The following is a 144,179-nucleotide window of genomic DNA, read 5'->3' on the forward strand; positions in this document are numbered from 1 at the left end:
TACCAAACCCCCTACACCAAAAGAAAGGAAGCCACCCAAAGCCCACTTCTGCTAGTATTCAGGCATCTGTACTGGCCTGCCCTTAGGGTTCTGACAGAATACATCCTCAGTTGCTGCCATTAAGAACATCTACTGTAAACTGGGCAGTGATGGCTCACAGAGACCCAACTGCCTCTGCCTCCCAAGTGCTGGGATTAAAGGCGTGCGCCACCACCACCTAGTGAAAATCAGTTTTTTTTTTTTTGTGTGTGTGTGTGTGTTCTCAGTTCTCTTTAGGATTGAAGCTAAGAACAGAATTTCTGTGTCATGTATTTACTCTGTATTTAGTTCTGTGAAACTGTTCAAGTGAGCTGTATAACTTAAAATTTCCCCAACAACATCCTTACTGATGCTATCCCCTGGTTATAGCCATCTTATGACTTGTACAATAGCATCTATTTGTGGGTTTTGATTAGCATTTCCCTAGAGGAAAATAGTGTCAAACGTCATTTAATGTGTTTATTGATTGATGGTATATTTTCTTTGGAAAGCATGTCTGTTTAAATTGTTCATTTTAAAGTTGCTTGTCTTTCTACCATTGAGTTGTAATATGCTGATCATTCTTGGGCTTGTGATTTAAAAACATATTTCCCTGGGAGGTCAAGATCATGATGGAGAAATCTACAGAGACAGATACGCGGTGATGGGGCACACCTTTAATCCCAGCACTCGGGAGACAGAGGCAGGTGAATCTCTGTTAGTTCGAGGCCAGCCTGGTCTACAATAGCTAGTTCCAGGACAGCTAGGACTGTTATGCAGGGAAACCTTGTCTTGAAAAATCAAGAAAAAGAAAGAAAGAAAGAAAGAAAGAAAGAAAGAAAGGAAGGAAGGAAGGAAGGAAGGAAGGAAGGAAGAAAGAAAGAAAGAAAGAAAGAAAGAAAGAAAGAAAGAAAGAGAAATCTACAGAAACAATTGAACCAATCTCATGGAGAATCAAGAACTCTAGAGCAACAGCTGTGGAGCCTTCATGGGACTGAAGTAGGCTCTCTGTATGTGAGAGACAGTGGTGAAGCTTGAACTATCTGAGGGGCCCCTGGTAGTGGAACCAGGATCTACCCTGGTGCATGAGCTAGTTTATTGGAGCCCATTCCCTATGGTGAGATGCCATGTTCAGTCTTAATGCAGAGGGAGGGGCTTGGTCCTGTCCCAACTTAATGTGCCAGACTTTGTTGACTTCCCATGGGAGGCTGGATAGAACGTAGGCTGGGGGGTGGGGTGGTAAGTGGGGCTGGGAGTAGTGGTGAAAGGGAGAACTGTTGTTGGAATGTAAAATGAAATAAAAAAGTAATTATTAAAAATTTTTGTTTCCCTTTTATGAGTTGTCTAGTTTCTTTTAAAAAATATCGGTGTAACTGGACATAGTGGTGCACATCTTTAATCCCAGCTCTCAAGATGCAGAAGCAGGTGGATCTCTGAGTTCCAGGCCAGTCTGACCTATATATCGAGTTCTGGAACATCCAGGATCACACAAAAAGACCGTTTAAAAAAGAAAAGAAATTAATTTGTACTAATGAATCTGTGTGTCAGGTATGGTGGCAGCTCTCAAGAGGCAGAAGCAGGTGGATCTCTGTGAGTTGTCAGCCAGCCTGGTCTACATAGAGAGTTCCCAGACAAACAAGGCTGTATGAGAGACCCTGTCTCAAAACCACAACAAAAAGAACGGTGTTAATTCCTAAGCCATTGTTTTTGGTGTTGGTAAATGAGAATTGTTTTCTGATGTCATTTTCAAATTGTTCATTTATAGTGTTCAGAAATGCAATTGAGTTTTATATGTTGGTATTGCACCTAGCACTCTTGCTAGAGGTTTTCTCTGTGTAAGATCAAAACATACTTACAGTTTTTAGTCTGGAAGTCTTTCTTCTTCTTCTTCTTTTTTTTTTTTTTTTTTTGCTAATTGCTCTATCAGGATCTTTAGGGCACTGTTGTTTTTGTTTTTGTTTTTGTTTTTTTGAGACGGGCATGGCTGTAAGGACTCTAAATGTAGCTCAGGTTGGCTTTGAACTTGTAATTCTCCTGCTTCAGTCTTGAAAACTCTGGGATTACAGCCATATACAACCACATCTGGTTTACCTTTGAAACAATTTTTTTTAAATATTTATTTATTATATATACAATATTCTTTCTGTCTGTATATCTGCAGGCCAGAAGAGGGCGCCCAACCTCATTACAGATGGTTGTGAGCCACCATGTGGTTGCCGGGAATTGAACTCAGGGCCTTTGGAAGAGCAGGCAATGCTCTTAACCACTGAGCCATCTCTCCAGCCCTGAAACAATTTTTATATGTATTCATCTCCTGGTGACAGAGACAAGTGTATGTGTGAGGGTTCACACTGGCCACCACGAACATGGGGAACAAAGTCGCTTTCGGGAGTGGGGTCTAACCGTCAACCCGATTGAGGTGGTCTCTCCTGTTTCACACTCTGCATGCTCGGCAATAACTGGTCCATGAGCCTCCAGGCGATTCTCCTGTCTGTCTGATACCTGGCCATAGACGGGCACAGTCTGGGAACACTCTGTGTGACATCAAATAAAAATAGTTCCTGGGAGCATAGGCTTAATAAAATACCAAGAAGTCTAATGAACTAGATATAGTAGCGCACACCTTTAATTCCAGCATGTGGGAGGCAAAGACAGGCGGATTTCTGTGAGTTCAAGACCAGCCTAGTCTACGTAGTGAGTTTCAGGACAGCTGGAACTTGAGACCCTTGTGAAGAAGGGAAGAAGAAGAAGAGGAGGAGGAGGAGGAAAGAAAGAAAGAAAAGGAAAAAGAAAAGAACCCCCAAATAGAAAGTCAAATAAAAAACACAGAGCCCATAGCAAAGGTAGAGTGTCAAGCACATAGGGTCCCAGGCTACTTAGCAGCCTCTCCTCCCCCAGGGGCAATGTTCAATGACACTGGAGACTTCTTTAATAAGCTGGGCCTGTCTGCTACCAGTTGTCCTTTCTCCTGATGAAGCTGCGGTTCATGTAGGGCGTGGCAGGACATACCTGTAACTTTACCCACACTCTTCTCTCACTGAAGGGCAGAGACAGACGCTCTGAAAACCTTCTGTGCTTCAAAACCACCAGGAACACTGGGAACAAGGCCTAGATGTTAACCCTAGCCTTGCAGCGACCCAGGAAAGCCATGACATCCGTCACACCATTTAGCGTTTTAACATGTCCTGTTTCGGGCCCTGCATACCCAGCTCCAAGGCAGTCCTAGAAACCATGGTGAAGCCTGGCAGTCTAACAGCCACTGAAATATGCAGAAAGGGGGTGGAAGAGACCCCTGAGGGCAGACCAGATGTACAGAGGGGTCCAAAGCAAACAGTCTCACAACCCAAGAAACAACAAGTTCCCTTGTAGGGCTGTTTGCATCCACACACACTAAATGTGGTGGCGTCTGGACCTTATCCTGGGATTTACAGGTATCTGAAAACCCAGCCAAAGCCAGATGATTAGCAAGGAGTTCTCAGCAAACAACTTCACCGCAGAGGCCCCATTCAGCTCTGCCCCCTCCCCCCACCACAGCTCTCCTTTGCAACCACTGGCCTGCTTGACCATTGCCCCGTGATTCAGATGCATAAGCACTGGCAGGGATAGACTGGAGTCGGGCAACTGATGCTGCCCTTTGTAATAAACAGCATTGGTTAGGAAACCGTGGCCATATCTGGCTTGGCTCTGACTGGTAGGTAAGCTTAGAATTATGTTCATCCATTTTCAGAGTTGGGAAAAGGACAAAGGCTATGCCACAGAGGCTCCAGATGGCTCACAAGAGGCCAGGGTATTTGTGTCTTATGCTCACAGAAAAAGTTCTGCCTTCCTCTGAGTGGTACCGTAGACTGAGCTAACCAGTGATAGCCAAGGCTAGCCAACACCCACAGTAAAACCCAAGGACACAAAAAACACTTGGAATATCTTTTCTTTACTTTAATGCTCCAGGCATTGAAAACATTCATATAGTTGCCTTATGTCAGAAATCATTTCCTCTTAGGTGCAGGTTCTGTGTCCAGGATTGGAGGCACATACATCAACCACCGAATCCTCAAGACAGCACCCACATGCCACATGCAACCTACTTTGGCACCTTGTCATTTTTTGTTCATGGATCCCCTCTCTGCAACACCCATGAACACAACCACAACTGCTCATGAAAACACTTTATAGCATCATGACACCGGCTGGTTCCGTGGATCACAGCCGTTTCCAGTGCTCCCCAATGTCCCGTGCATGCGAGTGTCATTCCAAAGAGCTACAGACGCTCACCATCAGCTGGGGCGCATGCCAGCTCCTGCTCTACTCTATCTCACAACACAGAGGCACTTAAATATTCTTGGCAAAATAGACTTTATAATTGCCGTTGAAGTCAAGTGTGAGGGGAGGGGCTTTTCTCCCATAATTAATGAATAACTCTGACATATAGCATTAGATTTATTGGTTCGTGTCTGTTTACATTTGCTATCGAGGACTTAATAAACTGCTTGTATAGATGAAAGCCTGTTTGATTTTCCAGATGTCTGGATGAGAAGCAAACTGAGAAACTGCTTGGCCAATACCTTACACTACAAATATTTATGTCAATATTTGATTGTTCTAACAGAATTGTTTGCTTCAAAGAGTATTTTTTGAGCCTTAATCCTTAAGTAATTCTTCCAAGGTGATAATGTGTTTCTCCTGCTTCCCAAAGAATGGTTCAAGGCACCTCAAGACATAGTGTTACCCGAGGTTCTCATTCAGTCAGCCACAGGTGAGAAGGGTCATCAACTTTTGAACTCCATGGGAATCTATAGCATGTAGTCGGACTGAGAACCTTGGACCAAGGGCCCTTGAGCCTTCTTCCTGCTCTGTTTTGTTCTCACAAAAAGCCCTTGAGGTAGTCCCTGGGCCAGGGGACATCTCCTCCATGAGATAAGAAGCTAAGGCACAGCGAGGTTATTTGGCTCATGTGACATTGTGCAGTCAGATGACAGAGCCAGGAGTGGAATCAATAGCTCCAAATAAATAACCCCCTCCCCCAGTGATGGGCACTTACATCAACTAACCACGAAGACTTACTGGGGAGCCAGACATGACCGTCTGTGCCAACGACACCATGGAATGGCACGGAACGGTTCAGAGCCAACCTTCCTACTTGGTGGGAAGTAAATGCATAAATAGTTGAAGCTATGTGAGGAATAAACTCAACCCTTCCCGTTTCCCCTTATACAGATGTTATAGATTTGTTCAGGTTTATGACAAAACCTGTCAGGGCTCACAAGGACTCAATGACATCTGCTTTGCCAACTCTGTCCCCATTAACAGGCAAACACTTTACATGACCCTGTGATTTGGGTCTAAGAACATACACAGATCACCTTGCTTTCTCCATTGCTGGCCCACCTGGACTAGCCAAGGGCCCAGCACCTCTACTCTCCCAGTGAGAAAGCATCTTCCCCATACATGGCTAACCTCTCTGCCTTCCCATCTGCTGTGCTGGGCCTCAAGAACTGTCTTAATAGCAAATGTTTTACTTTGCTCTGGGTGTCAACTTTAACCATATTCTAAGCAACCATGGCACCTCTTGACCCTCTAATCCCAGATTCTCATGAGCTAGGACTTTCTTTACTTCCGCATAAGGCCTTGTGCCACGCAAGGATACGTGTAATTACATCCCTTTCCTCGCCGTAAGTCCCCACCTCTCACTCTATCTGAGGAAGAGATGACTCTCCAGCTCTTTCATACAAGTCTCGCCTGACTGCAGAGCACACCAAGGAGATGCAGATGCACACGAAGCAGCACACACCAAAAGAAACACACGCCGCTCCGGGAAGAAGGGCAGCTTCTGCTACCTGCTGTGGTTTCCAGGACAGTGAAAGAGAGCCTATTTACTCAGCTCATACTGAACACACGTGACATCTTCCCCCTGCTTCGGAGCGGGCTCCCGAGGAGCCTGTAAGATATGCATGGACCTGTGACATGGAAACCACATCTCATGGTACACTTTTGTTGACACGGGAAACTATGGAAAGCTCCATCAGGCAGGACACAGCCTCATTCAGAGGGCATCTCTCCTGTTCCCTACATGCTTAGACAGACAGGGCTCTTTCTGGAATAGACCTGGGCCTCCAGGCCCTTGGAGCCGAGGAGGACAGATATGGGGAGAGCTACAAGTGAGGAGGATGGGGGAATGGAATTCTACCTCCCCTGACTCCCAGAGAGCATTGCTACAACGGTTCAAAGGTGTGGAGGGGACAACAGAAAGAGAATTTGCAAAGCTGCATTCAGAATTCCGATAAATCAAAGATAACTGAGGCTCATGATACTTCAGAGACTCCCACCCACCCACACCGTGAAGTAAAGTAAGATATCATGATTTGTTTCTTCTCTCTTTCTCTCTCATGCTTATTCAATGCTTGCAGATTCATCAGGCCTGGTGCTTTTGTTTCTAAAACATGCAGTGAGCAAAACACACTGTTTGGTGCCCACAGGACCCCTGACAAGTGCTCACAGGCCACCAGGAAGGTGACAAGCAAGAGGCCTTCACTGATGGGCCAGTGCACAGCATGGGCTGTGCTGCATGCTCGTCCAAGAGTTTGGTGGGACATAGTGTCGCAGAGGGGATGTGCAGGGAACATGTGGCAACCTCATGCTTTAAGGTCCAGTCTGTGTCCAACGAGGCTGCACTGGACACAGAGCTAAGGCACTAAAGCTGCAGCAGGTGGGACGGACACCACTCAGAGGTCTCTGGGCTGCATCCTGGGGAGGAGAGAGCTCTGCTCCCTGGACCACCCAAGGTCAGAGACTGTTCAACCAAATCCCTGGTTCCGGCCCTTTGGAAAAGCTTTCAGTTCTCCCTCTCAGTGACTCCTTCAGCTTCCTAAGGTCTCCGCAGCGCCACCTGCTCTCCCGCAGCTGCCTTCCCTTCTCGCGCTCTTTCTGCACATCCGTTCCCCAGCATGCCTTGATAAGGAGCAGTCCGGTCATCTCACGGTCCTCCGGAGCAGGATTCCACACATTTCCCAAGGCGGCTCTGTACCTCCCAGTCCTTCACAGCTTGATGAACGCAGCCGGCTGTGGTACCTGCTCCGTGTCCGGGGGTGAGAAGACGCTGGATATGGCTATGTCCACGATCCCCTGGCATAGTTCTGCATAGAGCTTCCTGAAATAAGTTGTTAAAGACATCACTGAGGGTGCTCGACAAAGTGCAAGAGAAAAGTCAAAGCTGGCTATGGTGTGTGTTGGGGGCAGGTGGATTTCAATGAGGCTCTGCCCTAGAAATGCCATCACATGACACCTTGGTAAAACCTGTCTCTGTAAGTAAAGCACCAACAAGAGGCTCTGCACACTGACGAAACACGTAAGGTGATATTTTACGTATTTTAAAACGGCCTTGATGGGAATAAAACCAACACCTCCTGCTGACTAGCGGAGAAGGCGGCTTCAAGAGCATCACGAGCCCTACCTTGCCTATCTGTGATGGAGTGGGTGGAGGGGTGGGCATCGTCCAGAAAAATCCCCACCTTTTATGGGAGAAGGGACACTAGTGAAGACTGTGAAACTGACAGTTAAGATGGGACCCAGGAAATAGAGTAGTGAGACAAAGAATGGATGGCAGCTTAGAAAAGCAGGGGGAGGGAGGCAGTGGGTCCGAGGAGGGGAGGGAGGCTGTGTGAGTGTGCATGCTGGTGTAAGAGAAGAGGAAGGAGGCTGAGTGTGCATGCTGGTGTGAGAGAAGGGGAGAGAGGCTGAGTGTGCATGCTGGTGTAAGAGAAAGGAAGTAGGCTGAGTGTGCATGCTGGTGTAAGAGAAGAGGAAGGAAGCTGAGCGTGTATGCTGAGTCAGAGAAGGGGAGGAAGGCTGTGAGTGTGCACACTGGTGTTAGAAGTAGCGTGACGGGAACATAGCCTATACCAACAAGACAGAGGAACTCAGGGGAACCAGGATAGGCAGTGGAAAGCGGAGCAGTGTGGGACAGTGCAGGGCAGTGCGGGACAGTGTGGGGCAGTGCGGGGCAGTGCGGGGCAATGCAAGGCAGTGTGCTGTAGACTCTCTGAGAACCAAGGCAGAAGGCTCAGTAGGTTCAGCCTCCTCCAGGGGCAACAAAGCCCATCATCTTGTTTCCTTTGCTGTGGTTCCAATCAGCACACCAGAGCTTTCCCTCTAGGGCTGCTGACCATTAACAACCGTAACTGCAAAGCAGAAGACATTGGGGGCGGGGGAGGCTCTATCTGATTTCCTTGAGGGACTCCATGGGCAGCATGCGTCCCCAGAGCCAGCTGCTTGGGATTGAGGCTTAGAACAGCAGAAGCCCCCCCCCCCCTGCCCTTTCCCATAGCTTGCTCAGGAGGTGTTGAGAATCCAAGTGGCCAAATCCAAGGACAGGAATCCAGGGCAGTCTACCCAGGCCCAGGGTCTTAGTCATTCTAATTCCCAGAAGATGCTGTGTCCCACCAGCTAGGAGGAGGTCCTCTTACATCCTTCCCATCTCTACTGTACAACGGTATGCTCATCCAGCAGCCTCCCCCATCACAGAACTTCTTCTCTCACCCCTAACCCCTAGGCAGCTAGGTCTGCATTTCACCCTATTTTAAGACCTGTGGGAAGTCATGCTCCCAATTCTTTCTTAGGAAACCCTAACTGCTGGCTGAACCTCATCTGTCCTGCTCCTTCCTCTGTCCACTCCCAACACCCCAGGCCCTCTGTTTACACAATCAAGGCCCACTTTCAACAGTTTAGCAGTCAAATAAATGATTCAAGCTCCCATTTCTGAAGGGACAGAGACATGGAAGCCCTTCTTCCATTAAGGGTGTTAGTTCGCCAAGAACCACAAGCCATAATAATGCGCCGTGCACATAATGACTACTGAGTGTCTCCCATGAGGACAGCTGGAGCAAAGAAATGAAACACAGACCAGTCTCAAGGTGGCCAGGCCAACTTGTATCTTGAACACTGGTGACAGAGGAAGACTCAGTGTGGCACAGGTGTCTCACGGCCACCAGGTCCTCATCCCTGAAGCCCAACCCTAGGGGATCCACACATAAAACCATGTCACTAGAAGAATCTGGGTTGGCATGTAAGGTTTGGCATAATACAAAGAAAAGTTCTGTATTTAAGCATTACAGTTACTAGCTAATATAAAGGCAATCTAAAGGTATCTCTACTTACATAAAACCCAAGCAATTATAAATCAGGAGAGGCCGGACTGGTAAGACTGGTAAGTGGGAAAAGGCACTTGCAGCGTACGGGTGACAACCTGAGCTCAGTCCCCAGGACCCACGTAAAGGCAGAAGAGAGGACTGGCTCTACAAGGCTGCTCTCTGACCTTCACACACGGGCTACTGCACATGTGTCCCCATACACACACACACACACACACACACACACACACACACACACACCACAATAAAGAGGGGAAAAATGAGAAACACCGTTAATCAGGAAGCATAGTTTGCTCATTCAGAGAATACAGAGAACTGGGTGGCAGGCACAGGGTCAGGCTCAAAGATTCAAGTGACCAAGAAAAGCAAGGCTGGGACATCAGAGTGTGAACAATTCCATAAAGGAAACAAAAACTCCTGTATAATAAAAGAACTTCTGGAGGCATCACAATCCCTGACTTCAAACTCTACTACAGAGCTACAGTACTGAACACAGCCTGGTATTGGCATAAGAACAGACAGGAGGACCAATGGAACTGAATAGAAGACCTAGATATCAATCCACACATCTTCGAACACCTGATTTTTGAGAAAGAAGCAAAAAATATCAAATGGAAAAAAGAAAGCATATTCAATAATTGGATATCAACATGTAGAAGAATGAAAATAGACCCATATCTATCACCATGCACAAAACTCAAGTCCAAATGGATCAAAGACCTCAACATAAAGCCAACCACACTGAACCTCATAGAAGAGAAAATGGGAAGTACACTTGAATGCATTGGCACAGAGAACCACTTTCTAAATACAACCCCAGCAGCACAGACACTGAGAGAAACAATTAATAAATGGGACCTCCTGAAACTGAAAAGCTTCTGTAAAGCAAAGGACACGGTCAACAAGACAAAACGACAGTCTACAGAATAGAAAAAGATCTTCACTAACCCCACATTAGACAGAGGTCTGATTTCCAAAATATATAAAGAACTCAAGAAACTGGACACCAAAAGAACACATAATCCAATAAAAAAAAATGGAGTACAGACCTCAACAGAGAACTCTCAACAGAGGAATCTAAGCTGGCTGAAAGACACTTAAGGAAATGTTCAACATCCTTAGTCATCAGAGAAATGCAAATCAAAACAACTCTGAGATTCCATCTTACATCTGAAAGAATGGCCAAGATCAAAAAACACTGATGACAGCTTATGCTGGAGAGGCTGTGGGGAAAAGGGAACACTTCTGCATTGCTGGTGGGAATGCAAGCTGGTACAACCCCTTTGGATGTCAGTGTGGCAATTTCTCAGAAAATTAGGAAACAACCTTCCTCAAGATCCAGTAATACCACTTTTGGGTATATAACCAAAGGATGCTCAATCGTGCCACAAGGACATGTGCTCAACTATGTTCATAGCAGCTTTGTTTGTCATAGCCAGGACCTGGAAACAACCTAAATGCCCCTCAACTGAAGAATGGATTAAAAAAATGTGGTACATTTACACAATGGAGTACAACACAACAGAAAAAAATAACGACATCTTGAATTTTGCAGGAAAATGGATGGAGCTAGAAAACATTATTTTGAGTGAGGTAACCCAGACACAGAAAGACAATTATCATATGTACTCACTCATAGGTGGTTTTTAAACATAAAGCAAAGAAAGCCAGCCTACAAACCACAATCCCAGAGAACTTAGACAACAATGAGGACACTAAGAGAGACTTACATAGATCTAATCGACATGGGAAGTAGAAAGTAGAAAAAGACAAGATCTCCTGAGTAAATTGGGAGCATGGGGGCCTTGGGGGAGGATGGAAGAGGGGAGGGGAGAGGTAGGGAGAGGAGCAGAGAAAAATGTAGAACTCAATAAATATGAAAAAAAGAAGAAAAAAGAAAACAAAAACTAGTTTTTGATCGATAGCAACTGAGGTAATGGAAGAAGTAATAAGGCTTTGGATAGAGAAAGTGGGGGCCGTGGTGAGGGAGGCAGGGACTCCACAGAAAGCAAAGACCGCAGGCGGGTAAGAGCTGTCCTGGGGAAGAGAACCTATGACAGCTGCAGGCAGGCGAGGCAGAAGCCGCATGGGCGGAAGGCAAGTGTGGCTTCTATTTTCTCACTCAGGCTGTGCTGGGAAAGAAGGATTTTATGGGGGCAGTGCAGAAATAGAAATTCTGGTAAGGAGGCTCTCTGCGAACGCCCCGCAGCGATGGAACAGGACTGGCAAAGAACCTGAGGATCGGGAAGCTGGAAGCAAAGTCGACAGGACCCGTGAACTGAGGGTATGGGAGCAGGAGGCAAGCTCTCGAGAAATGGCATCCTCTCCATTCCTTCCAGTCATGGAAAAGTCTGGAGAGGAGGACAGGGGGTGGTGCTTCCTAGTAGACCCACAGACATCCTCACAGGATCTGGGGACGGCAGGCAGAGACACTGTCTAGAGTTCAGGAGCGGCATTAACTTCATGACTTTGTTGTGAAAATTAACAAGAACACATACAGGGGAAGTGGAGTAGAGAGCCAAAGGCCACCCGGAGCCAGAACCTGAGGTCCTTGGTGAGGAAGAGAGAGTCCATCTTGCTTGCAACCCCCTACTTGGCCTCATCTGTTACACAGGGACCAGAAGTAACGGAGAAGAAAGATTCAGCAAGAGGAGGCAGCCGCCTCCAGAGCTGCCACAAGGAAATGAGGACATAAAGGGACTGTTGGGTCCTAACGGTGGATTTGTCACTTCAAGACATGCTTCCTGGGTGAAGATAAGGCAGCTCCTGAAGATGCTGTTCAAAGATTGGTCCATGGAGAAGCCAGGTTGGGGGGTGTACTCGCTGGAGCAGGGTGTGGCTTCATGGAGAAGCAGTTGGAAAAGTGATGCAGGCATGTGGTAATGGGAGCTTCTCCAGGAGAGAGAGAGGGAGGGAGGGAGAGAGAGAGAGAGAGAGAGAGAGAGAGAGAGAGAGAGAGAGAGAGAGAGAAGAGGAGAGGAGAGAGAGGAAAGAGAGAGAGAGGGAGAGAGGGAGAGAGGGAGAGAGGGAGAGAGGGAGAGAGGAGAGGAGAGGAGAGAGGAGAGAGAGAGAGAGAGTAGAGAGGTGAGAGAGAGGAAAGAGAGGAGAGAGAGAGGGGAGAAAGAGAGGAGAGAGAGAGTAGAGAGAAGAGAGGAGAGAGGGGAGAGAGGAGAGAGAGAGGAGAGAGAGAGAGAGAGAGAGGAGAGAGAGAGAGAGAGGGGAGAGAGAGGAGAGAGAGAGAGAGAGAGAGAGAGAGAAAAGAGAAAGGGGGAGAGAGAAAGGAGAGAGAGAGGAGAAGGAGGAGGGAAAGAGAGAGGAGAGAGGGAAGTGGTATGGAAAATGAAGAAGGTAGGAAGACATTAGGAGGTGAGGATGGGGTTGAGCACTCTGGAGGACCAGGTCTTTGATAGAAAGGGCAGGAAGAAACATTGGATGCACAACTGTCAATACTGAAGGGAGAACTGAAGAAAAGCACCTGCTAACTCCATCCTCGGTATCTCTCTCTAGCATTCCACCCCATCCCCCACCCCCGCTCTCAGTTCCGGCCATCACCCTGAGGGGGCCTTGTGTTAAGTCATATCCCCTGTGACATTCTTCTCCACTAGAAAATTCTTCTCCACTAGAAAGGCTGACTCAGTTTGTAACCATATTCACCTGGTCCTTTCCCTTCCCCACAATTCTTGCCCCAATACCCCACACCCACTGTGAGACCTGGAAGCTCAGACACAGCCTAAGGGGTACCTGTTGGCTTCAGGGACTGGAAAATGCAAGCGCATCATTTACTCCAGCCCCCAAGTGAGTGGAAGGCCTGGCCTTTGAACTAACACATGTCCACACTGTTGCCTGTGGGTGGGGCTTTCTCCTAAAGCATAGGAAAATCACCTAAGCTTCAGAGGTAGACACAAGATCCATGGAAGTTCCCAACATGATAAGAGTGCATCTTCAGAACATCAGACAACCAAGGGGAGTTATACCCTCGTGGCTGCCTGCTCAAGAAGTCCAGCTCACTCAAAACACCAGGCAGGAGGAAGAGGATGTCTTCCTGCTTCCGGGAGCAGCGTCTCCCCAGCTGAGCATCGAAGCTCACAGACAACCCGCACAAAGCAAGGTCCCCTCGTCCCTTAGGACAGTCTCTGTACTGTGCAGTTGAGCCCTATTGCCTTGCGTCCTTGCTCAGGATCTACTGTGTCACCGCCTGCCTGGGAAACCCTTGAATTTCACTGTCTCTTACTCATGGGGTCCAGCTTATTCAACCTGTCACATGGACATGGCGGTGACAGGATTTCTCTTACAATTTGGGCTGTAGGGGATTATTTTTGTTATTACTTGGAGGCAGGATCTCACTCTATAGCCCAGGCCATCCCGGAACTCACTGATTATAACCCAGGATGGCCCTGAACCCACAGTTATCCTCCTGCCTCAGCCTCTCTGGTGCTGAGATTACAGGTCTAACTCATCATACCCGGCTTGGTCTTGTTTGATACCCTGGTGGCATAAACAGCCAGGGAAATGGCTCAGCTAAGCCCTTCTGCCAGGTCTCTAAAGGACTGCCGTCATTGTGACAGTTATCCTGACAGCAGTCATGGAGTCCACACTTGAACCTGTCAGACTACCCAAGGTGCACATCTGACTTGCAGTTGTTCAACACAGGTGGGTTCAGGCTTACTGAGCACACGCAGGGGCACCGTTGACCTCGATGAGCCAGACCTTCAGCTCCTCGTCCACCATGAAGTCGAAGCCGAAGAGCTGGAAGCTCTGGTAAGGGAGGTGCCTGGTGCTGATGGCCGGCTCCACACTCATGAGGCAGCTCCTGTGAAGTAAAAGAGGAGAGCTCGCTGGGAACGGAGTGGTAGGGGCAGACGGAACACAGCGACTATGCCTGGAAGATCTTACACCAAGCGTGCATAAAAATCGCTTTCGCCTTACTTATTGTTTTTCAATGGATAAATTCTCCTGATTATTTAAGAGAAGGCTATCAATTAAACAACTTGTTAGGGATGCATGCATCGCTCCTGTTCTTCTAGGTCAAAGCTGCCTGCTCAGGCCCCACTCTGGGCAGCTCGGCACCAAGCCACCGTGCATCTCCATCAGCAGTGCTGATGTCACTAGCTGTGGCCGTGGCTGTTTACGTATCACGGGCGGCCAGTGAGCCCCAGACATCCGCCTGTTTGTGCGCCCGCACCCGTGCTGGAGTTTCAAGTCTGGGGACGGAACTCGGGCTCCTCAGTCTCGCCCAGCAATGGCTTCACCAACTGAGCCGTCTCCCCAGACCACACCCTGTATTTCGCCACGTGGAAAGTGCACTGGCATTGGTTGGGAAATGCCAGCTAAAACAGGAGCTGCAGAAAGAAAGCTGGGCAGCATTGGTTTCTCTTGTGAGCTCCAGTTCTACTGCCAACTACTGTTAATGAAACACCTAAACAAGTATTCAAACTCAATATTGAAATCTAGCACAGAATTCTTATTAGCTCTGACTACCATTTTTTAAAATTAGACTTTTTGTTTTTATTTTTGTTTTTTGTTTTTCGAGATAGGGTTTCTCTACAGCTTTGGAACCTGTCCTGGAACTAGCTCTCCAGGCTGGCCTCTAACTCACAGAGATCCTCCTGCCTCTGCCTCCCAAGTGCTGGGATTAAAGGCGTGCGCCACCACCGCCCGGCTTTAAATTAGATTTCAATAACAGAAAGAAGTTGAAATTGAATCTTACAAATATGCTGAGTAAATAGAGGATGTTTGCCCTTGTGATTGTACACTTTACTAAGGTGACTCTTCTTAATTAAAATATATTTAAAATACTAAAAATAAGAAAAAGTCAGAAGTTTGACGAAACAGGACAACGACAGAAAGGGATAAAAAAGCAAGCACTGCGATCCGATCTGACACACTAAACCAAACTGCTGGGAGGTTAGGAGGAATAATCCTCAGCAAAGGGTTTCTTCGTCACTAGATGCTGCAGGCAGCGCACCTTTTTTTAGCTGGAGTGGGAGTCAACAGGAGGCTGGCTGGGGAAAGCTGAGAGCCCTGAGCAACACTCAGGAATGGCACCCTTGCACTGCAGGGAATGACCAGCAGGTGGCGGGGAAGCACCCAGTAAACAGTGCCTGAAGTCCGGATTCCTTCTGCATATTTAATTTTCTCAGAGTCGGGATTCTAACCATCTCCAACCTATGACTACCAGAGAACCTAACAAGTAATAATTCTAGACAAAGCATAGGTCTACATCATAAAAAACAACAAAATGAAAAGTGAACAAAAATAAAATAGAAGTAATAAAACCCAGATGTCTGTCAGCTGCTTGAATTCTGCAACAGTCCCACAATGGAATAAGTACAGCTGTGTAGATCAGTACAGCGACATGATGTCAGCAAGAGCTGAGCTCAAAGCAGGAGCCACAGTGCAATCCCAGCGACACTGTTTAAGACAAGCAAACAGAATACTGCGGTGAGGAAGAAGGAAAGGGAAGGCTACCTTGGCCAAGGACTCTGATTTTAAGGGCAGTAAAAGGAGTCTCTGGGGATGCTGAATTTCTTTCTTTCCTTTTATTTGTTTATTTATTTTTGAGGCAGGGTCTCATTACATAGCCCAGATTAGCCTGGAGTACTCAGTCCTGTTGCTTCAGTCTACCAGGTACCAGAATCAAAGTGTGCCTACTGTAAATATCTTATATCATGATCTGGACGATCACGGTTAGTGAGTATGTGCATAACTTAAAAAACTCATTGATCGCTGGGCGGTGGTGGTGCACGCCTTTAACTCCAGTACTCGGGAGGCAAAGGCAGGTGGATCTCTGTGAGTTTGAGACCAACCTGGTCTACAAGAGCTAGTTCCAGGACAGGCTCCAAAGCTACAGAGAAACTCTGTCTCGAAAAACCAAACCAAATCAAAACAAACCAAAACAAACCAAAACAAAACAAAAAAACTTCTAGGTAGACTAAGAAATCAATCAAGAGGAAAAAAGACAACAGAAATAAGTCAGGAGCAGTAAATACAGATACAACGTGTACTACTAAATACAAGGTATGCAGACAGGATCCCTACAGCTGGCTGTCCAGCTAGAGCAGGTGAAATCAGTGAGCTCCGAGTTCGAGTGAGAGACCCTGCTTCAACATTTAAGGTACAGGCTGGCCTCTACCCACACAAGCACGCATGTGAACCATACATGTGCAGAGGCACCTGCACATAGACATGCAGACACATACCATACATATCTACACCTGCAAAAAATAAAAATAGATAAATAAAAGGGAAACCAGACATACAATGCTCCCATGACCATAATGGAATTACGGAAAATCCACAAGCACCTGGGTAATAAACAAAACTGTTTATATCACACAAGGCAGGTGCAAGAAATAGTGAAAATAAGAAGATTTTGCTACGATAAAAATATAAACACAACCTCATCTAATCTCTGGAATGCAGAAGAACTTTAGAGACACTGAATGATTTATTGTTACAAATGTTTGTATTTGTCATTTTAACAGAAACATCTCAGATCAATTATCTGGCCTTCCGCCCTGAATAACCAGTAAACGAAAAACAAACTTCTCAAAGAGCAGACAGGAGAAGATAACAAAAATTATAAGAAACAAAAAAAAAGGCAGCAAATAAGGCCCAAAGTTGATTTAAAAAAAAGATTTAATCCATCCAAGTAAACTAGAGAGAAGAAAAAAATTATCAGTATCTAGAACAAATGAAATGTCATCACCACAGATTCTACAGATGTTAAAATGGAAATAAGGGAAATTATAAATGGTTTAGGCCCACTATTAGCGTGAGTGGAAAAATCCCTTCCCACAAGAAGAAACAGATAAATCAAAAAGGGTCAAGGAACTCACCTTATAATGTGTTTGATCTGCGGCAAAATGCTGCTTTCTAAGGTGGTGTTCAGAGCGCTACTTAGGTACTGGTTGAACTCCTCAAAGAACATTTCATTCCCTTCTTCGTATTTGCCGTAGTTCTTGGAGAACTCTTTCTGGATGCAATGATTGGTCAGATGGCAGGTCTTATCTTGGAAATTGTCGACGTGATAAGGCTCCGAAGCCGTGCGCAGCACACCCTCTCTATAGAGGTAGATGTTATACTGATGGTCAACCAGGACCCAGCTTCTGCAAGCCAACAAGCACATGGTTTTATTTAGATCCGAAGTTTTTATACATAATCTCACACCTTGATTTATTTGTTTGTCTGTTTTGGAACAGGGTCCTGCTGTGAGGCCCTGGCTGGCCCGGAAATCTCCTTTTAAGAGATCTGCCTGCCTTTGCTTCCTGTGCTGGGATTAAATGTGTGTGCAACCACCTGGCGCACACCTGGAATCTTTGCAGGGATGGGATAGTGAAGGAGGTTCTAAAGTCAGAGAAAGCAAATCGTGAGTTAGACAAAACAATGAGCGGATTAGCGCCATAATGAGGCAAATCAAGTTTTCACCATACATAATGAGAGACTTGCGTTCCTTTCAGAAATAGACAGTTTTGAAGGCTATGGGTGTGTTCGAAGTTAACCAATACACATAAACATATGTGTATGTGGATGACATGTTTGCCTTTCTGCATCTTGACTGGTACTATAATCTTAGTAACATTTTCTAGAGGGAAGAACTCAAAGGGAAGTAGCAACAACGTTGAGAGGACCAGCTCTACTCAGCTTGGTAACATGCTGGATACAGCCAAACACTCATCACATCATCCTCTCACCGGATCCTAACACATTCTGAAACCAAGGCTGTGGACAGCAAACATTACCGAATGTCAAACTTGCGGTGACCGGGCTCAAGGAGCAGAGGGCGCTCGAGGTATTTCTGGATCACATGCACTTGACCTTGGTTGTCTATGAAATCCAGAAGCTCCGTGGCCTCTGAGGAGATGAGGATGCCTTCACCTGGGAAAACAGCGAAAACGACAGCATGGGGACTAGCCCTGCCCGGTCTGAGAGGGACAGCTGCTGCCCGATAGAAAGCCAAAAAGGCGAGGACACTAAGGTATAAAGGTGAGGGCACAGACGGCACAGCCGAGAAGACTGAAGGCACAGAAGCTGCCCATCAGCTATAACAAGGGACACGGCCTGTAACAGCTGACTTGAGATCCAGACACTAGAAAATCCAGCTCTGTAAAGCATACTCTCCGATGGTTTTTAGTATAGTCAACAGTTCAACCGTCATTAGAATCTAATTTTGGAACATTTTCGTCATCTTCCCTTAAAACTCTGTAGCCATCACTCCTCCTTCACCCCAGCCCCTCACAACTACAGCCCACCGGACCTGCGTTCCCGCACAATTCATACGAACGGCATTGCACAGTACATGGCCGCGTGTGTACTCACGCCATACCAAGTTTTCAAAAGAAGTTTCACAGAGAAAGATCTATTCTGATGAGGTTTAATTTCTCATTTCTACTGGTGTCATGCTTAAAGATTCTTTGCCACTCTCACCCAATTTCGGTTTTCCCTTTTTCCTGAACCATGAATTAGGCTTGGCTTGATGTATGTGTTGAATGTCTGGGAATATGCATCGTGTATAGCATCACATTTGTTGAAAGGTGTAACCTTCTTCTTTTTTCATGTACATGAGTATACCTAAAGCATGTATGTGCTAATGTTTTCGTATGTGGGGGTGCACATGTGCATGCCAGTACACACGCTATGTGCACATGTGCAGGGTCTTCAGGGTCCCCAGGTTGATGCCGGATGTTTTTCTTAAACCGCTCTTTTCGACCTGAAATATTTAGACAGGGTGTCTTGCTGAAACCAGAGCTTGCCGTTTTGGCTAGTCTGGCTGGCCAGCTTGCTCCAGGGAGCCCTGGCTACTACCTCCCAGACACCAAGATTACAAGAGAGCTGCCGTGCCCACCTGGCTTTTACACGGATTCTGGGGATCTGCACTCGGTCTTCACGCTTGCACACCAGGTCCTTTACCCACACGAGTTATCCCCAGCCCTACCTTTCTTTTACAGACAGTTATTGCCAATCTGATGAACTCTTCGAATCACCCGGCAGCTGTTCCCCTGGGCACCCTGTGCAGGGGGATTATCTTGAGTACATTATCTGAAGTGAGCAGATCCATTTTACTTGTGGGTGGGACCGTTCCCCGGGCAGGGGATTCTGGGCTGTAGATGGAAACAGGAACTGAGCAGCACACACACTGCTCTCGTCTTCAGACTGCAGAGGCATTGTGACCAGCTGCTTCACGCTCCTGCTGTCCTTACTTCCTGTACACAGTGGACGGTACCTTGGATTGTGAGCTAACATGAGCCCTCCCTCCCTCTCCCTCCCTCCCCTTCCCTCCTCCCTTCAGGTGCACTGTCAGGGTATTTTATCACAGCAATAGGGAAAGAATGGAAGACAGATGCTTTTGTGTTTATCAAAAAAATCAGGTGGACATAAATGTTTGGATCTACTTTTGAGTTCTTAGTCCTGCTTCGTGGATTCATGTTTCTGTCCCTCCACCACACTGCAGTGTCCTGGGCACTACAGTGATACAGTACGCCTTAATATTACCTGAGTGAGTGATTCTACTTTATCTTTTTCAAGATCATTATGGTGGCACATGCCTTTAATCCCAGCACACAGGAGGCAGAGACAGGCGGATCTCTATGAATTCAAGGCCAGCCTGACTACAGAGCAAATACCAGGACAGGCTCCACAAAGAAAGCAAAGCTACAGAGAAACCCTGTCTCGAAAAAAAAAAATCACTAAACCTACTATATGAACCATAATCTAGAATACCATAGATGCCTAATCTTCCAAGTCCCCTGTTTACCACCAGAACCAAAAGATAGCAGAGGTACAAGAGAGAAGTAGGAGCCAGTGAGGCCTGCTAGTGGCAAGAATTCACTGCATCCATCTTCAGGAGATTCCCAGGGATGCCTTCCTGTCCTATGATTGGTGAGAAGTTGGGATCGAATAGACCAGGGACAGATTAGTAATACAGGCTAGCGGGTTTTCCAAACCATGGAAAAATAAATTCAAGATACAATGGTTTTAAAAAGAGTGCATGGCAGTAGTTATGAGGGAGACCGTGTGCTTCTTACATTAGAAGCCTTCTTTATTTTAAGCCTGAAGTTGATATTATGAGCCTTATCCCTTTCTAAGCATCCATTTCACACATGTACTGAGTGCCTGTGTAGAGGGTACAGAAGCACACAAGACATGAAGCCTGCCTTTACATGGGCTTAGAATGTATCAAGGAAATGGCCCAATGTGTGACACACCCCGGGAAGACACTAACACACACAGGCTAAAGACACAGAAAGCAACGGGTATAGATGCCACTGTAGACCAGAAGAGCCTTCTCTGACGAGGCAATGTCTGAGCTGATGGAGACACATTCCAGGTACAGAGGCAAATTTATCTGTGTATTTGAGAGATCCAGAGATCTTTGTGTCTGCAGCACAGTGTGCATGGCCAAGAATAGGGGATGACCTCAGAGACATCAGGGAGTGTTCAAGCGGGTGGGCTCCCACCAGGACTCTGGAGCCATCCTAAATGCATTAGGAAGTAACATGATCAGATTTGCGTTTTGAAATCATCACAGTCTGGCAAGATGAGAGCCGGCTGAAGGTCACATTGCAGCAGCTGGCCTGAGAGAATGGTAGCTTTGACTTAGAGGGGGAATGGCAGAAATGTAAGAACCTAATCCCGAACGTATTTTGAAGGGAACCCTGGCAAGGTATTAATGCACTTGGTAGAGATCGGAAAGAAAAGGAGGAGCTGAGATTTGGGGCTTCGGAGACTGTGTGAACAGTGGGATCACACATTAAACAGGCAATGTGAAGGAGCAGGCTGCAGTGGGCAAGCTGGGAAAGATCTGAAAAGTTCCATGTCAGACGATTTGAGCTTGAAATGCCTTTTAGTGACAGAAAGGGTACCACTGAATCCAGAGCTTAAAGCGAAGACTCAGACGATAAACGTTCAGGAGGCTCCAGAAATCTCTAAAGGGCTGTGACCGAAGTTCAGTAAGCAGAGTATCTGCATAGCATACATAAAGCCCCGGTCAGGCTCCATCCCAATAAAACCAAGCATGGAAGTGCATACCTGTAATCCTAGCACTCAGATAGACAAGAAGAGCAAGATCAGGAGTTTCAGGTCATTCTCGGCCACTTAAGAGAGTATGAAGCCAGTCTAAGGTCACATGAGACCCTCTTTCAAAAAAAAAACTGTTTTCTAGAAATAAAAACTGGGCACGGTCTCTGATCATGATGACTGAGTGAGGCCACTCGCCTAATACATCAGTTAGGGCCTGTGAAACAGCCCGGTGGGTAAAGGCGTTTGCTGTGAACCCTAACAATCTAAATTCAGTCCCTGGGACCCATATGGCGGAAGGAGAGAACCAACTCCCGAAGGATGTGCTGACCTCCACACGCACAGCCTGGCATCCGTGCCACTCTCAAAACAAAGGAATAAATACATCCTTAAAAACCCAGTCTGCCCCTGAAGCATGCTGAAGAGCATCCCACAAGTGACAGAGGTTGGCAACGGTCACTTACCCTTGGCACCAGCTGATGACTTTGCAATCCAAACATTGCCTTCTCCATCCTCTTTCTTTCTGTTATAAGAAGCCAGGAAGAATTCTCTCTCATCCGTCCTGGAGTTACTGACCGGAAGCTGGATGCCATTCTGCGCGGGAGCGACTGGTGTCTTGAGGTTAGTTGGATAAATCACATAGGACTCGGGGAACCATGTGCAGGACTCAGACAGCTCGGGACTGGTCTTGACTAGCCTGGCAGATGACAGAGGGTCAGTCTCTGTTCCCAGGGAGATGTCACCTTGTTCAGAAAGGCTGTTGCTCCTCCCCACCCCACCCCCCACAAGCTTTTCCAGAAGCCAATACCCAGTCTGGTTTCCTCTCTATTCGTTCTTAGGCAGGAAGGTCAGACTTCCAATGCATCACACTGTCTGGCATGGCTCCAAAGCCACATCCAGGTTAATTCAAAGGCTCATGGTAGGCTGGGAGTATAGGACACTAGGTTTAATCCTCAGCACCAAATACACTAGACTTGGTGGTGCATGCCTATAACCCTAGCATTTGAGGAGTACAAGAAGGAAGGTCGGAAGTTCAAAGCTTAGAGACCAGCATGAACTATGAGAGACCCTCGCTTGAGACAACAAAAGCAAAACAACAACAAATCCCCACAAGGCTCAGAATTGAACTCATTTTAAATGTATCTCTATAAAAACTCAATGCAACCCTAAACTGAAAGGTGTTTCTACTAATATGTTATACTAGCTAGATCCAAATAAAAATGGGAGCAGCCCTTTAATGCCGGCACTGGGAGGCAGAGGCAGATGGATCTCTAGAGTACAAAACCAACCTTGTCTACACTGAGAGAGAGAGAGAGAGAGAGAGAGAGAGAGAGAGAGAAATATTTGAATAACTAGCAAAAATACTATCTTGGAGCAGCTGAAGAAAAATCTAGGGGAGAAAAACTATTAAATCTAAGTAATTACTCAGTCTAAATTGTCACTATGTTTAAGTTCTTTATTTCTTGCTTTTAGCTCAGGCTGTTATCCCAGCAGAATAAAGAAGGACTCCTCCCGATGGGACACAGGACAGGAGAGGATCCAAGGAAAAGCCTTCTGCTCCCAGAATGAGATAACATCACAGGAAACAGAGTCAGGCCCTGGGCAAGGCACATAAACGCGAGGGCTTCCTACTGCACCAGCTCTCCTGCCACTCCAGAGCTGGGGCTTCGAGAACCTGTTCCAAACAAAGAACCGAGTCACAGAGATGTGAAGTTCCCACATTACACGTGTGCAAGGCCCATCCAGGATGCAAACTCCAAACTCCCAAGTCCTAACATTAACCCCAACCCCAGGTCTGAATCATCGGGGTCTAACCAGGACAAGGCCAGGCCTCCTGGGGCTGCATGCTCTCTTCTGCCTAGAACAGAACTGCTTATGTGAGTTCTATATCAAGATTCCTCTACAAAGTCCAGTCTGAGCCAAGAGAAAAAAACAACATTTTAAATTAAGATTTAAAAAAAAAAATGGCTGGGTAAAGCGCTTGCAGCGCAGGCATGCGAGGCCCTGAACGTACATGAGCACAGAAGGCTGCATGCTGTGAAGTGTGCTGGGGCTCACTGGCCTGCCAGCTTAGCCAGTCTCAAAACACTTTTGGTTTGTAGAGACAGGGTTTCTCTGTGTACCCCTGGCTGTCCTGGAACTCATTCTGTAGGTCAGGCTGGTCTTGAATACATAGAAATCCACCTGCCTCTGCCTTGCAAGTACTGGGATTAAAAGCCTGAGCCTCCACGCCTGGATAGTACTTAATAATGACACCTGAGGCCTGAGCTTACTTTCTGGCCTCCGTACACATGGTATTAGCACATTCCAAAATGCACACACGCACGCGCGCACACACACACAGAGAGAGAGAGAGAGAGAGAGACAGACAGACAGACAGACAGACAGATTTTAAATAAAGCCATTTTAACAACAAACAGGTTTTGAAAGTTTCTTCAATCACAAAAAGACTAAGAAACATACACCACCAAGCTTCTAGCTCCCTGAATGTTCTTTAGCTCGGCACCCCGTCCTGTATGGTCATCAGGGTCCCGGGCAACCAGTGAGCATTTGAATGGTGGCCAGTAAGACTCAGGAAGTAAACTATGAACTATATCTAATTTTAATCACAAAACTAATGCACTGTGCTAATGCTTTTCCAGTAAGTACACCTTTATTGATTTAGCAGGCTAGCATTTCCTTTAGTATTGCCCTGCAACACTCAGGTCACACACAGGTGTTGCTCACACGTGGGTGGCGTTCCTAGGAGCACATACAGAAGCATCACTGCTCTATCCAGGAACAAGAGACTAATTCAGCTCAAGCAATGCTTTGTCCCTGGGCAAGGAGGAAATGGTATGCATTTACTATACAGTGAGGAGGGCTAGTTATGTACACCAGGAGGGGCATCTAAGGTGGAATGTGGTCATTTTTCTAGTTTAAAAAATAAATATTGGTGCTGGAGAGATGGTTCAGTGGTGAAGGGTATTTGCCATTCTCATAGAGGACCTAGGTTTGGCTCTCAGCACCCACATGGTGGTTGACAACCATTTGGAACTCCAGTTCCAGGGGATCTGACAGTTTTAGACCTCTTTAGCACCATGTGCATGTGGTACACACACACATATGCAGGTCAAACACTCATTCACATAAAATGGTAAGTAAATATTGGTAATTTTAAAATTAAAAAAGGTATATGAATAAGAAATTGAAAGAAGGACACAAAAGCTAAGGAAATGCCCAGGAGAGTAAAGAGAAAACTGAAAGTGCAAGCGGAGCACCTGGAAAAGGACACTCCACAGCTTCACCATCCGTGCCAACTGCTCCACTCACGGCCCAGGAAAATGAAAAAGCAGTCCGTTTGGTAAAGGCAACATTTTCAGCAAAGAATATGTGATGAACAATTTTTCCTCCACAGTCAAAAAAGAATCAATACTTTCAGTGGTTGAGATCATAAATACCTAACCTAAACATTATTTTTTTAAAAAAATATTTTACTCTGTGTGTGTGCGTGTGTGTGTGTATGTGTGTATACATGTGACTGTATGTGCCAGGGGAGAGCATAGGATCCCCTGAACCTGAAGGGTAGACATGACTGTGAGCTGCCCTCTGGGTGCTGGCAACCAAACTTACATCCCCTGAAAGGGCAGCGTGTGCTCTTAATCACTGAACTATCTCACCAATCCCTGAACAAAAACATTAAACATTTCTTTCCCCAGGAAAGTCTTCTATAACTGAACTACATATTCCCTGGCCTGCCAACAACTTCTTAACAGGATCTAAACTTATAACTTCAGCTGGCCTAAAATAGCTCCCATTCTTTCACAGAAAGAAAACCACTGCACATGGACAGATGATGAAATAAATTATTTTCAGGAAAAAAGTTTGAAAAGATATTGTGCTGGCCAGTTTTAAGTCAACTTGACACAAGCCAGAATCACCTAAGAGGAGAGTGCCTCAACTGAGAAAATGCACCCGTGGTAAGATCTGCTGTAGAGCATCTTCTTAGTGATTGATGGGGGCAGGCCCAGTCAATTGTGGGTGGGGCCACCCTTGGGCTGGTAGTTCTGAGTTCTGTAAAAAAGCAGGCTGAGCAAATCATGAGGAGCAAGCCAGTAAGCAGCACCCCTCCATGGTCTCTGCATTAGCTCTAGCCTTCATGTCCCTGCCTTGTCTGAGTTCCTATCCTGACTTCTTCCATGATAGACTACAATGCAGGCATGTACACCAAATAAACCCTTTCCCCCAAGCTGCCTTATGTCATGGTGCTTCATCACAGCAACAGTAACCCTAACTAAGACAGATTTTTCTCGTTTATAGTTAATCCCCAAGTAGCCGTTACAAACTCTAACATCAAAAATTAATTGAAAATTTAAAAAATATTAAAGCTTTTCTTAACCTTATGTAAATTATGATATGAGCAGATGTTGCCCAATTAATGCTTTGGGTATGCTTATATGAAAAAAAATTATCAAAGTTTAGTCTAAATAATGTTTGTTGAACTCATGATACAGGCATCTTTTAATATTTTGCATCTGTCAAAGAATTTCATCTACATGTAAAAAATGAGTTTCTGTCATAACAGACACAACTTCCGAGGCCGGGTTAGAGTGTGGCTTTACTGGGACGGTGACAGAGATGACAGAGGTCTCCTTTCCCCTCATGCCACTGTATGGTGCAAACTGGAAACATTTGCTTCCCTGCACCTGCTGATACAAACCGGACACATTTGTTTCCTCAGGCTCACTCTGGATAAAGTATCATGGCTACAGCTGCCCAGCTGGCTCAGTAGAGGATTGCAAACATTGTGTCACATGCACCACCAGTTCAGGAAAAAAAATAAAGAGAAGACAGTAATCTTTTTTTTTTTTTTGGTTTTTCGAGACAGGGTTTCTCTGTAGCTTTGGTGCCTGTCCTGGAGCTAGCTCTTGTAGACCAGGCTGGCCTCGAACTCACAAAGATCCACCCGCCTCTGCCTCCCGAGTGCTGGGATTAAAGGCATGTGTCACCACCGCCCGGTCAGGGATCTTAATGAGTATTCTCTGTCAACACTCTTTGGTGGGGAGTAGAAAGCATTTTCCTGTATTAACTCCAATTCATTCCTATGTTCTTGAAGCAGAAATACTTGCCAAGTCATTATTTTCACCCAGTAAGCCATTATTTCATTCAGTTTTCATTGATTTTTAAATGGCAGTATTATATAAAAATCTCACATATATTCATATTATACATACATGAACTAAATGTATAGACCAAAGAAGAAAAGACTTTGTAATCTACCCATACACACATGACAATTTGTGTTCCAATTTCATATCATGTTAATAATCATCATTTTATATATTTTATTATGCCAAAAAGGCAAAAGATTTTACTTGTAATGGTATTGTGACTGTTGATTGAAAAACTAAAAAAAATTGAAAATATGTCAAACATAACTTAAAGGTACTTTTCAATATGTTAAATACCCCTTTAAGTTCAATATTTGTTTTGTTTTGGTTTTGGTTTTGGTTTTTTGAGACAGGGTTTCTGTAGCTTTGGAGCATGTCCTGGAACTAGTTTTTGTAGACCAGGTTGGTCTCGAACTCACAGAGATTCTCCTGCCTCTGCCTCCCAAGTGCTGGGGTTAAAGGTGTGTGTCACCACTGCCTGGCTCCCAATATTAAGAAAATGGTCTGATATAAACTGGAATTCAGCTAATGGGGACACGTTTTTCTATTTTTCAAATGATATGCTTTTGTTGTGTTTTTCAGACAGAGTTTCACTGTCTTGAAGCACTAGCTGTCCTGGAACTCGCTCTGTGGACCAGGCTGGCCTCAAACTCACAGAGATTTACCTGCCTCTGCCTCCCTCCACCACTGCCCAGCTGCACCACTGATATGTTTTTGCTTAGAATCCAAGCCAACATTTTTTAAAAATTAATTTATTTTGACAACATATATATGAATATTAATGGAAAGATTTGCTTGATGGTTCAGCTATTAAGAATCTTGTACATATATTGGAACAACTTGGGTATGGAAATACACTTTTTTTTGTTTGGTGTGTGTGTGTGTGTGTGTGTGTGTGAGAGAGAGAGAGAGAGAGAGAGAGAGAGAGAGAGAGAGAGTCTCATGTAACCCAGGCTGGCCTCTTTGGGACTTTGTTATATTTATTAGGTGAACACTCTACCAACAGAGCTGCATTCCCAGTTCTAAATCTACTTTTCAACCATAGATTTATGAAAACTAAATCAGATAAAGGGTTTCCAGTTAAAATGCAACCTCTGAACTAAGACATGATACAAGTATAAAATACATGCCAGATTTTGAAGATTTAGAATGAGAAAAGTGTAATTCATTTTTGTATATTAATAACACATCAAAAAGCCAATAGAGATTAGGGTGTGGGTTTTTGTGGGGGCTACTTTTTTTTATAATGTTGAGGATCAAATCCAAAGCTTTGCACATTAAAAGCGAGTGTTCTACCAATAAGCTGCACCCTAACCCCCACTGCCTTGGCTGCGGTTGCTCTTGCTGTGATGAAGCACCGTGAACAAAGGCACCCTGGGCGTGAAAAGGTTTGTTTTGCTCACAGTTCCATAGAGCAGATTATCCAAAGCAACGATTGCAGGAATTCAAACAGGGCAGGATCCTGGAGTCAGGAGCTGATGCAGAGGCCATGCAGGAGTGCTGAGTGCTGTTTGCTGGCTTGCACCTCGTGGCTTGCTCGGGTGGCTTTTTTTATAGAACCCAGGACCACTAGCCCAAGGATGGCCCCACCCACAATGGGCTGGGCCCTCCCCCAACAATCACTAACTAAGAAAATGCCCTACAGCCAGATTTTATGGAGGCATTTTCTCATTTGTGGCTCCCTCCTCTCTGATGACTTTATCTTGTTTCAAGTTGACATAAAACTATTCAGCACCCCCATAATTTGGATTTATTTGCTTAAATAAAACAGATTGACTTGACGGTACCTGTTCTTTATCCCCGCTGTTTTAGGTCTAAAGCTACACATGGGACCAGCATCCCGTTTCTGTTGGGCAGTGCCGGTTTGTAAGAGGATCTTGGTTTGGAAGCCCTAACTTCCAGTTCAGAGCCATGGCTGAGCTCTGCGTTCGGTCCTCTGCATTTCTTCCCTCCCTTCAGCAGCCAGTTTGGGAAGCAACTGTGCACGTGTAGGTCTATCCACAGCTGCAAGGGAATAATCCTCAGAAGAGGAAAAGCCTGCCACCCTGCCAGGAGATAAAAAGGCCTTCAAGGGCGCTAGGCTGTGGTCATAGGGTCATAGGTCCTTTCTGGCACTCCCTGAAGTAGTGGGAAGAAGGAACAGGTTGTCCAAGATTCAGCACAGAACCCCAACAAGGCTCTGGGAAGCCCTCTCAGGCATGCTTGGCCAGACTGATCTATCTGTACAGATTAGAACCTTCCTGGCTCAGTATGAACTGCTGTGGCCTTGGAACTCACAGCTGACACCCCCACTTTGCAGGTCCATTCTATGCCATAAAATGAGAGAGCTCACCGTCTAATAGTCAAGCATCCCTCTACACCATGCAGTCACCACAGGCAAACACACTGCAGAAGGAAACCTGCGTCTCCTGGAATTGCTACAGCCCCTGGTAGAACCCTTAGAGAACAAGGAAGTTGATGATGATGGTGACAACAGTCACCATTTACAAGATGCCATTACAGATGAGGGGTATTATCATCACCTTGTAAGCCCTGAGATTTAGGGTGGCGCTGTCCAAGGTAATAGACCTGGTCATGACTCCAGTCCTGTATTCTCTGACTCATTACAGGTGTTAAATATGCAAATATGCAAAACACTATTATTTTTTATAGCATCCTCTGCTTCCCACTTATAAAAGCAAAATTCTACTTTTGTCTTTATGACTCTGTGTGGGCATGTTCACATTCCAAAGGGTGTGGGTGCCCACAGCGGCCAGATGAGCTAGTCAGAGGCAGTTGTGAGCTGCGTATGAGTGCTGAGATCCTAACACAACTCCTCTGGAAGGGCAATATGTGTGTTCTTCACTCCTGAGCCAACTCTTCAGACCTGGTCATTTACATCCTAGACATAAAAAGAATACATTGGCCAGATAGTGGCAGCACACACCTTTAATCCCAGCACTGGGGAAGCAGGGGCAAAGGGATCTCTGTGAGTTCAAGGTCAGCCTGGTCTATAAAATGAGTTCATATAGGCAGAGCCATAACATAGAGAAACCCTGTCTAAAACAAACAAACAAACAAATACATCATACAAAGACTTTAGGAAGCCTCACTCTCTTTTAGGAGTTACTGCTAACTCATGAAAACCCATCCCAGAGAAGAGAGACAGGAAAGACACCAGAACCACAACATCCAAAGAAAAACAGAGATATAACTATACACACTTGATCTCTTAAGTCCAAAAGAAACATTAGCAAGGAAAAAGAGCATTTTGCGTTGGATCCCATCTCCTAGTGTCTCTATGTGAAGGCTTGTTGACTATTCATACACATTTACAAACTGCAGAGAAAGAGTCCAGGAGACCTGAATCTTAGAGACCAGACTGAGAGCTTCCTCATGAACATGAAGCATTGATGACCATGACGACCAGAGTTGTAGTTAGGTACTCCCATTGCATTTACAGAGAAGGAAGTTGAAGCACAGCACAAATACCTGTGTGTAGCAGGCCCTTGTGTGGCATCCACTTACCCAGTCACCTAGTTTAACCCTCACAATTGCTTTGTGAGGGAGGTATTCAGGCTTGAGAGATGAGGAGATTTGCCCACTAATTAGATTCTTCAAAGAACTGAGATTAATCGCGAGCAGCTAACCACTCTCTACTTCCGCCTTATAATACCACGCTTGTGCTATCTAGTTATACCCCAGTGGCTCAGAGATGATGGTTGCTGCACTCATGTGAATATCTTCTGAGCTCCCCCCTCACCAGCTGCTTGGGAGTCTTCTGAGGAGACTTGCACACCCTTCTCCAGGGACCACAAATGCTTGGCAACTTAGTCTCTGCTCCAGCCCCTTACCCACAAGAAGAGAGCATGGGAAAGCTTGTAGGTGAACAAACGCCAAGACAAAGTGGAACTCCTCCGGACTGACATGTGGGCAGATGCGTCACCTTGCTTCAAGTGAGACAACTCTGAGGTGACATCCACCGCAGAGCACTGGGGTAGGACTTCAGCTAAAACTACCTCTCAGCTCACTCTGCCCCCTCGCGTGCAGATGGGTCTGCCTTGAGTCTCTTCCAAGAAATCACTGACATTAGAACCCCCCTTCCGGAGAGCCGGGCTCTGCTTCTAGGGAGCCTCACCTAGGAGACAGGCAGGCTTTAGCAAGTCATACACAGCAACGCCTTAAACTGTAACCAAAGCCACCTAGAAGAGCCCACAGCCCTGATTCCTGTTGACTTTGAAAACAGTACATCACACCCCCCCCTGCCCCGCACACTTAAAATAATCCCTTATCTTGGCCTAAGTGCTTCAGGATGACAGCTGAAATCATTTTATAGAAAACACCAAAAATGGAGGTCTTTGGGAACACTTACTTCACTAAGGAAGCCTTTCGGCACAGTTTGTCCGCCCCCCTGTAGTAATTCACCAGCTGTGCCAGCCCGGGCTCGTGACCTACAAGGAAAGAAGAGGCTGAGAATGGCAAGGGAGCGGGTGCAGAGCGACAGAGTCAGGAGCCGTGTGCAGAACAGGTGTGTCAGGCCCAGCTTTCCTCCTGTGTCCCCTCACTATCTACCGTCAATACCGCAACAGCAACACTGACATGCAGGTCCGCTGGGATGTGGCCAACTTCCTTCGTATTAGGAGAGCACTGGGTGCTTTTTCTTTCATTTCTCCTTGGTCCTAACATAGCTCTCTCTTAGCTGAACACACCGAGGCCTGTAACCCACTGAGCAAGGCTACCTACATACAGCCACACATCCATCCCAATCTCACGTTCCCCAAACATCAAAGAAGGCAGCGGAGTACAGCACATCTCCCTCCAGGAGCTTCTAGAAGCCACTAAGAAGTGAAGGAAGGGAGCAGAAAGGCCCCGAGACAATGTCAGAGCCCTGAGAACTTCTTTGCACTGTCCACAAGAAAACATTTCAATAGCTCTTACTACAAAAGCCTTTCCAAAACCACTATAGGAAGCTTGGAGCGCAGCACGCCATCACCACGTATGAGGTCACGGGTTCAATCCCCGGCACCATAAAAGATGAAATGAAATAAATGAAGATAAAAATTAGAAATAAAACGATGTGGCCGGGTGGTGGTGGTGCATGCCTTTAATCCTAGCACTTGGGAGGCAGAGGTAGGAGGATCTCTGTGAGTTCAAGTCCAGCCTGGTCTACAGAGTGAGTTCCAGGACAGGCTCCAAAGCTACACAGAGAAACCATTTCAAAAACAAACCAAAAGAAATAAAATGAAAGAACAAAAATATATTTTATTTATAAAAATTTAACTCCTAACAAAATGCTTTGCATTTCCGGTAACAAAAGGTAAGATTTAAAAAAGAGACTCGGAGTTGGTGTCAGGGGTAACAATAATTAATCCAACCATGGCACATAACCACGTCAGACCTTTCAGACACTATCTGGTTTTCACAGTCGCCCTGGGGAAGACAGGTTCGATTCACTGTTGACCTGGTACCTCCTCATCCCATTGGCCCTGGCCTTCCAGTGCTGAACATGACTCTGTTTTCTCCTTGGGTTTCATGCAGCCCATTTTAGACAAAAAGTAAATACTCCCAACAGTGAGGGTGCAGGACCATTTTAGTTAAGAGGATGCACCCGTCTTTTCCCTAAAAATAAAAAGTTGCTGGTCATCTGCTAACTTTGTGGTGCCTTCTCAGGACTGGGATCACAAAGGGTTTCATTTTGTCACCGTAGCAGCAAGGCCACCTACCCCTGCCCCAGTCTGAGCAGAGCCTTTGGGTGTGTTCTCAATACCAAGACTCTACCTAGGCTCGTACCATCAGGCATTGCCAAGTGCCAAGCGGAAGGGAAGTCAGGAAGGGAAGTGACAAAGCCAAGAGGGACCTCCTGGTAGTTGTTCCTGTACTCCTTCTGGGGAAGTTAGTTTTGGAGGATTTTCTTTGCTGAGCCCTTCCAGGGGAATCTGATAGCAAGCACATTTCTAGGCTGAGATTTCTGAGGCTTCCAACCAGTCACTCCCTGGAGTCACCTTGATACAGTGTAAACTTGTATAACATGAAAAGTTGTCCCTGGACTATTTCAGTAAGGGTAAGCCTTAATGTACTTCATCCTTCAGGCCATCACATCTTGATAGGGCTGTAAAGACACCCAAATGCCTTAAGCAAGCTTGCCAAACAGTCAGTTAATTCCAAACTGGCCCGCTTTCAGTCTAGTCTCACCCATCTCTGACCACACCTTTTTCTGAAAACACTCCCCTCTCTAGGGTACCCTTCAAGGTAAAGTTGCCTCCTCTCTGCTATCAGTTCTCTCCTCTGTCCTTGGAATACAACCGACTCCACCCCCAAGTGAGTTTTTGCAAAAAGAACCAGCTACTCAGAGAGAGAGGCAGGCCCTCCCCAGATGACTGTGCAATGAAGGCCCCGTGAGAGCAGGCTCAAGTCTGTGGGATGCTAGTTGAACCCATCTGGACAACTTCTAGATTACGTCATTTAAAAGGGAGTCGCTGTCCCTTCCTGCAGGAAAGTATGGGAATGAAGTGGTACCAAGCCAGCTTCATGTAGATGAGGAGACCAAAGGGCATCCAAACTCCTGTAAAAACCATCATTAGACGCACAGTTGCGAATGCACACTTTTAGTGCCGCTAAAAACCTCTTCACTCCCACCCTCTCCCACTCTCCCCGCACCCTGCTTCCCTGGAAGCTCCCGCTTTGGGTTATTCAGTGAGTCTTTTCCAAATTTCCTGTGCCTCCCGGTAGCACAAGCTGCTGGGGTTTCGACAACGACAACTCCCCCTCCACACCCACACCGCACAAGGTGGAATGCTCGGTGGCGGAAAGCTGCAAGATGACTGCAGCGGGCGCAGGGAGGCTGGGGGACGAGGCCGACACTTCGGGTGCAGGACTAGGTCACTGTCAGCAGCCATGGCACCCGCACCGAGGCTCCTTTCCGAATCCAGCTATGTGTTTAGGTCTTGCTGGATCCATTTTAGATCTGCCAGAGCGAGCAAGCGCCTAGAGAAGATTAATGACCTTAAAAACAAAAGCGCTGGCTTCCCGGGGCCATGCGCGCAGCGGCCACGAGGGAAAGGCTCACCCAGTCTCCCGAAGGGCAGCCGGTTCCTCTCGCCCAGCATCAAGTTGAACCTGGGGTTGTCCCGCCGCAGCCTCTTCCAGTGGCCGGTGGCCAGCAGCAGCCGGGAGACCTCGGCGTAGACGCTGCTATTCTCGTCGCGCACCACGAAGGTGTACATGGCGATGGGCCGCGCGCCCCGCAGCCGCCGCACGAGTCCAAGGCCCAGCGGCCCAGCGTGGTCGCTGCCCCAACCCCAGCCGTCCCTCCCAGCTCCAGAGCCGCGCCTCCGGGTCCCCTCAGCGCCGACCCTGGGCTCCCGCGCCACCGCCCGAGTGGCGAGCGCCACCCGGACGCCGCGCCCACCGCCGGTGCCCCGCCCACGACCGTGATTCCGCGCGGCGCTCGGGGCAGGTCTGCCGGCCGCTGCGGCTGGAGCTCGGTGCAGGGCCCGCCCCAGGGTGGCCGCTGCTCTGCTGGGGTGCCGGTGGCGTGGGGCGCAGGTGTGGTTGCAGTAGACGCGAAGTGCGGTGGAGAGACAGAGCGAAATGATTCCAGCTGTGCCCGGGTCATAGCCTGCAAATATCCCTTTCTGCAGTCTGTCTTTCTCTCCCACCTAGTTCAAAATCAGATTTGATGGGTGAAAACAAAAGATCCAGGCAGGGGATGTAGCTGAGTTGGTAGAGTACTTGATTAGTCAGCCCCGAGCCCTGGGTCCGATCTCCAGCCTTGTAAAATCACGCCTGCCTCTAAGCCCAACACTAAGGAGGTAGGGGAAGAAAAATCAGGTATTCAAGGTCGTCCTCAGCTACTTAGAGAATTCGAGGCCAGCTGGGCTACTGTCTCAAAATAAACCAAAACTAAAGTTCTAAGTTTCCTTCCTGTACCCAAGTGAAGCTGTGCTTCCCATCGGATCTGCTCGCTGTTGGTTTCCAAGGAGGGAGTGTGTGTCAAACTCTGTCATCAGCTGAGGAGGGCTCCTCTGGACTCTGCCTGAGGGTCCGTCCCAAACAGAATCAGGGAAGCCCTGGACTCCTCACAGGTCCTGCAATTCACCAGAACTGGACCACTTTCCCTTCTCTGGACCCTAGCTTCCCCTTTTGAGTAGTGGCAGATTTGTTCTTTAAAGGTTTATTGTTCCTTTGCCTGACAGCCTGAGGAAGCTTTAGACTTTGGTACTAAGAGCATTTCTATACTCATTCATAAATGCAGACCCAAGCTTCACATTTTTAATTAGCTTTAGGGGTGGGGTTGGAGAGGGTGCTGGGGAAGGACACCATGGGGCCTCTCTCTACCCTGCTTTGCTTATCTACTGAGTACAATGTGAAGGCTGCCCCTACCTCCTCTCATTTTCCAGAGGCACACTCTGGCTTTATTTAATGCAGGGGAATCACACCCAGGGCTTCGTGCATGCTAAGCAAACACTTTACCAACTGAGCACATCCCCAGCCCATTGCTGCATAATTTTTGTTTATTTTGAGTTTTGTACACCACTCCTTTTATTAGTGATAAAATTCATCTCTCTCCCCCTTCCCACACCGCTGCCCCAGCACCGATTTCTGAGGGTCTACTGAGACTAATGCTGAGAGAAATGAGTATCAGATCTGCACTAATGGGGCCACTCTGTTCCGTTGTGAGTGATGGCACAGAAAAAATAGCCCAAAACTATCCAATCTGACTCTGAGCTGTAGAAATCATTAGCGTTTTCAGCTGCTGTTACTCAGATGCAAGATGTGGGACAACTTGGAACCATCTCGTCATCTTAGCAAAGGGAAACTCTGAGACTTAGACTTCCTATTCCCCTTTGTATTAGTCCTTACAAATACATGGATGTGTATGTTCCTGCCAACACATGTAAGGGGTATGCTACACTCACTCCTAGTCTGAACCTTTGGAATTTACATGTCTTCTCCTAGGGTAACCCAGCCCCTCTTCTTTCTTATTCCCTGGCTGGTGATAGGGTGAGTGTGTTTTCCTCTGTCACATGTTCTTAGCATGGTTTGCTGCTCTGCCACGGGCTCAAGAACTACAGAGCCAATCACTTGCAGCCCAAAACTGAGGTGCAGAATCACCCTTTCCCTTTATGAATTTATTACCTTGGGTATTAGTTGTAGCCACAGAAAGCTGGCCAACTGCTAGTTTGTCAACTTGACACAAACTGAAGCCATCTGGGAACAGGGAACTTCAAGTGGGAAAATGCCTCCATCAGATTGAGCAAGTCTGTAGGGGAAATTCTTCTCGATTTATGTCTGATGTAGAATGTTCCAACCCACTGTGAATGGTGCCAACCCTGGGAAGGTGATCCTCTGTGGTACTAAAAGCAAACTCAGCAAATCATGTGTCTTAGGGGTTTATTTGCTGTGAAGAGACATCATGACCACAGCAACACATATAAAGGAAAGCATTTAATTGTGGCTGCCTTACAGTTTCAGAGACCCAGTCCCTGGCATCCATCTACGCCCCCTCCCCTGGGATATTTGGTTCAAAGCATCACCCCAACCCCTGGCCTGGGGTGATGCTTTGGACTGGACTCCACCTCCGGAAAAACCTGCCAAGCGCTGACCCCTCCCCAGGGAGGGTCAGGACCACTCCCACAGGTTATTTAGGCTTGCACCGGAAAAAGGAACACGTGGTCTTGGGTTTTGTATGCCCCCCCCCCACTTCTCTTTCCCTTCTCCCGACCACCCGGGAGCACTGCATTTATTAAGCATGGGCATCTTTGATTCGGCCTAATCTGGTCTAATTGGAATTATTTGCGTCAGCGGAGAGGCTCCTCCAAGATGCCCACGTTTAATAAATGCAGTGCTCCTGCGTGACCAGGACAGAGTGGAGAGAGGGGGAGCCCACGCAAAACCCCAGAGACCACCTGCTTCTTTTGCTGCCGCAAGCCAAAATAACCTGTGGGAGTGGTCCTGACCCTCCCTGGGGAGGGGTCAGTGCTTGGTGGGCTTTTCCGGAGGTGGAGTCCAGACCAAAGCAACTCCCAGGCCAGGGGCTGGGGTGATGCTTCCAATCAGTTTGGTCCATCATCAGCATGGCAGGAAGCATGATGGTACACAGGAAGACATGGTGCTGGAGAAGGAGCTGAGAGTTCTACATCTTGATCCATGGCAACAGGAAGGGAGAGTAGTAACACTAGGCCTAGCCTGAGCATTTGAAACCACAAAGGACACCCCAGTGACACACTTTCTCAAGATCACACCTACTCCAACAAGGCCACACTTAAGTACCGCCACTCTCTAGTGACCAAGTATTCAAATCTATGAGCCTATGGGGGCCATTCCTATTCAAACCACCATAGGCTTCTTTCAGTAAAGTGTGAGAGAAGAAACAACTGAGCGATTGCTATTGTATGGAGTGTAAGTACACAGGAACATCCACACCCAGAAAGAGGAACTGGTAGCCATGGTCCATAAACACCCACGAGCACCTCTCCCAAAGGCCCAGCCTTGTGTTAGATAGTACCCTCAGTTCAAGACCTTGTCCCTTTCTTGATTCTCACTTAAAGTTAACTAGAATCCCTAGTGGATCGTCCAGATCACTAGAACTCAGCATAGAGAAGAGTCTTGAATGGTAAAACCATGATCTGGGTATTTGAATGATGTCATTTGAAGTCACAAGCACATTTTCGTAAGGATGACAGAAGTTGAAGTCATTTTCCTCTGAAGGTAATAACATCTGGGCTTGTGACGCTGCACAGATAGCATCACAGAAAGTCAAAGACTCTGGGAGTTCTGAGGTCAGCCAGGCCTGAACCAGTACTCCAGCTCGAGAAATTGTTCCCTATATGTCTCAACAAGAGTATGGTTCAGTAATGTATACTTGTATGGATTAAATGGCATGTAAAACTCAGCACATGCCTGTCATGCCATAAACTCTCCATAAATGGAAAACTATCACAGTTAGATGGTGCACTTACATAATTGACCGAAAATAGCAGTTTTGTTAAAAAATGGAGTCTGTAGAGTGAAACTATTTTGTTGATGAAAATGAACACATTCACTCCCTGTTCAAGGTGAGTCATCTCCAGACGCATAGTTTGTATTATAAAGTTTGCAAACTTAATAATACACACGTACAGCTTACATACTTACTGGAATAGGTAAATGCCTCTGTTGCTTCTTCCCTGAGCATTGACTGTGGCTTATTTGTAATGCGTGAATTAGTTCCTTTTCTGTTGCTGTGGTAAAACAGTGTGGCCAAGGCAACTTATAGAAGGAAGAGCTTATCTTGGCTTATGGTTTCCAAGGGATAAGAGTTCCATCATGGTGGAAGGCATTACAACAATCATCAGGCGTGGTGGAAAAAAGAGCCTGAGAGAGAGAGATCGCATCTCCATCTGCAAGCAGGAAGCAGAGAGCGAACAGGAAGAGACCCTAAGCACTCAAAGTCCACCCCCAGTGACATACTTCCTCCAGCAAGACTTCACCCACTAAAGACTCCACAAACTTCCTAAACAGTGCCACTGACTGAGGACCAAGTGTGCAAATGTGTGAGTCTCATTCAAACCACTACAAATATGGAGGGCAGAGGTCAGCATTAGGTATTTTCAAACACTTGCCACCTAGTTTAGAATTCTTTTCTTTTTTTTTTTTTTTTGAGTCAGGGTCTTTAACTGAACCTGAAGCTCACTGATTTGGCTGCCAGAGAACACCAAGAATTCACCTAACTCCATCTTCCCAGTGCTGAGGATCTATTTTTATTTTTTAGATTTACTTTACATGTATGAGTGTATTGTCTACACATGTGTATGTGCACTACATGCATGCAGTGCCTATGGAGGCCAGAAGAGGGTATCGGATCCTCTAGAGCTGGAGTTACAAAGATTGGGAGCCATTATTTGGGTGTTGGGGATTGAATTTAGATTATCTACAAGACCAACAAGTGCTCTTAACTACTGAGCTGTCTGTCCAGCTCCTATACCTGGCTTTTTATGAGTGTTGGGGATTCTCACTAGGGTCCCTATGCTGGGAAAGCAAGCACTTTACTAACTGGAGTTACAGTTGGCTACCATGTGGGTGCTGGAAACTGAACTTAGGTCTTCTACAAGAGTAACAGGCATTCTTAACTGCTGAGCCACCTCTCTTCCACCTCCCCTCCTCATCTCTCAAGACAAGATGGAGGTCAAGTATGGTAGTGCATGCTTGTAATTGCCTAAGAGCAACCTGGAACCCATAGTGAGACAGACGAGAGAGATTTAAAAATCATGAAATTGCTTTGGGAGATGATGTACAGCACACACATATTTCAATGTATTTTCTCTCCAATTTAAGCCTCTGTTTCTTTTTAGTTCTAAAGAAACAGAAGTCCGATGCCTGTTCACCAACCAAACTTGTATGAAAATCCAGCTATGAAGGACTAGAGATAAGAAGCCATATAAAACTGGTCAGCAATTCACTCTCTGACTTTCAAGAATCGAGAGTATATATTTTTTTCGATTCCACACAGCACAACTGTTTTAGACCTGCTGCTGAGCCCTATTGTGATTGGACGGGTTAAGATAGCGGTCTATTCAGGCTCTCATGCAGGTCTTATCTCTGAAACAGAGCATTGGCCCTGCCACGGTGTCATGCATAAGTTATGTTGCTGCTTGTTCTTGATACTCTCTATGACGTCAGGGGTGGAGTCAGTTAACGGAAGATGGGAGAGCCTGTAGTTTGGAGCTGTGTGCAAACCTAGGTGGGCTCCTGTGGCTGATTAAACCACCCATTTCTCAAGGGAGTGTGAAACTGTTTATCTCATTTGTGTGGAGAGTGGAGAGTCTTCCCACTAAGGTAAGGGAAAGTTCGTATTTTCTAGCCCCTTGTCAGCTCTCTGTGGATGACTATGTTCATGATGGCCTGTTAAAGATGTGTTTTAGGAGCTTTTCAGTTTAGATGCAATCATGACCCCCCCCTTTCTTGTCAAATCCTTTGTTTTCTGGACTAGTTTATTTTACAGTACATTCTGGTCCACTAAAGTGTTTCACTAATAGAGTTCATGGTGAAAATGTAATGTGGTTTATCCACCACTTTAAAAATGAGAACACCAGAGTTTCTAAAATGAAAAAAATTAAAAGCATAGTACTAGATACAACAACCTCTCCTTTTGGGTCATTGAGAAGGTATATCAAGATCCTGCATGTCCTGTCTCCACGTCTGTGAGTGGCCCATATTGTCCCCTGTAGCTATTCTAAAAGCAAGGTTCCCAGAGGGACAGGACACACAGACATGCCTGTCAATCCACCCTAACAAAATCAAAATGTTTTAAAACAAGCAAAGGTGTGTGTAAGGCTTGGCCTGGATCTTAAGAGTTTAAGCAATGTCTTCAGCTATTGGTCTCAGTCTTTAGACCCCTTGGCTACACTTTCAAAATGGCTTCGAGCACCTGTAGAACACATAGCATTGCATTCACGAGCATTGGGACCAGGGTCAAGCTGAATCGTCTGCCCTCCTGGAACCATCCTGTGTGGCCTATAGGCTCTCAACAGCTGTAGTTGGAAGACATGCGATCATCTAAAGACTACCTTTCAAGAAAGGTCGGGGGAGGGGGGGAGGGAGGAAGTGGGAGAGTTGGTGAGGAAGGAGCCAGGCAGGATGTGGCACAGCCACACACACAGCCGGGTGTGCCATGGTCTGGACTGGATGTACAGCCATGCAGTACAAACTGCAGGTAGATGTCTCTCTCCCGGAGGCAAAGGGACCATCCATTTCTATTCTTTCTCATGAAGTCACTGGCTATTCCCCAAAGAAAGTAGCTCGTTCATCAGATCCATTCTCTGGAAAGCAGGGATAAGTGACTTCAGCAGTCAGTGTCATACAGCTAGGTCAAGAGCACCAGAAGGGGTCAGCGTAGCAGCGTGACATCTTAGACTGCGCTTCTGGAACCAGTCTACACTGGATGTGTGCTTTCTGTGTTTTTAAATTCATTGTTCTTTCCATTCTCCCATCGCTCACATCCCTCTCCAGCTTTCACATCATACGCATGTTTACACTTGTGTTTAAATCTGGACTCTCGCTATAAAAACAGGCAGCATTTGTTTGACATAAAACTGTTGTATAGTGTCTGGAGACAGAGAGAGGGGAGAGAGAGAGAGAGCAGAGAGAGGGGGAAGAGAGAGGAGAGAGAAAGAGAGAGGAGAGGAGAGAGAGAACGCTGGTGTGCATATGTGCCTATGCTATGGTGCATTGAAGAACAACTTTTTGGACATCAGTTCTCTCTCTTTGTACTGGGGCAAGGTCGCTCTTGTTATTTCTGCTTCCCTGCCTGTTCCTGGGCTCCCGGTGATGCTTCTACCTCTGACTCTCATACCCCTGGAGGAATGGGATTACATATGCTCCAGTCTGCCAAATTTTCTGTGGGCACCAGACCTGGAACTCAGTGGTCAGGCTGTGCAGCAAGAGTTTTTACCCACAGAACCATCGTGCTGGCTTTCCCATGAATATTTTTGACACTTTTGTCAAAAGTTAGTGGCTGCAGCTCTGAGAGCTTTCAATGTCTTTTATTCTGTGGCATTGGCCTACATGTCTGTTTTTGTGCTAGGGCCATGCTGTTTGCGTTACCATGGTGCTGTGGTCCAGGCTGAGATCGGGTCTTATGATAACTCCAGCATCGCTCTTTCTGCTTAGAGTTCCTTTTGCTATTTGGGGTCTTTGGGGTGTCCCTGTTATCTTTCTGACTACTTTTTTCTAGTTCTATGAAGAATGCCATTGGGATTTTGATGGAGATTGTATTGGTAGGATAGCCATTTCACAACATCAATTTTTCCAGGAATATGATGGTTTTTTCCATCTTCTGGTGTATTCTTCAATTTCTTTCACCCTATCCCCTCTCTCTGGGTATGTACATGTGTTCTCAGGTATGCATATGTGCAGGTGGTAGCCAGAGGATGACTAATGTCAGGTGCCTTCCTCAGTCATTCACCACCTTATTTTATTTTATTTTTAAGATTTCTGTATTGTCATTTTAGGTGTATAAGTGTTTGCCCTGCATGTGTATAAGTGCACAGCATCATGCGTGCTATCCCCAAAGGCTAAAAGATGCCCTGGAACTGGAGTTTAGATGGTTGGAAGAACAGCCAGCGTGCTGAGCCATTGGTCCACGTAGCAGAATTTCCTGTTGGCCTGCCATCAGAGTTAGCAACTTACCCTCACCCCCACTGGACCACACCCAGCCTAGTCCTGGAGTTAGCACCCAGCCCTAATCCATCCTTTGTGTTACAGATACCTTTTGTTGCCCTATGTGAATCTCATCTGAGAGTTTCCCAAGGATACAAAACCTATGCAAAACTTGGTTAAGGGGCAACATCAGTGCCTCCTGAATCAGGTATTTGCTCTTGGCATTGTATTTTTGGAAGCTTCTTTCAGGTTGTTTTGAGCTTATGGAAATCAACTGGCAAAAGTGTAAATATAGGAAAAAAGTGAAAATGCCCTGGGTGAAGGGAAAGTGCTTCAGTCCACGAAGGCTGGGGACCTCTGTGGCCACCAAAGGCTAAGTTTATTCTCCAGTGTCTCTGAGTCTTCATTTCACGGACTTGCGTGAACCCCCAGCCGCGTGGCAACACCCGCAACAGATCCATCTCTCCAGACTCTCTGTCTTTTCCAGTACAAACTGGTTGACATAGGTTTCTTTTCATCATTACTTTATTTTACCAGTGCGGGTGTTTTGCCTGCATGTATGTCTATGTGTCACATTCATGCAGCACATGCAGAGTCCAGAACATGGATCATGACAGGTGTGAGGCTCCATATGGGTGCTGGGAACCAAACCCTGGTCCTCTGGAAGAGCAGCCAGTGCTCTTAACCATCACAGTATCTCTCCAGCCCCTGACACAGGTTTCTTAATAGCCACCCTCCAAAATAATAAATCAGAGGTGGGGGGAGGTGAGTGTGCACAGGAGGTGCTCAGGAGGTGCAGGTGAAGCTTGTGTACAGCTGTCTGGGAATAGCACGAGCTTCTTAACTGTCAAAGCCCACCCCCAGTGACACAGCTCCTCCAACAAGGCCACACCTTGTAATTCTTCCCAAACAGCTCCACCAAGTCTTCAAATGTATGAACCTGTGGGTGTCGTTCAAATCACCACAGCAACATTCTTTTGTTTTCTTCACCTATATAGCATCCTAAGATTCTTTTAAATTTTATTTATTTGTGTGTGTGCACATGCCCACTTGTGCACACATGTGTGCACACACATGTATGTGCCTGCTGCTAGGAGAAGAGTGTGTCAGATCCCCTTGATCTAGACTTATAAGTGATTGTGAGCGGCCTGATGTGGTTTCTCGGAGCTGAATTTAGACCCCCTGTAAGAGCAAGAAGTTCTTTGAACCATTGAACCATCTGCAACCTGAATCCTCTTCTTTTAATCTTCATTTGGGGGAATATTTTGAATGAGAGAATAAGCTCGAACAAGTTATAGAATCCCTGTAGCAAGTCTTTTCTTTTGGACTACCAACCAGCTCCCAAATCATGACATGGAGATTTCACTATTAGTTATGAATGCTCGGCCTTATCTTAGCTCTTGTTTTAACCTGGTTCTCTTAATCTGCGTTTGCTCAGGGCTTTTTACCTTTCTGTCTTAATGTCTGCTGGAGGCGGGTAGTGGGGATGCCTGACTGATCCCAGGCATTTCCCTTGTTCTCTCCTCCCTTCTTCTCTCATTCTTTCTTAGGCTAAATTTCTCCTCCTATTTATTCTGTCAGCTCTCCATTCCTGCCTGTTCCTCTCCTGCCTAGCTATTGACTATTTTGCTTTTTATTAGACCATTCAGGTGCCTTAGGCAGACAAGGCGAGACAAATGCAGCACACATCTTTTCATAATTAAAATGTAGCATAACCAAATGTAACACATCTTTACATCACTCAAGAAGGCAGTAGAAACAAATGTAACACACCTTCGCACAGTTAAAGAAATATTCTGTAGTAAAATAAATGTAACACATCTCTGTCCAGTTCAAATAATATCCCACAACAAATCCTAGCATTGGATTGCCATTAACCAGTTCTTAAACTGTGCCTATTTTGTGGTTGGTGAGTTTACTTTTCACTCTGTTGTCTTCTTCAGGACCCGACTTATTATGTCCCCATCCTTCATATGTTCTGCTATTGTGTATGTGTAAGGTCTTTAGCATAAATCCTAAATATCCCTTTACTATTTTATAAATGTTTCCGTGTGTGTGTGTGTGTGTGTGTGTGTGTAAGACTAGGTGAGCACTGAATCAAGAGAAATATTTCCATGTCGACAGACGTGAACTGGTGGTGTCCTCGTTTCTGTTCACAGACTCAGGAAGATGGACTCTTTCCTCTGGGATGACTTTGGGCCCAGGATACAGAACAGGGCCATGGAGCAAATCATCACACCCATGACGGTCCGGCTTTGTCAGCTGCTCATCTCGGTGGAGAGGAAAGAGGTACAGAGAGAAGCACTTGCCTCCTTGCAGAAGGTGGCAGAGGAACTGGCCAATGCAAGTGAGGCATTTGTGCATGCTGCCAGCAGGTAATATCTCCAAGGGACTTAAGCCCCTTGCCCTGACGGCCTGGCAGACGATGGAGAATATAAATAGAACCCAGTTATAGTCTTCAACGCTTTGGGGGCTGGTAGATGTAGCTCAGTACCTAGCATATAAGAAACTCTGGGTTTCATCCCCAGCACTGCTTAAGCTGGATATGGTGGTGTGCACCTATAATCAATCAAAGAACCCAGGAGGTGGAACATGGAGGGCCAGAAGTTTAAAGCTTTTCTTGGCTACTGTCTTACTCACTATTCTACAGCTGTGAAGAGATACCATGACCAAGATAACCCTTTTCTTAATTAATTTTTTAAAATTAACTTTTCTCATTTTACATACCAATCCCAGTTTCCACTCCCCCCTTCCTCCCGCTCCCCTCACCTTCCCTGAACCCCACCGCTATCCACTCCTCAGAAGGGGTAAGTCCTCCCATGGGGAGTCAACAAAGTCTGACACATCACTTTAAGGCAGGACCAAGGCCCTACCCACTATATGTAGGCTGAGTAAGGTATCACTCCAAACAGAATGCGTTGATAGAAGTTTCTGTCCTGCCCAGTCCTGCAGCTGTTCAGTCCCAAAGAAACACACAGAGGTCTGCATTAATCATAAACTGATTGACCTATTAGCTCAGGCTTCTTATTAATTCTTACATCCTACATTAACCCATAATTCTTGTCTTTGTCAGCCACGTGGCTTGGTATCTTTTATCAGAGAGGCATTCCCATCTTGCTTCCTCTGCTTCTGGGTCACGACTGCAGACTGTGACTCTCCTCTTCCCAGAATTCTCCTGTTCTCGTCGCCCTACCTATACTTCCTGCCTGGCTACTGGCCAATCAATGTTTTATTAAAGCGATACAACTGACAAATCTTTACAGGGTACAAGATCATTGTCCCACAGCAAGAATGGAATCCAAAAGCCATTTCAAGCTCTAGGGATAAATCCTGGACCCATTCCCAGGGGCCCCATAGACTTCCCAAGCCACACAACTGTCACCCACATTCAGAGGACATAGTTTGGTACTAGGCAGGTTCCTCTGCTGTCAGTCCAGAGTCAGTGAGATCCCACAAGCTCAAGTCAGGTGTTTCTGTGGGTTTCTCCATCATGGTCTTGACCCCTTTGCTCATATTATTATTGCTCATCCCTCTCTTCAACTGATCTCAGGAAGTTCAGCCCACTGCTTAGCTGTGGATCTCTGCATCTGTTTCCATCAGTTGCTGGATAAAGTTTCTATGATGACAATTAAGGTCGTCATCAATCTGATTACAGGACAAGGCCAGTTTAGGTACCTTCTCCACTGTTGCTTAGGGTCTTAGCTGGGGTCATCCTTGTGGATTCCTGGGAATTTCCCTGGTGCCAGGTTTCATGCTAGCTCCACAATGGCTCCCACAACCCATAACCAAGATAACTCTCATATGAGAAATCATTTAATTGTGGGCACTCTTACAGTTTCAGAAGTTCAGTCCATTATCATCATGACAGGGAATGTAGCAGCATACAGGCAGCCATGGAGAAGTAGCTGAGAGTTTTGCATCCTGATCCATATGGAGAGGGAGACTGGGCTTGGAATGGGCTCTTTGAGACAAACCCATTAACTCCTAATTCTTCCAAGCCTTTTGAATAGTACTACTCTCTAGTGACAGAGCTTTCAAACGCATCTGGGGGCCATTCTTGTGTATACAGTGTTCTGTCTGCATGCATGCCCGCAGGCCAGAATAGGGCACCAGATTTCATTGATGGTTGTGAACCACCACATGGTTGGTGGGAATTGAACTCAGGACCTTTTGAAGGGTAGGCAGTGCTCTTAATCACTGAGCCATCTTTCCAGCCCATGGGGGGTCATTCTTATTCAAACCACCACAGCTACATAGTCAGTTTGAATCCAGACTGAGCTACATGAGACCCTGCTTCAAAATAAATAAATAAATTAGTATAAGAATGGATACAGATTGTTTTAGTTTGCTTCTCTGTTGTTGTAACAAAACACTGACCAACAACAATTTGGTGGAGGAAAGGGTCTACTTGGCTTAACTTCATCATCAAGGGGGAAACTCAAGGAAGGAACTTGGAGGCAGGAACTACAGAAAAAGCCCGGGAGTGGCACTGCTTGTTGGGCTGCTCCTTTGACTGCTCAGCTACATTTCTTGGCTAGCCCGGGCCCACCTGCCCACGAGTGGCACCGCCCACAGTAGGCTGGGCCCAACCGTGTCAATTATCAATAAAGAAAATGCCCCCCAGAGGCATGTCTACAGGTCAATCTGATGAAGGCAATTCTTCAGCCCAGGTCCCTCTTCCTAGATGTGCAAAGCTGACGACCAAAATTAGCCCTCACAGCTATGGAGTTGGGGCCAGGCCTAAAGATCATGTGACTCTAGGAAGGTAAAAAGGAAAACTACAGTGAGAAATAACGCGAAATATTTGTTATAAATTATGTACAGGAGCTGGAGAGATGGCGGAGCACTGAAGAGTTCTTGCTGCTCAATCCTGAACTTAAGTTCAGATCTCAGAACCCATGTCATAACATTCATAAACATACATAAAATAAATTATGTAGGAATTTAGTGACAGTAATTTTATACCAACTTAATACTTCTTTGTAGATTTTAAATTCCTGACAATGCATTTTTTAATCACAAAAGGTACAGTCAGTTTTGAGAGAGGCTAAATATTGTTTGTGTTCACTGCAGGATAAATGCCTTTGCTTCATTGTCTGTTCCTGGCAAGATAAATTATTTATACAGACAATTATCAGTGTTCATGACCATGGGAAATGGTCCAGCCCTCTTTATCCGAGCAGAACTGTAATAATAAACATTTGGACTTGAGTTTGGCTCCACCATCCCTGAGCAGTTCCCAGAGAAGGCTAAACGCAGGCCAGCAGCACACCCCACTAAGTGTTGTCGGGCTGGCAAGCTCCTGCCTTCCTTTGCTGGGCAGGCTCTCAGGGGGCCAGAACCTGCCTCATCAGCTGCTGTCCATCAGCCAGCGTGTGCCCCTGCCTCATCAGCTGCTGTCCATCAGCCAGTGTGTGCCAGTGAGAAGAGGCCGGCTCAGGGATATGTTTCCTCTTGCTTAGAAACACATCTTATGGTGAACATTTAAGAAATACGAATGAGAAAAAGAAAGAAAATAATACTGCCCACAAGCCTGCAGCCTAGAGAGAGCCACCTGGAGGATTCGAGTATACACTTACCCCAGATGTTTTTCTTCTCTTTCTAATTTTTCCCTCCCCATCACTCCACTTTCAGTTTTTTAAAACTCATATAAAACTATCCCTGTTAGGTCTGGAGAGATGACTCAGCAGTTAAGAGGGAGTTCTGCTCTTGCAAAGGACTGAGTTTGTTTTCCAGCACCCATGTCAGGTGATTCACAATCACCCTTAACTCTAGTTCCAGTGAATCCAATACCTTAGTCTTTCTATAGGAACCTGCACCCACTTACACACACACACACATACACACACGTATGTATGTATGTATGCATGTATGTATAAATTACATATTATTTAAAGACTTAAAATTTAAAGATTTATTATATACATATAATTATACACACACACACACATAGTATATATATATATATATACTAATGAAGAAAATATGATGCAAGGACAGAGAGGGCCTGAGGAAACAAGAACCCCCGGGAGCAGAAGTCAGGGCAAATCCAGCCCTGGGAGCGAACCCAGTCCCAGAACACTGGCAGATTAGGATTGAGCTAGTGACCAGATCCAGAGTCGGCGATCTCCACCAGAACAAGTCCAGCTCCAAGCCAGGGGTGTAGTTGGGGTGAATCTGGGAGGAATATGGTGAAAATGACCCAAACACATCACAGGCATGTATGAAGTTCTCAAAGAATTAATTAAATACTATTTTTTGAAAGAAGTTGCCAGCATATGTCACATTGTGTACAGCAGCACACGAACCCAGTTCTCACACACATTCCTCAGCCCCTGAAATAGTCAGAACTTTTTGTTTTGTTTTATAAGACAGGGTTTCTCTGCGCAGCCCTGGCTGTCCTGGAACTTGCTCTGTAGACCAGGCTGGCCTTGAACTCACAGAGATCTGCCTGCCTCTATCTTCCTAGTACTGGGATTAAAGGTGTGTGCCATCATTGTCCGGCTAATAATCACAATTTTTAATTTAACTATTTTAGTAAATATTTTACTGTGATTTTAACTTTAATTCCCATGAAATAATGCCTTAAAACATTTTTATTCAAGCCTGGCGGTGGTGGTGCACGCATTTAATCCCAGCACTTGGGAGGCAGAGGCTGGTAGATCTCTGCGAGTTCGAGATCAACCTGGTGTATAAGAGCTAGTTTTAGGACGGGCTCTAAAGCTACAAAACCAAAAAAAAATATTCATTTAAAGATTTTAAAGTTTTTATTATTTTTAGTTATATGTGAGGTTTTGTGCATTTCAGTACTAGTCTCCACAGAGGCTGAAAACAGTGTTGGATTCCCTGGAAATGGAGTTACGGGCGGTTACTGCGCCTGACATGTGTGCTGGGAATTGCACTTGAACTTGGGTTCTCTGCAAGCACAGGATATACAACATTTACCCCAGTTTTGACCCCTCCCCCAAATGGAAATTACTAAGCACATTCTTAAGTTCACAAAGGCATGCAAAGGCCCTACAGTAAACATCTTTTTTAAAAAAGGAAAATTGTGGAGGTTGTATACCATGTGATTTCAAGACCCATCATAGCTGGGTGGTGGTGGTTTATTCTTCCAATCTAAGAACAGGGAATTTGCCTGGTGGTGGTGGTGGAGGGTGGCGCACGCCTTTAATCCCAGCACTCAGAGGCGGGTGAATCTCTGTGAGTTCAAGGTCAGCCTGATCTACAAAGTGAGTTCCGGGACAGCCAGGGCTCTATTATGCAGATAAACTATGTCTTGAAAAATTAAATCAAAAGAAGAACAAGAGATTCAGAAACACACATATAGGTGTGCACACCAGTTCAAAGGACACAGAGAGAGCTGGGACACTTAGCTATTTGTGTGCAAAAGTAAATGTGGAACTGTATAAAAAGATCAGCTCAAATCCATCAAATGTCTAACTGTAGCTCTTAAACTTATAAATGATTCATAAAGAAACAGTCTTTGATCCGAGCCTTTGAGATCTTGGGTTAAGTACAGATTTCCAGATGTAAAACTGGAAGCTTGACTCATGAAAGGACCAAATAAGCTTCTCTTTGGAGATCAGGAAATACTTTTTAATGGAGGTGTGTTGACAGTTGTCTACAGCGCTGAAAGTGCATCGGAACTGATAGGAATTACAGAATCGTAGCTCCTTTCAGGTTTAACATCATGGACGATATAAAATAAATGCACTTATACAAATGCACAATTGCTGCTGCACGCAGTATGGTCTACTTCACAACAATGTATAATTAGTTGCTTTATAGATGTATCCATAGATACAGACGTGGTTTTATTGTTTGTTACTATTATTTATCTTTTCAACTACTGGATTGTTATAAACATTTTACACTTCTTACACCTTTATGATCTCTACGCATAATGCTACCACACAACCTTTTTGCTCAGGCAGTATAAACAGAGATGCTCTTGAATCACCCAAGTGCAATCGCCAAGACCCATTGTTTGATCAATAAGAAATAGGGGCTGGTGAGATGGCTCAGCAGAAGGAAGCACTTGTTAAACATGACGTCATAGCTAAGATTCCAGATGCTGTGTAAAAGCACCATAACCTAAAGCAGACCTGGGAGCGGAAGGGTTATTTGTCTCAAGGATACAGCCCTTCATCAGAGAGAGCCGAAGCAGGAGCAGAAGCAGGAACCATGGAGGAATGCTTCTTACGTGCTTGCTCCCCATACATTGCTCATCCTGCTTTCTTACACAAGCCAGGACCACCTGCCCAGGAGTGGCACTGCCTGCAGTGAGCTGTGCCCTCCCACAACCAGTATTAATCAAGAACATACCCCACAGGCTCGCGTACAGGCCAATCTGATGGGAGGCACTTTCACAATTCTGTTTCCCTCTTCCTAGTTGATTCTAGCTTGTGTCAGGTTGACATAAATTAGGCAGCACACCCAATGAGTTCAATCCCAGGGCCCGCATGGAGGGAGATACAAGGGTCATGGCAGAGGCACAGCATCATGTTGCCTTAACTAAAAACAAGCCAGTCTTAGTGTTCTATTGCTGTGAAGAGACACCATGACCAAGGCAACTCTTATAAAGGAAAGCATTTAGAGTTTAGGAGTCCATTATTATTAAGGCAGGGAGCATGGCAGCTCACAGGGAGCACAGGGAGCACACAGGAAGCATGACAGCTCACAGGGAGCACAGGGAGCACACAGGGAGCATGGCAGCACACAGGGAGCATGGTAGCACACAGGGAGCATGGCAGCCCAGGGAGCATGGCAGCACACAGGGAGCACACAGGGAACATGGAGCACACAGGGAGCACACAGGGAGCATGGAGCACACAGGGAGCACACAGGGAGCATGGAGCACACAGGGAGCACACAAGGAGCATAGCACTGGAGAAGCAGCGGAGAGCTTTGCATTCTGATCCTCAGGCAGCTGGCAGAGAAAGAGAAAACACTCTCAGCCTGGCACGGGCTTTAGAAACTTCAAAGCCCACTCCCAGTGACACACTTTCTCCAACAAGGCCACACCCACTCCAGGAAGGCCACACCTCTTAATCTTTACCATGCCCTGGTGACTAAACATTTCAATATATGAACCTATGGCAACCAGTCTCATTCAAACCACCGCAAAGCCTAAAAGAAGAAAACCAAAAAATGGAAGCCTTGTGTAAAACATACACCTTGGACTCTTGTCAACACGTTGCATTGAATATCAATGGTCTTGCTCACATTTCTCAGTGGTGGTTTAGTCTTTACCATAAGCACACGCAGCAATTAGAGCTACACTTCTTTTTATTGTAATAATTAATTAATTAATTAACTTTTTCCCCCTTGAGACAGGGTTTCTCTGTAGCTTTGGAACCTGTCCTGGAACTTGTTCTGTAGACCAGGCTGGCCTCGAACACCCAGAGATCCGCCTGCCTCTGCCTCTGAAGTGCTGGAATCAAAGGCATGCACCACCACCTGGCAAAATTATTATTTTTCTGTTATGAAATGCTTGTCTCCTGTCTTGTCCAGGGTCAGTTAAACTGAAAACCACACATTGTGCTCCATTTTTTAAGCAATGTCCATTTCACATGGCCACTTGGTAGCTCTGATTTCTGATCCTAAGTACTTTGGTGGCACAGTGAAAATAGTGTTCATATTTCTGTGTATAGTATAGCTGAATAATAGCCACTTACAGATAGGTTGATCCCCAAAGGAAAGGGACTGGTGTATGACACACAGTATCAAAACTTGCATCTAAGCACCCTCCAGAAGCCACATTTGATCTTCGAGAAAAGTCTGGAATATGTTTTACCACTGGCGATCACTAACTCTTGGGATGCTTAAAATGAAGAGCGATCTCAAGTGTTGATGAGAACGTGTGAGAACTTGAACTCTCTTTTTGCTGATTAGAACATAGTACGTTGCAACTACTTTAGAAAATATTCTCTAAAAGTTAAACATATACCCATTGTTACTAGGCATTTATCCAAGAGAAACGGCCTCCTGTGTCCACACGAAGACCAAGGCATGCATAGCCACAGCAGCGTTCTTTCTTTTTAGTTCTGTGTCCCCAGTACTGGGGATTGAACTCAGAACCTGGCACCTCTACATGAATGCTGCATTACCGAGTTAGATCACCAGCCTTTTTATTGCAAGCTTCGAAACAAGTTTCCAGTAAGTTGCCCAGGCTGGCCACAAACTCACTATGTGGTCTATGGGCGCTGTGAGCTTGTGATCCTCCTGCCTCTGCCTCCCAAATAGCTGGGGTTATAGGTGCACACCACGGTGCCAAGCTTGGGGGCTTTATCTTATTTTAATAGCTAAGATAGAGTGGTCTCAGGTTTCTTACCTGAAACTCTGGAAGACAGAAGATGACGGATCAATTGTATACAGGCTGTTGAGAAGAAAAGCCTGAGACTCAGAATTCTCTACCCAGATTGCCTGTCATTAACCTGTTTAACCTTACCGTATGAAGTTTGTTAAGGCTGAGACTGAGGTAACAACTCTAATTCATAACTTTTCTTCAGGATGAAGAAAGGATGAAGAGAGGTCTTTTCTTTCTTTCTTTTTTTAAATTCAACATGTGTCTTGGCTCATAAGCACAGTCGTCAAAGTTCACTTTAATGGCCACCTGGTGCTCTGTACCTTCTGTGTAACCTCATTTCCATGTGACTCTTTGGGTTTAACGTGATAACATTCTAAGTGCAATGTGTCCATTCAGGCTGGCCGGAGACTCCGAGGACGAGTGGTTTAGGGAGGAAATGAAGCCAGTGGCGGAGTCTCTGATCCTCTCTGGGAGGAACATCCTGCTGGTAACCCAGGAGCTCCCCGTGCAGCCGGAGTGTCAGCGCCACTGGGAGGAGCTAGTGGCCACAACTCAGCAGATCCTGGTGAACACTACCAAGGTGAGGCTCCCTCAGAGCTGACTGGCAGCTTGGTCATTGCTGGAGAGCACGCATGGCCATGCAGTTCTCACAGGACCGCCTGGCCGTCCCTTAATTCGAAACCTGCCCAAGTGCTTGCCAAGATCCTCGACAGAGTTCATTGCCGATTTAGTCAGGGCTAAAATTGAAGCTGTAACAGGAGCTGGTAGAACCCCTCAGTTTCCAAACACACTCAGTTTTTTCATCCTGACCCACATTCCTTTCTAAATACAACTTAAATTTATTTTGGAGAATTTATGTATTTTTATTTTATGTCTGTGAGTGTTTTCCTGAATGTGTAGCTATGCACCACGTCTGTAAACCGACTGAGGAAGAGGCGGGCAAAGGAGGGTCTAGGAAATTCTAGTGTTGAAATTACAGACAGTTGTGCGCCCCCTTGTGGATGCTGGGAATCAAAGCTAGGTCCTTTGGTAGCGCAGTCGGTAAACGTAACTGCTGACCCATCTATCTCTCCAGCCCGTTTACAACTTTTACATTGGGATATTGCCCCTGGTTCAAATACATATCGCCAAAATATTTTGTTGTTGTTCATTGTATAACATCTGTAGTGTGGTTTATTGGAGATATTGCAGTGGGGTAGAGGAGGGTGAGAGGCAGAACCGGAGGGGTTTGGGAACCTGCTGGAGGTGAATGAAAGGGAGAGAAAGGCTTTTGATTTGGGTACCAGCCCCAGGGTTAGGGAGTGGATGGAGCTGTCTGCGAGAGGCGAGTCAGGCTAAGAAAAGCTGCCTCAGGGAAATGCTCCAGCCCATCCTTCTCATCTAAATAATAATCCGTCTTTGAACAGTCCCGGGTAAACCCTACACCCGAGAAGGCAGCCAGTTCAGACCTCTGGTTTACAAAGAAATGCGCACATCCGCAAACCCGCATTCTCCAGGTCCGGTCACCTAGACGGTGCCTGTGTTTGGTTACATTCAGGTTAAGTGACAATGTAAGGTCTCCTAGGCTTAAGCCACATGGCCCCAAGAATGTTCAGTCATCTTCAAGTCTCTTTCCTGTGACCGCCCCAGCAGGTCTTACTGCTTGAAGACGCAGCAATGGCGAGGAAGACGGTGCCAGCGGCTGGTTGGTGTCTGGCGTGCCTGGAGGCTCTGGAGGCGGCGGAGGACTCCACCTCGCTGCGCACCTCGCTGTCTGACCTGGCGGCTGCGCTGCAGCGACTGGGCGGCCTGACAACGCGCTGGGCCCGGGACGAGCGCCTGGGTCGAGTTCGCCACCGGCTAGGGTGCTGCATCCCAGCGCTGCTCGCAACCGCCCGCGGCCACCTCCGGCACCCACAGGAGCCGCAGCTGGTGGCTTCACGGCGCCGCGTCTTTGCCCTGACCAGGCAGAGCCTCAGGGAGCTCCTGGCTGTACTGCAGCCCGGCATCGCAGGGCCTGGTGCGCGCTCTCAGAATGGCGCATTGGCACATCGTCTGCAGAAGCTGCGACAGGTTCTGGAGGAGCCCGGGCCGAGTCACTTGCGTGTCGGGTTGCTGGATGCGCCAATGGTCGCCGTGGTGTGGCACTGCCTGCACCTAGCCGCCTGCTCCGCACCAAGGGAGAGGATGCACCTAGTGTCCCATTGCCGCCAGCTGCTACAGCTCCACCCTGGGCTGCACCGGTCTCCCCAGATCAGCCCAGGGACAGAATGCGAAGCTGTGCGGGCCGCGACTGATGCGCTCTTTCGGGGAGTCCGTGCTGGATTACTGAGCCAGATTCTGGACACGTTCACAGATACCCAAAGTCCTCTAGAGAGGCTGGTCCAGGCCGCCTTGGCGACTTCCACCATCAGGTCCCAGTGCAATAGCGAAGCCTTGGCAGAGACTTTGCGACTTCTCCTTGATGCTTTTCACAACCAAGCCAAGCAAATGATCCGAGTGGCACACTTGGTTTGGGTCTGCTGCCCCCAACAGCAAACCGGCAGAGACCTGGAGGCTGCCGTGGCAGGTCTTTGGGGGCTTGTGGTCAAAGCGATGGGACTCTTTTCACAAAGTCCCCAAACGCAAGGCCTGGACTGGAGCCCTGACATCCTGCAGGCTCTGCTTGAGGCCTGGGCCAGGGAATCCGAACACCTCTTGGCATGCTTTGATGTCGTTCTCGATATTCCTGAATTCCTGAGTTTGTCCATCCAGGAAATGACTAAACACTTGGACATGTACACAAGGGCTCTGAGGAGCGGCGCACCCAGAGAGTTTTCCAGACCTGTGGCGTTCTTACGCGGAAGAGCCACACACATAGTGCAGGTGATGAGCAGGTACGTGGGTCAAGACCCAGATCCCATTTTTCGAAACGGGATGAGAGTCGTGGTTCAGCAGCTGGCGCAGTCTTCCTTGACGCTGGCTGCAGCCACTGAAGGCAGCACAGGCGGGGACAGTGCCCAGGACACAGGTGCCTTTTTAACTATGGCAAAACACCTCATCTATTCGGCTCAGCAAGTCCACCAGGGGCTGGATGGGACCAATCACCCAGACATCCTCAGCCCGCTTCGATTCCAAGTCCAAAGGTTTGACCTTGCCAAGAGATGGCCTTATGTGGGTCTCCCCAGCCTCCAGCATTCTACAGCTCCCGCGCTGAAATACCAGCAGGTGCCTGGGTTAGGGAGAAATGACACGAACACCGCTTTCCTACCACTAGAACAACTTTCCTACACAGTGGTCCCTGACACCTGCAAACAGGGGTGGGGCTCTCCATTCCTTGCTGTCAGCAAAGTCATCACTACCGTGGAGAACCAGGAGCACCTGGTAGTAACCTCACCACGCACCAACATGCCAGAGCCAGAACGCACTGTGAATATAGCCCCAGAAATCCAGGCTGGGGAAGAACCCCTGGGACCAGAGAGGATGTCAAGACTATATAAATTCTCAAGAGTGGTACCTTCGGTTACTGACCTAGTCAGGGAGGAAGTCCATAGCACAAGCATTAGAAGTGACAGACTTCTGGAAGTGGCTTTTCAGCAGTCTGGGAGGACCAGGGAAGCCAGGCAGGCTTTGGTAGCCAGGGCTGGTGACTGGTACCCTCTGTGTCGACAACTCTTTTGCCGTAGCCCAACCACAGAATTACCGGGGAGCATGGAAGTGTTTGTGGAACTTCAGCAGAATTTGGCCTCAATGGTTCAAGTAGCAGCCAAAAGTGGTTCTGTGCATTTGGACGAGAAGAGCCCAATGAAGGACCTGGGAATGATTTTAGAGCTGCAAGGTAGACTGGAAAAAACAGAGGTCCATGCTAAACAGCTATTAGACCAAGTTCTGTCCTCTGATGATCGCCAAGCCTCCAAGTTGAGGGACGAGAACGTTGACAATGAAAGCCTTCTGTGGGCGGTGGCTGTGCAGGACCTGATGCAGTGCATGGGGAGGCTCAGCAGGAGACAGGGCCTGTTCCTACTGCCCCTGCAGCAAGCAGTGAAGAGCCAGCAAGGGTTGCAGGAAGGGTTAGAGCAGGCAGCACATGTTTCCCAAAGGTTACGAGAGGCTGCTGAGCTGTCTCGTGTTCTGTGTGGTGATGAGCAGGTAAAAGATGAGGTCTCTTTTCTGTGTCGAGAAGTTCATGTACTCACAGATGCCTTGTTGGAGGTGGCACACGTTTTGGTCTCCTCCCCCAAGCCATGTCCCAGCCTTTCCACACGCTTTGAGCTTCTCTGCTTGGAACTCAGCCTGCGAGTCAAGACCCTGACCAACCATCTGAGTAGCATCAATGCTGACTATGAGCATATGTTCCAAGATGCTGTTGGCAAGAGCTCCCAGACAAGGATGCTGTCTATTATCCAAACTGTGCAGGGAATCATAGCAGGAAGTCAAGAGTCTGGACCCTTCCAGGAAGACCTTCTTGTGTCTCTAGAGAACATTCTCCTGCTCACTAAGGAGGTGGCCGAGAGGGTCCCTGAGCTCCAAGAACACCCAGAGGAGCAGGGGTTGCATATGCCGGACTGGCTTAGGTGGGAATGGGCAGCCAAGGTCCACCATGCAGTGACTCAGCTCCAGGCCTTGGAAGGTGATCCCACTGAGGCCTGGAGACTCCTGGTCCAATGCCTGAAACCCGGGGAAGAGCCAGCAAATGCCCCAGAAGAGGTCCTTGTCCAGCTCCAGCTGCAGTGTAAAGAATGTGCAGTAGAAACCTCTGCAGGGGGCAGTGTGGAGTTTCAGGATGCTGTTCCCAAAGGCACCACAGAAGTCTCAATGGGGACCTGTGCTGATGAGCTAGCCACCACCGGAACCACCACAGCAGACCTGAGCATGGTAGGCTACTTGGCATCTTTCATCTACCTACACCTGGACCTGTTTTCTAGTAACCAAAGACCCTCACACATTCCAGAAACTCAATGCCCACACCGCATGTATAATTCATACAAGGCAGGCAGCATGAGCAGTCTAGACTTGGGGTTCAGCTACCCTAGCCCGCAGCTACCTCTGTCATGTCCTTACCAAAATCAGAGAGAAGTCTCAGCACCATTTAGACGCCAGCATTCTAGTCCTCTGGAGGACTGCTGAATGAGTCCCTGCAAAAACATTTCCCTTCCTTAGCATCTAGTATGTGTCCTAGAACGAGTGCCTTCCCATCAGCCTTTTGGAGTTTTCCCTTATTACTTTAACAAACTTTCCTATGGCTGCCAGTACTCAGGCTGCTTCCTCCACTTTGACCTCTACAGATGTCACCTCCCTGCTCCAAAGTGACAGGAAAACAACTAGAATCATTGTAATGGGGAGTAAAGGGGTTTACTAGAAAGATACTAGGTCTGTCGAATGCCTCCCTTACATATCTGCTTCCTTCTAGGGCAGGACAGGACACTTAGGCATTAAAGATCTTAAAGACTGTATTTCTACTGACCATCACCAGAGTCAGTAGGCAATCGTACAGCTTAGCAGGACTCTAGTGGTTTCTACGCAGATATACTTCATCCAGTGTTGACCGCTCTAGAGGTGGGACCTGGGGGAGGAGAGCCTAAAAGTGAGGCAGACTAGAGTCTCATGCCATAGTCACCCTTATTCAGAGCCTCAGACAGTTTATACTCCGAGGGTTAAGAAAGGTCACATGGGGAAAGTTCTCGTGCGTTTGGGCTGTGTACAATCACAAGGGCAAGCCCCATGTGGCGAAACCTATTTTTCCACAGAAGCAGATGACCAGCAACAGCCAATTGTGATGGATCATCTACAGTAAACTCACCCCTGTCTGCTACACCCGGGAGGAGCACGGAAGCACATTCCAAAAACAACTCTGTGGTTTTGGGGAAGCCGAGGTCACAAGACTCCTGTTTTCTGGCATTCTCTCACAAGCACTCAGAATCCCCTTGCATGACTCCATTCTTGGACCGTGTTCTGACAATCCAGGATTTGATAGAGAAGTCACCTCATCTATCCCCACCGTGACCTTACGGATGGCTAAGCACAATCTCCCAAAACTCCATAGGGCTTTGCCCAGGAGAAAGCTGACCATGCCACCCCCATGCTGTTCTCTCATCAAAATGTCACTTCCACGCAAGGGGACTCCGTGACCCAACAGCTTTAGGCTCGTCTGCTCATCTCTCAGTCTCATAAATCCAAACAGCCTCCAGACTTCTCTCCCCTTCCCTGGCTCTCTGTAGCCATCAGCACACACTACTGACGCCACCCACTCACCGACTTGCCTCCGGTTTCTGTCAATGCATCAGAAGTGTCTCCCATAGCTGCAAGGCAGGGCGGCAGGGTAGGGAGACGCCGGGTAGCCAGCTTTCAGACTCTGGGTCTAGAGTCTCTATCACACAATCCTCGGCCCATGTTGAAAAGTTTGGAGTCCTATCTAGATTTGATTGCTGAAAGTCTCTGGTAGGTGCTAAAAAGGCCCTTTCCCAAGCTTCCTCACCATTTCAGTTGGGGTTTCTATTGCTGTGATAGTGATAAAACATCATGATCAAGTCAGTTTGAAAAAGCAAGGGTTTAATTGACATAACGGTTTCAGAGGCTTAAGGTCCATGACGGTGAGTTGAAGGTATGGTGACAGGAAGCTTGGAGAACATCCTGGGAATGGTGGGAGGCTGCTGGAACCGCAAAAGGGACACACCTAGTGATACGCCTCCTCCAAGATGGCCACACCTCCTCGCCCTTCTTCAAAAGTCCCACTAACTGGGACCAAATATTCAAACACATGAGTGAATGGGGGCCATGCTCATTCACCCAGCCACACCCACTCTTTGCTCCAGACCACCATGTCCATTCTCCGTGGTCTTCAGTCACTGCTGCTGAATTCCTGGTCAGTGAATTCTTCATCATTTCCTTCTTTTCAGCTCCTCCTGCCTTCCCAGCTCCCAGCAGGCTGACAGGTGAGCCTCGCTGGAAAAGGCCTCTGCCTTCCACTCCCAGCACATAGGGACATCCTGATCTAAAGTCAGGCCATTGCTGAAGCAGGTGACATCAGTCATTTTCAGAAGGATGCTTTAATTGAAAAGCAAGACAGAAACCCCAGCAAAGACAGGCGATTTACTAGTACTCGCTAGCTGAGGGTCCTAGCCCCCTCCACAGGGCTGCTACAGAGCACCACAGATGAGGTGACTTGTAGAGAAAAGAAAGTGAATTGGCTCCCAGTTCTGGAGTTTGGCGCCTATCTGAGGAGAAGAGACAACCAAGGATATCTTCAATGCTTTGTTATTGGGGTCACTTCCAGTGTAGGACAATTTGTCTTGATTCTGGCGTCAGAAAGACATAGGAAAGGCATCACTAAAGATCTGATAGAAAAACCACATCTAAAAAAGTCAGGTCCAGCCTACTTTTCAGATGTCGGGGCTGCTGTTTCCTTAGGAGGAAGCCAAAATCAAGTTTGTTTTTTTGTTTTTGTCTTTTTCTTTCTTTCTTTCTTTCTTTCTTTCTTTCTTTCTTTCTTTCTTTCTTTCTTTTTTTAAAAAAACATTGTTATTTACTGTGAAGACCTTCGGAATAGGATGGGTGTGAGCGAGTTCAAGTTGAAACATCCAAGGATTCCTGAATCTCCTTTTTAGAAGATGAACATCCTTTATTCTTTGACAGTTTTACACAAGTGAATAATGTATCTTACCCGTCTCCATCCCCAACCATCACCTCCGATTTGACCCACAGGTCCCCTCTCCTACTCCCACTTCATCTCCTCCCCACCCCCTTTGGAGTTGTCTCAGACCTGTGGTCTCACTGTGTAATCCTGGCTAGACTAGAACTCTATGTAGGCCAGATTAGCTTTGAACTCACAGAGATCTGCCTGTCTTGGCTCCCAAGTGCTGGGATTGAAGATGAACACCACTATGTCCGGATCCCTATTTTTATTTATATGTATGAGGGTTTTGTTTATCTGTATTTCTGTGTACCACATGCATGCGGTGACCTAGGGCCCGAAAGGGGCATCAGATTCCCTGGAAGGAAATTACAGATGGTTCTGAACTACCAAATGTGTGCTAGGATTTGAACCTGGGTCCCCTTGAAGAAAAGCCAATGCTCTTAACTGCTGAGCCTTCTCTCCAGCCCCTCCTCCTAACAAAACAAAAACAAAAACAAAAACCAGGGACTGGAGAGATGGGTCAGCGGTTAAGAGCGCTGACTGCTCTTCCAGAGAACCAGGGTTCAATTCCCAGCAACCACATGGCAGCTTACAACAGTCTGCAACTCCAGTTCCAGGAGATCTGACACCGTCATACAGAATATAGAAACAGGCAAAACACAAGTATATATTAAACAAATAGATTTAAAAAAACAAAACAAAACAAAACAAACAATCAAAAACCAAAACCGAAACCAAACAAACACACAAAACTGAATCCCATCAGTGCTGCCTGCTGGAAAACTAACTGTTCGTGTTGGCTTGATTTTGTACAGGTAATCATAACTGTGGTGGGTCCATGAGCGCAGTGGCCGTACTGTGTCCAGAAGGCAACCTTGATAGCTCCTCATCCTTCAGTTCTTTTTTTTAAAATATTTATTTATTTATTATGTATACAATATTCTGTCTGTGTGTATGTCTGCAGGCCAGAAGAGGGTGCCAGACCTCACTACAGATGATTGTGAGCCACCATGTGGTTGCTGGGAATTGAACTCAGGACCTTTGGAAGAGCAGGCAGTGCTCTTAACCACTGAGCCATCTCTCCAGCCCCTCATCCTTCAGTTCTTATAGTCTGCTCTTCCTCAGTGTTCCTAGGCCTCGGTGGGGTGTCAGTTCTGATGTCTCACTTAGGGCTGAACACTCACCTGTCACTAATTCTCAGCACGTTGACTAGTTAACGAGTCAGGCATGGTAACTGCGGAGAGTGGCTTCCCTGGCCAAGGCTGAGAAAGACTAATTCATTTCTTCCTGGGCTGTCAGCAGCCCTAAGTTCTCTTCAGGAGGCTACATGTTCTTTCTTCTCCCTCGTAAGCCTGAACACTCATAGGAATGAAATACACTATGCTGCCTAGATTGAGATTCAAGGACGCCATGTTTCAGTCAGAGTACACACTCACAGGGGATCATGTCTCTCCTTGTTGCTTCCCTACAGTACAAATAGAAGATTGCCCAGGGCTTTGAGGACTCAGGAAATCCGCCTGATTCCCTTGTGCCTTCTTTAAAATTATTTAAAATGTAATTGAGGGGACGGGGTGAGGGGGAGTGCTCAGTTGATAAAGCACTTACTGCTTGTGGTGGTGTGAAAGAAAATGGCCCCCAGAGGGAGGGGCACCATTAGGAGGTGTGGCTTTGTTGAAGTAGGTGTGGCCTTGTTGGTGGGAGTGTGTCACTATGGAGGCAGGCTTTGAGGTCTCATACATGTTCAAGCCACGCCCAGTATCTCAGACCACATCCTGTTGCTTGCACAAGATGTAGAAAGCTGAGCTACCTCTCCAGCACCATGCCTGCCAGCACACTATAATATTCCCAGCCACCGTGCTCCCAACCACGATGACAAAGGACTGACCGAACCCCTGAAACCGTAAGCCACCACCTCAGTTAAATGTTTTCCTTTAAAAGAGTTACCGTGGTCACGGTGTCTCTTCACAGCAATAGAAACTCTAGCTTAGACACTGCACAAGTGTGAGGACTTAAACTCTAGTCCCAGGTTAAAAATTTAGGTACACTGTCGTGTTACACACTTGTAATCCCAGCACGGTGGGGAGGGGGGAGAAGGCAGAAGTGGGCAAATCCCTGGTCCAGTCCAAAGGTAGAGTCCGCCTCAAAAAGCAACGTGGACATCTCCTAAGTAACACTGGCCTCCACATGTGTATGGACACACACCACACACACACACACACACACACACACACAGAGAGAGAGAGAGAGAGAGAGAGAGAGAGAGAGAGAGAGAGAGAGAGAAAAGCATCCTCACTGCAGCTCAGCAGCTCGAATGTCAGAAACTGTGTTGTTCCAACCCTCTGACCATCTTCTTTCAGCACCAGCGCGGCAGCCCCTCTCTGCCTCCTGCTCAGATGGACCAGATTGTTCCAGAGGATGGCGGTGCAGACAGCGAGAACAGAATCACCCAGATCACACAAGAGATGGCCAAAGAGGTGCTCCTGATGGCTCAGAGCCTGAGGAAGAGAGGGCGCGTTCTGGTACTTGATCTTCAGCAGGTCATGGTGGTGGGTGATTGGGTGCCACGTGGGGAAGTGGTGTCTTGGCATTCCTAGACAGTGCTGGAAGGAAGGGTCACACTGAAAATCCTGTCAGTACCCCATCTCTGTAAAATCCACCTCACTTCTCTCCTCCCCTCCTCTTTCTGGCTTGGCTACTGTGGTTATTATCAATTATATCAGGGAAGATAATTTTGCCAAATCTTCAATGCAGTAAAATTAGTAAAAAATCAAGGAGCTATTCATTTCCCAGAACAGTGAGTCAAGAGTGTTATTTATACCTTTTAAATTTTCCTTTTTTTTTTTTTTTTTTTTTTTTTTTGGTTTTTCGAGACAGGGTTTCTCTGTAACTTTGGAGTCTGTCCTGGAACTTGCTCTTGTAGACTAGGCTGGCCTCGAACTCACAGAGATCCGCCTGCCTCTGCCTCTTGAGTGCTGGGATTAAAGATGTGCACCACCACCACCCAGGATAAATTTTACTTTTAAGTGTCATTATTCCCCTATGTGTGCATGACCCAGGGAGGGGTAGACGGGCCATGGCATGCCTATGGAGGTCAGAGGACAGCTTTGTGGCATCAATGCCTTCTGTTTTTGTGGGTTTCAAGCTCAGAGTACAAAGCATTTGCAAGTGCCCTTTCCCCAGAGCCACTTCAGCAGCCCGTTATTTCCATCTGGAACACTGTCTCCCCCTCAGGATGACAGAGAGGGCTGAGTTCTCTTGAAAGCTAGTCCATTATGGCTGGCATCCCTGGAGGGGAAGAGCCTTTCCCCACTAGCTTCTAGAAGCTGACTTCCACCGTGAGCCTATCCCCACTCTGTAACCCTCTTCTTCCAGCATGGGTCTACCAGGTACAGATGGCTCCAAGGGATCTGACTTTCCTATCCTGGGGCAGGACAGAGGGTTCAGGAGAAAAGGGAAGGACACCCCAGAGCCTCCATTACACCAAGACTCAGATCTTCCATTGTTGGGTCCCTCCTCCCAGCCAGTCGAAATCTGGCTAAATCAGAGACCCCCAAGGCCACCAAAAGAGATGTGGCTTTCCAGGATGTATTTTCAAATCCGGTTGTTCTGATTTAAATAGGACTCAGGTGTCTGTAGGGATGTGTGGCTAAGAATCTAGGAACTTGCATGCCCCGAATCCCTTGTGTTTATGGAGAGATGTACAATCCAAGGACCATTTTAAGAGTGGGGTTTGCTTCTGGTAGGACGTGGCTATGCAGAATTCACCCGAGTTCCCCAATCTCACATCCTGATCGTAATACCAATCTCTCTCTCTCTCTCTCTCTCTTTTTTAAATAATTGAAGTATTGTGCTCTTGAGTGAAACAAAAAATAAGACAGAAAATATCTAATTAGGGCTGGGGTTATTTGGTAGAGCTCGTTTGGTAGAACACTTACCTAGCATGCACAAGGCCATGATTCAACCCCAAGCACCACATAAGCCAAGCACAGTGGTACACGCTGGCTATTCCAGTACTCTCAAGTCAGAAGTCCAAAGCTATCGTCAGCTATATCAGGAGTTCGAGGTCAGCCTGGGATATGTGAGCCTAGGAGTCTGGGTCCTGGTCTTCTGCTGCCCCCACACAGGAAGAAGATTGTTCCTCGTTCAGTCAGGTTCTTTCTAATGCAAGAGAAAGCCCTTAGAGTTGACTCAGGAGATGGTGGTTTAGGCTCAAACACACTCCTTTCCAGGGGCAGAAGGAGCTGAGCCAAGAAAGCTGAGGGCAAGCATTTGATTTGTCACTGATGTTTCGGGGGAAACCTGGGCAGGCAGTGTTTGCCTACTTCCCACACTTCCTTCTCTGATATAGACCAAAGATCAGCTCATTGCCTCAGGCAGAAACATCTCAGCTTCCGGAAAAAACATCGCCAGACTCATTCACATCATGGCGAAGAACTGCATAGATCTCAGATGCTCCCGCGAGCTCCTGTGTCTGGGGGAGCAGATTCAAACCATGAGCAGCCAGCTCAGCATCATCTCCAGGTAGGAAGCAGCTCGCCAGAGCATGGCTAAGTTTTGTGAGGCCCAGTGGGGATGGAGGGTGAGTTATTTGTATATGTTTAGTGACTTACCCTTCTAGAGTTTACACTGGTTCCCTCCCCCATGCAGAACACAGGCCCTTACTCTATGGCATGGCTGAGCTCACAACACTTCAGGGGTAGTTAGCCTTTGGCACAAGTGACTGACATCCTTTCTTTGTAACCACGTGGAAATTTTGACAATTAGTCCTCTGTTTTTATGTTAATCGTATCTAATGAAAAAGCCAACTATCTTTAAAAACGTGGTACACAGTGACATTTTGGACAGCGGAAGACTGCATATGTGATGCTGGTTTCATAGGTTAATCATGTGATAACAGCACAGCCATCTTAGTTTGTGGAAGTACACCCTGTGATAGTCACACCAAGAGGAAATCACCCAACAACATAGTTCTCAGATGGATGCCTGTCACTGACTCCTGACTGTATGTCAGTAACAAGTGATTGGCTTGGGCATGGGGGTACACACCTGTAACCTCAGCATTTGGAAGGTAGAGGCAGGAAGGCCAGGAGTTCAAGGTCTGCCTTGGCTCCATAGTGAGCTCAAGTCTAGTTAAAGCTACAAAAAACCCTATTTCAATAAACAAGCGAATACGGTGAGTGAAAACAGAAAAGCTATCAGTACGGGGCACGTGGTAAGGCTAACACCTATAAACTGGGAATGACAGTGTGCACCTATAATCCTAGCATTCAGAAGGAAAAGGCAGATGCTCACGGCCATCCTTGGCTACAGAGTGAGGTTGAAGTCAGCTTGGGCTACATGAGACCCTGTCTCACACAGCACCCCCCAAAAAGAAAAAGCCATTTAATATGCCTCAATTCTGGAGCTGAGTCAATTTTATTAATTGTCTCCCTATTACAGCTTTCCTGTTGATATAAATTACACAGCATAACAGAATTATAACACTTTTATTTTGACCTGAGACCATTAGAACCTGCAGTGACACACTAAGAAACTCCCAGTGGTAACAGTCTTCTCTATGGAAAGGCTGGACTGTTAAACCTACTGTCAATTGTGAGTGAAATGTCTCGGATGTGGGAGAGGGCAGCAAGGCAGACATGGTTCCTTGAGCTTGCAAGATTTATTTAATGCTATGGACAGACGGACAGCAGCAGGGAAAGGTCACATAGCAGGAAGGGGGAGTCTCTTCTTGCACCTTTCTGAAGGGGAGGGAGGTTTAACAGCATAATTCTGCAGCCAGGCTGATTCTCAGGCAGGGACAGGGAAGGGAGTTCAGAGCAGGGTATGTGGTGCCAATGCCCACTTCTGATGTAAGCTCACTACTTCCTCAGTGCGTGACCCTAGGTCCGACCACCAGGACGTTGTCTGGTAGCCAGGGACTCATGCAGCAGCTAAACTCTTACATTACATTCCCATGGTGAGAAAGAAAAATGACATTGCTCAAGCTAGAGTGTTTTTACGTGTATTTATTTATTCGTTTATTTAGTGTACATGCATGCACGTCCATGCCAGAGAACATAGGGAAATCAGAACAACTTGTAGGATGGCCCCATGGTTAAGAGCACTGGCTCCTCTTTAGAGAACAGAGGTTTGATTCCCAGCACCCACATGATGGTGCACAACTGTTAACTCCATTTCCTGGTGATTGGCGTCTTCTTCTGGCCTTCATGGACACCAGGTACACACAAGGTACATGTGTATACATACAGGCAAGACACTCACACATACGAAAATAAATCTTTAAAAAATAATAATAAAACTTGGCAACTGCTCTCTAGGAAATACATTTCAGACGCACAATCATCTCATGTGAACGGAGACGGTGTCTTTGTTTTCCAGACACCCGAATAATCACACAGAAACTGTATTAATTACAACACTGTTTGGTTGTTGACTCAGTTGTATTTATAGCTAGCTCTTACATCTTAAATTAACCCATTTCTCTGTATTACCATGTGGCTATGGCAGTACTTCATTTTCTACACATCTTGTTTCCTCAGTGGCTGGCTGGCATCTTTCCCCTTTGTCAGCTGCATAGCACTCAAGATTAGCTGCCAATATTTTTTCTACATAAGACATAAATATAAAAATGACCACCACAAACAAATCAGTTTTATCATCAAAATGAGACCACCTCCATAGACACAAGGCACATGGTGCCAAGCAGGGGGAACTACACAAAAAAACTTCCCTGTGTCACCCGGCAGGAAGTGCTAGGGGGAAACAGGCAAAGCATTCACTGGGTTCTCGCCGGAAGGAATGGGCAAGGCCAAATGAGCAGGCAAAGCGTGTGTAGGACTGATTATTTTGGATTTGGAAGCTGTGTTTGCAGGTAAGTCATTTGCTCTTTCTGGGAACTGGTGAGCCCTAGAAGAGGCAGTTCCCCCAACATCAGCCTGCATACAGTCCTGTGCATGGTTTATTCTCTTTCACGCTTTGATGGCAGCTGGCATCTGTTTCGTTGCCTCTACCCAGTTATTTCCATGAACAACATACTCTTCTTTGTCATTATAGGTGCTATATGACACACATTTTCTTGGCATTAAAGCAAAAGTTTTCACTGAAAAATGCTAACCTAAGCTCTTAGAGTAGTCTTCCCCTGGGACTATGGAGACAAATCCTGCGTGAGGAGGACTTGAGTTTGATTCCCGTCTACAGACTGGGTGTGGCGGTATGTAGGTCTAACCCCAGGGCTGAGGAGGTGAAGACAGGGGGTTCTCCAGGGTTTGCTGCTATAGCCAAACCCGTTAGCTCCTGGCTTGGCGAGAGACGGTGTCTCAATAACAAAAATGGGGGTAGGGGACGACAATTGAGGAAAACATTTTACATTGCTCTCTGTCGTGCGCGCGCGTGCACACACACACACACACACACACACACACACACACACACACCCTTTCCCTGAATATTCCCACCAAAGTGTCTCAACTTTCTGTATGGGGCTTCCCTCGTAAACACCGGAATTTATTGGCAATTGCCTCCTAACCCGGGTTAAAGACTTCTTTCTTTCCCAACCCCCCTAGGGTAAAGGCCTCCCTGGCTAGAAGCAAATCCTCTGAAGAGCTCCTTGTAGACAATGCACAGCGACTCCTCCAGGCAGTCTCCAAGGCTGTGACGGCTGCAGAAGCTGCCTGTCTCCGGGTGAGTGCCACAGGGACCTAGCGAATACCAGGCAGTCACCAAGATACCTTCTCTTAGCTAGTTCACTTTGTTCCTTCCAAACCAGTGACCTCACTTCCCGTTGGTTTGTTTGCATGTTTTCTGTTAGCCTGGTCTTAAATTCAACACTTCTTTAGCCATACTCAGTCTGCAGATGAGCCTACCATAGCGCTCCGCTCCGCACACCTTTGCTGTGTTTTCTTCTGTTTCAGATTTCCCTTTGTTTGTTTAGTTAGTCGAATGAAGTGTTTGTTTTTTGAGATAAGATCATAGATAGCCCACGCTGGCTTCAAACCCAGTGTGTAACTCAGCCTGACCTTTAACTCAGGGTCTTTTTACCTCAGTCTCCTGAGTGCTGAGGTTGTCAATGTTTACTAACAGGTTTAGATAATTTTTTTTCTTTTGTAGGATTTATTATTTACCTGTACATTTTTTGTTCACAGTTCAATTAAAGTCATGAAGATATTAATTGTAGAGATATTTTGTTTCTACTCTGATAACAGGCTCAGATCTGACTCTAGCTGATCTAGGGGATTTGACTTTTGTTGTTTCTTGACAATGGATGGGGAGTGTTTTGTTTGCATGTCTCATAACTTTCCATTGGAAACTTGACATTGCATGTAGATTTGTAAATCCTAAATAAAATCTACATATATATTCATGTCTTCCAGGCACCAGACATTGACCTAATTTGAATTTTATTGTTGCAATCACTGAGGGTTTCAGGCTTACCTTGTGTTTGGTTTACTGTCCTTTCCTCAATAGCCGAAGACTTCCATTCACTAAAAAGGACATATCCACAGTGATTCATTCATGGAAGAGTTGCTCCCTTCCCCAAAGCCTGCATCTTACAGAGGTGTTCTTAGTCCCCTCTCCTGACCCGAGACTTTCTCAGGAGCATCAGGTGAGGTCTTAGACAGAAAACTCTGAGGACACACGGACCTTTTTTGTGGATGCACACTATACTCACACTAATCCAATTTAGACATTAGCAATTTGTTCATTTTATTTCTCAGTTCTGGAGGTCAAAGTCAGTGCCCTGGAGAGACTAGACAGGTGCTCTCCCACTGAGCTACATTTATAGCCCTGTTAAAACTTTCCCCCAAACCTTACTTTCAATTACATGGCTGCTCTGTCTCCCCTGCAGGCTGAGTCTTGTGCAAACAAGTCCTATTTCCATCTCTTCTCAGAGAAGTCTGTTTTCCAATACATCTAAGGCTGGAGAACCTCAAACTCAGTTCTCAAATAGATTCAAGAAAGCAGTTTTGTGTAATGACTGACTGTCTCATTGGGGGGAAAACAATACTTTTCTGGCTTCCCGCATCTTAAGCAACAGCTTTTGATGGACACTATTGGCATGCCCAAGAGAGCATCTCCCCGGGTGTGATGTAGGACACAGGAGGTGGATGCAGGAGGATCTGAAGTTCAAAATTATCTTTAGGTACACAGCAAACTGGAGGTCAGCCTGGGCAACATGAGACCCCATCTCAAAGCAACACAAAACCCAAATCAAAAATAGATTAAGTAAATAAATAAGAGATTGCATAGGGCCTCTGTGTGAGGCCTACCTCTGCCCTCATCACTTCTTCCCAGGCCTGGCTGCTTCTTCTTCAGACCTGAACTTAAATCCTACCTCCTCTGAAGGGCTGAAACACCTCAACTGTATGGTTGCCTCTTGACTCCTGATGGAGTTATGTCCCTATGAGCCCACCACAAGTTGAAAATATAGTTAAGTCATAAATGCATTTTAGGCTGGACATGGTGACTCACACCTGTAATCCCAGCAGTCAGGAGGCTGAAGTAAGAAGATTGGAAGTTGGAGGCTAGACTGGGATACATAGTGATGAGACCTTGTGTCAAAAAGGAAAAAGAAGGGAAAAAAAGCTAACAAACAAAAACATAGAAAACACATTAATAGTTTAACCTAATTCTTAAAAATTACTTAGTTTTTATTTTATGTGTATGTTTTGCCTGCATGTGTGTCTGAGTACCACATGTATGCAGTGCCCTCGGAGGCGGTTTTGGGAGGAGGGGTGTTAGACCCTCCTGGAACTGGAGCTACAGATGACTGTGAGCCAGCATGCAGATACGGGGAATCAAAGCCAGGTACTCTAGAAGACCAGCCAGTGCCCTTCACTGCTGAGCCCTGTCTCCAAGTCCTCACACCTAATAGTAATAGCTTAAGACATAATCATATTTCAAAGCTGGAAGGCTGTAAATGGTAATCATAAGTCAGGGACCATCTGTGAGGTAGACTAAATCATATCCAATTTCCTATTTCAGTTCTTTGTGTGCAAGACACAAGCAGAGGAAAAATTTGGATGGGGAGGGAAAAATCTATTTTACTATGTGTGGGTATTCTAACCTGCATATATGTCTGTGTACATATGTTGTGCTTGGTGTCCAAGGAAGCCAGAAGAGAACACTGGGTCCCTGGAAAGAGGAGTTAGAGGGGGTTGTGAGCTATCATATGGGTGCTGGGAATTGGACCTGGGTCCTCAGGAAGAGCAGCCAATGTTCTTAACTGCTGAGAGAGAATGTAAAAGAATTGGTGATGATCTCAGAACATTTATTTCACTGGGATAAATCTAAAGCCCTTTGCTCTACTTTTCACCTCCTTCCAGGGTGGGTGGTCTCTAGCCCCCTTCACACATGAGACTTGATGCTGTATGAGAGCTGTGACTCTAGAAGGAACCCCACAAGAGCAAGCTCCACTAGGGTCCCCAGGGCTGAGCCCGACTATCCTTCCACTCCTGCAGGGTTTGAGACGGCCTTCCTCAGATCCAGAGGAGCTGGAGGTTGCTGCCTTCTGTACACAGTGGAAGAGGAAACTACTACAACAACGACTTCAAGAAGCCTCAGACAGAAACTGTGATGAGCTGGGCTTGCGAAAAACAAGCACGAGGAACCTCCCAGCATTGGTGGCCCTGGTTCAAGACGCATAATAAAAGCTGAGGCATATACTCCAAATGAGCCTGTGTCGACCAGTACTGTGGTAATTTAGCATGCCTTTTGGGCTGAATCTGAGACATAGGTATATGCAGCGAGGGCTTGTGCCCTACAGAGCTTCCCTGACAGCATCCCTGGTTAAGAACATGGGGCACTGATAGAAACTTAACAGAGAATGCTCTGGTCTATATGTGATACAAACAGAGGAATTTTAAAAAGAGCAGCAAGACAGAAAACGAATGTGAATGTACTTGAAGAGACTCATGCCTTTTCGTTTCTTGTTTGTCCCATCCATTCTTTCACTCTGTTCTGCTCATCCTGTTTTTTAAACCACTTTATTCACATCATAGTATTCATACATCTAAATTATATCTTCAGTGGTTTTTAATGCTCACAGATTTATCAACACAGTCAGTTTAGATAAGCCCTTTAGTGGTCTTTTCTTTTGCCCTACTATAGTAACTGTTAATTACTTTATGTATTTATTTTTTATTTTAATGTTTTAAATTTCAATTTACATTCCATCCACAATTCTCCCCCAGTCCATCCCCCATCCACTCCTCCTAAGGGGTAAGGGCTCCCATGGGAAGTCAACAAAGTCTGCCTGGTGCGTGGTGTGGATCTCTGCATCTGCTTCCATCTGTTGCTGGACAAAAGCTCTATGATGACAGTTGGCGTATTCACCAATCTGATTACAGGGGAAGGCCAGTTCAGGCACCCTCTTCTCTATTGCTAGGAGCCTTAGCTGGCTGGGGTCATCCTGTGGTTTCCCTAGCACCAGGTTTCTCCCTAACCCACAGTGTCTCTATCAAGATATCTCTTTCTCTTTCATCCCTCTCCCTCCTCGACTTCGTCTTTTTTTTTTTTTTTAAAGATTTTCCTAGACTGGACACCTCCTATAAACAGGATAATATAAGCGGTTCTTTGTGACTGGCTTACATTGCTTAGCATAGATTTTCAAAGTCCGTTTATATTGGTACTTCATTTCTTCCTGCCATTTCCATTGTATGGGCATACCACACCTTATTTACCTGCTCACCAATGGCTGGACATTTGGGTTCTTTCCAATCTTAACTATTCTGAGTAAAACTCGCATTGAGCTTATTGGAATGGTGTTGTGGATAATGCCTCTGCATCACTCTCTCTCTCTGTCAAATATATAATCGTCACATCTATCTGTTTCTATCCAGTTCATTTGTGCACTGTTCCCCTCCCATTATTACAGCTAGTGATTCATTAATTTTTTAAACTTCTCAAACAACCATATTTTGGTTTTGTAGATTTTCTTGTACATTTGTTTTTATTTCCTACCTCACTCATAGCTGTTTAAGGCAGAAGAATAAACCTTGTTACCTCATTGCAACAGAACAAGTCCTGTGGGGTGGCTTGATATTTGGGCAAAATGAGTGAAGAGCCGAGGCTAGGCAGAACAGGAGGAAAGGCCTCAACCATCACACCCACCCATAGATCCTACGTCCCAGTACTGATCACCTGGTGCCACAGTGACACGAATGTTCTGGGAGTGACCAACTATCTCCCGTCAGGATTTGGGGACTGTTCCACAGGATGGAATATGTGCCTCACATTGCAAACCTGGTCCAAACTTTTATGTCTATGTGGGTCACAGGTTCTATAATGAACATACTACTGATGCTTTGCCAACTTTAGCTAAGCTGCCTCATTTGTGTTTGCACCCATAGACTAGTGCAGTTCTTAGCTGTGGTTAGAGAGGCCTATTGCAGCAATGGGCAATGGTCAAAGCAGGGACTCATAACTAGCTAAAGTATTGGAAATGAGTGCTTGGTCCTAAGGGGAACATCTGTGTCACCTTCTCTGAGGCCCAAGGAACATCAAGCAAGATGGGGTAGGACTATGGAAACCAAGCACGGGGAAAGAATGACGGGGCACTGAATATGTGTTCTGAATATGGCACAGCAATTACACCAATTCAGCAAGCCCAGCTGACCAGTGAACTCCAGGGATCCTCCTGCCTTGTTCTCCCTGGTGCTAGGATTATAGGTGTGTGCCATCGTGCCTTGTTCTTCATATGGGTGCTGTGGATCTGAACTCAAGTTCCCATGCCTGGACAGCTACAGCAAGTATTGGGCCAACTCCCCAATCCCTCCATCGTTCTTGAGCAAATGAATTTGCATCTTGTAGAGGTGGCATGTGACACTCAGCTAAAGCCTGAATGACACTGCTTATACAGAAGAGGCACCAAGACTAGACTATGCTGGTTCTCAACGAAGCAGTTTCTGGTGATTACATTGATTATTCAACAATTAAATCTAGTAATCCTGTAGGTTCCCATAAGGCAACGAGCATTTGATCAGTGAATAGACTGAGAGAAACCAGAAACCATCTTACCGTCATGTTCCCTGACCATGAAGGACTGCTGAGCATCTCCTGCTGCAATGAGATCCCATTTTGACCCAATGAGTTCCTGCAGTTCATTTTCTAGCAACCTGTCAGATTCACATATTCTAGGCATAGTCAACCTACAACCCGGGTGCTACGCACATCCCAGGGTGTTAGAGTACACAAGTACAGCTGACAGACAAATAGACTAATCCACAGGAAGTGTATATGTAGACGCCCACATGGAATAGTTGTTTTGCAGAGCTGCGGGTACACTCGCCTTTCGAAAAGTCATTGTTGTAATGGTAAAAATAAGACGGAGCATTCCCTGAGGGGCCTGTGAGCCATGAAGGGCAGTGGGTCCCAGACAGGGAGGGAGTCACACAGCGAGTGAGAGACCTCGACAGGTCAGCCGATCCAACGAGGAGTCGAGGCAGGTGAGAGACAGAGACAGATAGGCACACATGCAGAGAAAATGGGTATTTATTTAGTTGGTTATGGAAGGGAAGAGGAAAGGGGAGAGAGAGGGAGAGGGAGGGGAAAGGGGAGGGGAGGGGGAGGGAGAGGGAAAGCAGAAGAAAAGGGGGAGGGGAGGGGGAGGGGAGGGAGAGGAAGAGGAAGAGGGAGAGCAGAAGAAAAGCTACCTCTTCCAGAGAGAGATGGAAAAGGAAGGAGCTTAGGCTGGAAGTGGAAGGAAGATCCGCTTGACTCTGTGGACAGGGAGGGAGTGAGCCGGGCTTGTCTCTTAAAGGGACAGAACAGACCATTACAGCTGTCATATCTGTAAAAGCCTCATGAAGCCATGATTCTCCCTTCAAAATGGGATATATTCCCAAAACATCTCAGCAGTGTAACTTCTCCTGCACAATGGAATGAATGACCTTTCCATTCCCCCATACCATGAGACCTCAGAGTGATAACATTCACTCTTTGTTCAAACAGTCAAATTTATATGGAGTCAATCCCACAGAGTTACCTAACAGACCACATAGAAGTTTCTATAGAAGACAGGCACTGAGCAGAAAGGCAGCATGCCCCACTCTTATCAGACAGACAGGACAGGGTGTGGGCGAATCCAGGATTCAGGGACATTTATGAACTTTATCTAAAGGTTTGGAGTGTCAGGTATTTCCCCTTGAATGTTGGCTCTTTCCTGGGTGTTGTTACCTGTTCCAGAGTGCTACTTTGTCAGGTTCTACCTGCCCATTTTTGTGATTTTGATATGCATATTATCATTGTCCTTGCCTATGGAATTTTCCAGCTATGTCTGTAAAAACTGGAAACCTCATTGGAGATCACCCCTCCTTCTTCTCCTCACTGTTTCTTCATGCAAGGAATTAAGAACATGTAGCGGTAACATTGATTTATTCTGTTTACCCTGAGATCCAGTTAGCCAGTTTTTGCTGGCCATAGCAAATCTTTCTGGACCCTGAGATTTAATGGGCTTAACCCCAAAATAAACCTCGATTACCAGGGTAACTATGAATGCCGCCCAAACAAAACCATCAACCTTAACATGCCATTATGTCTTTTTAGATAGCTGCCCAGTGCAGACTCTGTAGGTGATGACAGAACGTCAGAAGAATGCACACATCTGAATGTAAGAGGGTTCCTAGAATGAAAACAGCAGGGAAACAGGGCCATATGTGCTGCTAGTCTGTAGTTAGATAGGGCATAATTTCCCTGAACAAAGGATTTGCTGAAGGGCAGTGTTCCCTTTTTAGGAAGCCTTGGGATGATCCCCATTTACAAACTCTTGTATGTGCTCATGGCTCCCTTACCTTGAAATGTTGAAATTAGAGCAAAACAGCACACTTCCAGATGCACACCATTAGAGATGCTTTTAAATTCAGATAACACAGAAAAAAATACTACAAAAACTTGTAACAGTGCCACTGTTGAGAATATTAGTTAGAAATTTTACGAGTAAATTAAAAAAGCACAAAAACCAAAAAACAGCATAATCTGCCTTTTCCCAAGTGATTTGTTAGCTCTTAATGTTATAGTTATCAATTCAGCAAACCACACCCTTGCTGTATTCTCTGAACAGATTAGCAATGTAGTTGTTCCAGTAAATTGGTATAGATAAACTTTCCAAGGTGAAATAGAAGAATTTCCCAAAAATCTGACATACAATTTTGGGAAATAAAATAACCACACTGGAAACGTCAAACAAAACACTTCACTTCATCCTGAGTAGGTATAACCCAGATTTCAGCCCAGACAGACCGTGCTAGTGCATCTGATAGCAAACCCATCACCAAGTCTGGATACCTCGGGCACAGGCCACCGAAGGCCCTGCCTTATGCAAGCATGGAAGCGCTGTGGAATTCTGAACCTTGGATCTATGCTGAACCCCTTTCTGAGTGAGGTGGCTGGGGCACCGTGTGCAGCATAAGCAATGGAAAACTGTTTTAAATTTTGTCAAGTCAATATACAAATGACTACTTCTTGACTTTTATTTTTATTTACAAGGCAGTATACTGTTTTTTTTTTTAAAAACTCTTCTTTCTTAACTTCCCTCTTAAGCACCTGGAGGAAAAACTGTAAAATGGAGGCACGCGACACCCTCTTCTTGAGTGGGTGATCATGCTCTCCTTTGTGTTGACTTTAAAAGCACACAAAATAAGACTAGCAATGATGCCAAGGCACGATGGCAATGGGGATCCAGGGAAAAAGTGTTACTGTTTAAAAATTCGGCCTCTATGTGTTTATTTCTTTATAATAAATTATTATGGATAAAACCTTGCTGACAAGGTATTGCCATAGCTAGGGTTTTTGAAATTTTTTAAATTTTATTCATTTATTTTTATTTATTTATTATGTATACAATATTCTGTCTGTGTATATGCTTGCATGCCAGAAGAGGGCACCAGACTTCATTACAGATGGTTGTGAGCCACCATATGGTTGCTGGGAATTGAACTCAGAACCTTTGGAAGAGCAGGCAATGCTCTTAACCACTGAGCCATCTCTCCAGCCCCCAGTTAGGGTTTTTATTGCAGTAAAGAGACACCATGACCATGGCAACTCTTATAAAAAACATTTAATTGAGGGGGCTTGCTTACAGTTTCAGAGGTTCAGTCCATCATTGCCATGACGGGGAGCATGGCGGCATGCAGGCAGACACGGTACTGAAGAGAGTTGAGAGTCCACATCGTGCAGCCAACAGGAAATCAACTGACACAAGGGGCAGTATCCTGAGCATAGGAAGCCCCACTTCCTCCAACAAGGCCATTCCCACTCCAGCAAAGCCACACCTCCTAATAGTGTCATTCCATCATGAGATTATGGGGGCCAGTTACATTCAAAGTACACTAACAAAACGCAAGCTTTAATATTCTTTCCAACTTTAATATCCTTAAAGATACTTAAATCCATAGTGAAGGGCTGGGAAGTGGAGCTCAGTGGCAGCTCTTGCCTGGTATGCTGAGGCGCTAGGTTCCATCCTGGCACTGAAAGAAAACAAAAGCTGTTTGTATAAAATCAACAGTGAGTCAGAAGTATGGGGACTGATCAGTGAAGAGCTGACACTAATAATGCATTAGTATATTTTCATTCTTTCTAACACATTTTACATTTAAAACATGAACAACTCATGAATAAACAGGTTGGTCACATGCCCACCTGAGCCAGTATCTCTGCTGTTTCTAAGAACCAATGGCTTTTATACTGAATAGATGTCCACCCCACCCTCACATGCTGTTTCAGCAGACACACACCATGGCCCAGCAGCAGAGCAATTGGTGACTTCCATCGATAGCCATCATGTATGAACTGGGCAGATCAGATCCCTATGACAAACTACAAATCTATACACCTATGGTAGAAAAGTTCTGTATTTCTTACACACTACCATTTGAAGACTTGCTAGCATGGTAGGTAGTATTCTTGGAAACAACATCTCAGGTAATTCTCTTATGATTTCAGTGCAAATCTAAAGCTTCATAAAATCGGTAAACCACACAGGTCACACCTAGTTGTTCTGGAACAACCTGTAATAACTTAAAAACACTGATAGGAATGTAGGGATTGTGTCTACGATATACAGAAAGCAATTTTATATTTACAAATATGCTACAAAAAACAATTCCCTCCCTCCCTCAAACCTAGAAATAGTTGAAATTATTTATATATCACAGATAAGAAACTAGACGTTGACATAAAGCTCAGAAGTCAATTCAGAACAAGAAAGAGAATTCCTTTGTCCTTTGAGACTTTGAGACCTTCAAAAGTTCTGTCTTTCCAGCCCCATAGCTATTCAGTTGAAACAAGACTTACCTACTCAATTGTTCTCTTATTCTTGAAATAAACAGAACTAGCAGGAGCACTAAGGTCTGGAAAACTAAGGCAAGTTAAAAGACAAAACAAAATACAAAACCCGAAGCACACATCATCACATAATGTGGCTCTTTTTACTGCAGCCCAGTTCTGGGGTTTCAAGTACAGGGTGGTAAACATGGAGGTTCCATACAGAAATGGGGTCAAGTACCTAAGAGTGAAACAAACCATTTCAACATCTGATTTGCTTTCAAAGTTCAGAATAAAGTTCTAAGCAAGATATAGGAAAATAGTTGACATATCTAAATTCTTATGATCAGTTGCTATTCCTGTTTTATGGCCTGATTCGTACTCTATCCAACCAAAGTATGAATTCTGAGACCCAGCAGGAAGGTTCAATGCATCACAACAGAAGCGACTATGCAGTCTTCCAGACACAGCTTGTTTCTGTTGTCTGGGAATGGGAAGCTTCTAAGAACAGGGCAGAACTTACTTTCACTGTGATCGTATACACCAAATTCCACGCATTCTGAAAATACCAACTCCATCAGCTGCTTCTCTGTTGCTGTGATGAGACCCCATGACCAAGGTAATATACAAAAGGAGGAGTTTATCCTGGCTTGTGGTTCCAGAAGTATGAGTCCAACACGGTAGGGAGGCATTAGAGCAGGTGGGTACAGCTGCAGAAGTCAGGAGGTCACATCTTCAAAGCATGAAACGGGCAACTTGGAAGTAGGTGAGTCTTTTTTACTCTCAAAGCCAGCCACGAGAGACATACTTCCTCCAACAAGAACACATCGCCCACACCTCCTCAAAAAGCGGCTCCAGCTGGGTCCATGTATTCAAATATCTAAGTCTATGGGGAAAGTTATTTTTAAACCCCAATGCAACCCACTTTAAAGAAGGGCTTACTCACTGGGAGAAGCAGGAATTTGTTACACTTTTTGTGAGATAGTAACAAAGGGGGATTAAGCAAGTCTATGTTGATGGGCTCTGAACAATACACCGTAATTGAGTATCTCAATCTCAAAGACTTGTGTATATTAAAAGCCCCATTTTAAACACAAAATACTTTCATATAAACTATATTGCCAAACCTGCAACTAAAATTAAATTTGTTTGTAAAATAGTCTTTAGGGCACTAACTGATATAATAGACATCCATAAATGAGTGTGGCAGTTTGAATAGTAATGGCCCCCATAGGTTCATATATTTGAATGCTTAGTCATCAGGCAGTGGGGCGCTGAGAAGAATTAGGAGGCATGGCTTGTTGGAGGAAGGGTGTCACTGGGAGCTGGCTTCAAGGTTTCAAAAGCCCATGCCGAGCCCACTTCCTTCTCTTGGCCTGCAGACAAGGATGGATCTCTTAGCTGTGTTCCGGCACCTTGAGTGCTGCCATGCCCCCTCCATACTTCCTGCCATGCTGATACTGTAAGCACGTCCCGGGTTAAATGTTTTATTTTGTTAAGACAAGCCTTGGTCATGTTGTCTTTTTACAACAGAACAGTGACTGAGACAATGAAATGAGTAAACAAATATTCCATTATTGGAATTAATAACTTTTAAATCCTACTTTTAAATTATCCATTTAATTTCCTTTTCAGAAATTTAAAAAAACAGAGCTTTCGTTAAGAGTTTCATGTTTAACAAGCCAAATTATCTTTTTTTGTATATTTAGAATTATTACTAATTCAACAAGAAGGATAAATGCATGAGTGGAACTAAAAATTTGTTGCGATTTCTGATCCACTAAAATTTAGATATTTTATTGATTTGTAAAAAATTCCAATGAAAGGAAATTGTACTACTTTGGGATACAACTTTTTTGTCAGTTTTAACTACTTTATTGACTTTTCAATATTAACAGTAAAGTTCATTTGAACAGTAAGTCAGAAAGTGATTTCTATGGTGGCTTTAAACAGTATCTTTAATCCTACCCTGTTATCCAGAGCCATTTTAGGCAACAAACAGAAACAAAAACCTTTGCTGTGAACTGTGAAAATGGCTTCGGTGGGTGCTCTCTTTAACTTAGGACTGGAGCTATTACCTCCTTTGTCTCATAAAAAATTCTTTACAAGCGATTTACTGGAGGCATCCCAGCAAACACTGCCATATGCCAGCAGTTCAAGAGACCATGCCAGTGTAACACTCTGAGTTATGAGTTAGAGCATAAAACACAGGTGTCATTGTCTATACTCATCAATGAATACACAAAAATGAATACAAGTTACTTTTCATAAAATACAATTTCTAATCAATTTAAATTTCTAAGCTATGAGAACATTAAATAATTAGAACACAGGTGACCTCTGCTATAGAACCAGTCAAGTGAGATCTAAAAGATTGTTTATTGGTACCCTATACAGTGGAATATATCTGCCATCTCAGTGGAAGTTTTTGCTATGCAAGAAAAAATACAGAAACTAGACATTTAAAACATTATCAGCTTAATAATTACTACAGTCTCACTTTGAAAACTGTTAAAAATTGTCAGTCATAATGAACACAATTATTGCAGTTACATCATTTGAAAGAGATAAAAATTATGTAGCTAAAGACCAAACACTGGAATACATACATTATTATCACAATGTGACACAGCAATAAACTCATAACTATTTAATATGAAAAATTAAATTTTAAAAGTTCTGTTACAGAACCTGGGACTTTTTTACTGTAGCAAAACATCTTATTTATTTCCTTCAGCTTCTATGATACAGTGTACAATAAAATACTTTTAAAAGATACAACATTCAAGTGCTTCATGTACACAGACAGTGTTGCCAATGCTAATGAAGTGACGCCCTTAAACACGAGCTGAGCTAATTATGGTTTTAAATGTTTTCACCTTGCATTTTACTTAGCAGTTGGCATTACACACTAATCAGTTTTGTGCTGGCAGAGAGGATCCTAGTTAAAATACTGATTCTCAAAATTAATGTATATCATATTGCTTGAAACTAAACAACCATATAAAAGTGTTAGTTGTTAACCTAAACATTGATTATGAAAGACAACTGGCATTTACTTGGGCTGAGTGTTGAGTTCATGATAGTTCACTTACAAGTAAAAAAGTACTTTTACTAGTTGGGTGGTGGTGGTGCACGACTTTAATCCTAGGACAGGTTCCAAAGCTACACAGAAACCATGTCTCAAAAACCAAAAAGAAAAAAAAAAACTTTTACTAACGCTAACATGATATACATTTCTATACTACAGTCTCTTGAAGTTATAAAAATATTATATAAAATACCACAGACTTTAGAGGATATAAGTTCATGTGGTTCTGATACTAGCAGCTGAAAAATGCTTATAATTTAAAAAATAAATAAACTATAGAGGTAAACCAGTTACAAAACAGCAGAGAACTGTGAGAGGGTGGCAACAGCTTAATTACACAACAGCTAACAAAATGGTGACGCAGTTGGATCAAATGTCTTAAAAACCTCTCTCAGAGACTTGTCATCATCTGGGGCTGGGCTTCCCTGTCCTGGCTCTCTGGCCTGTCTTGGATCACTATATGGAGGTCTAATTAAGCCTGTTAAGGCCTGAATAGGAAGATTGTGCAGAGCGGGAACCTGGACCTTATCAGCACTCCTCAGAGTATCTGCCTGCATGTCAACTGGCTCCTCACCAGGGACTTCCGTGTCTGCAGGAGACTTCTGTAGGATCACTTCTCCAGGGGAAGGGTCGTTTTTATCACTATTCTTTAAACCACTTTTTTCCAGGTTCTCTGCATTTTCTTCTGAGGAAATGGCTGCTAGCTCTGATGAAGAGGATGAACCCTTCTCCCTGGGATCATACAAACTAATACCACTAAGAACTGAACTTGCAGTTCCCAGTGGAGGGCCAGCTGAAGAAGACAGTTTGGGGGCATATGGAGGAAGTGCCACAGGACCAGCATTGGTAGGTAATGCTGTTGAAGGCTGGGACAAAGCAGGGATTGATCTGGCTAAGTTTGGGCCACTCTTTGATACATGTGAGTCCTTTATAGCCACCTGATGTGACTCTGTATTGGGCAGTCTGTGAAGCCTAGGGTCAAAATTCTTTTGCAGCCTAGGGTCTCCTAATTTACCTCCTGAACTATGTAAGTCTGCACATTGTTCTAAGTAACTCTCTCTCTGTGTTAGATTCATTTTGGCTTTGGCTGCTGATTTTGGATCAAGGGACAGGGTACTTTGATGGTCACTTTTTGTATTCCATAACCTACTGAGCCTCTGGTCAGCTATAAGTGGAGGCAGAGGTAAATTGATTGAAGATACTGGATCAGGTTTAGGTAAAGGTACTGGAAGTAAGTCTTCTGGAGCCCACACGATGTGTTTTGCAAAGTTGGGTTTGGTTAGGATAATGTCCATTTTAATGTGACTGAATTGTCTTAACTGTTGCCTTGGATCCTGGAGTACTACTCCAGGTAAAGAATCCAAAGGTATTAAGAAGGCTTTTTCTCTCAGTTCTCGTTCTGTATCTTCATCATCATCATCTCTTCTTTTGGGTTTGCGATTCGTACCAGCATTTGCAAGATGTAAATCACACTTTGCTCCACTAGCAGAAGAGCCTCCAGGAGCACTTCCATTCCCTCTTAATTTCCTGGGGTCCCATGCAAGTCTAAGATCCACTGGGACAGACTCATGAGGCTTCCTAATGTCTTGCCTTGGGACAGTCCGAAGCCTAGGGTCAACCACCTGACTTCCTTTCCTCTTCTCTTTAGCAAGTCTTGGATCAGTAGGAATGCCAAGCTCTGGGGGAGGGTGCTTCTGACTTCTTAGAGTTCCTGTTTGTTTCTGTAATGTTCTCAGTATTGACCTGACACCACTTCCTTCTTCCTCTTCACTGCTGGAGTACCAGTTAACTGTATCGTCTAAAGGAAGACAGAAGCTTGTGGTCAAAAACAAAACATTCATATGTGACCTTAATTAAGACTAAAAGTAATACTATTTCTGAACTTAGTATAGTCACTAAAAGAGATCCCCCCAACCTACTTGGTTACATGTACTCTTGCCTCTGAACAATAGTACAGATTTCTCCACTCCTAGTAACAAACAAATTTAGATAGTTTCTATTCAAGTGTATTCTCAATGTTTAGGAAGGGCTCATCTTGCATCAACTGGTTTTAGGACATGCACAGTAAGGCAAACTGTGACTTTCAAGTAAACTTTTAGAAAGACTATTTTATTTCAAGTAAACTTTTTAGAAAGACTATTCTATCTGCCATCTTTTTTATGCTTGTGTATAAATGTAAACTTTGCAACTGCTATTTAAAGCCTGTCACTGAAGCCAGGAACAGTTAAAAGACGAAGGCTACAAGGTAAACTGGAAGGTGATGGCGCAGAGGAACTAATTTTCACATCTAACCTATTAAACCTTCTTCCTTGCTTGATGTTCTATGAGGCTGGGTGCCAGCTGCTTCTTCTTCTTGGTATCTCTGAGCCAATCGGATGAAAAGAGCTCTCTGTACTGCAGGAGGGAGCCCTGAGGCAGGCAGAGGGCAGTGACCTGTCATATTGCTGCTGGTGTCAGGCCCACCCCCAAGGTTAGAAGAGTCATGGGCAGTGGGAGGCTGCTGGGGTGCAAATTCTTCAGGCCACATCTCATCTACAGACATAAAAGAAGAGACACTGTGAGCTCAAACTCCACCAAAGTGTAAGAGACTGAATCTCTCCTAATTACCACATTGAGTTCTTAAGTTGTATAATTAAATATTTTAAAATACCTAAATTCTATTGTTTTAAATTGATGTGGGATGTCCTTCTGTATATGTGCTGCTTTTATTGGTTAATGAATAAAGCTGTTTTGGACAATGGCTTAGCAGAGTGAAGCCAGGTAGGAAATTTGAACAGAGATATAGAGAGAAAGTAGGTGTACTCAGGAGATGCTATTTAGCTGCTGAAGGAAACAGATGCCCAGATCTTTACTGGTAGGCCACAGCCTTGTGACAATACACAGATTAATAGAAACTGGTTAATTCAAGATGTAAGAGCTCTCTAGAAATAAGCCTGAGTCATTGGCCAAGCAGTGTTGTCCTTAATATTGTTTCTGTGTGATTATTCGGGTCTGGGCAGCCAGGAACAAATGAGCAGTCACCGACAACAAATGGCACGCCAACAAAAAGCAGGAAACTATTTGGAGTAAACTATGTTCAAATTCCCAAAATGATTGTTTATAAATGTTTGTTTTCATTTAAAGGGGGATATAATATAGATATAAGTACTTTACATTTGTATGGACTTTAGTGTATTAATACAAATTTTAAGGTCAATTTAGTTATATATATATATATATATATATATATATATATATATATATATTTCTAATCTTATTTAAGGTATTGTGTCTGTACAGATCACTTAACTGCCAGATATTCTGCAGGGCAGAAGAAAGTGATTGACAAACTGCCAATACAGGTAGAACAGATCTTCAAATTTCCTATTTCACAGAAGAGTCTGCTGGATACTATGGGCCTGTAGGCTGAAGATGGATGCCCCAATGGTACAGAAGAACAGCGGCTGACTATCCAGGCAGTAAGATGTCTAAGTCAATTCTAGAATTTTGGAAGTTGCTTGACTGCACTTCCTGTTTACTTAAGTAATATTATTTCCTTCTGGGGTCTTTGATGGAGTTAAAGAAAAATAGTTTTAATTATAGTTTTCTTTAGTTATGATAAAAGATAAATTAAATATAAAACTTTAGACTCATAAAAAATTGTAACTATAATTCTTGCTTGATAACAGTTTTGTATATGTAATTTTATTACGTTAAAGTTAAAGCCTTTCTTTTTAATTAGTCAGGAAAGGGGAGATGATGTAGCTGTCCTTCTGTATATGTGTTGCTTTTATTGGTTGATAAATAAAGCTGTTTTGGTCAATGGCTTAGCAGAGTGAAGCCAGTTGGGAAATTCGAACAGAGATATATAGAGAAAGTAGGTGGAGTCAAGGAGACTCCATGCAGCTGCCAAAGGAGATAGATGCCCAGAACCTTTACCAATAAGCCACAGTCTCATGTTGATTGATACACAGATTAATAGAAATGGGTTAATTCAAGATGTAAGAGCTAACTAGAAATATTCCTGAGTCATTGGCCAAGCAGTATTGTCTTTTGTTTTTGTTTTTGATTTTGTTTTTGTTTTTTGAGACAGGGTTTCTCTGTGGCTTTTGGAGCCTGTCCTGGAACTAGCTCTTGTAGACCAGGCTGGCCTCAAACTCACAGAGATTCGCCTGCCTCTGCCTCTCAAGTGCTGGTATTAAAGGCATATGCTAGGGCTGGAGAGATGGCTCAGTGGTTAAGAGCATTGCCTGCTCTTCCAAAGGTCCTGAGTTCAATTCCCAGCAACCACATGGTGGCTCATGACCATCTGTAATGGGGTCTGGTGCCCTCTTCTGGCCTGCAGGCATACACACAGACAGAATATTGTATTCATAATAAATAAATAAATACCTTTTTTTTAAAAAAAAAATAAAGGCATATGCCACCACTGCCTGGCTCCAAGCAGTGTTGTTATTAATATAGTTTCTATGTGATTATTTGTATCTGGGAAGCTAGGATCAAACAAGCAGTCTCTGCCTATATTAAATTCTGTTTTCTTAAATATTATCAGAAATTTAGTTGCATCAAAAGTTAGCTAAAGTTTTGTTCTTATAGTTTTGAAGAAATTGAAAACATTTCAAGGTTTCAATTTCATCAATTTTACTTAACTTAAAAATGCATGTTTTTAATGAAAAGCACAATTTTAATGAAATTGGAAATGAGTTGCCTTCGACTTACCAGCACAGCTATCAGGCGGTTGAAAACTATGCGCAGCATGCTGTGAGTAGTAGTCCTCGTAGCCCTCGTCTGGGACGTGTGGGGACACGGAGTCTGTGCTAAGTTGCATCTCTCCAGGCATTTGCTGGTACAGTGAGGCTGAAGAGCAATGGTTCTCTCTAGGGACTTTCATCGCAGGCCCTGGAAAGCTTGGGGAATGATAAGCTCTACCTGTAGCTGGTAGTATGTCCAACTGAGTAAGCCCTCCAGCTTGACTATGAGAGCTTACAGTTTCAGGTGGACCAGGTGGCAAAGGTGCACTCTCGTGCACTGGTGGACCAGGAGGTCCCACACATGGGTGATGTCCAGGGGAGCCTGGATGCCTCACAGGACTATCACAACCTTGAGGCACATTAGGTCCTGGATCTGGACTTGACTCAGAATTGTACATGTGCTGTGGACAGGGACTGCCTTCCTGAAACTGTGGTCCTGGTGATGAGGCACTGCTGTAAAATGCTGGTGGTCTGTAGAAAAAACAAAACAAAATAAACATAAAAAACAAAAATAAAAAGTAGTATTTCTCAGTTCAAAGCAAAGAGACAAACAAAAATCTTATAATCCTAAATAGATAATAGTTAAGGATGATCCTTTTTTAAATACTTATGTATTTATTATGGATACAATATTCTGTCTGTGTGTATGCCTGAAGGCCAGAAGAGGACACCAGACCTCATTACAGATGGTTGTGAGCCACCATGTGGTTGCTGGGAATCAAACTGGAAGAGCAGGCAATGCTCTTAACCACTGAGCCATCTCTCCAGCCCCCAAGGATGATCTTTTATGTTCAATTAGAATCCTGTGTATTTAAGAGATTACTTATTCCATATCATTGGCAGGTTAAAAACACACATCTCTTGCTTTCATTTAGATATGGTTCTCTTAATTGCTGTTCACTGCCAGCTGTTTGGAAAATACAGAAAACTGCAAATATAAATAAAGTCACTTAAAACTAAGCACTAGGAGACTCTTCTATTTTTCTATATATGCACAAACTTGTCTACAATCAAATTAAAATCTTATTATCTATACATATAACTCTGATCATGATTTCCAATGGAAGCTTATTATGTTGATGGCATACAAAAGTTTTCATTTTTAATGCTGACTTTATCATTTCTAATAGCTTTGTCGGTTTATTTTTTGGTTTTGCTGAGAGAAATTGCCCAGTGCTGTGTCTCCCACTACAATTCTAATCTTAACATATTTATATATTTCAGTTACTTCATTGATTATGATATAAATATTGGCAAAATGGTGGGTATTCCTATCCTTTTAAAATTTGAGGCAAACTCTCACTCTATGGCCCATAGCGGCCCTAAACATACAACCCTTCTACTTCAGTCTCCTGTCCTAGTCCGCTTTCTATCACTGTGATACACACTGCGACCTCAGCAACCTGGGGAAGACAGGGTTTACGCCATCTTACAGCTCAGGCATCTTTTCTAAGGTTTCCTGTTCCAGACAACTCCAGCTTGTGTCAACCTGACTGAAACAGTACACCTCTCAACTCCAAAGTTCTGACATCACGAGCACATCTACCACCATGTCTGGCTTTCTCATTAACTTTAACTGAAATACTCTTACTGGCTCATGTTAGTTGTGATATTTACTCTAGTTTCTTGTTCCTCATCTGCTGAGGTATCATTGCCTCTCTGGGCATTCAGGATTAAAGAATAATAAATAGCAGGGGCCTGGATATACTTTCACTAAAGGACAGGAATCAGGACAGGAATGGCCTTGCTGGAAAATGAAAACTGGATGCGGCTTACCCAGAGTCTTTCCTAATACCTTATGGAAATTATTTTCAGACAGAACCAAATATAGGAGCCAGCATATCAGCCATTTGAAAATGTAAGCTCATAAGTAAGTAGAAGGAATGTCAAATCCATCCTGCCAGTGCTACTATACAGCAAAGCTCCTAAAGTTGTGCAAAATCCACGAGAAAATCACTGGGGGCAGGAAGAAGGGTAAGGGCATAGAGAAAGGGGAAGCAGCAACCCCAAACCAGGCCAGGTAACTGTTGTCCTGCCTAGGTTTTATCATGTGAATGACCTGGAATGCTCTTTGGTACCTTAACGTTGAGCTTTAGGGGAGAATGCTGCCATATTGGTGGTGTTAACTTACTTCTTCCCAATTTTATGTGCTAAATCCACAGTAGGTTTTACGACTATTTCAAAAAGAGATGGAATTTTCTTCATATCATCAGAAAGATCTGTCTCAAAATCGTCTTCAGTATCAGAAAAGGGTAAGTGCTCTGATGGGGTTGGCAGAAGCCCGACTCCTGGGGGTGGTTTGGGGAGAGGAGTTATGCCACGCTTTCTAAGTTCTTCCAGTTCTCTTTCATCTTCATTTGTAAGTTCTCCATCAGCATTCAACACCTGGACAATTGCAAAGGTTAGAGCCTCAGAACAAGCTTTCCTCCTCACATTTAAAATGAAAAACCTCAGTAAGCTACTTCCGTTAAAAGAAAAAAAATTAAGATTAACATTAAAGTTTAAATGGATCAGAGATGAGTAATTATTTTCAATTCACAGAATGAGGTTCAAAGCAGTTTAAAGCAGTCAAACATAGAAGGCAATTTAGTCTGGAACCCTCTCTAGCTTTTGCACACACCACAGACACAGACAGACAGATACACACACATTCTTGTAACAATGCACTTGGAAGCCTAGCTACTTTACCTGCATGAACTATACATACACACCCCTCTCCAAATAACATACCTAGCAACCTCAGAATCCCCCTAGGATCCCTACCTGCTTGGCTACATATACGCTCATCTCTGAACAACAGTACAGATTTCTCCACTACAAGTAACAATCAAATTTAGACATCTTTTATTCAAGTGTATTCTCAATGTTTAATAAGAAAAACAGAAGGGCTGATCCTACATCAACTGGTTTTATGTGCATGCACAGTAAGGTAAACTATGTATTTAAAGTAGACTTTAGGGGTAACTTATTTACCATCTTATTTAAGCACATTTTGCATAATTGGATATATATGTGATTAAAATCAGATGTATTATGGGAAGAGACATGAACAATAAAAATTATTACATTACCTAAACTACTAAGCAAAATAGAGAAGTAGGGGTTGGAGCAATGACCTAGTGGTTAAGAACATTGACTGCTCCTACAGAGAATTCAGGTTCAGCTCCCGGCATCCACAGATGCAGCTCAAAACTGTCTGTGACTCTAGTTCCAGGAAATCTGACACAATTTTTCTGGCCTTCGATGACATCAGGCACATCTATGCGCATAAAACACTCAAAAAATAAGAAGACAATAAATAATTTTTAAAAATAGAGAACTACATGCTACATTCTTCTTCTTCTTGAAGCCCACTCATACGTCCACTGTCAGTCCTGACAAGTGCCCACTCCAATCCAACTTTGCTCCAAAGAAAGTTATCTTGCTACTTTGGCAACTTTGCATGAACCCTAATTTTCTTTTCTCTTTTTAATTAAGCAATCTATTTATTCTTTTCTCATACATTACATCCCAACCGCAGTTCCCTTCTCTCCTTTCCTCTGGCCCCCTCCCTTTCTCCCCCAGATCCGCCTGTCCTCTATTTCGCTTCAGTAAAGAGCAGGCCTAGCAGGGATATTAACCAAACATGATGTAACAAGTTACAATGAGACAAGAGCCCTTATTTTCAATCTTTAAATAAAGGTCAAGATTCTAGAACTCTTGATTCCTAGTAAGTTTGGAGTATTGTTAAAAGTAAATTACTTCTTTTAGTATCAGAATAGGGATCAGATTAAAATATTCTCAAATTTCGAGACCAATAATTCTATTTTCCAACAAACTATATTACTAGAATAAAACCTACTGGATGTTCCTCAATTTCTTAGCAACTTCATAAAATACTCTTTATAAGGTCTGATTTAAGTAAAATCTGCTTATAAAATACTCTTTATAAGGTCTGATTTAAGTAAAATCTGCTTATAGAATATTCTTTATAAGGTCTGATTTAAGTAAAATCTGCTTATAAAATACTCTTTATAAGGTCTGATTTAAGTAAAATCTGCTTATAAAATACTCTTTATAAGGTCTGATTTAAGTAAAATCTGCTTATAAAATACTCTTTATAAGGTCTGATTTAAGTAAAATCTGCTTATAGAATATTCTTTATAAGGTCTGATTTAAGTAAAATCCTAGGGAAGATCTAACAAAATCAGCAGTGCACGAACATGACTCACTTTGTCCAGAAGTTTCTTTGTCTCTTTAGTCAGATCATCATGGGAAAACTTGCAGTTGTCTCCTTGGTAGCACTTTGCTCCACTATGATAAAACTTGCAAGGAAATTCACGTAAACAAAAACATTAAGGAACAGATCAAGTACAAGCAAGATAACTGTGTGCGTGTGCAGATCTATGCATGCACATGTATACATACACGAGCCTGTATACATAGAGGGCAGAGATCAACACTGAGTGTCTATCACTCTCAACCTTAATTTTTAAGACAGTTTGTCACTGAACCTGGAACTCACCATTCAGCTACACTGGCTGGCCAGTGACCTCTAGGGATTTGTCTGTCTCCATCTACCGCCCAGCACTATGTACACATGCCACTGCACCCAACTTTTACATGGGTGTTACAGATCTGAACTCAGCTCCCCATGCTTGAATAGCAAGCATTCTCCAGAGCCATCATTCCAGGCCCAAGGCTGAGTCTTTTTCATTTGAAAAAGTAACTGTTATAAAGATGATTCACTTCCAGATATTTGCTGTATAACATTGTACCTACAATTAACACTTACATGTTATACCTTCTTAAAAATTGTTAAGAGAAGGCTGGAGAGATGACTCAGTGGTTAAGAGCACTGGCTGCTCTTCCAGGGGTCTGAGTTCAATTCCCAGAAACCACATGGTGTCTCATAACCATCTATGATGAGATCTGGCGCCCAGCATGCAGGCTTATATGCAGGCAGAATACAGTATACACAATAAATAAATAAACCTTAAAAAGAATTGTTGAGAATATATCTCATATTAAGTCTTCCTACCACAATAAAAAATGCTAAATCAATACAACTTTGCAAGTATTTGCTATACTGAAGAACCTGTAATCATGTCTAATAATGTATTATAGATCAATATTTTAATAATTCAGAAACACTAACAATTTCAAACTCCTATTCTACAACTACAAATGTACTTTTCTCATTTTTATTAGTTCTTTGAAAATTATATTCAGAATGTTTTGATTGATAATATTTGCTAATTATACTCCCTTCTCTATCCTCCCAACTTTGTACCACCCAAAACCAAAACCATCAAGTCTAATTTGTACTATCCATATATTCTTAGTCGTGTGACCTACAGGAGCACAGTCAACCTACCAAAAGCAATACTTTAAAAAAAAAACAACTGACTAATAGCTTCTCAGCTAGGGTGGGACTTCCTGTCAACATCCCCTCTCCATGCTTGGATTATTGTTCTTGAGTCTGCACATCTTGTGTTTCTGTCACACCTGTTCTGAGTTCATACACACAACAGCCCTGCTATGTCTGGAAAACACCGTTTCCTTGTAGTCATCCACTGCCTTTGGCTCTTAATATAGTTCTGTGTTGTGGAATGACCTTTTTATATACTGTGAAATGTATCTTTGCCAAGGCACCATTTTTTTTCCTAAGACAAGGTTTCTCTGTAGCTTTGGAGCCTGCCCTGGAACTAGTTCTTATAGACCAGGCTGGCCTTGAACTCAGAGATCCATCTACCTCTGCCTGCCGAGTACTGGGATTAAAGGTGTGCGCCACCACTACTGGGCTGCCAAGGTACCTCCTTAATGGTTTAATAAAAAGCTAACAGGCCATTAGCTAGGCAGGAGGTATAGGTAGGACAGCCAGATACAGGATTCTGGGAAGAAAAAGGTGGAGACGGCATGAGAAGCAGTGAGCAGTATGAACACTATGGAGATGAGGGAATATGAAGCATGGTTAATAAAAACTCAGAGAGAGAAACTGGGGTTCAACCTAAAGTTCAGAAAAGCAAAATAGCCGGCCACTTGCTCTTACCTTTACCTCAGTCCAAAAATGGCAATCCTGCTTCCAGAAATCACAGGTGAGACTGTGTCTGTGAGCTCTCTCCTCCAGTATTATAAACCTCTGTAGAGCTAGGATTAAAGGTGTGCACCACTAGGATTAAAGGCATGCACCACCTGGTTTCTATGGTAAACTAATGTGCCTACTGGAATTAAAGGTGTGTGTTACCACTGTCTGCTCTGTAAGGTTGACTAGTGGGGCTGTTTTACTCTCTGATCTTCAGGCAAGTTTTATTTATTAAAATATAAATGAAATGCCACTACAGTAATAAAGCTAAGAGGTGGAAAGTAAATGAAAAGAAATGGGTTAATTTAAGTTATAAGAACTACTTAGAAACAAACCTAAGAGTTTTTATAATTAATAGTAAGTGTCATGATTTGAGAGCTGGCTGAAGGAACAAAAAGATCTACCGACAGTTCTGCCCATTCTTACAAGGTTACCTGAGCCATGGGTGGGATGGTGACATACATGTCCCATTTAGGTCTAGCATGCCAGTTTTATTCTCTGCCCTAGATGGCTGTGGGTCTGTGTTAACCATCATTTACTTACTGCAAATAGAAGCTTTGATGAGGGTATGATAAGAGATGTACTAATACAAATGTACTTTTAAAAGAAAAAACATTTCTAACCATTATAGAAAAGGGTGCTGATTTTAATATATATGTGTCATTTCCTTCCAATGATTACATATTATAAAGAACAAAAAAAGTGTAAGAAATTTTTTTTATCTATGAAGGAAATAAAGGGAATTGAATATGTATGTTAAAAATAAAAATCCCAACAATTAAAGCCACAGACTAGTTTTACTTCACCATCTCAGGCATGGTGAAATACACCTTTTATCCCAGTCTTGGGGGCACAGATAGGTGAGTCTTTGTGAATTTAAGGCTGGAATGGTCCACATCCCTCTTGAGTTCTAGGGCAACACAATGTCTCAAAAGAGATAACAACAACAATAAAACCAAAACAAACAGAAGGACAAACTTAAGGGAGAAAAACATAAGACTAATTTTGGCTAATGCAAAAAACACTGATAAAATTCAAAATCCTTTTTAAAATTAATAAAAAAATCTTAATAAAATACACTTATTTTGATTTTTTAAAAAAAACTATGTTAAGACAAATATTTTGTCTTCCCCAATCACTACTATTAAACATTACTATAAAGGTATACTGAAAATAATTAAATTATAAAAGTCATGGTGACACACATTTGCAATCCCACAGGGCCAAGAGAATTCAAGGCCGCCTTGGGCAATATGGTGAGTGTAAAGTCAGTCTGGGCTATATAGTGAAACGCTGTCTCAAAATAAGAAAACAAACAACCCCCTAGAATAATCACAAACTATAATGAAATATAACAAAAGTGACTGAAATAAAATATCATTTATTTACAAGTGAAATGAGACCCTAAGAATGGAGTAGACACTTTTAAAAACAGAATTTGATATCCGGTTTCTAAAAAATGCTATCAAATCCGAAAACAATATGCTTGTATTTTCTTGACCAAAACAAATTGTATCTTAACAAAGAAATAAGGAGTACTTGTCAGATTATCAAATATACTCTTTGGGGAGGTAGGGTTCGAGATAGGATTTCTTTGTGTAGCCCTGGCTGTCCTGGAACCCAATCTATAGGTCAGATTGGTCTTAAACTCTGAGAGATCTGCTTGGCTATGCCTCTGGAGTGCTGGGATTAAAGGCATGTGTCGCCAAACCCGGCTCAAACACACTCTTTTGGAGGACAAACAGCACAAGAGATAAAAGTGTGCTACTGTACTTTCCCATCAAGAAAATTCTAGTGTCTCTTTTATCACAGCCTTGCTAATAATAAACAAAGTGTGTGTGTGTGTGTGTGTGTGTGTGTGTGTGTGTGTGTGTGTGTGCGCGCGCGCGCGCGCATCTGATGGCTGTTATCTTAGGGTGGCTTTAATTATATTCCTCTTACTATGAACAAGATAAAGCATCCTTCCATTTGATTTTTGACTACTTATTGTCTTTTTCTGTGAATTATCTTTCTCTCCTCCTCCCAACTTCTCAATTTTTAGGAAACTCTCACAGAATTTATGAAACTTTTATATATTTTTATATAATTTCCCATGTTTTACTTAGCTTGGAGATTTTTGTTTAAATTTAAATGCTTGCAGTCAAATTTTTAGTCTTTTCCCTTACTGATTCTGGTTTTGAGCCATACTAAGGTTTTCTATTCCCTGGGTTATAAAGAAATGCATTCCTATATTTCCAAGCACTTTGCATGTTTGAAGCACAGAGACTGTCAAGACTAGGTTTATACAATGTGTCACTTTAAATATAAGACCAAGCTAGGATTTTTAGATTGTATTTATGATTTTTTAAAAACCACAATGATGAAATATCAGTATGTCTGTTGACACCCATTTCTATAAAGGATATCATGCATATAAATGCAGTTTTCTCCTTTGGTACAATATCCCTGTAAATAGTATTTGCAGATCTCCTTTTTCTTCTCCAATTCTGCATCATGATCAAATTTACAATGATCTCCCTGTTTAAACAAAAGAAAACAGAAAAAAAGAATTCAGATCTATTCTCGCCATGTGTCTATGGTGGGAATCTAGTCATTATCCTTAGTGTTAGATACTGAGCTCCGAGAATGCAGATAATCTCTCTCAAGTCCTGCCCACACAGTGTATGTGGCCTCAGGACTCTGTCAGTGTCCCACCAGCACCCACCATCTCTAGACGTGGCATAGGAACTTATTTAACCTCTTGGTGTTCTGTCTACATCAGAACTAACAGCAGCAGCTAAGCAGTGCATCTGTAGGAGTAAAGGGCCGTGCTCCAGCCAGACCATGAATGCTTTCTGTCGCACTGTCAGAGAGCCACAATGGTATCTGTCACAAACGTTAACACATAGGCCAAGCGAAATCTGTTTTCTTCCCTTTCTTTGTTGCTGTCCCAGAATATAATTAAATGAGTTTGTATATACAGTAATTTCATGCAAGGTACATCTTAAATATCTAGTGTTATTGCAGCTACTTGAGCAGTAAAAGAACATAACCACTCCTCAAAGGACTAAATTCTAAGGATTACTTTGAAAGTTAGAATGCTCTATCATACCTTATGGTAACACTTACCTTAATACACCTCCCTTCCAGGAAGTATTTACAGATCTGTTTTCCTTTGTGTTCCACTGTGTGCTGGTTAATAAACTCCTGAGTCATAACTTTCCACTTTTTCCCTGGTTTATTGTACTGCAAGAAAAAATTCACTGGAATGTAAGATATGAAATATCAATACATATTAAACATACTTACATGGATCTGGAAAGCAGTATAAATTACCTATTAACAGTAATCAAGATTAGACATTCTGAGTCTATCCACTTAACTGGAGAGAAATGCTTCTGGTAGTCTTGTTTCCCACTACTACTGACTGCAAGGGAGCCTTTTTCCTTTTAAAGATGAATTTTAAAAATAAAATTATAAAAGGCTTGAAATTTCATAATAATAGTTAGGTTGGGTAAAGGTACTATAAAATATAGACTCCTGTGTATTGCTGACAGAAACATTATCAGCAACTTTAAACACCTACCCTGATGCCAAGGCTGCAGCTCGGCATGTCAGCACCTGCCTAGCATTGCACAAGGTCCAGGTTAATCCCCAGCACCACAAAAATAAGAAAATACATAATTGTTAAAAACAGAATTTTGACTTTTCAGAATTAGTCTAAAAACAGGGAAGCACACACAAAAAATTATTTGCAATAATTATTGCAAAATCACTTGCCACTGGAAACACTGAACATACACAAAACTAGGATACCAATAAATGATGCTATGCTACATTAAGGTGGTTGAATATTATGCAGTCACAATGAAATCATGTAACAGAAAGAACTTTAGGATACAAGAAATGCTCACAATCCTTTATGGAACAAAAACCTGACCTAATTTCCAGTAAGAAAAGCAAAGGTAATGACTAAAATGATTTGTCTTCCCATTTTGGTGCATGTGTTCAGATGCTGGGACGAGAGGTTTTGTACAGTGTGGTTTCTGTGCACTTCCTTAGAAAAGAAAGAACAGAAGTCACAAGTCACCTTCAGACTTAAGGGAAGAGAAGGGAGCACATTAAGTGAAGAAGCAACTTCACAGCTTTACTTCTTTCTGTGGTTCCCACTTACTATTCAACTTTGGTCCTAAGTACAAGATGGAATAAGGAGGCAGAATATATCACAGAAGCAGGCTAACTGTAATGATACACAATCACAAATTTTATATAATGCTTTTCAAGTATGAACTATGCCTTGAACATAATATGAACCCAGTAACTATTATTCTTTCTCATCTGATTAGTTTCCCCTTTTCCTTGGGCTTTTGCATGTGTCTACAATTGTTGGGGAATATTATGTTAAGGTGCATTTGCTTAACTCTGTGAAACTGTGTTACTGTGCCTGTCTAAAACACCTGATGATCTAATAAAGAAATGAACAGCCAACAGTGAGATAGGAACAAGGATAGGTGGGGCTGAAAGGCAGAGAGTATAAATAGAAGGAAAAATCTGGGGAGCAAGAAGGAGCAGCAAGAGAACAAGGGGAGGAGGAAATTAGGGGCAGCCACTCAGCAACACAGTCAACCACAGAGTAAGAAAGAAAGTAAGACATACAGATGTAAGAAAGATAAGAGCCCAGAGACAAAGGTAGATGGGCTAATATAAGTTAAGAAAAGTTTGGTTAGAAACAAGCCAAGCTAGGGTCAGGTAATTATAATTAAGAATAAGCCTCTGAGTGTCATTTATTTAGGAACTGGGTGGCAGTTCCCCTCAAAAATCCCAAAGAGTAAAATATCACATAACATAGAATCATAAGTATCTCTGGGCTGGGGAGATTCTCAGTCAGTACAGTGAGTGAGACAAACATTAGAGCCTATGTTTGAGCCCCAGAACCTACATAAAAAAGTCAGAAATGGTGATTTGTGTCTGTAATCCCAGTGTTAAGAAGGTAGACACAGGCAGATTCTTGGGGAATCTCTGACCAGTCATTCAGTCTAATGAGGGACCCTGTCTCAAAGAAGGTGCACAGTTCTTGAGCAACATATATAAGGTATTTACATACACATGTGCACCATACATGAACACACACTGACACATGTGCTTACATACAAAGTTTCTCTCATTACAGTCAAGTAACTAACACATTTGATAATAAATTTTCATCTTGATTTCCCTACTGAGTAATAAAGAGACTAGTTAGCGCCTGCATCTAGAGGCATTTAAAACGTTAGTGTTTGCAGGCATCCTCAAGAGTTAACACTATATGCCTTCATTTTACAGAGTTAAGTAGAAACAGACAGGAACTTTTTTGAGAATGGATTATTCTTAGGCCTACTGTATAAGTATCAGGAATGGAGCAAACTTACTTAAAAGGTTTACTTTACTTAAAAGCAATACATTCTAGAAATCTATTATGTCTAGGAAAATGAACAGATACAGTAATAGCAAAAACTATGATATGAAATCTCTTATCCATGGAACATGAGATACTGACTAAATAGGTGAGGAAAGGAGAGCTGAGAACAATGGATTAACAAAGTAAAAATAGCCTCTTTATGCCTAACCTGCTCATAACTTTTCATACATGAAATGTTGACTGATATCCCCTAAATCATGGTGGTATTACTGCATCTTACAAATTAATCTGGTCATGAACTTTAAAAAATTTTCAGATCTGTTTATTTTCATGTATGACTGTTTTGCCTATATGTATGTCTATATGTCATGTCAAATCAGAGTGGCAGATCCCCTGGAACTGGATTTATGAATGGCTGTGAGCCACTATGTGGGTGCTAAGAACAAAACCAGGATCATCTATAAACACAAGTGCTCTTAACTACTGAGCCATCTCTTCAACACAAACTTTTTTTTAAACCTTATAAAAAAAAACTTGCAAATAAAATCACACACTGAAATTAACCAGATCCAAAGTCTTCACAGTTCAATAACCTTCCAGTGGTTCTCAACCTGTGGGTCATGACCCCTTTTGCAAACCTCCATCTCCCAAAAAAATACTGACATCACAATTTATAAGAGTAGTAAAATTACAGTTATGAAGTAGCATTGAAAATAATTTTATGGTTGGGAATCACATAGCATAAGGAATTGTATTAAAGAGTCACAGCATCAGGAAGGTTGAGAACCACTGTTGTAAAGAGTTAGTGTAATCATTTGAAAGAGAAGCTGTGGAACTTCACATTGGATTTTATACTTTCACTACCAAATATATTATGCACTTATCCACCATGTAAACTGAAAAGTCCATGACAGAGTCAGAACTAGAGAAACATGGGAATATGCCCTTTCGGAGCTCGCGTTCATTACTGGCACTCAGTCCTTCTTGCGCCTATTACTTGGCCCACTTGTTCTCTTTCTACATGCTCTACTGTATCCATTGTGCATTTGTTCACATACACACAGCCACTATTGGCTAGATTCGACATGTGAGGGCAAACACACACTTTTTTGTTTCACAACACATACTCTATGTTCATCTATTTTCCTGAAAATTTTGTGATTACATATTTTAGAACTGAAAATTATCAATTTTATATCTAAATTTTCATTACCCATTTGTCAGTTGATGGGCAACTAGGTTGATTCCAATTCTTCAATTCTTTTTTTATATAGTATCCTGCCTATAGGCCAGAAGAGGGCACTAGATGTCATTATAGGTGGTTGTGAGCCACCATGTGGTTGCTGGGAATTGAACTCAGGACCTCTGGAAGAGCAGTCAGTGCTCTTAACTGCTGAGCCATCTCTCCAGCCCCAGTTCTTCAATTCTTTACCATAAAATAAAACAGCAATAAATATAGGGGTACAAATATCGTTATGGCATTTTTTATTTTTAGATCAAACTTGTGAATATACCCTTAAATAGTATTCTAAGTAGTACACAGTAAGAAACCTCTGCCCATTATCTAATATCCACCAAAAAGCAAGCATTTTATTTCTTTTTAAAATGTATTATTTTTATTTTCTGTGTATGAATATCTTGCCTACAGTATTTATGTACATCACGTGTGTGCCTGGTGCCTGAAGGGGCCAGAGAGGATGTCAGATCCCCTAGAACTGGAGTTATAGGTGACTGTAAGCTGCCATCTAGGTGCTGTGAATTGAATCTGTGTTCTCTGCAGTAGCAGTAAGTGCTTTTAACTGCTAAGGCTTCTCTCTAGCTCCAAAGCAAGCATTTTCAAACTATAGCCATGCAGTTTATTCAAGGTTTCTGGGGTTTTTTGTTTGGTTGTTTTTTGTTTTTGTTTTTGTTGTTGTTTGTTTATTTTTTGAGACAGGGTTTCTCTGTGTAACAGCCCTAGCTGCCCTGGAACTAGTTCTTCTAAACCAGTCTGGCCTTAAATTCACAGAGATCCACCTGTTTCTATCTCCCAAGTGCTGGGATTAAAGGTGTGAGCCGAACTGCCCGGCCAAGGTTGTTGTTTTTAAAAGTCTATTCTGGTGCCTATGAGAGAGTCTGCTGGTTGAGGCCCCTGCACCAAATCCCAGGACCTGTGGGACCCACATAGTGGAGAGAAGCAGCAGGTTGTCTTCTGACCTCCATCTGTGCTGTCCCTACATATTCATGCATGAGCACAAAATACATAAAATGTAATGAGCACATTAGAGCACTCTTGCCTCCATCTAACTGAATCAAAGCTAGAATCGTGATAGAAAACAGAATTGGATAACTACAAGCCAGAGCTGCTGAAATATACATGCATCAAAATTCAACTCAATCTAACATGTATTTGCTGAATAACTGTAACATGAAAAGTATTTAAGTTCATCTTTCTGATTATTTATACATCCTTTCCCCCTTTTCAATGCTCTCAGCTCTGATAATTAGATAAACGTACTAGCACCTTCCTTCCTGGCCCACTGAGTTATATTCCCCTGTTATAGCTACTTGCATTGGGGAAAATAACCTCTAGGGAAGAAAAGCCAAGGTGAAGGAATAGGGGTATGTTTTTGCTTGGAAACATATGAATTTTATTTTGAGGCTTTTCATATACACTCATTTTATTTCTAGGTTTATGTGTACCTATATATTAATACCATGTCTAACTTATAAAATTCTTTTGGAAGGATTTTATTCATATTCATTGGATCTCAGCTGGACATTTTTCATTGATTCAGATAGTAGCATTACAGACACAATGCATTCTTTGCAACCAAGCGATTTAAAAATGAAAAAAAGGTCTTCCCCTCCTTACACATAAGTTCTCAGTACCTCTTGAAAGTCATCCATTCCTGAAAAGACATTAGGCCCTTTAGTGACTCTTGCCCCACGATGTTCTTTTCTTTTGATTTTCTTCGGCAAAATATGTCCATGACTAGTATTAAAATTTTTAATTCGATATTCAGTACCTGAAAAAGTTAAAATGTACTTCAAATATTACAGAAAAGTAGTGTAACTAACATCAATTAGCTTACAAATACCAATGTGTCTTTAATAGTCTACAGTGAATCATCCTTTTTTCCCCTAAGAGCCAGTGAGAAAATTAACCCATCTCTATCTTTTGAGTGTTGCTTCCTGCTCAGAAGATGGCGGTGTTAGCTGCACAGGATGTAAGGCTTAAGAGTATCCATGTCTAGAAAAGCTACTCTTGTCTCTCCCTCCCCATCTTGGAATAAGACGATTAACAAGTAAACTAACCATTATATTCATATTTTAAGAAAGATATATATATATATATATAACAGTAGTTTATCTGTAGCAAGTCAGATTTCTACTGATAATTTTGTTTCTATATATACACACATATCTTCATTCATTGCTTTTGAAAATGACGTGATTTTAAAGTGTCTCCCTAGCATCGAAGAGGCCGATCCTAGCGCTTGAGAGGCTGAGGTAGGAGGAACACACGTTTGAGACTACACTGGGCTACACAGTAAGATGTTGTACCCAACAAAAGTATCTAAAAGGGTGCTCCAGGGATACAGCTTACTAGTAGAAAGCTTGCCTGGCATACCTGAGACCCTGGGTTCAATCTCCAGTACTGCAAAAAATAAAATATTTGGAAAGATGTCCAATTTGAAAAATTGTATGTTGGTACTTGGGAGGCATAGACAAGAGTACTACCAAGAGTTCCAGGACAGGAAGGGTTACCCAGTGAGACTCTGTCTCAAAACAAACAATACAAACAGGATACCAAATTACAATACAATGTAACTTTAATATTTTATCAAAATTATATAGAACTCATAAGCTTTTTAATGACCTATTAAACAACCAGTAAATATGTGAAAATTTTCGCTTTGTTACAGGACATCAAGAGGGCTACCGAAATGGCTCAGCAGTTAAAACTACATACTGCTCTTGCAGAAGACCTGAATCAGTTCCCAGAACCCACATTAAGCAACTCACAATCATCTTTAACTCTAGCTCCAGAGGATCTGATGCCCTCTTCTGGCTTCTGTGGGCACCTGAACTCCTGTGCATACACACACACACACACACACACACACACACACACACACACTTAAAAATATCAAATTTAAAAATAAAGAAATTAAATAACAAATAGAGAACATACTCATATCTATCTCAAAACTATAAGGGTCTGTGCTGACAGGAATTTAGAGGACGTGCACTTTTATATGCTGAAAAGTACAGTTATAAAAATACTGGCATATCAACTTTTCAGATGTCAACTTGACATATGGATTCAAACGTCTGTGTATGGCTATGTTTTTAAATTGTGGAAATTTATTTTTCATAACTGATTATTTTAGTTTGTTTTTGTTTTGAGGCAGGTTCTGACCTTGTAGTCCAGGCTGACCTAGAATTCCCAGTGATCTTTCCATCTTAGTTTCTCAAGTGCTGGGATTATAAACATAAGCAACCACATCTGGTTCATAATTAATTCTTTTTGTTTTGTTTTGAGACTGGGTCTCTATGAAGTTCTGGTTGATCAGAGCTCACTATGTAGACGAAGCTGACATTGAATTCACACATATTCTCCTGCCTCTGCCTCCATGGTGCTAGGATTAAAGACATGCACAACCATGCCTTCCCTTTTTAAAAAACATTAGATTTATTCTTGAAAAGGAACTAAGAAATTTGTTATTGTAATCCTATATGGTTCTCATATTCTAAGACAGGCTAACTTTAAACTCACCTGATGGGCTTCCTTTAGTTCTCTTTTTCCCTGATTCTTTAGAAAATGAAGAACCCGAAGATTCCTGAGATTGTCTATAGTATTTCAGCTGACTGGAAAAGTCTTCTTCTCCCTCGTGGTTGTAATTACCAAAGTTGTCATCACTGTAGTTACCAAAGTTGTCATCACTGTAGAAACTAGACTCAGCATATTCTTTACTGTTGAATTTTTTGTTATGCTGACTCTTCTTTGATGTCATGTAACTTCCTGAAATATGTCCATGCTAGGTAAAAATGGACAACCATTATCAGAAATGTTCAACTAATAATAGAAACCGATAGCAACACAGAGTATCTTTTCCCCCAGAAGTTGGGAGAACAAAGGATGGAAGACAGTTATTAGTTTTGACTACATTAGTATTTCCTTATGAATATATTTAACGCTAAATTCAGTACATTAGATGCCACTTCTTTATTATACTTTTTTGTATGAAAACATTGTACTTTTTATTCTTTAGCTTTTATTTTCCATGTCTGTGTCTCAATAGTTATGTGTTCTTTGCTTAATATTGTTTATATTGTTTGTAATTTTATATTTGATATCTGTTCCTATTGTATATAGTTGTATTGGGTTTGGATCGATCTTGTTTAGACAAAAGGGGGAGATGATGGGAAGCTCTGTTGACCAATTATGCCTAGTTAAGGCCTGGCTACCTGGAACCCAGAAAGAAAACTGGGACGGACCAGGTGCACGCTCTCACTGTGCATTCCCACTGAACACAGAAGTCGGACTCCCCATTCTTGTGGTGTGAGTTTCCCATTATAACCATTAAAAATATAATTGCTACCCTTAAGCAATTCGAGCTAATTCGCAACACCTCATTTCATAAAACAAATGCTACTAGATGTAGGGATGTAAGATTAACCTCAACACAATAATCATGAGTGACTTCAATACTCTACTCTCATCAGTAGATAGGTCATTGTGACAAGAAAAAGAGAAACATTTGAGTTAAATTACATCATAAATCAAATGGACCTAAGACAACTACTGTACACTCCATCTGAACACTGCAAAATACATATTCTCTTCAGCAGCTGATGGATTTTTTCCAAAAGAAATTATGTAAAAGAACATAAATCAAGTCTTGTTTATTAATTTGTTTATTTTACATTCTAACCACAGCTTTCCCTCCCTCCTTTCCCCCATTCTCTCTCCTCTCCTCCCTTCTGCTCCCCCCCAATCTACCCCTTCTTCATAATCATACAGAAAGGGAGAGGTCTCCCATGGGCTTCAGCAAAGCATGGGAATCAAGCTACCACAAAACCAAGCACCCCTTCCCCCCATATTCAGGCTGTATACGACAATTCAGCATGAGGAAGAGATTCCTAAGAGTCAGTCAAAGCACTGGGGACAGCTCTGCTCCCATTGCCGGGAGTACCACATACAGACCAATCTACACAATTGCCACATATATGTAGAAGGCCTAAGTAGGTCCCATGTAGGTTTCCTGATTGTTGGTTCAGACTCTGTAAGTCCCCCTGAGCCAGACTAGTGCATAAACCAAATCTTAACAAATACAGGAAAATTGAAATAATTCCTGTACTCTATTTGAACATAATGGAATAAAACTAGAAATCGACAAGAGAAACTATAGAATAAACACAAATTCATGAATATTGAACACCACACTCCTGAATGATGAACGAGTCATCCAGTACCTCAGAACAGAAATTTTAAAATTGCTAAAACTGAACTAAATTATAACATAACACATCAAAATGTATGTGTTCTAGTATTGTTTCCTGTTATTATGATAAAAACACCCTGACACAAACAATCCAGGGCTTGTTTCAGCGCACAGTTTCAGGTCATAGGCCATCATAGCAGGGAAGTCACAGGAGCTTCAGGGTGTTGGTCATATCACATCCATAATCAGGACCAGAGAGCATAAGAATGAATGAATGAGTGGATCAATGAATGAATGCATACATGCTTCTAGGGTTCAGCTTGTTCTTTCCTTTCCATTTCAATCATCATGTCCATGAAGTGATGCTGCCCATATTTAGGGTGGGTCTTCCCAACCTCAATTCACCCAAATAAGAAAATCCCCTAAAGGTTAACCTAATCCAGATAATCACTAGACTCTCTGATTGTGTCAAATTGACAATTTAAACCATTGCATGGTAGGTGTGGAGGCATGTATCTATAATCCCCTGCATACTCAGAGTCAGGCAGGTCTAAGATTATTAAATTCAGAAACAAGACAAAAATGTTCAGTCTCCACTCCTATTCACTATAATGCATGAAGTCTTAGCTAGAGCAATATGACAAAGAAGAAAATAAAAGATACATAGGACAAAGAAGTAAAAGCATATTTATTCATATTTATGATAGGATTCTATACATTAGAGACCCTGAAAACTCCATCCACAAACTCTCAGATCTGATAAACAGTTTCAGAAAAGTAGCAAAGCAAGTTATGAAGTTAACACAGAAATCAGCAGCCGTCCTTTATACCAACATCAGACGTCCTAAAGATGGAACCAGAAGAGCAATCCCTTTCGTAATCATTTTCTTAGAAGACAATATGTAGCTAAGGAAGTAGGAAGTACTCTGTTGTGGGACATTTGTACACTGTGTGAAGACGTGTTGCTGTGACTGGTGTAATAAAAAGCTCAACGGCCAATAGTCAGGAAGGAGCATATAGGTCAGACGTCTGAGCCAAGAGAACTCTAGGAAGAATAAAGGCAGAATTGCCAGCCAGATGCAGAGAAAGCAGAGATGAGGTAATAAACCTCATAGAAGAACATAGATTAAAAATATGGGTTAATTTAAGTAACAATAACTAGTTAAGAACAAGCCTAAGTTAAGACTGAGCTTTCATAATTAATAATAAGTCTCTGTGCCATTTGTGAGCTGGCAGCCCAAAGAAAAATCCAACTACAGTACTTAATAATGAAAACTTAAATGCTGGATAAAGAAACTGAAGAAAACACTAGAAAAAGGGAATAATTCCCATGTTCATCAATTAGAAGAATGAAAAGGCAATCTACAGATTCAAGGCAATCCCCATCAAAATGACAATACCTACTTCACAGAAGCTGAAAAAAATCTTAAAATTCATAAAGAAATATGAGACTCCGAATAATGAAAGCAATGCTAAGCTATAACAATAATGATAATGTTGAGGTCTTTCACAAAGAGAGAATCTTTCTCTAATAGTGAAATACTACTGAGTGAAAAAATTACAAGAGACATTAATTTCATTACAGCCAATAAAAACAGAGAAGAACAAGCACTGGCAAGGATACAGAGACGATGGCTCAGGCTTTCCTGATGGAAATGTAAAACAGTACAATCTGTGAGAGCAGTTTAGTGCTTCCTCAGAAAGTTAAAGAGAATGACCAATCATTTCACTATTAGGCATATGCTCCAAGAAAACAAATGAAAGGTTTTGAAGATAATTTTATACCCATTTTCATAAACTGAATATTCACAACAGTAAAAAAGTACAAACAATCCAAGGGTCCCTCAACAGATGAGCGGATAAGCAAAAATGTAGCTTATACAACAATGGAGTGTTGTTAAGTCTTAAAAAGAATGAAATTTTAATATATGTTCAACATGAATGAATCATGAAAACATGCTGAGTAATACAAGCCAGATTCAAAAGAACAAAAGTAGTGGTTATTATTTGTGTTTCAATAAATAAAGCTTACCTGAAGTCAGCGGGCAAAGCAGCCACACTAGTCAACAATACAGGCCAGGGAGTAGTAGTGCACATCTTTAATCCCAGAATTTGAGAGACAGAGGCAGACAGATCTCTGTGAGTTCAAGGCCACCCTAGGCTAGACAAGACTGAATCTGTCTAAAAGAGAAACAGAGCTCACACAAAGGTGATTCCAGCACTTGGGATCCCACACCTTTAATCGCTGCACTAGGGAGGCAGAGAGAGGAGCCATATGTCCAGGTAAAGAGAGAGGACTATAAAGGGGAAGAGACAGGAACGGAACTCAGTAGAGTGTAGAATGTGGAGTCTGAGGTTTGGCAGTCTGAGGATTGCCCTTTCAATCTGAGCATTGGTAGGGGTAAAAGGTCTCTCTAGTGGTTGGCTGCTTTGCTTTTCTAATCTTCAGATTGAACCCCAATATCTGTCTCTCGATTTTTATTATTCATGTTACACAAAAGGATATGATACAAGGGCCCTAGAAAAGATGATGAAAGTGAGGGCAGCAGTTAGAAGAGTGAGGAACAGGGCTCCTCCATGATACAGTATCTGTTTCAAATGGGCACAAAGCCTGGAGATGGACAGTAGTGATACGCAAATACTGCAGATGTATTTAATATCACTAAATCATACTCTGAAAGGCAGTTACTTGGTATATTTTATGTTGTACATGTTTTTATCATAATAAAAAGACAATACCTGAGAAAATGGAATGTCATAATCCCTGTAGAAGCTAGTTCTTTTCTTATAGGAACTTTCCATATGTTCAACATCTGAATCCAGGCTGTAGTCAGAACTCTCATCGCCAGATGGAGAGTTGTGCTGAAAGGAAACAAAGAAATGTGTTTATTCACAAGAAGGAAACTAGTGCATAATCACATATGCTTGTTTCGGGCAGTGGTGCCAGCCAGTAGGGTACATTATGGCCTTAGACTCTTGGATGACATTGAGAAATTCTTGCTCTAGGCTGGAGAGATGACTCAGTCATTAAATACCAGGCTCACAATCAAAACGGGAAAGTCTTGCTCTAAAGGCCACCACAACTTCTAGGCTGAAGAACTTTTTCCCGTTTGCTCAGGGACTTTATGGACATATGTTTCTCATCAACCCCATGCCAAGAGCTTAAAATAGAAATCACTTGGCATTTATACATTTACGCTTCTCTGCCTCAGCCTCCCAGAGCTGGTATTACAGGTGCATGCCACCATGTTCAGTTTAATCGAATATTAAAGGAAATAAAATTGACTCCTCATTACCAAAAGGTTCCAGAACATGAGTAGAATATGCATTCATTTAATCTTGTCTAAAGTTGCTTTGGAGTTATTTATTGGCACGAAAATCCTAAACTATTCCAAATTACCTACATGAAATGAATCCAGTCACCAAAACTGAACAAAAGTAAAATGAAAACCCCAAGTGGTTGATAATAGTTAACAAAATACGAGAAAAAGTTTATTTACATTGTAATGTAATTTCAAATTAAAAAAAAAACCCAACAAGTATTTTTGCTTTTGTTTTTTGAGACAAGGTCTCACTATCTAATCCTGGCTAGTTTGGCACTCTCTGTGTAGACCAGACTATCCTCAAACTCACAGATATTCACCTGCCTCTACTTCAGTAGTATAAGCTTTTTTTGTCTGGCCAAAATAATTACCTCCTCAACTTAAGTTCTTTAAGCAGTTCTTAGTATTCTTCACAACAAAAACACTGGCTCTGCATTCTTTAATCTGTAAATTTCCATCATAAGTATGTCACAAACTAAGTTAAATTCTATTTAATTGAACTGAACTCTAAGATTTTTATAGAGGCAGGGTCTGTTTTCCTTTGCTTAGTATTCCTTTACTTCTAAATGTTTGGAGATTGGTTTTCTGTTTTCAGTCTTGATTTTACCTATTTGACAGATGAACAACCTTTTTACAATTATGCTACCAAGTATTTCAAATACATAGCCATTGTTGGTTAGGGTTTGAAATAAACATTGTCCATTAGGAGATAATTTTGCTCAATCAGTCATTACTTGATTGATTGCTGTGTGATATTTTGATCACATTCTGACACTCCCGAGACTGCCAATAAGAATTTGCTTTTAATCAGTGGGCAGATCTAGTTTTTAGCTGACCAAAATTAACCAGGAAGGTTTTGGAAGACTGAGGACAGAAAGATAGAAAGTAGTAGGGCGGGGCTTAGAGAGGGTCTCGTCCTGTTTTGGATAAAGGAATGAGGGAGGAAGAGGAAGGTCTCTAGTCGCTTCTCTATCACTTCTCTGATATTCAGGCTTTTACCCTGATATCTCTGATTCCTGAATTTTATTAATAAAGAAGAGCCAGATGAGCACTTAAATTGATCTCTCTGGATTATGTGAATTATATTAGCCTGTTTCTTACTACTATGTTCTATTTCTTCTTAGTCATTACCAGCTCCTGCTATGACAGTAGTTATTTTGACAGTATTATTAAATTTAATAATGTATATATTCATTTTGAATTGTGACTTTTATCATTAGAAAAGGCCTTTCTTTGAGAGGGTGGTTTTAAGACTCGGTGTCTATATATAGTCTACACCAAACACAGTAGTCTTGTGCTGGGGGGAAAGAAGCAGAAGAACCAGGAGTTTAGGCTCATCTTCAGCTACAAAATGAATTCTACTGCTCGGTTACATGAGATATGGTCTCACACAAGTGAGTAAGCAAACAAGAACAAAAAGGAATGGAAAGTTAGGTTAACTTAACTTACCTTATGTTTCTCATGCTTTCTTCTTTTGGATTTCTTCTTTTCTCTTTCTTTCTTGTGTTTTTTTTCTTGATTTTCTGTAGGCTTTCTCATTTTTCTGCTTTTCATTCTCTTTTGCTTCCTGATCTTGTGTTTCTTCAAATCCTGCGTCATCTATTTCACCATCTTCTAATTCACCATCTTCTCTGTAGAAAATAATGAAAATTTTACACTTCAAATGTTAATTCTAAAACAAATTAAAAAATATTCTGAAAAGTATTCCAAAAACTTAAACTTCATTTATACAGATAAAAACTGGAAATTTTTCTCAATAAGGATCCAGTAAGTAAACATTTTACTTTTTAAAGAGTATCTTTGGTTTTTGTTACAAATTCTTCCCTTAAAAAAAATTAAACTGTAACAATCACTCTTAGCCACCAAAGTCTGTCAATCTCTACTTTATTTTTTAAAATAATTTATTTAACTTTTATTTCATGTGCATTGGTATGAAGGTGTCAGAGCCCTTGGGACTGTAGTTACAGACAGTTGTGAGCTGCCATATGGATGCTGGAATTTGAACCCGGATCCTCTGAAAGAGGAGCCAGTGCTCTTAACCTCTGAGCTATTTCTCCAGCCCTGAATCTCTACTTTAGATTAAGATCACTGGTTCTCCCAAAATGAATGAATGAATATAACGTAATTACAAACTATTACAATTAACAGTGACTAAACTACTTTCAAGGAAAACAAATGAATTAAGGAAATACTCTAATTACAAGAGAAACTTTCAATTTGTGACCTGTAGGTAGATTAATTAGTTTTAAGATAAAGGTGACCTACGGTATTTTTACCATCAGAGTAAATTTCAGTAAGTAGTTATGCACAGATTTAATTGAAAGATAAAATCCAAGCCACAAAAGGTTGACAAATTCCTCAACTTTCATTTATAAAATACATAAAATTATACACCTAATTCCACTTTCCCATGACTACTGTCTTTGCTATTATCAAAGCTAAATCCTAGAAACTAATTTTTAATGCTGTCTCATTTTCAGTTATAGAAACTAAAGTTTTAATTCTATTCTAAAATTCAAACCAAATGATAAACACCAAGTTATGATGTGAGCATCTTAAAGGTAAGTTGGAATTACTAGGAATGTATAATGTTTAAAATATAAACTGTTCATGTCATCCTCTTGTTAAAAATCTTCAATAATAATGCAGTAACTCAAAGTTGTCTCAAGTTTATCTACTTGTGAGAGAGGAAGTGGTCTCAAGAGAACTGGGAATTGGTAGTTAAGGAAACTGGTTTGTGTAAGTAAAGACTCATTATACTCTTCTTTATATATTCAATATCTTCTTAATAAACAGTCTTCAATGGCTCCGTTCTGGCCCAAGGCTGATATCAATTGATATTTATTATTCAAAGGCCCTTAATAATTGAGTCCCCACTTGGCCAGCTAATTTCAGTATCTGAAGTCTCCAGGACTTAAAATATCATCTAAAATTTCTCATTGACCTATTCACCTCAGTAACAACTTCCTAGTATTTCAATAGATTTAGAAAACAAATTGGATGCCATTTCCTCCAAGATGCCTCCTCTTACTAACTCTAGTTTAGAGGAGAGACTCCAGGTACTGCCCTGCAGGTCCTGTTATTGCACTCAAACACTATGTTCTAATCACCTGTTCCCTGCTTGGTGAATGAAAGGTTTGACTGTCTTTCCTCTGGCATCTAGCACAGTATCTACTATTGCTCAGTCACTGATCATGTCATACCCATACAGAACAGGTATAGGATACTATCCTGAATGGTCATAGCTATTTTCCCCCAGTTCTATTGAAATGGTGTAGTGTTTGAATGAGAATGCCCACCTGCCAGGCTCATATATTGGAATGCTTGTTCAACAGTTGGTAGAATTGTCTCAGAAAGATTAAGAGGTGTGGCCCTGCTGGAGAAAGTACACCACTGGGAGACTTTGAGCTTTAAAGGCCCATGCCATTCCCAGTGAGCTTCTCTGTCTTTTCCTCCCTTTTGACTCCTCCCTCCCTTCTTCCCTCCTCCCTTCCACTCTCATTCTGCCACACATGCCACCATAACAGCCACGGACTCAGCAATCTGAATCTGTAAGCAAGCCCTCAATTAAATGATTTCTTTCATAAGTTACCTTGGTCATGGTGTCTACTCACAGCAATAGAAAAGTAGCTAAGATAATGGTGTATTTTCCCTTACATGGACTTAACATGTTCTGTGAGCGAGGTTTGCATTCTGCTATCTTTAATATTTATTTATTTATTACGCATACAATATTCTGCCTGTGTGTATGCCTGTAGGTCAGAAGAGGGCACCAGACCCCATTACAGATGGTTGTGAGCCACCATGTGGTTGCTGGGAATTGAACTCAGGACCTTTGGAAGAGCAGGCAATGCTCCTAACCTCTGAGCCATCTCTCCAGCCCGCATTCTGCTATCTTGATGATGGTGATGATAACAATGATGATGTATTTACTACTGTTGCTATTGCTATGTGCACATGATGCATATGCGGAGCAGGCATGTAGTGATCAGAGGACCACTCTGCAGAGACAATTCTGTCCTTCCACTTTTGAGAGGGCCCCAGCATCACGTTTATGTTATAAGCTTCACATCAACTACCTCACTGGCCTTGGTCCCATCTGTTCAAATTAATTTTTTTGCATTTGAAAACAATTATAGAATTCTTCGGCCCAATAAAATTAGTGAATATACTAACTATAAAGCAAGTATTAAAATGTTTTTAATAACTTTAGTTATAAAAAATAAAAAACTGTAAACACACATATCTCTATCAACATGTGAACAGATACATAAATTGATTTATGTAATACAATAAAGAGAAACTTGCTGATAGAAAACAACATGGCTGAATCTTACAGACATAATGATTAATCAAATGGCACAACACTACTGTATCATTCCACTTCAAGAACAGACAAAATCTGTAGTGACAGAAGCCAGACTAGTTCTTTTGAAGGAGTAGAAATAACAGAGGGGGCTACTTCAGGGTACTGAAATAGTTAGAATACTGACTGTTCTGTGATCGCTACATGTAACTATATGTGCACATGTGTATGTGTGTATATGTATACGTAAATTTACCACATTGTGGACTCGACAATTGTGCACTTTATTTTAAAATAATTCCCCAACTCTATGGGTATGTATCCCTTTTTTGCTATCTTTCTATCCCAATTAAAGCTCTTTAAAGAATTAAAATTTGTATACATGAAATTCAGTAACTCATATTTGGCATTTTTATTACAGCTATTTAAAAACAAAGTAAACAAGCTGAAAATGCAGTATGAGTCTGTTTCCTGTTTTAACACAAATTCTGTACCTGTGAAATATGTGATATTGAAGTCACTGCAATTTTTTTTCTCTCTGCTCCTTTAGCCTATTTATGATTTCAGCTTTCACATAAAAACAGATAAAAACATGGACATTTCTGTTTCATTATAAAAAATGAGAGAAAGGGAAAATAATTTACATTCCTATAAACTGCTTTCAAACACTTTAAGAGTCATCATTGGATGCATATGAAAAATGTGTGTCATAATATAAAGAGGGGAAACTTAATGGGAGGAAAGCCAGACTCTACAATTCCTCCTCTGTGGCAAAAATAAAGTTTTCTTGACTGAGCACCTAATACTATATCAGACACTATGCTGTTTCCATGGTCTTGAGAAAACCAGCAGCTGAAAACGGAATTAAGAGTGTATGACCCTCTCTATAGATCTTGAACTATGTTGCACTTGTAACAGAGCTGGTTTGTTCACAAAATTTAACCTAACTTTTAATCTTGAATTCAGCATAATAACCCTAAGTAAGGAGCAGTAGTGGCACAAGTACCTTAGTGGGAACCAAAATGTCTCAAATTGGACTTAATACCTGCTCAACAAGAGGGAAACCATGCCTAATACTAGAAACCCAGCCGACTATTCAGTGCTAGTAAAGTCATGGGTCTTAGAAAGGACTAGCACTTCACTAAACTGCATAATCCTAAATACAGCTAAATATTTTCCTTCCACTCAATGGTAAGTGTAGTCCTTACCACTCATCAAGGTAAGTTCTCTTTGCAATAGATAGAGACCATTACAGAACAACTCAATCAATGTGCAGAGGTATGGAACCCCATTCCAATGGCTACATCTACTAAACAACTTGGGGACATTGTCAAAGAGGGGGAGGAAAGATTATTTTAAGAGCCAGAGAATCTGGGAGTTTTCTGTGAGATTATGTCTCCTACTAACGTCAGAAGCTACATCATAATGGTTCACCAACATGGCTGCCTAAAAATGAGCTGAACAAGGACAACAGATCTGCCAAAGCAGATGGAAGAAAGCCCATGAGGTCTTCACCCTGCACAAAAAACTGCAGCAACTAAAAAATGCTGAGAGTATGAGTCAGGCTTCCTCATGGACGATCATATCAACTAATTATCCAGTACCAAATGGTCAGCTCTGGAAACATATGAGTAACATTATAGAGACTGAACAGGTTATATTTAGAAACACATGTATATATATACACATACATGCATGTAACAACAATTAATGAGAAAGAAGATGCAGATTTGAAAGAGGAAAAAGGAGAAGTATAAAGGGAGGAGTTGAAGGGAGGAAAGTGGAAGGGAGAAATAATGTAAATACATTATAATCTCAAGAATAAATAAGATATTTCTTAAAATTAATAGATAAGGGCCAGGCACTGGTGGCGCACACCTTTAATCCCAACACTCAGGAGGCAGAGGCAGGCAGGTATCTGTGAGTTCAAGGTCAGCCTGGTCTACAGAGTGAGTTCCAGGACCTGTCTCGAAAAACCAAAAGAGTTTCTGTCATAGGCAAATCCACGAGGACAAAAAATAAGAATCAGATTGCCAGGTGGATTCGAGGGGGAAATAAAGAGTAATTATCAATGGGCCTCAAGTTTCTCTATGGAAGGATGAAAATGTTCTAAAATTACATAGTGGTGCTGGTTCTACAGACCTGAATATATTTAAAATCAGTATATACTGAAGACATTGGACTGTATCTCAATAAAATTATCTTTGAAAGACTAAAGTATTTTGTTGTTCTTATTTACCATACACCTTTCCTGGGTAAGTGTAGCTACTACCCCTCATCAAAGAAACTTCTCTTTACAGCTGATGGAGGCCATCATAGAAAACTACACCTGGACATAATGCAGAGATCATAGAAGCCCTGTCCCAACAGACATATCTACAGATCCTGAATTTATGACTCAGGGAATATGCTGGAAGAGCAGATGGAAAGGAGATGGAAAGACTGTTAAGGGCTAGAAATCTGGATGTGAAAAAGTCTCTTCCAGAAATGACTTCATAAACATTTGTGTGTGTCTATGTATATATACATACATGTTGTGTGATAATCTTTTTTACACTGTAAAGATCTGTCTCTGCCTAAGGTGCCTTCTGATTGGTTTAAAAAGAGCTGAATGACCAACAACTAGGCAGGAGAGAATAGGCGGAGAGGAGCTCTGGGAAGAAGAGAGGCAGGAGATGCCAGGAATACATGGAGCAAATCGGATGTACAGAGTGGGAGGGCAGTAAAAGCTATGTAGATTAATAGCAATGTGTTAATTTAAGTCATAAGAGCTAATAGGACAAGTCTAATCTACGCTAAGCTTAATATTAATTAATATTAATATTAATTAATTAATAATAATTCTCCATGTCATTATTTGTGAGTTGGCAAAGGAAAGTCCGACTACATGTTTACAAAAGAATAATAATCAAAAGAAGAGAGGCCAACAATTTAAAAGTGGGGGTCATAAAAGGGGGTTAAAGGAGGGTCCCTGTGAGGAGCTGGAGAGAGGAAATAGAAGGAGGAAAATGATGAAAACCCAGCTTAACTAAGTGCATCAAAACTAAAACTCTTTTTCTTTATATTTAAATGTCTAAGATCTGGGAATATATCTGTAAAAACGAACTTTCCCAGATATGCAAAGTTCTGGGTTCAATTCCCAATACCATGAAGGTGAGACGTTTAAATATCTAAATTGTAAACAGGTGGATAAAAATCCTAACAAACAATTGTACAAATTAAAGACTCAGATGTCCCTATGGTTCTCATTCTGAAGGTAACAGGTGGAGAAAATCCTAACAAACAATTGTGTAAATTAAAGACTCAGATGTCCCTATGGTTCTCATTCTGAAGGCAACTATTCAGGAGCTGAATACAGTGATACATGCTAATAATCCTGACACTTGGGCAGCTAAGATAAATCAATCATATATTTAAGGCTAGTCTGGGTTATATATATGTATCTTATTTTTTTTTTAAAAAAGTTCTGGCCAGACAGTGGTGGCCTCTAATCCCAGCATTTAGGAGGCAGAGGCAAACAGATCTCTTTGAGTTCGAGGACAGCCTGGTCTACAGAACTAGTTCCAGGACAGCCAAGATCATACAAAGAAACCTTGTCTCAAAAAACCAGGTATGTCTCAACCTTCAATAATTCTACCTTATTCCATTCTGACATATTTTTTTAATATTTATTTATTATGTATACAATAGTCTGTCTGTGTGTATACCTGCAGGCCAGAAGAGGGCACCAGACCCCATTATGAGATGGTTGTGAGCCACCATGTGGTTGCTGGGAATTGAACTCAGGACCTTTGGAAGAACAGGCAGCGCTCTTAACCTCTGAGCCATCTCTCCAGCCCCCCCATTCTGACATATTTTGCTATTAGGATAAAGTAGTCTGAATCATTCAGTCTTAACGCCACAAACAGTTTCTGTCTTTACAGTGACTGTTGAGAGGCTTGTTCGTTATAAGTAAGATCAGAAATTAAGTCTTCTGAAAGAAATTAAATTCTCAATAAAAGGCTAGCTAAGCACTCCTAACAGACACTACCAAGATCGCTCATGAATACATATTCACTGACATAAATACCACACAACAGACATTCTACACACATTTGCTGACATAAATATCACACAACAGACATTCTTTAAATGTACTAAGGGACTGTCAGGACATCTTCACAGTGCACACACAGAGACAGAGGCTGGATCCTCCCCCAGTGTGAATCTTCTCAGGACTTGGCACTTCTACTTTACCATATTTTCCTTTCATGCTTTGTATTAATTCATGTTGTCATTTCTCGCTACTGTGAATGACAAGGTAGGACACTGCTCTGCGCTGGTCTTTGACCTTCCATGTTTTCGCAGACCACATAAGAAAGGTTGAAATGTGGTTCAGCCTGAACCTCAACAGCATTCCCTGTGATTCACTAAAATATGGGGACAGGCAGTGCTGGGAGAGCTACTTCTCACCCACTTCCCAGTTTTGAGAAGTTCCTGTGAAGCAGTTTTTAATTCACCTTCCAAGGTCCAATTAGGTTTAATTTATTAGCTTCTCTGCTCCTTAAAGTGTAGCTTCAGGTTAAAGAAAATTGCTTAGCATTGTGGTAAAGCAGTTCCTCAGCTACAAATGCCTGCCCTCCCCCCAGTGCTGTTATCATCAGGCTCCTTCTGTTTCAGGGCTATGGGGGGTAGGGAGTAAGGGACACGAGCAGATGAAACTAAGCTGGTCTCCTTGTAATAAACTGATCCTACCGACAGAATCTGGCAGCAGGCTTGGCAGATTTGTTGGGGTTTAAGGGCTTTTCTCAGGCCTACTCTTATCTTTTGTCTCAACCTAGACAAACTCTGGATCAAGCTGCAGGTTATCTCCCTGAATTACACATCTAGACCAGTTACTTCCACTCAAGCAAAACCACTGACTGGTCATCCTGGGGCCGTGCTACCAGGCCTTACATTATATTATCCTAGATTTGGGCCTTAGGAGTTTATATCCTGGATAGTTCACCTTTTAAGTTACTTTTTAAAAAACATATTTATTTGAGAGAGAACTTCACTATGTAGCCTTGGTTGGCATGGAACTCACTCTGTAAAACAGAATGGCATTGACCTCACAGAGATCTGTCTGCCTCTGCCTCCCAAATGCTAGGATTAAAGGTGTGTGCTATCATGTCTAGCTTTTTTTTTAAATTATGTGTGTCTGTGTTGGCGTGTGTGTGTGTGTGTGTGTGTGTGTGTGTGTGTGTGTGTGTGTGTGTAAATGGATATTCTAAGCGCAGGTGCTGTGAACCCAGAAGAGGATGTCTGACCAAACTTGGGTCCTCTACAAGAGCAGTATATACTCTGAACTAATGAGCCATCTCTCCAGCTCTTACCTTCTTAAAAAACAAGCAATAACAAAAGCAGTAATGAAAAATAACTTTGTGCATGTGTGTGTGCCAATGCAAGGAGGTTAGAAGGCACTTTTCAGGAGTTGGTCCATCCCCTCCTTCCACCACATGGGTTGCAAGTATCAAATGTCTTCTCTTTATAAATTACCATTGGTAAAATCTGATGAACACCCACAACCTTTCTCTCCTTGTCTTTTATCCAATATATTCTTGTGCCTTTTCAGTCATTTAGTTTACAGGAACTCCCTTTACCATCTTTCTTGTGTTTTTCGAGACAGGGTTTCTCTGTGTAGCCCTGGATATTTTGGAACTCACTTTGTACCCCAAGCTGACCCTGAACTCAGGGATCCACCTGCCTCTGTCTGCTGAGTACTGGTATTAAAGACATGTGCCACAAACATTTGGCTTTTGTTTTTTAATGTATGAATGCTCTATCTGCATAGACACCTGCATGCCAGAAGAGGGCATCAAATTCCATTATAGATAGTTGTGAGCCATCATGTGGTTGCTGGGAATTGATGTCAGGACCTTTGGAAGAGCAGACAATGTTCTTAACTATGGAGCCCCCCTTTACCATTATTAAAACTATGTCTATGGGTTTTTTAATTTAATTTTTATTTAAGATTTAATTTTATGTATATAGGTGTTTTGCCTGCATGTATGAATGTGCACATGTAGGGTCTGGTGCCCATAGAGAAAAGAAGGTGTTTGATCCTGTAGAAATAGAGTTACAGGAAATTGTGAGATATTATATGGCTGCTGCCATCTCTACCGTCCCCTGTGGCAATTTTTACTTTTTAATTCCACTTTATTGTTTATTTTATTCCTTAAGCTAATTCCAGAATCAATTAAAGCCTAAACCAGTCCAAATAAAGATTATTTTGTGAGTGAAATGTAGTACAAATATATGGACTTTATATTTTCATTAATCCTAACATTATTCATAGCCCTATGGCAACCTTAGAAAACTTGACTTAACTCTACATAAGTGAAGTATTTTTATACCACAGATAACTGAGAATTCCTTTCTTGTGTTACTAAGAACTTTTACTTGTTCAGTCAGCAACACACGCAACACCTAGTTTGCACAGTAATTGTTAAATAAAACTACTATGTAGCAATTCAATAACTGTTCTAAACCTATGCGTCCTGACCCCTTTAAAGGTCTTACATCAGATATCCTGCATATCAGATATTTAAATTACAATTCCTAATAGCAAAATTACAGTTTTGAAATAGCAACAAAATAATTTTATGATTGGGTTCACCACAACATGAGAAACTGTATTAAAGAGTCACAGCATTAGGAAGGTCGAGAATCACTGAATTAGACCATTTTAAGTATTTCCTTCTCAACTCAGAAGACCATGTTTTTCTGGAAGTATCTGAAAGGACATTTATCTTTTTTGGATGGGATCATGTAACTTGAAAAACTTTATTAACTAAAACTATTGACTAAAAATGTAAACAGAAATTGTGTAACCCTAAAAACACAACAACCCAATCTGAAATAACTGATCTAATACTTACAAAAAACAGTGCAGCCCTAGGGCTCTTGTTGCCAGCAAGGGAGAAATCTGCAATGCAGCTAGTACTTTCTGCTGTGTAGATTAACAACGCAGGGAAGATTACCAATTAATAGTCAAACCAAAAGAAAAGACAACATGCTTATCAAAAGCAGACAAATCTGACACCTTAAGACAGAAAATCTTCCTTTGGTCATTCATCTAAATGCTTTCCAGTGTCTCCATGATAGTTGTGGTTATTTTTAATATTTATTTTTTATTATCTCTCTCTCTGTGTGTGTGTGTGTGTGTAACTGTGTGAAAATATGTGTGTGGGGTGCCTGTGGAGATCAGAAGAGGGTGTCAGATCCAAGCTGGGACCCAAACTCTAGCCCTCTGCAAGAGCAGCAAGCACTCTTAACCGCTGAGCCCCACTCATGGTTATTTTTGTCTTACAGTTTGGCAATACCTGCTCTCCAGAGTCACATATGTTGCTGCAAGCTGTTACTGCATTTGTGATACAAAAATTTGGTTTGCAGAAGATATAACTCATTAGTTAAGAGCACTAACTGCTTTTCCAGAGGAATGGGGTTCAATTCCCAGCACTCACATAGCTGGTAACAAGCATCTGTAACTCCAGTTCCAAGGTGATCAGGCACCTTCTTTTGGATTGAGAATGCTGCACACACATGGTATACAGACACACATGCCAATAAAACACATACGAAAGGAAAATAATAAGTAACACTCAGAAAGCTGCTTTGTAATAGAAGGAAACAAAGGGGCTGCTGCTCCCCAGTCAGGGTTCTAAAAGCAAGGTTTGTAAGTCAGAATTTCTATAAAGGTCCTAAGTCATAAAACAGCAGGTCTGTAACTTTCTCTTTATTTTTATGACTGAGGATCAAAGGGGTTCAAACTATTCAAACCAAGTTCTAATGAATATACTTCAGATCTCCTCATTAAACCAATTTTGTGATTTTTTTCAAAATAAACGGGAAAAAAAATGTTGTAGCCAGGCCGTGGTGGCACATGCCTTTAATCCCAGCACTCGGGAGGCAGAGGCAGGCAGATCTCTGTGAGTTCAATGCCAGCCTGGTCTACAAGAGCTAGTTACAGGACAGACTCCAAAGCTACAGAGAAACCCTGTCTCGAAAACCAAAAAAAAAAAAAAAACAAGACAATGTTGTAATCCCTAAGTGAACCAATTTGAACTTTAATACCTAGACTCCCTGTTGCTATGAAATATATTTTATTTTTCTATTTCTAACTTCACTGTGGAGAGACACACTGAATTTATTACCAAGATTTCTTATCTTTTATTAAAGCTCTAGTGACATTTGTATTATTGCCAGAAACTTATTTTTATAAAATCTTATTGAACAAACTAAAATACGCAAACAAATTAGTTAAAATTCCAAAGTTTAAGATAAGTAACCAAGCTTACTTTACACTAGGCGAAGGGGTAAGGTTAATGATCTGGCCTTGGTAGTATAGACCTGTAATCCCAATTGCTTGGGAAGCTAAAACAGTTTTGCAAATTCAATGCCTGCTACAATCAGAGTTAATTCAAGAATGGCTTGATCAAAGTAGCAAAACCTTGACCAAATTTTTTGTTTTTGTTTTGTTTTGTTTTTTGAGACATGGTTTCTCTGTGTAACCTCCATCTTTGAACTCACTTTGTAAACCAGGCTGGCTTCAAACTCACAAATTTGCCTGATTCTGCCTCCTAAGTGCTGGGACTAAAGGTGTGCACCACCATGACCAGACAAAGATATTTTAATTATCTTGAATAGTTTTCTTTTTAGAGTAATTTTTTAAAAGTTTGTTATTATTTTTGAGAGGGAGAGAGAAACTGTGCACATGAGTGCAGGTGCCCAAAGAGCCCAGAGGTATCAGATCCCCTAGAGCTGGAATTACAGGCTGTTGTGAGCTACCATGTAAATTCTGGTAATCAAACTTGGTCTTCTAGAAGAGTAGCCAATGCTTTTAATGCGCTGAATTGTCTACCTAATCCAGCAGTTCACAACATGTGTGTCATGACCCCTCTGTGGGTAGGACAATCCTTTCACAGGGGTCAACTAAGACCATCAGAAAACACAACATTTACATTATGATTCATAACAGCAGCAAAATTACATTATGAAGTAGCAACAAAAATAACTTTATTGTTTGGGAGTCACCAAAGCATAAGAAACTGTATTAAAGGACTGCAGCATCAGGAAGGTTGAGAACCGCTGCTCTAGCCCATTGTAGAACTTTTTATTTTCTTTAATGACTGGAAACATGGCTCAGTAGCAGAACACTTGATTAGCATTACAGGCTCAATCACCAGTATCACAGGAGAGAAATTTACAAGTAGATGAGAAAACACTAAGTTTTAGCTACAAATTCAGCTCCACATCTTTCTTTTTCTGAGAATAAGATAAAAGAGAAATTTCTCCTCTGAGTCCTTGTATTAGCTGAGATAATGAACAATACCCCATACAATGGGCACTGTCTTCAAGGGTATTCATAACACCAACATGGCAGCTTATTGCTCACAGCATCATTTTTCAATTTGAACAAGAACAAACTCCCAAAATTCAATTAAGTAAGAGCAATTACATTGCAGACAAAGTAAAATTGTCTAAGTACACAACTGTCCAGTGTTCTGACTCCATCCAAGGATGAAATGCACATCTGGAGCAGCAATTCTTACAAACTGTAGAACATTTTTTTCCCTCTGCAGCTTAAAAAAGAACCTGTTTGAATCATTTAGCGTGTATTTATTCAGCACCTTCCAGTAGGGGTATAAGAGAAAACAACAGGCAGTTTTTCTTTTCCCTCTGGAAGGTGTGAATGCATGCTTGCATGTGTGCATGTGCACATGTATATGAATGTGCAGATCAAAGACTGGCATCAGGTGTCTTCTACCATGACTTTCTTCTTTAAATATTGAGACATGGTCTGGCATGAATCCAGATTCAGTTAGCTAAAGGTTCTCAGGATCCCATCTCTGCCTCTCAAGTGCAGATATTACATGAGTTCATCACTGGGCGTTTCCTTGGATGCTGGGAGCCCAAGTATGGTCCTCATACTTAATTGGTAAACACTTTATCCAGCCTGCCTCATCAAGTTTTTAATCTAATAATGGGTGAGACAGGCAATTACACAATAAATCACACAATAAATAAAATTATCCAAGTATATGGAGGAGGTAAACAATGCTGGGAGTTAAGCCACCTTCCAGGGCAGTCTAATGACACTATAGGAACTGTGAGTAGAGTTAGCCTGAGAGAAGGGCAGAGTAAGGGATCTCTGCAGACAGAACAAGTAAGATTTCTGTGTAGAGAGTGCCACACACTATGGAACTGAAGCCAGTTTAGTGTCACTGGTCACATATATCCATTCCTCAAGTGTTTGGATAATTTTAGTGTTTGTCAGGAAACGGGAGCCTCCAAGGCAGACCATTTGTACTGATAAGAAAGGAATGAGTTAAGAGTCTATAGGATTTTCTTTTTATTTTCATTTGTTGTGATTTCTCTGAAATATACAAATCTGAATATAAAATGTTAGATCGCATGTATTTTCGCAAGAAGAAATTAAGAGAAATTATAAATCCAAGCAGCAAGGATTCTAACAAAAAAAAATCCCTTCTTTTCCTTCTGAGAATAATGATGAAAAGTTAGCTCGAACAGACAAAGCAGTAATGAAGCTGGGACACACCAACCTCAGAGTCTGTTCCTGGAGAAATTTCTATTTTATCCCATAAAACCTCAGCAGCAGTCTGTCTGAATGACTCTCTTTCCAGAAGCTCCCCAAAGCAACCAAGAAGATGGAGTGCTCATCAGAACTACAAGGATGTTTACAAAGACCCAAAGTAATTTCAGTGAAATAGGAAGGGAAGGTACACACTTTATTCCGAGTTCTTTCAATGTGTCCAAAAATTGACTTCTGGATAACAAAGTATCTGTTAATTCCAAATTCTCTGACCCATTTCATTTTCCAAGAAAGTAGAGGGAAATACTGTTGTACCTTTATTCTAGGAAATTTTAAGAAGTTTTACTTTTATTTACTTTGGATTTTCTGTGTGTTCATGTCAGGGTGGAGTGTATACAGGCATGTGTCACGTGAGCATGAAGGTCAGAGGACAACGTGTGTCATTCCTCAGGCACCACCTTTCCTTCTGAAGACAGGGTATCACTGGCCTAGAACTCACCAAGGAGGCAGACTGGCTCCCATATACTGTGTTCTTTTATTGTTATTTTGGCTTTTTTGTTTTTGTTTTTGTTTAAACCTATGTAACCCTTGCTGGCCGGAAATTTGATTTGCTGCTCAGACTAGTCTCAAATGGATAGTAATCCTCTTGCTTCAGCTGGGTGCTGGATTTACAGTTTTGTGCCACCATACCTATCAACCTTTAAATTATAATTAAGCTGAAATCTTTAATATCAAAAATGAATACAGTTACATTCCTCAAATATTTTTTGAAATAAACAGAAACAGAGCAGTATGTGAATAAATCAAAAATTTTAATTACCTTGCTAAGTTCTTTGCGATTTAAAACATAAAATATCCATAAAATACAAATACATGTATTTGCATTTTCATATTTAACTAGATGCCCAATTAAGCTAGGTTTAATTTATTTTCATTCTTCATTTTATCCTTTTCATTTAGACTCGCTGAAAAATGCAGAAATTCCCAGAAAATATTCATCAAATAATAGTACCCATTTTCACACAGCAATTCTCCAGAAATTGTTTTGGATGGCTCTAATAATGAACCTAGGTAAACTACCTGTCATATAATAACATATCCAAATGGCATTAGTTCTGTAAGTACACAATACCCCAATCCACCATCTGATAGTAGATTAACTGTAAATTTGAGGTGATGAGACTGTAGGATTTGAAGGTGTGATAGGAATGCTTTTTTGTTTATGTATGGAAATGTTCTACTTTATACTTTGGCCCAAATTTTCAACTAAAATGCACTTTTTTTTCTAAGTACATTTTTCTAAGTCAAGTCTTGGATGCCATAGGATCAGAAATTGCCTGATTATTTTATCATTTTAACTCATCAGAATAGTAAAGTAAAACTATACATATGCATGACATTTAGATTTGCTGTAAATATCTGAATATTCCAAATTAAGAATGTGTTTTAGGTACAAGATGGAATGAAAATCTTTGTCTTATTTATTCAAATTTTACCAATTAGATGGAGTATAAATGTATATTACTGAATGTGGAAATGTTATAATATTTATGAAAGCTATTTTTTAAAAAGAAACTAACCACTAGATAATGACTTTGTCACCTCAAAATTCCATAAGGAAACTTCTAAAGTTTTGTTTAACGCCATAGTTATGTTCTGTATGTGTGGCTATATACACAAGAAACAAGTTCTTCCAACTGTCTGCCTCAGGGGAAAGTGACCCTAGTGTATGAATTAAAGCAGTAACTGTGCTAATCTAACAATAAGCAGTGCTGAAAAATATTACTATACTATAATGAATGAATGAACTTTATGCCCTGGCAATGCTGAAGCTTGCATGGGCAGCCCATATATGGCGGTTCTGTTGAACTTGTCCATATTGGGTTTCATGGTCTAAGTTGATGAGGATGACTGATCAGGTCTCTTCCTCAAGAGGGCACCAGATCTCATTACAGATGGTTGTGAGCAACCATGTAGTTACTGAGAATTGAACTTGGGACCTTTGGAAGAGCAGGCAGTGCTCTTAATCATTGAGCTATCTTCTACTTTGAAATGAGACCACTAAAATTTATAACAAAGACTGCAAGTGTAACTGTTCCCACTTTTTCACATTTGCTGAAGGTTTGTTTATATGATGATGATGACACTGACTTTGGCTCCTGCTCTAACTGGCTATTGTTTTTCACACTCGGCCATTTGACATACAGAAAAAAATAAAGAGGCATTTGATACAACATACGTACAACCAAACCATGAAGGTGTTTCTTATGACAATGGATTATTCATTTGCATTTGATTTGCTTATACAAAATAAAAATGTAAGATAGAATTATATATTTCAAGAACATAGCAATCCAGTCATAATCTAGAACTCAATCCCCACACAAGTACAAGTGTTCCAAGACATTTGTCAACTGCATGTAGAGATTAAAAACTTAAGCAAAAGGAGAATTAGGGATTTTTGTGAATCAATTAATTCCCTTAAGAAACTGAAATGTACATGCTATAGAATTTATATTTTCTATAGTTAAAAATGCAGCTTTAAGATGTAACATGAAGATAATTAGTCCAAGTAACTGCAAGTTTTGATATTTTAAGATTTAGAAGAAGTTATAGTTTAAGATTTAGACAAAGGTATGATAAAGGATTAATTTATAAATAAAACAGAATTATCTGTAATTCAGTAATTTCCATACATGATACCAGATTAATCATAATTTAAAGCAATGGAAAAGGTAGTAACATAGAGTGCCACAGACAGGTATGACGTCTCACTCAGCCATCCAGAGTCTGCCCCTAAACTATGAAAGAGAGAAATAGGAATTATAAACTGTGATGCATAAAAAATTTTGAGGCCCATTAGAATTCCAAATTTAGGTTGTTTTGTGTCAACTTTGTGGGGAGAAGAAAAAAGCTGTGCTCTAGTTCTATGTTATACTTTTAATGATAATTAACTAAAGACTCTTTAAAAGCTACTTGAGATTGGCTTTAGTCATTTTCTCATTCAAAAATATGTGTATGGTGAATGAAAGTTTAAGGCCATATCAGTATCTGAAGTATTAATGTTAAGCAAGAAAATTAAAAACAAAGCACACACAAAATCAGTTATGGTAGAAAAAGCCTACTTTGCTGAGAGTAAATAACCTGTTAGAACTGTCTTTGTTAAAGCCATGGAATTGCTATAATCTTGGTTGGTATGTATTCCCACCAGTCAAGTAATAACTCCCAGAACCCAACCATCCCCCAGTGTACCTATGTGTGCAAGTGTGTGTGTGTGTGTGTGTGTGAGAGAGAGAGAGAGAGAGAGAGAGAGAGTGTTTAGAATAAGAATGTTCTAAAAAAAAAAAAAAAGAAAGAAAGAAGAACCAACCATAAGGCCAAAAGATGAAACCATACCAGATTAAGAAGGACCAAGTGGGGGGAAAAAAAGAAATAAATTTAACATACTGGTACACAATGCAAAGAACTGTTCTTTACAGAAGGAGGGGTTGTGAACAATGGAAGAAAAAGGCAGCGTCATATGTTCAGGAGGAAAGATATCCTTTAAGAGATATGCAAGTGTGCACTTGACAGGTATATTGTGGAGATGTGAATGTCACCTCATTGGAGCTTAATGCCATTAAACTATCAGCCATTTACAACTAACCCCCTTGTCCTAATACCATGCTCTTGTTCACTGGGCAACTCTTGACATTTAATTTTCTACATAGCATTCTATATGGAGAACACATTCTCTGATGCAAACATCCTTCATTTCATAGGAATAAATTGAAACTCTCATGTATATACATTCTCTTGACATGGGGATAAAAGTGTTTTACTTAGAAAAAAACTGATTTACTTAGTGCCTTTGGGAGCTTTTAAAACTTCATATTTGTTTTCTCACCTTTAAAAGGGAAGACCAATAATAGGACCTTCTACCTGGATTGCTGTGAGGATCCAGTGATTCATGTGAAGCTATTAAGATACTAGCTTTCACAGAGGAAGTGATCAGTGTTACTAATTTTGAGCATGAGTTGGCATGTCTGAATCTAAAGAGCTTTGAGTCCACTTCTGAACCTGAAAACGTGATAATGCAGGGTCACTCTGAAAGATGACTCTGGAAAAATCACAAAGCAATGTCCTGGCAGCCCTTGATCTGGTGAATTCAAGGTCAACCATCCCTGTCAGATACGCATCCCATCTGTCCAGCAGGAAACCTTAGTTTAATACTTAGTAAAGGCTTACAAACTCCAGTTGTCAGTCCATAGCTGGAGTAAGAAGGCAGAGGTAGGCTGATCTCTATGAGTTTAAGAACAGCCTGGTCCTACATAGTGAGTTCCGGTCAGACAGGGCTATATAGTGAAATTTGTCTCAAACAACAACAACAACAACAACCCCAAACAAACAAATAAAGCAGGAAACAAACTTTAGTTGTAAGGGAAGATGCTAACCAGATCACCTATACAAATGAGGCACACCTTGGATGGTGAGTATGCAGATGCAGAAGTAATAATGGACTGTACAGGGTACAGTACATTAAATCAAATCTTAAATACAACCAAGGAAGCCTATTTTGAAACAAGCTGGGCTTTATTCTTAAAACTAGTAATCACCTGGCATGTGAAAGGCTGTTGGTTCACTCTTCAATATAGGCAAAAAAAAAAAAAAGAAAAAAAAATCCATCTAATCAAACACCAGTGCAAACTTTCAGGCTGAAAGCCATCATTTTACAGCACCTTTTAACTCAGTACTATAATGTTTTAATCTAGAATTATGTATATTGAAGGACTTAAAAAAAATCTTTCTGTCCTTCAGTGTTTTGATCTTCACATCCCTGAAAGGTTTTCCTCCTTTGGTTTTTAAAATCTGTGTTCTTTTCTCCATACCTATTAGAGCACATGAGATCACTCAGTGGATCTCAATCATTTCAATTAGCATCGCAGACACCAAGATATAACTAAGAAATAACTCATGAATCTTGCCTTGTGTCTGTGCCATCACCGATGATCAGCTCTTCACTGAACAACTACTAGATGTCTAGCCTAGCTCTGGCTCATTCTTTCTCACACCCGATTGTCAACCACAGCTATCCAAACACAGCTATCATCACCTAGTACCTAGACTACTGCGGATAGTGCTTTTCCTCTCATCAGTGCCGCCCACACCACTCAAGAGTATACTTCAAGGTCCTTACAGTGATTTAGGGCTCAGGCAGCACACAAGAATCTTCTAGCTCTACTGCTACTTCTGTCTCCCTTGCTGACTTTTCCCTCCAGCATACTGCTTCCACTTCCTTGTTTTCCCCTTAATCCTACCAAACTCATTCCTGAGTCAAGGCTTTTTTTTTTTTTTATCTCCCATTTCCCCTCAGAAATATTTTTCCCCAAATGGCTTGGGTCTGGGCTGCTCTTCTAGTTCACATTTTGAAAAAGTCTATTCTAGTAAATGGTTACCTAAAAACTCTTCTGAAAAATAGAACGTCCTACAGGACTCATCTCACTTTCTGCTCTAATATGTTTCTTACGTTATTTCTCTCCCAAGAAAATGTGTCTCATTGCTGTATACTCATGTCTAAAACAGTAAGTATTAAATATACAGGATTAATGTTTACCAAAAATGACTCAATAGGCTCACTTTTCTCAGCCTGCTTTTTTCAGGTGATTACTGTCCTACTTAAAAATTTTGCTGTGGTTCCCCATATCCCATTCAGGATGGGTTTGGCCCCAAGTTTATTCAAGCCTTTTCCTCACTTTTCAAAATAATTTGACAGTCTACACATTAATACCTTAATCATGTCTGAACCTATTGTTTTACTTCATTTCTGTGTTCTCTACACATACACCTGTCTGTAATTGGCCAAACTCTGGTGCAGTCTCTTGGTCAAGTTTTCAATCCACTGGGAGACTATAAGAAGTTGTCAGACAATTACCACAATTCTGACTAGCTGGAGTTTTGTTGTTATTGCTTTAGAGGAAGGGGAGCAGAACGGGAGGTAAAATTCTTTATAAAGAACAAAGAATAACCTCCAACTCAGGAAAATATTCATACCTCCTATTAAGTCAAAAAATGAATGAATAAATAAATAAATAGAATGAACTTTAGGAATCACAAGGTCTTATATTAGGTTCATGTTAAAATCGTCTTCCCTCAGTGCAGGCCCTGAGTAGCTTTTATCATCAGCATCTCAGAAAACTGTGTAATAGTTATTAGGGTTCTGCTTATTTCTTTCTATTCTGCTGGACAAGTGTCTGAGGCAGAACCGGCATTTAACCTTCAGCAGTTGCTTATGGGGTTGGGAGTGTAGCTCAAAGGTAGAGCTCTTACCTAACATGCATGAGGTCACAGGTTTGATACCAAGCATCATGCAAAGTTGTTTTAATTGGGCTAATATCCAGCTAAAGGCTGAAGTTAAAAAAGGTGAAGCTGTGAATGAAAGAACTGAGTGAAAGGGAGAATATACTTTTCTTCTTTTTTTAAAAATACTTATTTATTTATTATGTACACAATATTCTGTCTGTGTGTATGTCTGCAGGCCAGAAGAGGGCACCAGACCTCATTACAGATGGTTGTGAGCCACCATGTGGTTGCCGAGAATTGAACTCAGGACCTTTGGAAGAGCAGGCAATACTCTTAACCACTGAGCCATCTCTCCAGCCCCTAATATACTTTTCTTTAACTTCCTCAATTCCTTCCTCTTTAGCTCTAATTTTTGTTTTGAACTAGGCTCCAGACTTATGCACAAGATCACTAACATTCTACATATCTACAAGTTTATTAGTAGTATTATATTAACAAATCTTTATAAAAAATATTTTTTGCTTTAAGCATGAAAATGTTAAAGTAAAGTACACCAACTGGATAGTTTTGTTTGTTTCAGGGGGTTGTTCGTTGTTTTGAGATGGAGTCTCATTATATAGCTCAGAGAGAGAGAGAGTGGTATTAAATTCATGCCAGTGTTTCTGCTTCAATTTCCAGAGTGCTGGACACCAACAATACCTGACTCCCAAAAGGATATTCTCAAAAGGTTATTTTCAAATATATTTCAAGATATAGCAAACAAATTTACACAAAGCACTCACCATATAAAACATGTACAAAATAATTATAGAGCAGAAAGTTACACATTTTATAAATTTCACTTACATTTAGAATTTCCTTGTCCTGAAAATTATATTTTAATTTATATAAAGCAGTTAGAAATGAGATCTCACTATTTTCCTGAATGTATATTTTAGTTTTCAAAAGTGATAGAAAATAATCTTTGTGAGAGTACCTAGTTCTATGCCAAATCTTACATATTCTCCACATAATTCAAATAAACTTGTATTATAGAATAAAATAGTTAGAATATATAAGGAGAGAATAGTTGAGGAATTCATAGATTATTTTCTCCCAAGTTTCTTTAGAATTAACTAGAAACCTATAAAAATACAGATAACCACAAACCTACATAGAGATTTCTACACAAGTTGCTCTGAGCAGTACACAAATCTTCATTTGTATCAAAGCAGGTTTGACTGAGTAAGACTGAGAGTCATTTATTTAATAGTTTGTTGTCTTTTTTTTTTTTCTCGAAGTTGAGGGACAAACCCAGGGCCCTTGTGCTTGCTAGGCAAGTGCTCTACCACTGAGCTAAATTCCCAACCCCTAACGGTTTGCTATTACACGGGGAGCGTCTAAACCTGAACTTGGGCCAAGTAGCAACAGTGGAAACACTGCAGTAAGCTCTGGAAGGCAGACAGGAAAAGCTGCTTTGGAAAGGTTTAAAATTTTCTGAGAGGATTCGGTTATCCACTTAGAAATTCAGTTAAGTTCACAAAGCTAAATAGTTGCAGGGCCATTTCTATAGCTCCCCTGTTCTGTTGGTTTTTTTTAGCCCAGGCTGGCCTCAAATGACAATCCTCCTTGGCGTCCAGAGTGTTAGTTACAAGTACAGCCCACCACATCCTGATAGTGCAGTTTCTTGATGTAGTTCTTTTCACGTAAGTTTTTTTTTGTTTTATTTTGTTTTTAAAAAGGATCTGGTTCATAGCACCACTTAACACTGGGCAAGTTTAAACTGAGCTAACTGGAAATACTTTTGGGTCCTGATTTAAAACAAAGCTCTTAATTTATGTCCTTCAAATTAAAATTTCACTTTAACTTCTAAATCAGTATTTTAAAACTTCAAATTCCACTTTAAAACAACAAACAGAAGACAAACAAACAGGGTCCTGTGGTTTAGGGCAGGCTGCCATGACCAGACCATCTTCAGGGCTCCAAATGTTGGGATTACAGGTGTGCACTCCCACATGGGGTCCAAAGTCTTTTAAAAGGCTGACAGGAACCAGGCATGGTAGTGCACACCTTTAATCCAGCTCTCTGGCCGCACAGACAGGCATTAAAGTGATCTATTTGAGTTCCCAGACAATCTGATCCACATATCAAGTTCCAGGCCAGCTAAGGCTAGGGAGACAGTGTCTTTAAAAATAAATAAATAAATAAATAAATAAATAAATAAATAAATCATCGTTCTTTAGTAGAGCATTATTACTTTGATTTCTAAATTTGGTGACCTGTTATTATATAAAATATGTAATTCTACATATTCAAGTTACTCTCTCCACTAACAAATGAGAACAAACTTCCTTTAATGTTAACGAATTTTAAGTCCATTAACAAAACCCTTTTACTGGCTTATCAAAAGACTTTTCAACACTATTAGTTAATCCTAGGGACTTCCTTTTAAACTTTTTTAAAAGGTGACATTGGACTATGGATGTAGCTAAGAGTTAAAGAGTATTTGCCTATCAAACAAGAGTCCATTTACCAATACCAAAACCAGAGGCATTAATTTAAAAACTTATGAAAAATGTGTAAAATACAAGCTTCCGCACTTAAAATTTTACAAGTGCATTTTACGATCTAAAAATTGATGCATGTCTGATTTATGTCTTTCTGGAGAATATTTATTACATTATTCAAGTTGTTAAGACTTTTTAAAAATCTCTTTGAAGGTCATCATAAATTTTGATATTCCAAATTTCAATAATATTTTTTGTTTTGCTTCTGGATTTAGAAAAGTGTGTGTTATAGTTTATCAAACGCTGATCATACACTCACAATTCTTAAGTCTAATGGGTCACACCGGAACCCAATTTATACTTCTGCCTATGTCTAGATACAAAAAAGCAATGTGAGGATGTGGAGTTTCAAATTTATATTTTAAGTAGGAGCCAGATGCATAAGATTTTGCGTCGGGAAGTAATAAAAGTCCTCCTCTGCCTCCTTTAAATGTGATTTGGCTATGAATGTAAATTTGAAATCTAACTAAAAGTTAGGTATGCTAGAGCATACTCTGTAAATGCCACCAAATCATTAAAAGGCACCAAGAACGTGCCTCTTGGAGCACAGCAAAATTTATAAAAGTAGAAAGTCAGAATTCAGCTAAAAGATCAAAATGGTACTTATCACCTAGGAAGTAGGTTAAGCTAAAATCTGTAGTCTGTGTTAACATACTCAATTTGAAAACTGCCAGTTCACATTCCTGGGGGTGTACGACTGCAGCACATGGCCTGGGGGTGGGGGATGGGAAGAAGCTTTTTTTTTCTCTCTCTTTCCTCCTAAAAACTAATCATGTTTATTTTCAGAGGTGGACTCGGGTAGGAGGCAAACATCCAAAAGGCCTACTACTGAGCCTTCGGGGCCGGTCCCCACGGGGCTGCCGACGCCGGTTCCTGGCCCGGCGAGCAGACGCCACCAACCGCCCGCGCTGCGGCGGCGCCGACGACGGAGCCGAGCCGGGCCGGGGGCGGGGGGCTCGCACGTGCCCGGCGGGGGCGGGGCGGCGAGCGGCGACCCCGGCTCCGGGGAGGCGGGCGCGGCCGGGTCGGCCTCCCCCGCGCGCGCGGCCGGCAGCCAGCTGCGGGTGGACGAAGGTGCGCGTCACGGAACCGCTGGAGCCACACAGAGACGTCTAAGTCATGCAGGAGGCGCCCGGCCCCGGCCCGCTCCCGCCGCCCCGACCCCTCCTCTCTCATCCGACAGAAAGACAGACAAGAAGGGTTCCCGACCTGTCGTGCCCTGCATGTTCAGAGTCTGTCATGTTTGGTCAAGAACGGGGCGGGGCTGGAGGGCAGGTCTGGAGGCCGGCGGCGGCGGGGCGCGGGGAGGACCCCTGCGCCGCCTGCGGGCACCTGTTCCCGGCCGCCGCCGACGGGTGACGAAGTGGTAAAAACTCACGGTTACTAGTGAGCGACACAGACACAGACTTTCCAGTCTATTAACAACCACGCCAGAGAGATGGGGCTCTAACTGCAAAGACTGGGGCAACGGCCCCGCGCTGCCGGCGCTGCCGCTCTAGTCTGTATTCGCCGCCGGAGGCTGAGGCGTGGGAGCCGGCGGGTGGCGCGCAGCGACGCGGGGATTTGGACAGTGGCCGTAACGGTGATTTCTCCTCACCAACATGGCGCCACCCGAGACGGGCAGGCTCAGAAAATGGCGCCGGCCGCAACACCTTGCCCGGGACTAACGGGCGAGTGAGATTCCTCCGCCGGCCGCAGCCCTCTGCCTGCTCGCCGGGGCTGAGCGCATTAGCCATTGGTGGAAACTGCCCGTCAATCACTTCCAGGGGCGGGCCTTTAAGACTCTCGCTGCGGCAGCGGAGGCAGCAAGCCGATAGTTGCACAGGGAGGCTAGAGCTGCGGTCGGGTGGCGCTTGGAGTCACTTTGGGAGGGGGCAGGCTACCCCGCTTGCTGTGTCCTCCAGGTCCTCTGTGCCCCGTTTCTCGGTGTTCCTGCGAGACTCGCCATCCAAGGGCTTCAGGGTGCCGGACGCACACAATCCCCCCCATTTCCCCATCACCCCCTCAAACCGTTAGCTGCGGGAGATTAAAAGGAACTGTCAGTTATCTTTGTGGGAAGAAAACTCTTGTTGCTAAAACAACTTAGGATCATTCTTAGGCCCTCAAAGTTGTCGCTGTTATCCATCTCCGTAATGTTTAGTGCGTATTGTAAGGAAGATTAGTTAGCATGCAGCTCTTCCTGATGTTAAATTCCCTTAGTCATTACTTGACAGAATTAAAATAGCCGTTGAGGTCATTCAAATGTGATCTTATGTCTTGATATTAACGTTTTATTCGTGGAATGCATGCGACTATTTCATAAAAAAAGAACAAGACAGTGCATCTTTTCATATATCCGTGACCTTGAGGAACAATCTTGAAGTGATGAACGGTGTGTGCAAGTTAATTGCTTTTTATTAAAATGAGCTTAAATAGGCTTGTAGTTGATATTTTTATCTTTTTCCTCCACCCTTTGTCGTGTTCCCGTTACTCTGAGTTGGCCTTGTCTCCTTGGCTGGTGGGTAGCCCCTTGGAGCACAAGTGTTGTTGCTTGCAGTAGTGGTCATTTCTGTTTAGTCATAAAACACAAGATTTTTTTTATCCCCTACCCAATCTAAGAAATTGTCACTCTTTCTAAACACATTTTTACTTGACCTCCTTGTGTGTCTGGGATGCTTGAGTGGGTATACATCATCGCACCAGCGGAAGGCTTTCCTTTTTACCTGATGGTTCCTGCGCCCGATGAACCCAAATGATAGCCTCAACGTGAAGTTGTGGAAAACTCTCCTACCTTTAATAGATACCTTCCTGCTTTGGGATTCTTCAAGAGCCAGTGCCTAGGGATGATTCTCCTCCAACCCCTCTCCCTCCATATTTGTTAAAGAGAAGTTTTTGCTTGCTACAGCTGATATGTGGGTATTTGTTTAATGTCTAGAACTGTTTGATATGTTTCAGGCTTTTCAAAAAAGGTCCCCCCCCTCTCCCTTCCTCCATCTTTCTCTTCTCAGCCTGTGATTTTTGCTGTCAGGAGCAAATACTACTGACATCTAGTGGTAGCAACAGCTTACTCTCCAATGCGCAACTGTCCTCCAAAGCAAAGATTGTCCAACCCCAAAGGACAGTTGCTTGCGCTGAGGCTGAAAAACCGCTATAAAATCGGCAGCTTTGAGAAAGTAAACTGTCTCCGGGGGCATCATTAGGTGCCGTGCAGAGCACGCCCCACCCCACCCCACCCCCGTTTGTACCCTAAAGTCCCAGAATGGTGAGAAACGCAGCAGCCATTGGTGATTCCTGACGTGGACCTAGCAAACGCTGGGACAAAAGTCTTCAAGAGGTCGTTGCGCCGTCTCATCATGCCAGACACTTCCTTTTCTCTCATTTTGTAAAATGTCTTAAAACTTGCCCTTCCATCCATTTTGAAGCACATAATGCAAAGCTATTAGATACACGCAGACTATTGTGTGCTAATCACTATTACCTGTTTCCAGACTTTTCCATCACCTCAAACAGAAACTGTAATACCCTTCAACTTCTGGTATCCTCATTTTACTATGAAGTAGAACATTCTATAAATTCTCTATAAATTATAATATTCTAGATATTTGTCCCCTTGAGTTAAATTTCATTTGTTATTCTGACTTATTTGGATGTATGTGAAGGTTTGAGACATGGTCTTCTGTAGCTCAGGCTCAATTCAGGCCTCAAACTTTTCTAGGTAGTCAAGTGACCTTCAATACTTTTTTTTTATTTTATGTGTGTGGATTTTTGCTTGAATGTATGTGTGTGCACTTTGTGCACACTTGGTACCTTAGAAGTCAGAAAAGGGCATCAGATCCCTTGGAACTCAGAGCTCAGAAACTTGTAAACTACCTTGTGGATGCTGGGAATTGAATCTAGGTCCTTTGGGCCTAGGCCTAGGTCTATCTGCTGGTCAGTGTTCTTAACCACTGAGCCATATAGGATCAACCTACTGCAAATATATGTAACCTCTTATAATATTTATTTGAGAACACTAATAGCTTCCATTTGCATTTCAATTTTTATGTCCCCCCATTTGATTTCTTATGTGTCTAACTATCTTTTGCTCTATTTTGGGCATTAATTTTTTAAAAAGTTTTTTTGAGGCAACTCACCAAGACCAGGACATTTCATTTTTTTTAAATCACTTTTTTTTTTGGCAAGTATATGGTGGTCAGATGACAACTTTTTGAGAGTTGGTTCTCTCTTTCAATCTTGTGGGTTCCAGAGAGGAAATTCAGGCCATCAGGTAGGCTTGGCAGCAAGTGCTTTCACCCACTGAGCGCTCTTACCAGCCCAAATTCTGAAATATATATGTGCATGTGTGTGTGTATGGAAAGGTCTATATGAAATTATGATTGTATGAGCTAATATTTTCCTCTAAAGAAGGGATATTATTAGTTTCAGTTTTTACCTCCTTAATTTTCTCTTATAATTTTTAGTAACCAAATGCAAAAAAAGCTGACTGTCCATATAACTGGGAGGTAGAATTGTCCTCAGGAAGGTCTGGCCTAATTTTCTTCATTTGTCTGTGGAGTGGACCACAATTCATGCTAGGAATCAAATAGTCCCTTCAATTACAACAGAGTCAGGTTTTCTTTTCTTGGTTTTTGTTTTGGTTTGTTTTTGTTTTTCAAGACAGGGTTTCTCTGTAGGTTTGGAGCCTTCCTGGAATTCACTCTGTAGACCAGGCTGGCAGCAAACTCTCAGAGATCCGCCTGTCTCTGCCTCCCGAGTGCTGGGATTAAAGGTGCGCGCCTCCGCGGTCTGTCCAGAGTCAGGTTTTCTGTCCTGACCCAGAACAGAGTTTGAATTTTGCTTTCTTCTATTTACTTCCGTTAAACAATTTCCGGTTCCCAGGCGTGATCTATTTTTCTGCCTTTACAGTTCTCCTTAGGACACACATTTAACTCCAGTTTTATCCCTTCATCTGGAAATTATCTCTAGACTGAGCTCACTCCTTTCAAGCTTTCCCAACCAGCTGTTTCCCTCTCCCTCTTCCGAATAGTCTTAACACTCATTACTTTTTAATGAACTTGCCTGCTTCAAATATATTTATTTGTTTACTGTTGTAAAGAGATCTTGTAATTTCCTGTTCGTGCATTTAATTTTATTTATACACCTGTCAAATGTGCATTTGAAAAGTACCTACAAAAAACTGTGATTTCAGGCAGTGGGGTTTCACTATCTGAAAGAAAATAAAGAACTGGAGAGACAGATAGCTCAGCAGTTAGGAGAACATCTTGCTTTTGCAGAGGACCTGCATTGGGGTTCCAGCACTCCTGTCAGGTGGGTCACAGTAACTCCATAATCACTGGACTTCGCAGGCACCTGCACTCATGTACACACGCACACACACTCGTACACATAAAAATAATACACCTTTTAAAAAAGAATCCTAAAGGTTATTATTATTGTTAGTATTGTTATTATTTTGGTTTTTCGAGACAGAGTTTCTCTGTCTGTCCTGGCTGTCCTGGCACTAGCTCTTATAGACCAGTCTGGCCTCGACCTCAGAGATCCGCCTGCCTCTGCCTCCCGACTACCGGGATTAAAGACGTGCACCACCACCACCCGGCAAAATTATATTTTTAAATGCTACTAGACTGCTGCACAAAGAGGTATGCGCGTGCGCCAGTGCATGCACTGAAAGCTCCCTAGTGAGGACCACGCATGCGTAGTACGGGTGAGCGCCGGTTCCACAAGATCGAGAGAGGGCGCGCCCAAGTGGCAGGTGCGCGTGCGCGGGGCGGAGCTTGCGGTCCTGGCGCGGCTCCAGGTTCGTGTGCCCCGGCTCTGGAGGTTGCTCAGTAACTGCTCGGCGTGGACAGGGACGGTTCCTTTCTGAGTTATGGATTTTGAAAATCTTTTCTCAAAACCCCCCAATCCGGCCCTTGGCAAAAAACCGGCCGCCGACTCTGAAGAAAGGTGATCCACATGTTTCGTCCTTTGCAGGGGCATCGCCGGGGTTCCACCCCTGAGCCTGGGCTAGCGCGTGGGCCGAGGCCGGAGCGGAGAGGTCGCGGGGGAAGTGGGATGGCAGGCAGAGTGGGGACCTGGGGCGAGGGCAGTGGCCGGGCTGCGGGAGGAGGCTCCGATCTCTGCCGGTCTGCCCCCAGGGCCCGGCTGCTCCCCTTGCACGTGCGCTTAACCTGTTTCCTGTCACTCCCTCAGCTCAGAGGTGGCTTTGTCCCGACTCTTGTTTCTTGAGAGTTTGACTGGTACAGAAGCACTGCCCTGCCAGTGACCCTGAACCAAAAATCCCAGAATAAACAGCAAACACCATTTTGGCTTAGTATTTCTGTTAAGTTGGAAAAGCATGTTGTTAGTCTCGTACCTAGTGCAGAATTTCTGTACAGGTACCTGTTCACTTTTAGTCTTTTGAATTGAAAGTGCCCCCATGCCCCATCTCGCCAAAAACCCTTGTCTTCTGTGTACCCATCTTGCCTTAGTGGAAACTTACACATCCTTCACTAGGTTTTTCGCCATCCTAATTACAGATACGTTTCCAGCGCAGGGCCGGACCTGGTGGGCATATCTTTAATCCCAACGCTTGAGAAGCCGAAGCTGGACCATTTAGCGAGTCTGAGAACAGTCTGGACTACATAGTGAAATCCTGTTTTAAGGAGGAAAAGAATATATGTGTTCACAGTACTGTCTCAAAATACGTTAGTGAAAACCATGACCCTAATTGGACTAGCATCAAGGGTTTCATGTGTGCATCATGTAAAATTTAGCCCCCACATCAGCCTTAAGGAGAAAGTGATGTTCTTATTTTACAGATGAGAATATTGAGGCATAGGGAGCTTATGTCACCTGCCAAGATGGCTCTGGGGGTGGTAGATCTAGGATTAAGGTGCTGGGGTAGTGTGTTTCAGTACATAAGATTTTTATCACCCAGCTTCTAAAGCAGGTAAATTAGGTCCTATAGATATTGGGAAGAAATGGACACGGATTACTTGCAGGTAGTAACATTCAAGGACAGAAACAATTTTTTCCATTTTTTTATTGATATTTATTGAGCTCTACATTTTTCTCTGCTCCCTTCCCTGCCTCTCCCCTCACCCCTTCAATCCTCCCCCAAGGTCCCCATGCTCCCAATTTACTCAAGAGATCTTGTCTTTTTCTACTTTTTACTTCCCATGTAGATTAGATCTATGTAAGTCTCTCTTACTGTCCGCATTGTTGTCTAAATTTTCAGGGATTGTGGATTGTAGGATGGCTTTCTTTGCTTTATGTTTAAAAACCACCTATGAGTGAGTACATGTGATAATTGTCTTTCTGTGTCTGGGTTACCTCACTCAAAATAATGTTTTCTAGCTCCATTCATTTTCCTGCAAAATTCAAGCTGTTGTTATTTTTTCTGCTGTGTAGTACTCCATTGTGTAAATATACCACATTTTCCTTATCCATTCTTTGGTCGAAGGGCATTTAGGTTGTTTCCAGGTTCTGGCTATGACAAACAATGCTGTTATTAACATAGTTGAGCGCATGTCCTTGTGGTACAATTGAGCATCCTTTGGGTATATACCCAAAAGTGGTATTACTGGGTCTTGAGGAAAGTTGTTTCCTAATTTTCTGAGAAATCGCAGAAATGTTCCTGTTTCCCCACAACTTCCCCAACATAAGTTGTCATCAGTGTTTTTGATCTTGGCCATTCTTTCAGGTGTAAGATGGAATCTCAGAGTTGTTTTGATTTGCATTTCTCTGATGACTAAGGACATTGAACATTTCCTTAAATGTCTTTCAGCCAGTTTAGATTCCTCTGTTGAGAGTTCTCTGTTGAGGTCTTTACTCCATTTTTTTTTAATTGTATTATGTGTTCTTTTGGTATCCAATTTCTTGAGTTCTTTATATATTTTGGAGATCAGACCTCTGTCTGATGTGGGGTTAGTGAAGATCTTTTGCCATTCTGTTGGCTGTCGTTTTGTCTTGTTGACTGTGTCCTTTGCTTTACAGAAGCTTTTCAGTTTCAGGAGGTCCCATTTATTAATTGTTTCTCTCAGTGTCTGTGCTGCTGGGGTTATATTTAGGAAGAGGTTCGGTGTGCCAATGTGTTCAAGTGTACTTCCCATTTTCTCTTCTGTAAGGTTCAGTGTGGCTGACTTTATGTTGAGGTCTTTGATCCATTTGGACTTAAGTTTTGTCTCAAAACTCAATAGATATGGGTCTATTTTCATTCTTCTACATGTTGATATCCAGTTATGCCAGCACCACTTGTTAAATATGCTTTCTCTTTTCCATTTGGTATTTTTTGCTTCCTTGTGAAAAATTAGGTGTTTGAAGATGTGTGGATTGGTATCCGGGTCTTCTGTTCGGTTCCATTGGTCCTCCTGTCTGTCCTTATGCCAATACCAGACTGTTTTCATTATTGTAGCTCTGTATTTGAGTTTGAAGTCAGGGATTGTGATGCCTCCAGAAGTTCTTTTATTGTTCAGGATTGTTTTGGCTATCCTGGGTTTTTTGCTTTTCCACATGAAGTTGAGTACTGTTCTTTCAAGGTCTTTGAAGAATTTTGCTGGGATTTTGATGGGCATTGCGTTGAATCTGTAAGGACAGAAACAAATTGATAGCTTTTACATGTATAAGAATTGAACAAGATTAGAAAAAATAGTCAATAGTTTGAAATTACATTAGACAAAATACGCGTTTACTAAAGTTTAGACAAAATATGTAAGAGATGCTTGGACTTACAGAAGACAGTTGGAGAGTGGCTTGGAAGTAAGGCATCTAGCAATTCCTAGGCCTTCTTTTTACTTTGGCTTTGAGTCCTTTTCAAGATTTTAGATTTCTGTATTTTTCAGTTTATCTTTTGATTTTTGCCTGTAGATTGTTTTGAATGCATTGAAACACGTTTTTTGTTTATTTTATTTTATGTGTATGAATGTTTTGCCTGCATGTATGTCTCTGCACCACATGTGTGTCTTGCCCTTGGAGGCCTGAAGAGCCCGTTGGAGCAGGTGGTGCTGAAGTTTGTTAACCCTCGTATTAGTCCTTGGAAGAGCAGCCAGTGCTCTTAACTACTGAGCCATTTCTAGCCTGATATGTGTGTGTGAGTGTGAAGTGAGTCAGTCGTCAGGTTTCTGATTCTTTTGCTCATGATGGGAATACTCATTCATTTAAAACAATTTTAATTGCACTCCTGCTACATAAGACACACCATTCTAGACCATGGTGATAGAACAATAAATGAATAAAATGAAGAAAAATACTAATGCTCACGAATTGTGTATTATGGAGGTGGACGACAGATGTATGGTACCTTAGATGATAAGGAAAGCCATGGGTAAATGAGGACTGGGTGAGGAGTTGGGTGTTTGGGATAAGGAGGATGATGTGGATAGTAGGAAGAAGACAGCTAAGGAAAAACCTTAGTGAAAGTTGGCTGTTTGGTTCTTAAGGGCAGGAGGTTGGAGACGAGGCTACTGGAATCAGTTGTATACAGATGGTATTAGACTCCAGGAGAATGAACCTGTAGGAAAGAAAAGTGAGGAATGACTTGGTAAGAGTTGCAAAGATGAGGAGCCAACTGAGGAGAAAAAATAGCAACTGGGCATGGTGTCACACCTTTAATCCCAGTACTGGGGAGGCAGAAGCAGATGGATTGGAGCCAGCCTGGTCTACACAGTGAGATTGGTAATTTGAATATAATTTGCCCCCGTAAGATCATAGGAAGTGGCACTATTAGGAGGTATGGCTTTATTGAAGTAGGTAGGACCTTTTTGGAGAATGTATGTCACTGTGGGGGTAGGCTTTGAGGTCTCCTTTACTCCTTATGTCACCCCGTGACATAGTTCACTTTCTGTTGCCTGCGGATCAGGATGTGGAACTCTCAGCTCATTCTCAGCACCATGTGTGCCTGCATGCCGCCATGTCCTGCCAAGATGATAATGGACTGAACTTCTGAAGTGTAAGCTGCTCCAGCTAAATGTTTTCCTTTATAAGAGTTGTCATGGTCATGGTGTCTCTTCACAGCAATAGACGCCCCAGCAATAGACGCCCTAAGATGAAGACCCTGTCTTTAAAAAAAAAAAAAAAAAAGTAGCAGCAGTAGGGGAACAACCAGGGACAGCTCAGTACTGCTAGAGCTGGCTTTCACGCTTCTGAGTGGGTCAACAACTAGGACTGAGAATCAGGGACCCTAATGGAGCAGTGAAGTGGAGAGGGCGTGAAGATTGACAGGCTGTGGTTTAAGACAGTTCTCCAGGCTCTGACAATATCCATCCCTTCATCTTGGGTTCACTTTCAGTTCTGCTAGAACAGTGCTTCTCAGCCTTCCTGATGCTTCCACCCTTCTGCCGAACCAGAAAATTACCTTCGTTGTTGCTTCATAACTGTAATTTTGCTACTGTTATGAATCATAATGTGAATATCTGAGATGCAGGATGTTTTATATACGACCCCGTGAAACGGTTACATACACATACCCTGGTTGAGATCTGATTTGCTAGGATATGCTCAGTAATTACTTCACACAATGTCTGTGTATCATGAGTTTCTCATGCCTGCGTCAGAAAAGAGTGATGCGGGAGAATTGTCTGTATTCTGTCAATCATGTATTTTAATAAAACGCTGATTGGCCAGGCAGGCAGTATAGGCGGGAAAACCAGACAGGAAGTAGAGGTGATACAATGAGAACAGGAGAATTCTGGGAAGCAGGAAGGTCCCTCGTCACTCCTGCGCAGACCACTGAAGAGGCAGCATGTAACTTGCCCAGCTGAGAAAGGTACGGAGCCATTATGGCTAACATAGATGAGAATAATGGGTTAATATAAGTTATAAGAGTTAACAAGAAGCCTGACCTAATGGGCCAATCAGTTTATAATCTTATGGAGTCTTGTGCGTGATTTTTCTTTGTTGCTTGCCAGCTGTTGGGGTACTTGGAGGGATGGAAACCCCAACAAGCCGGCCCCCTCATGTTACAAAAGAGTTGTTCATCTTCACGTTTGGGTGTTTGTCTCCTGACCTCCAAAGGCATGCTGCATTGTACCTGACACATCCTTCTCTTTTATGTTCCTCTTTGCTAATTCTTCCATATCTTTTCTGTTTAGAAAACTCCAAATCTAGCTTAAGTGTTCCTTATATATGCGCCTGTATTTTTCTCCCAAGCAGATAATAAAAAGCTCTCAGGAGGCAGGGACAACTTGTCTTTTTCGTTGTTGTACCTCGTAGTATGAGGCCACAGCCTGACATGTGATGAATAATTAACATGCAATGAATGACTAGAATGATGGGTGAATAGTGATTTATATGTATGATAATTCTTCCCCCCCCCCCCTTTCTTTTTTGGTTTTTCGAGACAGGGTTTCTCTGTATAATAGCCCTAGCTGTCCTGGAACTCACTCTGTAGACCAGGCTGGCCTCAGACTCACAGAGATCCGCCTGCCTCTGCCTCCCAAGTGCTGGGATTAAAGGTATGTGCCGCCTCCGGCTGGCATATATACTAATTCTTAAGCATTAAGATATATAATATAAACTTTCAGTTTACTGGTCATCATCTTTGTTGTTGTTATTTTGAGACAGTCTCACTGTGTAGCCCTGGCTGGCCTAGAACTTGCTGTCTGGACCTCAAACTCACAGAGATCCACCCACCTCTACCTCCTGAGTGCTGGGATTAAAGGACTGCACCACCTGGGCCTACACTGCTATTTTTTATTAATGTTGTTATAGAGTATTTGGAGTAGACTTTGAATTTGGAATTTCTTAAGACCAACCCAAGCGATGAGTTTGAATGCTGTACAATAAACTCTTTTGTGTTATTTGCTGTTTTGCTGCAGAACCGATGACGTAGATGGTGCTGAAGTTCAAACACAGACAGAGAAAGTAAAATGGAAAGCAAAGCGAAACAGTGACCAGAGTCCCAAGAAAGTAAGGTTCACCTGACGTGTTGGACAGACAGCTCTGGATGGATGTGAGAGCCTGAAGGGTCCTGTTTGTCTCATTGTATTTAGCATTTGGGGCCCTGTTAACTTAGGTCAAGGAAACTCAGAATCATCTTCCAGTAACTTTCTTGTCTTTTAGCATGAACTCCTGTCTTGATCATATGGGGAATGTGTCCGTGTTATAACAAGATCGATTTCCTCATTTCTGAAATGAACTGTAAACTGTTTCTTGAAAAGCTTCTTTCCTATCAAATTAGATGTAAAAATCTACAGGTCTGACGAACTATTTAACCAACCTTACTAATTACTAACTTAAAACCCAAATTAGTGTGTAAGAGGATACAAACATGGCAGCGTGAACAGCACAGATGCATTATCCTGGTGTGGGGCTGGAACTGAGCCTGGGAGCAAAGGTGTTAGCAGGGTTGCTCTTTCTGGGGTGTGTAAGGAGAGGTCTGTTCCAGACCCCTCTGGTGCTTTTTGGTTTTCCATGGCTGTAAGAAGCATCCTGACCTCCTCCAATGGCCTGATTTCCAAATAGGCTCCATTGTGCAAAACTGAAAATCAAAACTTACACATAAGAATTTAGAGTCGAGGGAGACTCAAGTTCAGTCCATCACAAAGCCAATGTCTGCTCCTCTCCTGTTGGAGTTTTTTTGTGGGGGAAGCAGTAAATATTAACACATTAAATAAGAATATATTCATATTGGCAATGTAAGGCAGAAATGGGCTTTATAAAAATACCCAGGAGAGATGCTACAACTGGCACAGCACCTTCCTCTCCTGTGGAAGGCTCTGAGCCCCTCCCTCAGAAGTACTGTCTTGCATGTGTAGCTACCATGGATAAAGACCAAGGCCGATGTCCAGAATCTGCAGTTTTACTATCCCACAGGGTAGTCCTACAGGCCTCACTCCGTGCCCACAGTTCATAGTCTGTGTACTCCCTCTCTAAGAGAGTAGACAGGCAGATAGCATACTGCTATCTTAATTTCTAAGTAAGTTATAGAAAAGCTGAACACCCAGGTTATCCCCAAGCAGAGTTCGTTCAGCCCAGGCTTTTCAGTCACTAATACAAATATATGTAGGGTTATGGCTAACTTAGTAAGGGTACCCAGGTAAGCACTGCAGGTCTAGAAAAAGTATTGTTGCCTCCTTTCTCCGTGTTAGCTCCTGAAATGACCAGGTCTAACTTGTGCCCAGATCGCTTTCTTGTTTTTCCCAGTTTTACTGCTTATGTGGTCATCCCTGAGTTTAAAGTTTAAATTCATAAATCGAGTGTGTGCTTGTTCACCTTTCTCGCAGCACAGCAGTCCATAGGACAGACTGTTAGAGGTGGGCGCTGGTCTTGCTTTCCTTAGCAGTGTGCTGGCATTCTTTTACCTGTATCATGCACCTGCACTCTGCACTGTCCTGGGAGAGATGCTGCTGGAGCCTCACGTAGGAGCAGTGTTCCCCTTGTATCGATACTTGACTGTGTTAGAAAGTAGTTGTACCAGTTTTTATTCCAACACAATGGATGAGAGAGGCTGGCCCCGCCTGAGAACGCCATGGCATCCCAGTCTTGTTCTGTTTGCAGCTGCATTTCCAGTCTTGCCCTGTGTGAGTTTCCTGTGTCCTTGAGCTTGGTCTCTGTCCCCCTTACTTTCACTGAGGTGACCTATTTGTTGTTATTGTTGTTGTTTTCTTGACTTAGAGTTCTATGCAGTTTTTGGTCATCTTTGTGCCTTGTGTGTTGCAGATACCTGCTCATTTTAGTTTTCTTTCTGCTCAGTGATATTTTTTGTAAATGTCACACCTTTGAGATAGTTGATTTTAAGATGTTCTTGTATACCCAGTCCTTTGTGCACCGATTAGCATATTTTCTTGCATTATCTTCTAAAGCTTTGTTTCGCCTTTCACATTGAAATTTATAATCACCATGGGGTGCAGGCAACCCATTTCTTTATTTTGTTATTATTATACCTAATTGTTTCAGGGCCATTTCTTTATCAGTAAGGGGCTGTCTTGTCCCCATGGTTTTACATTGCCACTTTTGTTAAAGTCAGGTATTCATGTTCAGTCTTCTCAGCTGTCTGTTCTTGTCCTCTGAACTACTTGTTCCTTGCCCAGTACTCAAAGAGTTAATTATTACAGTTTTAAAATGATTTGGTGTTATATAAGCAAGTCTTAGCACCTTTGTGGTTTCTTTTTCTTTCAAGTGTCTTGGCTATCTTTTTGTGCTGTTGTTTGTTTTTCAAGATGTGGTTTCTCTGTGTAGTCTTTAGCTGTACTTGAACTCACTCTGTAGACCAGGCTGGCCTCAAATTCTGAGACCTAATCTACCTGTCTCTACCTCTCCAATGGAAGGACTGAAGGTCCTTCCTGGCGTGGCTATTCTTAGCATAAGCCTACCTATATAAATTTAAAATCAGTTTGTTGGGTACCACAGGAAGTCTTGGGTGGGGTTTTCATTAGTAATATGTGAAATCTATAGAGTATTTAGAGGAGAAATGGAATCCTTAGAATATTATACAGTCTTTGTCTTGAATTTTTCTAAGCATATTGTGTGTGGAACTGTGTCTGTGTGTGTCTGTGTCTCTCTCTGTGTGTGTACATGTGTGTGACTACATGTAGAGGCGAGAGGTTGATATTGGATGGTTTTCTCAATTGTTCTCTACTTTATTTTGGAGATGGTCTCTCTCTGAGCCTTTAGTTCATTGATGCAGTTGGGTTGGCTATCCAGTGAACTCCAGAGATCTGTCTCCATTCTCCTGGCCCTCGCTGTATCCTAGGGTTACACATGAGGCCACCAGACAAGCTTTTACGTGGGTGCTTGGGATCTGAACTTGAGTTCTCATGCCTGATGTCTGTGCCATCTCCCTGGTCTTCCTTGTGGTGTTCGTTTGTTTGGTGTGTGTGTGTGTATGTGTGTGTGTGCGTGTACGTGCATGCTAGTGTCCTTCAAGGCTGGAAGTGTCAGATTCCTCTGGAGCTGGAGTTAA

At 42.7% G+C, this 144,179-nt stretch overlaps 4 protein-coding genes across 8 annotated transcripts in view; 2 read left to right on the forward strand and 2 right to left on the reverse strand.

Moving 5' to 3' along the window:
• Positions 1-3,936: 3,936 nt before the first annotated feature.
• Ttl (tubulin tyrosine ligase) lies at positions 3,937-33,652 on the reverse strand. The gene is made up of 7 exons (XM_085696393.2): positions 33,369-33,652; positions 30,675-30,753; positions 21,638-21,870; positions 17,900-18,035; positions 16,997-17,266; positions 13,825-13,968; positions 3,937-7,159 (listed from the first exon to the last, which is right to left on the reverse strand). The coding sequence occupies exons 1-7, from the start codon at positions 33,523-33,525 to the stop codon at positions 7,048-7,050; spliced, it is 1,131 nt and encodes a 376-aa protein (XP_085552519.2). The 5' UTR covers positions 33,526-33,652; the 3' UTR covers positions 3,937-7,047.
• A 5,327-nt stretch (positions 33,653-38,979) lies between these two features.
• Positions 38,980-70,014, forward strand: LOC125416673 (uncharacterized). 3 transcript variants are annotated; one of them, XM_087911213.1, is made up of 8 exons: positions 38,980-39,118; positions 43,600-43,815; positions 52,149-52,332; positions 53,385-56,585; positions 61,701-61,889; positions 63,692-63,864; positions 66,906-67,023; positions 69,801-70,014. In XM_087911213.1, exons 2-8 carry the CDS (start codon positions 43,610-43,612, stop codon positions 69,984-69,986), a joined length of 4,257 nt encoding a protein of 1,418 aa, XP_087767339.1. In that variant the 5' UTR covers positions 38,980-39,118; positions 43,600-43,609; the 3' UTR covers positions 69,987-70,014. The 3 variants fall into 3 exon arrangements, with proteins under 3 accessions (XP_087767339.1, XP_087767340.1, XP_087767341.1); XM_087911214.1 differs by having other exon boundaries at positions 61,701-61,880; XM_087911215.1 differs by having other exon boundaries at positions 61,701-61,862.
• An 8,945-nt stretch (positions 70,015-78,959) lies between these two features.
• Positions 78,960-110,989, reverse strand: Zc3h6 (zinc finger CCCH-type containing 6). The gene is given in 13 exon segments (XM_087910869.1): positions 78,960-81,488; positions 81,983-82,222; positions 84,389-84,891; positions 86,552-86,805; positions 88,632-88,741; positions 92,890-93,001; positions 93,593-93,709; positions 98,733-98,869; positions 100,624-100,885; positions 105,032-105,154; positions 107,065-107,127; positions 107,129-107,246; positions 110,967-110,989. Coding segments are annotated over 13 exon segments (3,516 nt in total). The 3' UTR covers positions 78,960-80,034.
• Positions 110,990-135,066: 24,077 nt separating this feature from the next.
• Zc3h8 (zinc finger CCCH-type containing 8) overlaps positions 135,067-144,179 on the forward strand; it is a 19,586-nt gene continuing 10,473 nt past the window's right edge. For 2 of the 3 annotated variants that reach the window (XR_015739081.1, XM_087911216.1), the window contains exons 1-2: positions 135,067-135,244; positions 141,094-141,184. Coding sequence is in view for 2 of the 3 variants with exons in the window: in XM_087911216.1 (XP_087767342.1) it covers positions 135,168-135,244; positions 141,094-141,184 (168 nt within the window). In the remaining variant the exon portion in view is untranslated. Of the gene's footprint in view, positions 135,245-141,093; positions 141,228-144,179 lie in introns of those variants that run through there. The other variant, XM_087911217.1, reaches the window with a different exon arrangement.

The sequence above is a fragment of the Myodes glareolus genome, chromosome 10 (assembly GCF_982192425.1).
Source record: "Myodes glareolus chromosome 10, mMyoGla1.1, whole genome shotgun sequence".
Lineage (NCBI taxonomy): Eukaryota > Metazoa > Chordata > Mammalia > Rodentia > Cricetidae > Myodes > Myodes glareolus.

Bases quoted from the DNA above. Each gene is read 5' to 3' on its own strand.
- Ttl (XM_085696393.2), bottom strand. From the start codon at position 33,525: ATGTACACCTTCGTGGTGCGCGACGAGAATAGCAGCGTCTACGCCGAG. The intron at 21,871-30,674 runs GTAAGTGTTCCC...GTCATCTGCCAG, and splicing joins CGAAAGGCTTCCTTAGTGAA to GCTAGTCAAGACCAGTCCCG. The intron at 18,036-21,637 runs GTAAGTGACCGT...CTGTTTTCCCAG, and splicing joins GTCATCAGCTGGTGCCAAGG to GTGAAGGCATCCTCATCTCC.
- LOC125416673 (XM_087911213.1), top strand. From the start codon at position 43,610: ATGGACTCTTTCCTCTGGGATGACTTTGGGCCCAGGATACAGAACAGG. The intron at 43,816-52,148 runs GTAATATCTCCA...GTGTCCATTCAG, and splicing joins TTTGTGCATGCTGCCAGCAG to GCTGGCCGGAGACTCCGAGG. The intron at 67,024-69,800 runs GTGAGTGCCACA...CCACTCCTGCAG, and splicing joins CAGAAGCTGCCTGTCTCCGG to GGTTTGAGACGGCCTTCCTC.